The sequence below is a fragment of the Dermacentor variabilis genome, chromosome 4 (assembly GCF_050947875.1).
Source record: "Dermacentor variabilis isolate Ectoservices chromosome 4, ASM5094787v1, whole genome shotgun sequence".
Lineage (NCBI taxonomy): Eukaryota > Metazoa > Arthropoda > Arachnida > Ixodida > Ixodidae > Dermacentor > Dermacentor variabilis.
Window position 1 is genome coordinate 84,670,568 of NC_134571.1, and position 113,779 is coordinate 84,784,346.

The 113,779-nt window shown below is 45.5% G+C and overlaps 2 protein-coding genes across 3 annotated transcripts; both read right to left on the minus strand.

Annotated features, from left to right (window-relative positions):
- Positions 1-21,562: 21,562 nt before the first annotated feature.
- On the minus strand, positions 21,563-57,644 carry Mulk (acylglycerol kinase-like protein Mulk). Its single transcript, XM_075689642.1, has 15 exons — positions 57,361-57,644; positions 57,235-57,274; positions 57,087-57,166; positions 55,580-55,655; positions 55,401-55,493; positions 55,284-55,316; positions 53,716-53,816; positions 53,547-53,616; positions 52,572-52,672; positions 51,782-51,839; positions 45,727-45,877; positions 45,308-45,414; positions 35,702-35,769; positions 34,571-34,667; positions 21,563-21,697 (listed from the first exon to the last, which is right to left on the minus strand). The coding sequence occupies exons 1-15, from the start codon at positions 57,468-57,470 to the stop codon at positions 21,578-21,580; spliced, it is 1,305 nt and encodes a 434-aa protein (XP_075545757.1). The 5' UTR covers positions 57,471-57,644; the 3' UTR covers positions 21,563-21,577.
- A 719-nt stretch (positions 57,645-58,363) lies between these two features.
- Gycbeta100B (guanylate cyclase soluble subunit beta-1-like) lies at positions 58,364-103,842 on the minus strand. 2 transcript variants are annotated; one of them, XM_075689644.1, is made up of 10 exons: positions 103,570-103,816; positions 84,835-84,908; positions 76,404-76,504; positions 73,719-73,993; positions 66,984-67,268; positions 65,647-66,056; positions 64,550-64,787; positions 62,607-62,747; positions 62,182-62,339; positions 60,240-60,516 (listed from the first exon to the last, which is right to left on the minus strand). In XM_075689644.1, the coding sequence occupies exons 1-10, from the start codon at positions 103,570-103,572 to the stop codon at positions 60,381-60,383; spliced, it is 1,821 nt and encodes a 606-aa protein (XP_075545759.1). In that variant the 5' UTR covers positions 103,573-103,816; the 3' UTR covers positions 60,240-60,380. The 2 variants fall into 2 exon arrangements, with proteins under 2 accessions (XP_075545758.1, XP_075545759.1); XM_075689643.1 differs by lacking the exon at positions 62,182-62,339 and having other exon boundaries at positions 58,364-60,516; positions 103,570-103,842.
- Between the last annotated feature and the right edge of the window lie 9,937 nt (positions 103,843-113,779).

Genomic DNA, 113,779 nt, shown 5'->3' on the forward strand with positions numbered 1-113,779 from the left:
GTAATCAAACTTAATAAGAGATCTGGATTAAATGTAGTACAAGCCTAGGCTCCAACATCCAGCCATGATGATGCTGAAGTAGATCAGTTTTATGAACATATTGAATTAGCGATGAGAAAAGTGCAAACTCAGTATACTGTGTAATGGGTGACTTCAGTGCAAAAGTGAGAAAAAAGCACACTGGTGAACAAGCAAGTGGCAACTGGGGCCTCGATTCTAGGAAGGCTAGAAGAGAGATGCTGGCAGAATTCGCGGAAAATAATAAGGTGCGAATAATGAACTGTTTCTTCAGGAAGCGTAGCAACAGAAAGTGGGCCTGGGAAAGCCCTAATGGTGAAGCAAGAAATGAAATTGATTTCATACTTTCTGTTGATTCCAGCATAGTGCAGGATGTGGAAGTGTTAGAGAGGGTAAAGTGCTTTAATCATAGGTTAGGGAGGGCTAGGATTCACCTCAATTTGAAGAGAGAAAGAGTAAAATTGGCCAAGAAAAAGCAGGCTAACCTAGACGCAGTAAGGGTAAAAGCAGGCCAATTTAGGCTGGCGCTTGCGAACAAGTATTCAGCCTGAGAACAGAGGGATGAAGATGACATAGAGGTAATAAACGAAACCGTAACTGGACAGGCTTCAGAAGCAGCAATTGAAGTAGGAGGTAAGGCACCAAGACAATCAGTAGGTAAGCTCTCCCAAGTAAGGAAGGACCTCATAAAAAAACGACAAAGAATGAAAGTGTCCAACTCAAGAGATCAGATAGAATTTCCGGAACTGTCAAAACTGATCAACAAGGAAAAAGTAAGGGATATTTGAAAATATAACATGAGAAAGACTGAGGAAGCAGTAAAAAATGAAAGCAGCATGACATCAGTGAGAAGAAAATTTGCCATAGGACAAGCCCATATGTATGCACTGAAAGATGAGCAGGGTAATATCATCAGCAAATTCGAAGATATAGTAAAAGCAGCGGAAGAATTCTATACTGACCTGCGCACTACCCAGAGCAGCCACGATACCTCCTTTCGAAGTAGCAATGAACAGGCTACAGAGGCTCCTTCTGTAACTACCGATCAAGTTAGAAGGGCATTGCAAGGCATGAAACGAGGAAAGGCGGCAGGAGAACATGGAATAGCAGTCGATTTAATCAAAGCTGGAGGAGACGTCATGCTTGAAAAGCTTGCGGCCCTTTATACGAAATTTCTCACGATTTCAAGGGTCCCAGAAAACTGTAACAATGCCAACATTATACTAATCCACAAAAAAGGGAGACGTTAAAGAATAAAAAAAAATTTAGACCCATTAGCTTACTTCCAGTATTGTATAAAATATTCACCAATTTGTAATAAAATAAGGGCAACACTTGACTTCAGTCAACCAAAGGAACAGGCTGGCTTTAGGAAGGGATATTCTAAAATGGTTCACATCCATGTAATCAACCAGGTAATCGAGAAATCCGCAGATTACAAGCAGCCTCTCCACATGGCTTTCATAGATTACGAAAAGGCATTTGATTCAGTAGAGATATCAGCAGTCATAGAGGCATTATGTAATCAAGGAGTGCAAGAGGTTTACGTAAATATCTTGGAAAATATCTACAAAGATACCACAGTTACCTTGATTTTCCACAAGAAAAGTAGAAAGATACCTATAAAGAAAGTGGTCAGGCAAGGGGACACAATCTCTCCAATGCTATTCACTGCACGCTTGGAAGAAGTATTCAAGCTATTAAACTGGGAAGGCTTAGGAGTGAAGGTAAACGGCAAATACCTCAGCAACCTTCAGTTTGCACATGACACTGTCTTGTTCAGCAACCCTGGGGACGAGTTACAACAAATGATGGAGGACCTTAACGGAGAGAGCGTAACAGAAGAGTTGAAGATTAATATACAGAAGACAAAGATAATGATCAATAGCCTGGCAAGAAAACAAGAGTTCAGGATCGCCAGTCAGCCTCTGAGTATCTGAAGGAGTACGTTTACTTAGGTAAATTACTCACAGGGGACCCTAATCACGAGAAGGAAATTTACAGAAGAATAAAAATAGTTCGGAGTGCATACGGCAGACATTGTCAGATCCTGACTGGAAGCTTGCCACTATCATTGAAAAGAAACGCTTACAATCAATGCATTCTACCAGTGTTAAAATATGGGACAGAAATTTAGAGATTGGCAAAGAAACTCGAGAAGAAGTTAAGGACCGCGCAAAGAGCGATGGAACGAAGAATGATATGCAAAAAGTTAACGAACAGGAAGAGGGCGGCTTGGGTCAGAGAGCAAACGGGGATAGCCGATATTCTCATTGAAATTGAGCTTAAAAAATGTAGCTGGGCAGGCCAAGTAATGCGTAGGTTAGATAAACAGTGGTCCATTAGGGTTACAGAATGGGTGCCAAGAGAAGGGAAGCGCAGTCGAGGACGACAGAAGACTAGGTGGGAAATCGCAGGGAGAGGCCTTCGTCCTGCAGTGGATGTCGCAGAAACGAGAAGAGACAGCTGCGTTCGATGCGAACGAAATCAAGATTCTTCTTTTTCTTTATTGCTTTTCATTAGCGCGCGCGCCTCTGGAGCCCGCCGTCTTCTTTCTATTCTTGTCCGCTCCCATGAGTTTCAACAGCTTCCGGCCGCGAAAAGCTTTCTTCTCATCATTGGAAGCAGCCTTCAAGTGTGTAAAGATGTTGTACTGGTCTCCGAACGAGTCTTCTTTTCGTTTTAAGGAGACAGAAACACGGCTTCGAGTTGACTCCAGAATATACTTCAATGACCTTAGCCAGGTTCCAGAAGGATCTAGGAGTGCGTGCACCGATCAAAACGATATGTCCTTGGTTCACCCTCATTATTTGCTTTCTTGCATTACACTGCTCTCTCAGTTCTTTCAGATATTCCCTGTTCCATCTTTTCCAGCAATCTTTCGTGATTTCTTGCTTATTTCTCCACATTTCTTCTATGCTGACCTTTTTTTTTTACCTTCGGTTATGTCTTTAATCCCATGCTTTCCACCTATTATATCAGCCGGCAGGTAGAGGTAGAGGCTTATCCGGTTCACTGTGTACATAGGTCGACGGTATGTTATTAAGGATAGCTTCAACGTTAGTTGTTATTGTTTGCATCTCTTCTCTTGACACCAGTCTTTTTCGAATAACATTCCTCATTGCTGGTTTCATGCTTCGTACCACCCTTTCATAAAAGCCTCCTCACGAAGGTGCTTGTTCTGCGATGTATTTCCATTTTGTTTGATCTTGATCTCCTTGGCTTGCTCTTTTGGATACTTCTTCCTGTAGTTCTTTAATCATACGATTGATGTCTCTGTTGGCCTTCTTGAACGTCCTTGCATTCTTACTGTAAATGGTGCAACTTAACCCTCGTCTCGCTGTAAATCTTCGGAATGCATGATAGAATGCATCTGAGGAATCGAAATTTGACATTCGACACTTCCCTGAACGCACATAACCGGTGGATGTGGACTTTCGAGATCCCAAGGGCCTCCTGGTGCTTCGAGACTTTTTATTCTCGCCTACCAACCTGTGACGGGCAGAATTTGCTGACGATCTCGAGTTTGTCTCGGCTGTAGATAGCCTAGATGAGGCCGTTCTCTTACGCATTGCATTTATCTTAGGGGACGTGCGTGGCTTGTTTTTAACTAAATCGTCCATTACTTGAAAGCAGTCGTGGACCATTCTCGCTACAGTTTCAGCTTCTTGTACCTCGGTGTACCTAGTCTGTGCCGAGCATACTTCGGTTTTAATTACTTCATCCATGACTTAGAAATAGTCCTCGACTATTTCAACTACGGTTTGGGGCCCTGGTGATTCGGTGTACTTAGATGGCGCGGGCGTGCTGGACGTGTCCTCGTACATGGTGTCCACTTCGCCAAATGACAGAGTGTTCGTCGCCGACGCCTCCTGTCGCATGACGTCATCCTGATGGGAGTCGTCAGCATCGATACCGATCGCAGTCGCAAGGAGATTCAAGACTTCGCTTTTCGGTTGTTCTGTTAAAGGTTGCTGGATTACTTGAGTAATGTTTGATGGTGCTGGATTGATGATCAATGTGACGTTGGGTACCGCGGCTTCCTCCGTACCCTCAATTGCATGAATGGTGGGCTCTTCTACAATGGTGACAATGGGTGGAGCTGTCGTGAGACCCCTATGATGTCCTTGGAAGCTCTCTTGGCCGAATGAACCATCCTCGTTTCCACCTAGGTAGTCTCCCACGTTTTCTTTCCATGGAAGTCTGACAGAATATCGCTTTTCTTCAAATTTAAAGTGCCTCTTGAAGTGCTGAATCAGTTCCTCTTGTCTCTTAGTTTCTTTCTCGGGGAATTTTATGCCTAGAGGTTCAATAACCCAGGTTCGAATCCTGGTCACGGCACCATGTCGCAGAAACGGGACGAGACAGCTGCGTTCGATGCGAACGAAATCAAGATTCTTCTTTTTCTTTATTGCTTTTCATTAGCGCGCGCGCCTCTAGAGCCCGCCGTTTTCTTTCTCTTCTTGTCCGCTCCCATGAGTTTCAACAGTGGACATGGAATAGTATGATGATGGTGATGATGATGGTGATTATGATGATATATTGTCATTGGTACAGATAAAGATAAATGAAAATGCATTTGCTATTTACAAGCTATCATAGACACAGCCAGTATGGCGGATAATCTAGCCTAGCGACACTCCGTCGTCTTCGTCCCATTGATGATCGCGTCCTTGTCGGTCGTTCCGCTCGTACCACCCTGACATTACTTCCGGCGGCAAAAGCACCTACCCAGTGCTTGCCATAAGGTAGCTGAATGGTATGGCATGGGGCGAGCAATGTGGGCGATGTCGGATGAAAAGGACGATGTGGAAGCATCGAGTGTGACTATTTCGTACGTTGCATCGCTCACATGCCGGACGACGCGGTATGGGCCGGAGTATCGGGAAAGCAGCTTTTTCTGATATGCCTATTCGCAGTGAAAGATCCCATAGAAGAACGAGGTCGCCCGCACTGGAAGTCGAAGTCCGATGGCTGTTGTTGTGAAGGGATCTCTGCCTTGTCTGCGACACAGAGAGGCAAAGGCGGGAAACCTGGAGTGGCTTTGCCACTGTTGCAATGGCGTCCTGTGCGTACTCGGACGGAGACTCGACAGATGGTAAAAAGAGCTTGTCGAAAGGCAATAGTTCACGTCCAAAGAGGAGGTACAAGGTGGAGTAGCGAGCGGCGTCATGAAGTGAGGAGAAGTAGGCAAGCGTTACGATTGATTAACAGAAACTTTTTTTTTCGACATGACAAGTCTATGCGTCGAATGGGAGGGCAGCTTGGTCCGGCCGCCCTCTGGTTTCCTCCAATGCCAGCGCCCGACCGACGATCCATTGCATCCGGTCAGGGTCATCGCTGAGAAGGATGGCCTCCCATTGCTCGAACGTGGGGTTGGAGATAGGGTCCACCCCGGAGTTAAACTGGCAAGCCCATGTTCCGTGATATTAGTCCGCGATCTCTCTGCAGTGAAGGAAAGAACGGCGGTGTGAGACACTGCCTTTCCTTTCGTGACGTATGAATTACAGAGCGCGAAGCCAACGTGACAAAAGGTAAGACAATGTCGGAATCACATTAACGTGAGGAAACATACATCGAAAGTATACCGGTGGTTGTTCGATCCAGGCGCTCAGTAAGACCGTTCGTTTGGAGGTGGTATGTTGTAAGCCTGAGTTTCCCTCATGAAAGCCCCTCGTGAAAGCCAGCGCTTTGAGATCCTCGGCGCGTTAGGGGCGCCGCATAGCAAAATTTTACTTATATTACGTTAGCTGGCGTCAGCTGGAATGATCTTCTAGCTGACACTGAAGATGGAAGTTATAGGAGGCGTTGTTCGCTGAAATTCGCTGCGCGTCTCTCATCGTGCTGTAGCGCGTTTCTTCAAAATCAAACACGTCGATTGTGTCTCGTTATTCTCCAGATTTTAATTCCGAATATAAGTTCCGCTTCCTCTACAAGGTCCACCGTGGTGACTGAGGGACGCGTTCGTCACTGAAAACTGCAGTGCGTCTCTTATCGTATGTCCATGCTGACAAATAAATTCCTCAAATAAACATTGCCACAAATAAATGTTTTCGTCTTCTTATCGTAATGCGCCATTTTGCCTTGCTGGCTCGTGAAGGCTTCGCGCACATCGATTGGCACAGTATTCGCGCTTTCCAGATATGCTAGCGCCGCCGTGCGGATTTTTCCGGAATCCGGGAGGGGGTGATGGATTTCCCGCTCACGTCGTCTCTGCAGCTCTGTTGGCGTTTTGGTACTCTTCGATTTAGAAAAAAAAAGAAAACTGTCGACGAGCTTAGAGCAACCTCATGTGCAATGTGCCACAATGCACGCATCGTGCAGTATTGGGAAAAGTAAGCCTACACCCCTTTTCAAAAAAAAAAAAGAAGAAGAAGAACCAGAGGAAGTCGTGGGCGATCAAGCTCCGCATCGGGAAGCAAATGAGCGAAGAAATGGTCGTATGTAGCGAGCATTTCAACAAATACGACTTCTTTTGGGGGCACTTTGGTGAGTGTAACTGACTGTTGCTCAATGGTTTCATTTTATTTTTGTGGCGAGCCCTTACGAAAGCGGCTGAGGAGAAACGCTGTGCCCTCGCAAAAGATCCCGCTGCGGTCCCACGAAGCAAGAGTGAGACTTAGGGTTGGCCGAAGAACGCCTTCTACAGATTCCCAAAGTAAATTTAAGTACGAAAGTGTCACCGTTTATTACGTTTTCTGCCTGCACTCGCGCTGTTTCAGCAAATACTCTGCGACTGGGCCTGACGCTGCGTCGCGAGCATTGCAAACTAGAGAACCTATTCCGCAACTGCTCTTGGTCGTTTTGTGTGAGAATGAAACTGGCGGTCTATGCACAAGGCACTCGAAGATTTTTTTTTTTCCGTACTGAAAGGTTGTACCGATCGGAGGTCGAGTGCACGCGTTTCTGGTTTTGTATTTTTGTTTGGTCGTAAAGCATCTCTTCTATAACAATGTTGCAGGAAATAAGGGCCAGGACTACGTACATAAAGCGGTCACTAATGAACACTGCGCATGCGAGCTTCCCTACAGCACGCAAAAACGCTAATCGTGCTGGAAACGGGGCGCGTTGGCACATCTCATCGTCTCGCTCATATCTTGTAAATCGGCACTACTGAAATGTTATCTGGCATCATTAACAAGCATTCCGAAACTAAGCCGGTGCATGGAGCCAATTTTCTCGTCCTGGAACAAAACGTTTGTTTTATGCAGCGGCATGAGGGGTACTGCGCTTTGTTTACATCCGAGCGCTACCGACTAACTGCTTGGTGTCAATTCTTGCACACCGCGTATAGATTACGAAACGTAAGGAGAAATAGTGATCTTTACGGTGCCGGTTACAGTGCAGACTTGAACATTTACAGTATGCGGCGGGCCTCTTACTGCGCTTGTCTGCAGGCAGAGTGACTCGACCTGGACAGCCGCGCTTGTCATCTCTCGTGTTTCATACCATATCATATGACCAACGTTAAACGTAGCCTCTCCTTCTACAACACATCTCTGCGTTTCCTTAACAATGTCAAGGATCGCGCTAGCGATACCAGAGTCCCGTAAGCCGCCTGCTTCTGTAGATACGCACGCTTTCGTATCGCCTCCATCACCTATATCCCCGCCATATTGAAACATTCTCCGCGCCACCTATATGCACTGGAAAGTGTGAATCGTGGGCTCTGCATAACATTTTTTTACAGCGAAGCTGTATATGGCTAGCCGATTCGTCCGTCCGTCTGTCGGTCGCCTGTATGCTGGAAACTCCTCCGTCGCCAACCCATGCGCATGCGCGAGAAAAGTGAGATAGGCGCGTGATTAGCCAACAAAAGCTGCATAGCACAAGGCCTGTTTACCCCGATCCATGACGTCGCGCTACCTGTCCCGAAATTTCTATTGAAAAGGCTGGCGTGATGAAAGCGGTGACGTCAAAATCACTGTTGCCTACTCGGGTGCACCCCATTAGATTATATGGCAGTCGGGCCAGGTAACATGACGTCATGGATTGGAGTGCAAAGGCCTTGTGCTATATAGGTGGTGGTGGATTAGCTGCGCCAGTAGCGACGTGTTACTTTCCGTCGCAGCCGAGCTCGCACGCACCATTTTCTCTCCGGCTCCGAAATGGATAGGCCACGCGTCGTACGTACTCCTGAGGAGCAGGCAGCTTTCGATCAGCAACGCCGCGAGCAGAGCCGGGAACGAGCTCGTCTACGCCGTGCCGATCCTGCGGCCCGGGCACAAGAACAGGCTCGTGCAGCCGAGCGCAAGCAGCAAATGTGTATCAAGGATCCGGCAGCCTACCAAGCCGTCGTTTAATGAGCTGTCGGGATTAATCCAGTGATAAGCACCGGGGCTCCGCGTTTCAGCTTCGCTGGTTAACCATCTGTACGGAATGCTTGGGCGGTGTTTTTTTCCTCGACACAACACAACGCCTGCAGGTGGGGCTCCGTGCAAGGCCACCGCGCGCGCACGCACGGAAAGCTGTAGCTTCCGTGCGACAAAGCAACAGCGGCTGAATGCCGACCCGGTGAAGCGCGCACGTGCAAGGTGGAATTCCAGCGAACGCAAGCGCTCAGGCGGTGACCTCGGCGCAGCTGCTGGGAATGGTCTCGATAGATATCAAAAAACGAAGATCCAGGCCAATTTTACGAAAGGTAGTCCCAGAGATTCCTCTACTCAATATATATTGAAGTGGCGGCATAACAGAAAGAAGCGATCTATTGTTTCTTCCTCTTTACAGAAAATGCCTGTATTGGCGATATCCTATAAGAATACAGTACAAGCTCCACCCACACAAGGTGTGCCTCCCCTTCTCCCCTGAAAGAGAGTCCAGCCAGCTAGCTAGAGTCAGCTCACAGCTTGATGACTTTGCTCTGGCAATCTAAGTGCTATTAAGCCAATTGGAAAATATAAACTAATTGTTTCAAGCTAAAATATAACCTTTGGCTGAGCGCTGATGTCAGCGTTACCCATAATATTTGCCCTAACTTACAGGTGCAAACACCAGTGACACAATAACCAGTCGGAGAAGACAGTTGTTGTTAACACTTAAAAACCTCTTGACATCGAGGAAATAAGCTAATCTAATTGGCTTTGCGCATTTATACTAACGATAATGTTTTTTTCATGTGAACTTTTATAGCGTTATTGAAGTAAAAGTGACAAACCAATGTCAAGCAGACACCATTTACTGTTTTGCTTATATCAAGTACGATGTATTACTTGTGAGATACGCTATACATTTCACTCAATGTTCGTAGCACAGTTGGACGTGTGCCTGCGGGTGAATAAATTTTTCTTGCAATCTATGCATATTGTGTTTGAGTTGGGTAACGCACACATAATATTTTTTTTATTCTTAGGTTGACACTAACCTCCTTGCTTGTCACCGACTATAGGGAGGTATTCACCGAACCAGACACGTGTAGGTCAAAATTCAGAAAAGAAATTCTACAGCATAATTCCGTGAGGGATATTGCAAGCCTGCGTGCACTGAAACAATCACTGCGCGAGAGATATAAGAGGTGGAACAATTAAAACAGGGGTAGCGAACGCTCGTGCAACTGTAGGCGTACGGAATCTAAACGCAGTGAGCTACGACGACAATGGCCCTGCTATAGCTGCCTGCTTGACTTTCATCCTCTCTCTATCTACTCCTTTCCCCAATGTACTCTCCTCCTTCTCCTACGTTGTCTATGTGAATCTTTCCGCTTAGCGCGACTGAAATATGAACACCATCAATGTTTCCTTTCTCGCGCACACATGCGGGCTCTGTTGAAACGATTGCTATAGGTTTCACGACGCACTTACACTAGATTCTCTGCTCACGAAAAAGCCCCTATATCACTGGATGTGCTGCTATCATCCCTGTGCATGCAGCGCCTTTACAAATGCACCAACTCTCCTCATTGTAATGTCATTGACATGAAAGAGAAGAAATATGGAATGTTGCTGTGTAGCGGGTGAGACGTTGTCAGTCGAACCCACGCACCGACCTCCTATTCGAATTTTACATTAAATTCTGGAGCTTTACGTGCCAAAACCAAGATGTGATTCTGAGGCACGCCGTAGTGGGGGACTCGGGATTAATTTGACCACCTGGGGTTCTTTAACGTGCACCTAATGCGTAGTACACGGGCGCTCTTTGTCTGTCTTTTTCTTTTTTCATTTAGCCCCTATCGAAATGCGGCCGACGCGGCCGGGATTCCATCCCTCGCCCTCGCGCTTAGCGGCGCTACGCCAAAGCCTCTTCGCCATTCGCCACCAAGGCGGATTATTAGAATTCCATGGTTTCCCAGACAAATTCGTTGCGTTTTTTTTTTCCTTTTTTTTTCTTTCTTCCTTCTCTCTTTTTGAAGCAGGTGGCATGACGGCCTACGTTACGCTCGGCCGACATCACGTCACCGCGTATCCCCGCCGAGAGCCTCTCGTACAGTTGCCACTGAAAAAAAAAAAAAAGAGAGTGAAGAAACAATCGGACAGCGCGAGCTAACCATGGCGTGCCACAGACTGCATCGCGCGTGTTTGACAGACGTGTCTGGTAAAATCATTCACAATACGAAAAAGGCATTACTTCACGCGAGTGTGGAAGTAGCGGTTGCAATGGAATGTTTGTCGGGCTGGTATGTCGGCCGCCTCAGTCATCTCCCTCCGCTCCTCCTCTAGAGTGTAAGCCGTCGGAATTGCTCGCCTCTTTGTTCCGCTATATACGTGACGACACCTGCACCGTTTATACTTTTGTTTCTCTTTTATTTTCCTTCTTTCCCCGCGCTAAGTTAGCCAATAGAAACAGATAGCGCACCGTTCAGCGCACAGCAGATAACGCAGCGACATGTGACAGGCACGGGGGGGGGGGGGGGGGGGTGCACGGCGAAAACCACCGGCCCCGCATAGTTGCTGCGCCCAGACTATCGAGACAAGGCTAAATGTAATCGGGCGATAATGTTGTCACGACTCTGCTCATCTCGACGTGTCGTGCTGTTTGCTCTCAAGGGAGATAAGCGGACATGTGGACACGCGTACAGTGTGTCCGCTCGCTCTGCTTGTCCGGCGTTGAATTCTGACGGGTTAACGTGGATGACAAACAATGGAAAACTGTGCGCGGGAGATTAGAGCGCGTGGAGGGTTCGCGGTGGCCCAGGTCGCGTTATGGCTCGGATGCTTTGAATGTATGTCACAAATGAAAAACTAAAAAGAAAAAGCCAGCATACCTCGCTTGTCACTGTAGCTGCAAAATTGGCTAGCCGAGAAGACGCTGGAATTCCGGTTGCAGGACACCTCTCATGACCGATTAGGGCCACTCGACACGAATTATCGGCTTGACATGCGCATGCGTTAAACAGATACACATTCACGAAGTTTGTGGAAGCATGCGTATCGAGTAATGCAGTCTTTGACAAGCAGCGCAGAGGCGGTGTTCACTCCTCTGGCACTGACTTCGAATTCCTCTTCAAGGAAGCACTGTTGTTGGAGGGAATTCAAAATACATAAAGCGGACTTTGATTGATTGATTATTTATTTATTAATTGCAGTGCTAACAACTAAAATAATAGAACCCGCAAGCATACTTGATTGCTAATTATCGTCCCATATCAATAACTTCCACATGTTGCAAACTTGCTGAGCATATCATAGCTAACTACATAACTACATTTCTAAACGATAACAAGGAACTTACCCCCCATCAGCACGGGTTTCGAAAAGGCTTTTCCACTGTCACTCAGCTAACTTCTGTCATTCATACTTTTGCAAGTGTACTAAATAGCGCTGGTCAAATGGATGATATTTTTTTAGACTTCAGCAAAGCCTTTGATGTTATTTCTCATGCCAAACTAATTTACAAACTTGAACTTATTGGTCTTCCTAATTTCATAATTCGTTGGATTTCCTCATACCTTTCTCACCGCACACAATTTGTTTGTATTGATGATTGCTATTCAAACCACCTGCCGGTCACTTCAGGCGTCCCACAGGGAAGCGTCCTCGGACCTCTCCTCTTTTTGATATATATCAATGACATTACTAACGTTATAACTACCCCTGTTCAAATTAGATTATTTGCAGATGACTGCGTTTTATTTCACCAAATTACTTGCCAAGATGATCAAGTTTTACTAAACTCCAATCTTCAGAACATACATACATGGTGTAATAAATGGGACATGAAGCTAAATTTAGAGAAAACAGTATACATGACGATAACTAACAAAAAGGCTTCCTTCTCATTTCCTTACAATATTTCATCTCACCTTTTATTTATTTATTTATTTATTTATTTCGGATACTTTCCTGGCCCGAAGGCATTACAGAAAGGAGTGGTAAGTGAGAGAAAAAAAAAGTACATAATTATACAATAATAAGTATTACAAAACGGCAGAAAATACAGCAGTCTTGAAATTGCCAACGTCAGAAATGGCAGCGATGGAGGGAGGAAGGTTGTTCCAGTCGGCGCTGGTTTTAGGAATAAAAGAACCATGACACATCTTTGTTCTAAAGTATGGAACACCAGCTTTAAACATGTGATCGAAACGGGATGAAATGTATGAAGGTCGGGTAATAAGATGATCCTTTAATAGTGGGTTGTGGTGATACAGCCTGTGGAAAAGACACAGTCTAAAACATTTACGGCGCAATGAAAGCTCCGGTAATGTAAGTGTGATTTTCATGGAAGTAATGCTGGCGTAACGGGAATAGTTAGATAAGATGAAACGTGCTGCGCGATTCTGGATGGATTCTAGAGTGTTTATCAGTGTGATTTGATGGGGATCCCATACGGTGGATGCATATTCTAGCTTTGGTCGCACTAATGTTTTGTAGAGGGTAAGCTTTATCGGCATAGACGCAGCAGAGAAATTTCGACGCAAGTATCCAAGAAACCGGTTAGCGTTATTAGTGACGTGTTTGATGTGCGTATGCCATGATAAGTTACGTGAAATATGGACACCTAGGTATTTGTACGAGTTGACGGATTCAAGAGAAGTATCGTGAAGTAAGTAAACACGCGTATTGTCAGTGTTAGTGCGGCTTGATACATGCATTGTTTTACATTTATTAACGTTTAGTCGCATGAGCCATTTATCGCACCAGTTGGATATGCTTCTAAGATCGTCTTGAAGCTTATCAGAATCAGTGGGGTTAGTTATTTTGCGATAAATGACGCAGTCATCTGCGAAAAGCCTGATAGATGAATGGGAAATGCATTTAGGAAGGTCGTTTATGTAAATCAGGAAAAGCAGGGGTCCCAGTACCGATCCCTGTGGTACACCCGATGTTACGGAAGTGCGAGAGGATGAACATTCATTAGCTGAAACGTACTGAGTTCGATTAGACAGAAAGCTTTTAATCCAGTTTAGTACATTAGGGTCAATGTTAAGCATGCTAAGTTTAAGAATGAGAAGATCATGTGAAACAGTGTCGAAAGCTTTTGCAAAGTCCAAAAACACGCAGTCTACATCGAAGCCCATATCAGTATGGGTAAATAGGTCATTAGTAAAACATATGAGTTGCGTTTCACATGAAAATGTTTTCCTGAAACCGTGTTGTTCAGTCGAAAAGAAGAAATTAGACTCAAGGAAATCAATAAGATGAGAATGTATAATATGCTCCAATATTTTGCATGGTATACTTGTCAGTGATATAGGACGATAGTTATCGGGGGAATGAGTGTTACCTGATTTAGGGACCGGAACAACCTTGCCAACCTTCCAATCACTTGGAAGAACTGAGGAACCTAGAGACTGGGAAAAGAGCATCGAAAGCATAATGGAAGAATATGGTTCAGTAATTTTAAGCATTTTACAGTTAATTGAGTCTTCACCTGATGAAGAAGATATTTTCAGGTTTTCAATCAACTTTTGTATGCCGACCCAATCTATATAAATGGAGTTCATTGGTAAATAGGAGCATTTAGTTACCGACGGTAGAATGGCAGGAGCACATTTGTGAAAGACGGAAGCAAATACATCGTTCAAAACGGAACAGCACTGGTTCGGAGGGATCGCGACATTGTCAGAACGCGCTAGTTGGATTGTTTTGCTTTCTTTGCCACCAACAATATTCCAGAATTTACGTGGATTAGACTGTAAAAGTGATGGGAGGGTGTTATCGAAAAAAATATTTTTTTGCATTTGTAATAGCAATAGTATATTCTGCGTGAATGCAATGATATGCTGCCCAGCGTTCGGGAAGGTTAGTTGCTTTGGCGCGACGAAAAATACGTTTCGTTTTGTTGCGCAGACGGCGCAGAATTCCAGTAAACCATGGCGAGGAAGGACTGGAAACAATCTTTCTTGTAGGCACATAGCGATCCATTAGTGTTAGCAGTTTGTTCTTGTACAATGACCAGTTCTCTTCAACGGTACGTTCAAAAAAGTTGACTGTGTAGTCAGTAATGAATGATTCTAGTTCATTTAAAATGGATTTGGTATCGGCGGCATTGTAATCACATATAGTTTTAACGGTTTTCTTCGAGCGAGCTTTCTTCTTAAGTGTTAAGTGGAGAAGCGAGTGGTCACTTATTCCTTTAAGGTATGTTGGAGAAGAAACCAAATCTGGAGCTGTTGTAAAAAAGAGGTCTAAAGTATTAGACGAAGTGCTGGTAGTGCGTGTGGGTTCATGAATCAGCTGAGTTAGATTAAAATCAGCGCAGATGTCTAAAAAATGGGTGCACTCGGAGGATGACTGCTTAAGGGAGGGAACACCGTTTTGCCACACTATGTATACTTGTACTCGCTGACTTCTGACCGAAGTCAGCGAGTACAAGTATCTAGGAGTTACAATAACGAAAAACCTTAGCTGGAATAAAAATGTATCAAACGTATGCTCCTCAGCCTTTCGTAAACTCTGCTTTCTTAGACATAAACTAAAACTTGCCCCACCTGAACTTAAAAAATTAACCTACTTTTCAATAATAAGGCCATCACTAGAATATGCGTGCACCGTCTCGGATCCCTGCACTAAACGTAACATCGAGGCCCTTGAAATGATTCAACGCAAAGCCGTCCGTTTTATTTTTTCAAAGTATCGCGTAACTGACTCACCAACGACCCTCATGCGAACTCACGGTATTGAAACATTACAGCTGCGCCGGAAAATTCAAAGACTGAAACTACTTTTCTTACTAAAAAACCATAAACTGTCTATGAATGCAGACCCCTTCCTTAAACCTAACACTACGCGCCAAACACGAAATCATCATGCACAATCATTAACCCCTTACAGTGCTAGGATTAACGCCTTTAAATACTCATTTTTTCCACGCACCATTGAGGAGTGGAACAGGTGTCCGCCAGATCTTTTAACCAGAGCTGATTCTTTTGACTCAATGTTTTCTTTACAGGATTTAATTTGAGAGCCATTTATTTCTACGTTTACTTTTTGTATTTTGCATCTGAGCCTTGTATTTATTGTTGTATTTTGTGTTACAACTTGTATTTAACATTTTTTAATTTTGCTAATCCTGTTCTTTTTGCATATATTATGTATTCGCCCCTCCTGCTTGGGCCTACTGTAGGCCTGCAGTATGTTCTAAATAAAAAATAAAAAAAAATAAATGCCTCAATAACCGCTAAACCTATAGCTGAACTATGGCTATATAAGGCAGCGAATATAGGCGATGTGGATATTTTGGCACACGTGCATCATACGCTGAAGAAATGACACTGGAAGAAAATCCAGCTTTCTCGTCGTAGCGCAAAGCAGTAAACGATAGAGATTATTAAACACTAATAAGTCTTATTCCTCGTGCGACAACGAACTATGGAAGTCTATTAACCCATGTATTGAAGAAAACAGGAGAGTGCTCGCGACTTCCAGACAATTTTGCAGAAACCAATTAGCACTTCACTCGTCCTGCAAGCTGGAGCTTGCAACGACAGTTTTCAGGCGCATGCTGCCGAAGTCATTCTTTCAAGAATGTTGTGTGTATCAGTATCATTACGTTAAAACTGGCGGGTGTCTTTGAAAACATCAGCGAAGCGAGGTGGCCGTAATCAAAATCCTAAAATATAGAAGCTTCCGGAGCGGTTCAAAGAATACGCGGACGTATACCAAAATTAGGTAATGTGAAGCAAGTTATCCGTTGAGGATTACGATTATAATCCCCTTTAATCCGTATACCTTAAAAAGGGTGCGCATAAACGACGTATACTCGCCACATCTATAGACCTTTTCATCGGGCGAGGAGGATAGCGCGCGCGGAGAGCCTTTCCTCCTCTCTGGCTTGGGCGATCCGGCGCGGCGCTGCTTGAAAGTATTGCTGTCGCATGCTGCGGAACGATTTAGAGATGTTTTAGATAGTACTTTGTGAAATTTACGCCTGGTCCGTTCATATAAGATCGTCAGGGAAGCCTTTCGGTGCATCGGTAACTACAGTAGGCGGAAATATGTCTGTCTTGGGGGCGCAAAAATGTGACGCGCTTTATCAGCCGCGGTGTACGCACATTATCAGTCACGGTGTGTATGTGTTGTGAACTATATTGCTTATATCGGTTTTAATTCAACAAAGAAACCCGGTGTCTCTTTATTACCAGCATTAAATGATAAATTAGCTCACTGTCTGATCGCTTGGCGTAGGGAGTAAAACATAAGAGCGCATGCTCGTGCACGGCCAAGCGGCAGGCGCTATCAAATATTTGTGATCACCGGCATCGTTCTGGCGCATGTCAAGTCTAGTAGGCTTGAAATTACTATATGTCTACGCTAGCCTTCCTGCATGAGGCCGATGGCGCTGCTCAACACAGCGATCACTGCGGTTGGTGAACCAGCACGGTACATGTATAAGCTGTGCGCTTCGGCATTGCCTTTTTGGCCTGTATACTGCCATAATGTATGAGAGGGATCGCATAAAAAGAATGCGATGGCTATTTTTGAGGACAAAATTTCCGTGATACGTGTGAGTGTGCCGTAGACAACGAAACGAACACAACCGAAAAAGAAATTCGGTTATCATCCTCTTTCTCGAAAAAGCAAGAGAAAACGGGCTAACGCCGCAATGCGACCTCGCATAGTCACGCCGCACAACGTTTATAGATATATAACCGCTGATGCCGTATGCTTGGACCAGGTGCTATATAGAACAAAGATATCTGTAATCCAGCACCTACCGATGCTTAGGATGCTCACGCAGTTCGTAACAGTTCCTTTGCTGGCCAAGCTTAATTCAGACTGTAAGGTATGCTGCTATTACTTGCCAAAACTATTTTATTCAGGGGTGGAAACCTCATCCATCGAACCAAGTAGTCATGCAATGTAACCTGCAGCGAACAGTTCAAACGTTTGTCAAAGTATAACATCACAGCTCCTATCGTAGCAGAACGGTACCCACGCCGCTACGATCGTCGCGTATGTTTCATGGCTCCTAAACCGCAGCTTAGAAATAGAGGATAATACTGCAATAATGTCACATCATATAGTGAATGGAACATTCAAAAATACACAATTGGTCTCCGAGGCTGATTGTAGGCTCAAATATGCGCGCACACATCGCGCTGTGTGTTCCGCCCACCTCAACGCCAGCAGAAACTACGGCCATGACGCCTTAAACCACTCCATCACGTCTCACAGAACCGTTTACCACGTAGAAGACGCACGTCGTACTAAACAGACCACACGACCGCGAAAACAAACGCCAGAACCTACCGCCGAGCGTATACCTGCCATGCAAAACACCGCTTTCACCCAAGCCAGTATGGCGCTGCTCATAGGCGGCGCCACTGCGCTCACGATATGGCGGCGCCTACGAAAAAACGGTCTATAGCACCATTAAACATTGGGGGAGTATACGAACCGGTTTACCGGTAAATCGAAGCTAACACGACCTGCGAGAAAACCACCAGGACCTGCTCTCCGCAAAAGGAGATTTCTGAATTCCTTCTAAACTCGGCAAAATACGTTGAGTTGTTGCTGATTGGCTCGTTGATGTAGTAATCGATTGATTGATTGGTTGATTGACGTATTGATTGATTGTTTTAAACGCAATTACACACAAAGTAAAATTAAAAGAACTTATTTGCTTTTATTTTTGTCCGCGAAGAGAATATTCGTAAAAAATGTTTTAGTACTAATTTCTACTCGAAAACATTTCATTGTGTTTTTCTACTAATGTCCTCTCTTTGGCCTGAAATAAAGGTCAATAAGTTCTCATTTTTGCCCCTTGGTCTGCAATGGTGTTATAATTACTATAATGTAATTACCATATTTAAGTTGATTAATTAGTAACTGGTCACAATATTCCCCTTTGGTAGAACGCTTCTACTGCGGAATACCCACTTTAAATGCGGTAGAAATTGGAGGCTTTAATATTACGCTTGCCCAAGCGGCACAAATGACCGGTATTCAGGTTTTGTAGCTGTAGACGTGCAAAAAAAAAAGTTAGTGCAGATAAACAAAAATTCACCTGGCATATTTTGACTCCCTTGCGACATAAGTAATTACCGTGCGGCCTTTCTTTCTTTTTGCGCGTAGGTTGTCACGCGGTATAATGTGGAAATACTTTCAGGCAAAAGAACGGTGGCCTGTTTTACTCAGACATACCGGAAGAGTTACTCATGAACTGCACGATACATTAGTCACATCGCTCCTTTAGTCATCGGGTTGGTTAATTCTACGTGATTTTCTACGAGCAGTCTTTGTCACAGGGCGCGCACGCCCAGAGTAGATGACGCACGCATACGTTTCGAACGCGTGCGGGATATTCAAAGCCGCGCGGCGGCCCATTGCGATGGACGCGGAATGCAAAAGCGCTCGCCCGCCGAGCTTTGAATGCACACCAAAAGAAAGGCAGAAGAAAAAAAAAAGAAATAAGAAATACGCAGATCCCACGCGCTGTGGGAATCGGTGTAAGCGAAGCTTTCCGTGCTGGGTCCGTTGATTGACGATAATTAGTGGTGATGTTGACGGCTAAAGCCTAATTTCTTCAACGTTTAGTCTAGCACGAGAGTGGCGAGTTGATGTTAAAAGTTACCTTGCGTGCACCACTGCGTTTGTCTGCGTAGTACACAGAGCACACAGGGAGAGGTGTTTGCTTCAGGCGTTGAGCACATATTTTATAACCTCTGAGAGGGTGAGCGTTGTCATTTCCTCACATGGCACATCGCATTGTGGCAGAAATATTAAACTGGAATTGGATTATGGGGCTATACGTGTCAAAACAACACTCGGATTATGAGGCAAGCCGTAGTGGCGGACTCTGGATTAACCTTGACACCGTGATGTTCTTTAACGTGTCCCAAAATCTAAGTGCACGTGCGTTTTCTATTTCGCCCCCGTCAAAATACGGCTATAAATACGGTCGGTATAAAATCCACTACCTCCAGCAGTGCCATAGTCACAACGTTAACGCGGCGGGCACAGAAGTGTTGATTTTAACGGTCGACCGCATCCGTAGCGTCTCCTGGACCCTGCGGTGCGCTTTAATTATGCGGCTCTGCTTCTGCACGCCCTGCGTAAGTTGTCCGCTTGACATATTTGCATGGCGTTTATTTTTCAAAAATAGCAGCAGCGTACTGTAGCGTACCTTGAACTTAAGCTTATCCTGTTTCCCCGCAACCACCGTTTCCTTGCCTTCTCACTTCACCTCCCGCCCCTCTCTTACATGGGAACTGCCTCTTCTCCCCCCTCTCCATCTTCTCTCTACAGTTCTATCCGCGTCCCCTCTGACCTCGCAGGTTAGTAGAAAGGGAAACGCCGCGAGGGGAATTACGGATAATTACAGCTGTCAAGCGGCTAATGTGGCGACGGCCAGGGAGCTCGAGGGTATTGTGCACATACGACGCGGTGGGTTGAAAACGAGTTTCTCCCGTCGCCTTTGCTCTCTTACTTGCTCCTGTCATCGCTCCTCCGTACTTTCGCCGGCGCGCGATTCTCTTCACCTCCAGGCGCCTTCCTCCTCCGGCGCTTGCTTCCCTCGCGGCGACACACATAATCTCGCCGATTTCACAGAAGGGGCATGTACGCTTGCGCGTAACATGTTGGCGGTGATGAATTTCCAACCCACAACCCCACGCTCACAAGACGAGTGCCTTACCCAGTGGGCTAAGCACACACTCTTGCAGAAGCTGAAACTATCTGAACCACATGAATGTTGTATACCGACGGTGCAAAACAAGTGTCAAAGGAGAGCAGTTTCTATGAAGCCTTTTTTGAAGGATTTGGTGATGGTGGAATAAAAGCCATCTATAAGGCCATATGTAGAGCTGAAGTAAAACTCTTGCTTGGGCTAGTTGGTTCACACTTGAACGAGTAAAGGCAAGGCGCAAAAGACAAGTACTAAAGAAGGACACAAATGATAGGACCGGCGCCGGTCCTGTCGTCATTGGCATTGTATACAGTGTATAAGTGGCAGTGTATAAGGCATCGTATACACCAGGATAATTCCAGCTTTGCGAAAATTTGATGGCAAACACGCCACATTCCCGATGCGTTTCGGTGGTCGCGGGATATGCGCCTTCCGTTCGGGCGTTCCTTCACCGACCAAAATGCCACCGATCTCTAAAAGCTCATGCGCTTGGCGTCACGCAACACTGATAAGCAGTCAATGAATTGATAAGGAGTGATGAGGGGTTATACGGGTCTCATCACTGTTGATAATGGTTCGACGCGGACGGATCAGGTTCTAAGGAGCGATAAGGGCTTATAATGGTCGGAACAGTTCTGATAAGGGTAATAGGAGTCGATATGGGTTGATAAGGGTCGGATCAATACCGATAAGGTCGATAAGAACCAGATCATGTCCGATAAGGACAGAAAAGCGTTGAGAAGGATTGGATCGATTGCGATAAGGTTGATATCGACCGTCCGGGTTGATAAGGATTAGCTAGAGTCCGATAAGGTTGATAACAACCGATAAAGGTCGGATTAAGTCCGTAAGGTTGATAACGAGACCGCGGGCTGCATGGAAATGAGCAAGTAACACGTATACTAAGACATCTCCCTGGGGCGTTTCTGCCTGGTATTCACAATCAACCTGATATTCACACATGCTTCCGTGCTTTCCACACGAGCTGCTTTTGTTGTATCCTCTGTTCGCGTAGCGTTAATCGTTTAGATCGGTCCTGCCTATCAGTAAAATCTTGCACCGGTAAAGATCGGGCACCGTGAGGACGCTGCGCGCGTCAAGGCACCGACCACGGCAGGGTCATTCCCCGAAGGTGCCGACATTCGAAAAGTCGGACATCAAATATTTGATCCGCGAACCGAATTATTCAAACGCTCACTATTCGATTCGGAATCGAATATTTGAGTGTTCGCACACCCCTGATAGATATGCATAAAATTTGCATGTATATATATTGTTATGAATTTCTCCAGCGTGCTCAAAACACAGTAACAGGAAGACTTCTGTTTCTCCACAGAAAAATTTCTTGGACGTTTTGTAAGCAGCGCTGTGCGCTGAAGCAACATTTTGTTTCTTCGGTGCAAGGCTGTAAGAAATGGCACTGACCCCACTCGTAACAGCCACCTTCAATGAAGTATCCGCACTTAAAGTGTACAACATCTACTTCAATGTAGAAATTACATTTGAAGTGGAGAAAGAAAGGAAACACAAGTAAAGCTCGGGCAACCTGGCCTGTCTGCTAGCTATTTATGTATCGATACACATTCAAAATACTAGGAACAAGCTTCAGATGCATGCGGTCTGCCTTGTACTCGACAGAATCTATGTACACCATCTTCTTGCTCTCTTCAGTGCCATGCTGAAAAAGAAGAAATAGTTTTGAATCAATAATTGCCCAAGGCATTCCCCAAAACAATGTTTTACGGAATAAGCTAGGAGCTATTACTGCAGATATAGAAATGTTTATTGAAGGTGGACAACAGAGTTGCAGACGCCTGAGCATCAGAAAATGCCCCTCTATGTGAGCTATTCAAACAATGCAGAGCAAGTTCTCTAAGGGCTCTGCTGCTACTATGTTTTGCAACCTTACTTCTGTTAGATAAGACATAGTTCAATTGAATGCAGTGACAGCTGCTATTACAAAGACATACAGTACTGATGAGCATGTTGGTAGTTCAAACTTATGCTCTTAGTGCAGAAGATGGGCTGACAGGAAAGTATAGAGAGAGTACAAGGCACCATCAGCTAAATTTTAGGGTTTGCTTTTGCACAGTACATCTGCAAGAATTCAAAAATCTTATGAGGGATGTAAAAAAATGCACACATATGGAAGGGCATCTTGGTGTGCTGGAAGATGACAAATGTTTATGTGACATGTAACCCCAAAATCAAGTCAAGCCCCTTTTTAGAGATTGACACTGAAGCCAAGCTGATACATCTATCACCAAGGCTAGCAAATAGAGGTGTTCAAATAGTGGAATTTTCAAATAAAATCAAACGTGAATGCTAGGAAAATCTTGTCTTGAATTATCAAATTGAATAACGAATGAAGGAAACTTACAGTTCCATTTTGCAGGACGAGCTACGTTACAAAACAATTAACATATTTAATCCCAACCTTCCTTAATGCAGATCCAAACATGATCACTTTTGTGGAAAACTCAAAAAAAAAAAAAAGGAGTATGGGGTTTTACGTGCCAAAACCACGATCTGACTATGAGGCACACCGTAGTGGCGGACTCCGGAATAATTCGGACCATCTGGGGTTCTTTAACGGGCACCTAAATTTAAATACACGGGCGTTCTCGCATTTCGCCCCCATCGAAATGCGGCCGCCGTGGCCGGGATTCGATCCTGCGGCTCCGTGCTTAGCAGCCTAACAAAGCCACTAAGCAACTACGGCGGGTTGTGCAAAACTCCAGATGACTGAGTCGCTTTAAAGAATCTTATAATAGCACAGCCGTCATTTTGTAGCGATGCCTTCCATTTTGTAGCGATGCAAGCTTCCACTCGATTCTACGCTACGTTTATCGTCCACGGTTCTTGGACAGCTGAACCCACTAATAACGCGGGTGGATTGTCGCTTTGGCCACAGGCAAAGCGCTAAAAGCACAAAAAGACATTGGAAAAGAAATCGCTACAGTATCGCGGCCTATGTTTGCTTTCTTTTTCTGAGTGAAATTATGCCGGTAAGTATTGTTGTTACATTTCTGTGGTCTTTTGTATGGTTTATTATAATGATTTCTTGTTAGGTCAGATTCACCTTTTACTTGCATAACCTTGTCCATATTTTTTTAGAATATCCTACTGTATTGGACCTATACTTTAATAATATTTGGGGTTTTACGTGCCAAAACCACTTTCTGATTATGAGGCACGCCGTAGTGGAGGACTCCGGAAATTTTGACCACCTGGGGTTCTTTAACGTGCACCTAAATCTAAGCACACGGGTGTTTTCGCATTTCGCCCCCATCGAAATGCGGCCGCCGCGGCCGGGATTCGATCCCGCGACCTCGTGCTCAGCAGCCCAACACCATAGCCACTGAGCAACCACGGCGGGTTGACCTATACTTTCTATTTTAGAAACTGTATAGTGTATTTACATTATGTATGTATGTATGTATGTATGTATGTATGTATGTATGTATGTATGTATGTATGTATGTATGTATGTATGTATGTATGTATGTATGTATGTATGTATGTATGTATGTATGTATGTATGTATGTATGTATGTATGTATGTATGTATGTATGTATGTATGTATGTATGTATGTATGTATGTATGTATGTATGTATGTATGTATGTATGTATGTATGTATGTATGTATGTATGTATGTATGTATGTATGTATGTATGTATGTATGTATGTATGTATGTATGTATGTATGTATGTACAGTCGCCGACTGATAAATCGAACAGTCTTGGTTATTCGAACAGCTCCGCGGCACTGCCATTAGCCCCATAGACTTAATGTATAAGGACGACCGAAATTTCGGACACCTCATAGAGCGCCTCATGCGACATTTCGAACTCCCACAGCCCGACCGTGCGATAATTTAGCCACGGAGTCGAGCAGAAAAAGAGATATTTTCGTTTTAAATCGCCGCCGGCGCTTCCTCTAAACCGAAACCAGCGAAGCCTGGTCGACCTAGAAGTCGCCGATGAACATCCGGTGCATGCGTTGACTGTACTTCGGTATATCTGTTGCGACAGCATGACAGTGGTCGAGATACAAGCCACGATTTTGCAGCGATACCTTCCGCTCGATTTCATGCCCCTCTAATCACCCACCGTTCATGGCCGGCAGATCGACATCCGTTGATAACACTTGCGGAGTGTTGCTCTGACCACTGACGAAGCGCGAAAAGACAGCGTAAAAGGCAGCTAGAAAAGCGCAGCCTAGTCTAGGACAAAGGCAAGCGTATGTGCTCGCAGCAACGCGTTGACAAACTTAGACCATATTCTTAAACGTTCGTTGAATATGCTTTGATTTTCGCGATATTTCTCGTGACTATAGCAACAAAGGCGTCGACGGGCGGCAACGCTTCTGCACTATAATATAGCGTGCTTGACACTGTGCCGAGAAGGCCGAGAATGCCGTCGCTCGTAGACGACGACGCGTATTGTGCTAGCTAGTCACTTGATATTGAAGGTATCCCGGAAGTGACGCTCCCAAAATACAGCACACCTTTTCTGACCACTTGCGGAACGAGCATTGGAAGGAGTACGAGCAGCAGTTTTGCTCGAAAACCGAAACATGGATTGCGATATCAAATTATTAGACAGCTGTACGAATTATTTGGTGATTTTATCGGCCGTAGAAACTGCTGTACATATTCGCTGACTAAATTAACAAGCATGGTGGCAAGCGTGCACAGGCAAACATGAAGACATCTCACTCGATGACCGCGAACACTCGCTACTGTATTGGGACGCTGACGTGATAACGAGTGGCAGAAGCGGCGCGCGAATTGTCCTTCCTGCTGCCTCTCGCGTCAACGCGAACGAGGCGCGCGAGAACACAGCGCACACAAAACCATCGGCTATATCGAGTTACCCAACCTTTGCACCCATCGCAGATTACCCTCAAGATAGGGCGTGCGCGGCCGCGGGCCATGCGCAGCCGCAATAGAAGAGGGAAAACACGGTAACCTGCCTCACCCCCACCGCCTGCGCGCGCGAGAACACGGCGCGATTCCTCCCCGCCCACCTCCCTTGAACGTGCCAGACCAAGCCGCCATCTTTATCGGCTCGCCCTCGCAGCTGCAACACATGGCGCGCGGTTGCGATCTTATCACACATGGAATCAATACGGAACATCACGACGACGCCGACGACGACGACGGCGGCGGAAATCCGCCTTATAACTGATGTCGAAAAAAAAAACAAGTCACTCATTTTCGGGCAGATTCGGCATTTCGGACTCCCAGTTATTCTGACTTTTTGGCGCACTCCGTCGAGTCCGAATTATCGGTCGGCGATTGTAATGTATGCTACCCTACTCATGAGCAATGTGCAGGTGACAGGCCCTACGCCAGGCGGAATTCTTTTTAGTGTTGCCATTCAGGACCTTCACTGTATCTGAAATACTGTTGAATAAACAAATAAAAATATTTCTTTTACAAAACACGCACGTATTCACATGCACACACACAGACATGCCCACCCCTTCAGTGTGAACATAGCGAAATTCAATAAAGGATATTTCACTTCAACTGACGCAACAAATCTGCAGGCAGTTTAAGGAAAGGAGAAATGGGCTGCATAATGTGTGTGCGCGTATGCATGTGTGCGTATGCATGTGTGCATGTGTATAGAGCTGCCACTTGCACTATTTTTGCTAACTGAGACCATCCGTAGTGACTCCGTATTTCTGTTAGAGATGGACTGCCAACACGCATTTTAGGTGATCTTGCAGTGCTGCTTTAGAGCCCATTCCGGCACTAAAACGGTTGCATCCTTTGGGGTGTATATTTGTCCCACAACGATAATCGTCACGTGCTTTGCTTGGGTTTCCTTTCTTGGAAACTCGGCGCTCGCTACTTTCCTGTCGAGAATGCCGTGTCAAACTGATAACGCGCAAGCCGTTCGTGATATGGGAAGTACCGGGCTCGCAGCGTTAAAGAAACGAAATGCGGGCAAGACAGATGACGATTATTGTTGCGCGACAAGATAAGCCCCAAAGGGTGTAATTTCTTTTTAAGAGTGTGCATTGATCATCTGCCAAGACGTCAGCCTCGGTGTAACCGGCAGAACGAAAGAGGGGAGTGCAGTGGAGGGATGAAAGACGGCAACAGCGAAGAGAGAACGCGAGGAGGAAAGTGGAGGACACAGCGGAAGCGCGAGGAGGAACACGGAGGAGGAGAGTATGGCGAAAGGGTGAGAAGGAAAGTGGAGTGCCGCACAAGACGCACTTTACGGCGGCGACCTGCTACGAGATGGCGCCATAGTAGCGTGTGTCGTCACCCAGCCGCCGATGTCGTTCTTACTAAAAGCATGCGGCGAGCGCGTTCACCAATATCATATATGGAAACAAAGCACTGGCATAGGCTTTGAACCCACTCCGCATGAGCTACTTCGCCTGCACCATCGCTAGAGCATAGAATTAATATAGCCATGGATGGATGGATGGATGTTATGAGCATCCCCTTTGGAATGGGGCGGTGAGTTGCGCCACCAAGCTCTTGCTATTATACTGCCTAGTGTAGTACCTGAGTTAATTAAGCAACAAAAAAGAAAAAAAAAAGACACTATGAACTCCCACAACCGAATTTTCTGATCCCCTATGGCGAACGATGCTTTTGTATGTCTCCGTTTTTTGTCGTTTCCCTACTTTTCTTCCACCAATCCTTCAATTGCCTCTTACTAATCCCTATTGCGGACATGTTCACTTTTCCACTGCTCTCGCTGAACCCAAGGGCTTCAAGGAGGCCAGTGGTGCCTAAATTGACCGTTGGTTAGGTGTCTTCACATTCTAATAAAACATGCTCCATAGTTTCCCTAGCCAGCAAGCACATGCTTCTTCTTCCTTTTTATATCTCGCTTTGTAGGTGCGTGTTCTAAGGCATCCCGATCTCACTTCAAAAAGTAATTAGCTTCCCTTTGAGTTATCATAAATTGTTTCTTTCCCGATTTCATTTTTTCTTCTTAAGTAGTTACTCATGGCAGGTTTCCTTTCCATTGCCACCACCCATGAGATTATTTCAGCCCTTTCCGCTTGACGTTCTTTGTTGCTGTGCTGCAGCAACAAAGAATGTCCTACAAGAACAACCTACAGGTCGCATACTTGCTGGTAAGCTTTCTAGTTCTTTTCCTCCACTGTGAATCAATGTTTTTCCTGCACAGATACCTCAACACTCTCCCAGCCCATTTACTTTCTTCCATATTCCTCAGTCATTCTTCATACTCAATTTTACTGCGAGCTTCCTTCACTTCAAAACTAGTCCAGCCCATATCACCCTGCACAGCTTCATTTGTAGTCTTCCCGTGAGCGCCCAATGCGAGGCAACCCACTGATCTTTGGTTGCCGTTGAGTCCTGCTTGTACCCCTGATTTAAAGCAAACAAGTGCATTTCCAAAAGTAAGTCCTGGAACCATTACACGTTTCCACATACCCCAAAGCACTTCATATATATTGTGTCCCCATAGCGCTCTGTGCTTCCATTATGGCTGCATTTCTCTTCCCCTTCACTGTTATTGTTTTTTCCTGTGTTTCCATATATCTATTGCCTTCGGTTATCCATGTACCAAGGTATTTATATTCTGTTACCCGAGGTATTTCCTGGCCCTGTTTTCCTCTAGGGAACCAACTCTAGAAGAAAAGCACCCCATAGCGCACATGCACTGAAATTGGCAACCACAAGGACGCCGCCACCATAACGTCGCGATCCTGCTACCCTATGCAGGCGTGCAGATGCAGACAATGAGATGTGATTCACGCGAGATGGGCAATCAACACGATCCCGAGCCTCCCTCAGTATGATGGCGCCATTTAGTTCAGGTGCCTGCAAACGCATCCTTTCAGGCACAGTAAATTTTACATCCACATTTTTTAAATAGCCATCTTATCTGTCTGAAGAATATACGGAATGAAATGTTGTCCATACATTCGTGCTATATGTACATGCTTGTTTTTGCATAATACTGTGAATATGCTTCGCACTATGAAAATGAGTCCTAGCAACATGGTGACGCATTTGCGGTTTCCGGTTCTTTCGGCCTGCTTTTCCTCTAGAGCTCATATACTAACTTTATGCGCTAGAGAATGCACTCCGCGTGAGCCATGCATTCCCGTGTTCATGCTTTCTTTCTAGACAATGAGCAGCACAATTGGTGAAATCCAAAACACCTAAAGAGCTGCACTCAAATTTCACACTAGGAAGTGTCGCAATCGTCAGTGACTTTTTTACTGCAGAAGTGTTTTTTGTCTAGGACTCTCACAGACTTCAAGCAGTCAGAATAGAAAAGAAAACTCTCTCATCATCTGACATTCACCGTCAGACTGAATCTACCTGTCTACCCATTCAGCCTCAGACTGAATGGGCAGCCATTTCTAACCTCTCTTCCTCTTTCATGGAAAGTGACTGCTGTTGGAGACTTTCAGTACCCTTCATTTCTGCTCGACAGCAAATCTCGGGCATTAGCACAGTAGTGTTCTTGAAATTTGTTCTGGATATCAGGGCATGAAGGACTAGCTTATGGTAACATGCAGAGGCTTGCCCTGTCACTGGCTTGAATTGGCGTGGCTTCAGGCAGCATAGGCTCTTTTTTGTTCATGTTAGCTTGCGCACCTCGAAATGACTGAAGCACTCAATGATATACACAGAATGTGCGAATGCATAAAAATGCTTAATTTTGATAGAATGGTGTGAAATAACAACATAATAGCACACATCCTGCATTCTATGCGCTTCAGTACTATTTCAATATGCATACTGATGCAAACATGGAATGCGTAAACAATTCTGACCCTTTTGGCTCTCATTTGCTCCCAAAGGGTCGCATCTCGAGACAATTGAAAAGCATATTGACGTTGACAAGCATAAGAACATGTCAGAACGCTTCTATACATATTTGACTCCTAAACACACCCTTGATGAGCTTGAGAAACCTTACAGTTTCAGCTTTGATTTCTGATTTCTAAGCTGCATTGAGGCACCTGGTTTAGAGTGAAAGAGAGTAAAATCTTTATTTAACAAGTTCCTTGTTTGTGGCTCACATCTGGATTAACAATGTTTCGTTACAACATGCATTGGATCCATCATTAGAAATTACTGCATCAATGGCAGAGTTCTACAGACCGAATTAGTTAAAACCACCAGAGGAAGCATCTGAAATAAGCAAGAGATGCTGTGACTGTGCTAGTCATGCACACTGGGACTATCTGCTAACCACATGCAATTTGCATTACCTTTTATTACTGAAGTGCTCATCAGCCTCAGATTCTGCACTCACCCAGCTGGTTGCACTAACAGGCTTTCTTATGCCATAATAGCCACAGACTAAAATTTGTACATTTCATTTAAATTCATGAATCTAGTGCCACTACAGCAACATGGACTATTAGATTTGTACTAAATATTTCAAACATTCACAAAGACCTGCTAGTAGCCTGCCTTTTTGTGCGATATCAGGCATGAGCCTTTCATGACCTCTGTGCAGCACAACACAAGCTACCCTGAGGACGGCCGAAAAATATCTTGGTGTCATTATGTAGTAACACTCTTTTCAGTGTTGATTCAGGAAGTGAAATCGAATAGATGAGATGTCTAGTGCAGGTCACAGAGTATTGAAAACACAGTGCATGGAACACAGTTCTTATCATTGTCTAATAAAGAACTTTCTCCCATAAACACAAGCGAACATTTTGCTAATTCAACACTTAAAATTAAATTTGTCCCATTTATGACGTATCTTCTATGTTATTCATTGCTTGTTTCTTTAAACTTTTCTGCCCCCACATACTCCAGAACCAAACACTACACTTTAGCCAACAACTAATGCCTTAGCTTGTCCATGCTTTCTTTCATATTGTCCTTTACAATGAAAGTACCAGTATGGTGTTTCAACCTTTTTGACGACTAACAGAAAAAAATTTGTGCTAAAGCCTTGATGAGATTGAGCATATTAATCAAATGAAATAATACAGTATATTTTTCCAGTTTTAAAGCTTTTTAAAATCAGGGGGCAAAAATCGGGTGCTATTTTTCAAACTGATAATTGGGGAGAAATCAGGTTGTGAAACCATTGGGAAATACATGCTTTTTCAGGTTAAATCTACAGGTGTACTAATACACCCAGTTTATTTTATTGGAAGGTATCATGGGCTTCTTAACTCTAATGCGTTAAAATTTGTGTTTGTTTCAAGTAGGTAATCAGGGGGGACATCAGATTTGCCTAGCAAATACTCTCCGAAGTTTGGTGTTTGTTTGGAAATGAATCAGTAATGATGACAGTAAAGATCATTGATAACTTCTAAGAAATTAAACATTTTATTCACGAAAAGCTGGTCATCGATTTTTTACACGCCCTTGTTTACATACATTATCATGTGCATGCGCAGCATGTCGGTCTCCATTCAAGACCTGTCAAGTCGTTGAACGTACCTCAGCTGGGAGAAAGTTCATACGACATCACGGCTTCCATTAGCTAGGCACAACAATGTCAGTGCAGCATTTGCCAGCCTGGGGTAGTGAGCGCTAGAGTCCTGCCAATACTCAATGAGTTCGACAGCTGTGTTTGTAGTGCCTGCTTCCAGCAGGTACTCGTTGAAGTCATTGTGAAGTGAATCTACATCGTCGGTTACGGACATGAACACAGGCCGGCAGTCATCAAATGACTGTCCCAACAGGCGCTTCTGAAATGGATTCAGGACGGCTCCTAACTTTCACAAACTTAGCTGGTTTTCATCTTTGTCTGCAACGTTGCGTTCAGCATTGCAGTGCCATTTTGTGGCGAGTTTCGTGCACAACTCTTCACAACATGTTTTTACTAATGTGGCACCGCTCTTTGGTAACATAGACAAAACAGCTCTGGCATGATCGTTTTACCGATCGTCGTTGAAAGCTTGCTGACAGTCTGCTGCAGCTTGATGTTTACCAGATGATCAAAGCTGGGCATCAGTTTTTCACTTTCAAGAATTTTCTGGGCACCTTAAAGGGGGCCGAGTGTGCCTCTCATCAGGATTGCCTTCACATAAAAAACTTCTTTTTCAGAAAGTATCACCCGAATAGCTTAAGCTTTGCTGCTATCATGCGAGCTTTCAGCAAGTTCCATTAACAAGCTCCACATTTCTATAACAACCACAAGCACTTTGTAGATGCTTTCCTATCTATTTGGGACAACAGAAGGTGGCTTCTTAACATCAGGTCCAAAGTGGCCATTTGAGCACAAATTTCAGTGCACTTTTGGGAGAGCTTGTTAGCGTGCTTAATTAACGCTCCAAACTTGATCACTACGGACCGAACTGTTGACATGCTTGGTAAAGAAATGACATGGTCAATACTCACATAAATCAGGTGTGCTAAATCTTTCACAGGCAAGATTTGGATGCCTTCAGCTTTACAGATTTCTTGTACCATTTTTTGCATGTACTCCGCTGAATCTATGGCTACAGCCGCAACGTCTTTCCATGTCTTGCCTACAGTCAGGAGAGCCTTATTGACTACACTGGCAACCGTGTAGCTGTTCAAAGCATTTACTCTGTTGACGTCGACCAAAACAACCTGCTTCTTCACTGTTTTTTGGCTATAGTAGCACAGGAGAGCGTTGATGGTAAGCACTCCAGTGATGTCTGGGATTCGTCGACAATGACACTCACTTCCACATCTTGCATATCATCGTGGATTTTCACCATGTGCTTGTCAAAAGTTTCTTTCAGGTATTTCAGCCGAAGCCTTTGTCCTGTTGGCATGGTCTTATCTTGCATATCATCGCGGATTTTCACCATGTCCTTGTCAAAAGTTTCTTTCAGGTATTTCAGCCGAAGTCTTTGTCCTGTTGGCATGGTCTTCAAGGCCTTGCAGTATTTGCATATGAAGTCTCCCACAGGTCCACCCGCCTAGTGCATGCTGATTCCACTGTACGCTAGGAAACAAATGAAGTCATGGATTATGCTGTTGTTCAGGTATTTCAGCCGAAGTCTTTGTCCTGTTGACATGGTCTTCACGGCCTTGCAGTATTTGCATATTATGTCCCCCAGAGGTCCGTCCGCCTAGTGCATGCTGATTCCACTGTACGCTAGGGCACAAATGAAGTCATGGATTATGCTGTCGTTCAGGTATGTCAGCCGAAGTCTTTGTCCTGTTGACATGGTCTTCACGGCCTTGCAGTATTTGCATATTAAGTCCCCCAGAGGTCTGTCCGTCTAGTGCATGCTGATTCCACTGTACGCTAGGGCACAAATGAAGTCATGGATTATGCTGTCGTTCAGGTATTTCAGCCGAAGTCTTTGTCCTGTTGACATGGTCTTCACGGCCTTGCAGTATTTGCATATTAAGTCCCTCAGAGGTCTGTCCGCCTAGTGCATGCAGATTCCACTGTACGTTAGGGCACAAATGAAGTCATAGATTATGCTGTCTGCTTCAGTTTCTTTCATACATTGTCTACAGGACATATCAAAGAGCGTCTGCTGAGATGTTCTCGCCTTCTCAGCTTCCTGGGTCAACATCTTGAACTTCTTATGACAAGATGACGCCAGATGCTTGCAAATTCGATCGTAGGGCTTCTTTGCTAGGTCAGTGACCAACTTGGTGTTGCAATATTTGCACACTAACGCGCGGCTGCCTTAACAGTCTTTTGTTGCAATCTGGAGATCTTCATGCTCTTCACACCAGTCATACAGTGTCTTTCGTTTTCTTCTCATCACCAAGCTGAATTTTCCCGTGCTGCGTACTGGAGCCTTATGTTTGCGACAGTGGCTTTGCGCTCACCAGTCACCCCAGGTAATGGGAAGTGACGATGGCGATCATGCGTCTCACTGCTTAGAGTTCGCACTCTAAACCAATCAGATGCATGATTCGCTTCATCGCCAGTTCCTTCTCTCCAGGTGGCTGGTGAGTTCTTTGTTAGCAGTGCTTCGAATTTGTCGAGAAAACCTGTAGGAAAACCTAAAAAGGCCAGCCTCCTATCACTTGCTGGCCACATTCTCTAGTCTGTCTTTATCTCTCCCCCATCCTTACTAAAATGTGACCCTTTTTTGAAATCCTTCGAATCGCAACAATGCCACCATTCTCGGAATCTTGCTGTTGCTGTCAAAATCGAATTTTGAGTGCAGTGACTTCCTTCCCTTCTTTTGTGGGCAGTATAAAGGGGATACCACAAGCTGCGTGAAGCGTGGGGGATGCATAACGCTACATGGCTCTCAACAAGGCCGACCGACGAGCACGTATAACTTACCGTGATGGAGGCTGGCTGAAGAAAAGTGATAATAGGCATTGGGGCCCTCACTGGTAAAAAACTAGTGTACGAAACATCTTCGTCGCTCAATCCCTCCCCCACCGACTCGTCACCCGTTCCCTTCACATGAAAGCCATGGAAGCAGCTGCACATACCCGAGACTAATCTGCAGTAGGCGAATTGCCGTTTTCTTTGCTTTTCTTTTCGTCCTAAATTTGTTACTCCCTGACTGGCACCCATGTGCTTGCAGCATGGTCAGCCTCAAAAGTGTTTGCCCCTTTCCTTTGCAAGCCTTTTTTCCGGTGTGCGCATGTACAAACTCACGGCGACCTGCCGAGAAAGCGGGGATAAAAAAAGTGCAGCGCTAGAAAGCAACATCTACTCTCCAAACAGCAGGGTGAGAATGCGCCCGTTTGTTTATATTGTGCAGAGCGCCCAGGGAGAACGGTGGACTGTCAGCGCATGATTATGCAGATCACTACTGGGAAGGTCCATTCGGGGAGAAATCTGGTTTAACCCGATTCTCCTGAAACATGTTCGGCGGGCAAAAATTGGGTAAAATTAGGTTTTACCCAAAAATAAACAATCCTAAGCACATGGCATAAATCATTCATTTTTTTTTCCAAGTGTTAAAAGAATTCTACATGTATAAAGCTGTCGTTAGCTTCTTCATGGTTCTATAGAGGAAACATGTGGCAGCTGTCTGGAAACCAATACAATATATTAAAGTGGTGATTATTATACTCAGCTGCACTCACTAATTAGTTGTCCAACTTTCTGAATGTTGAAACATATGAGGGCACAATCTGAGTGACTAAAGTTTTATTTTTGAAGAAAGATTTACATTCACACAGTGCTCAAGATGTTTAGACTAAACTGCATTCAGTAAGTTATACAGTGATTTCTTTTTTTGACCCCAAGATGTGGTTAAATATCTCTATAATGACAGTGAATCAATAGAAAAAAAAAATTACTTTTCTTTCAACTACTGTGCACACAATATTTTATATTATGTAATACTACATGCATGGACAAGCAGATCTGCACTAAAGCAACCTACGTGCTCAATAAGATAGCCTCAGCAAGTGTTGGTCTGCATGACAAGTTACGAAGCTGTGGTTTTTCAGCATGTAGTAATTAAGTGTAATTAGAGAGCGGTAATGCGCAGCAGAGCAGCAGAGAGAGAAAGAAACATACACCATGACAGAATGCAGAAAGTTAAAAACTCCGGAAGTTTACCCACAAGCATGCGCACTCTCTGCCTGATTAAATAGGTCAACCAGTGCTTTTGTGTTCTGCTGACTGCAACAACAAACTTTTCAATACTAACCTGCGATCCACTGGAGTAGTCCACAATGGCTTCGCGAGCCAATATTTGGTGTGGGGCTGTGCGTACTTCTCTTTTCTTGTCTGAGTACCTTTGAAGACTTTTTTTGTAGATGAAAAAAAAGAAAGAAACAATCTCATAGTAGCGGTAACAAGGTTGGGCTGATTGGTTGTGCTTGAGACTATGCATTATATAATGAAAGCAGACACGGAAAAAAAGATGGGAACAGTACACAATGTATGTGACTTGCGACACACACGCAAATGGGTCATGCGTACCATCTTACATGTTTTATTGCAGCAAGCGTTGCAGGTTCTATAGCTCTTAACCTCTCTATTCAGAAGCCATGGCACAAAGCTAACTACCTCATACAATCTCCACAGTTTCATGGAGGTCCTTAAACATTTCCTTAATGCTTGTAACAATTATAAAGAAATAATGGCGGTAATAAAGAATTGTAAGGCACACATATTTCTTATCCTATTGCTGTTATTTTAAATCTGTGTTCTGTGTTAAACATTGTCAGCAGTATTATCACAATAAAAGAGCCCCAAGCGGGCCCTCTTTGGTGGCCTTAAACAAGACCCAGGAACAGCTTTCAATGAAATGAAATATGTATGCCCATCTATTAAACAAAGTGACTTTACTTCAGAGAACTAAATAGATGGAGTGAAAGAATAAAAACAGAAGGAAGTTATGTGAGAAAGCATCAGGTCGGCTATTCCAGACATGAAAATTGAAGAAGTGAACAGAAAGGAAAGAGAGAGAGAACTGTGAAGAGTGAAAGATGGTAAACTAACAGTGCAGACTAACTGCACTAAATACATACACTATTAGAACCTAGCCAGAAAAAAAGTATGATTTACATAAAGGGTCATGGAAGCAGTACCTAATCCCAGTTAGTGGTGGAAGCCGCTTTGCCAGCTGACCTCAAGCTATGCATAAAGTTACCATAAAATACATCGAGAAATCGTAGCAGTGAAGCATAAAACAAGTTGTTGCATAAGTTAATAGAGAAAACAACTGCTGCGGCTAACGGCAACACCAAGGTGCTGCTTTGGTGGCCTTTTATAACACTGCCTTTTCTCCTACAGAAATATTTCAGGTTCATAGAGCACACAGTCATCAACCTACCATTCAGAGAACAGTTGGTACCTTCCAGAGAGTGGTGGACTGGCCTTCAAGTGAAGTGTGTGAAGATCCTGAAAGGGCAATGGACATACCAACAGACTCTTGCATTAGCACATTTGAGATTAGCCGGTGCATTGTTGCATTCAAGCTATACTATACTTATGAAAGGCACTGAAAGGATGGACAACCACACAACAATTGCATGAACGTAATGTGTCATCTTACGCGTGTTCCTTGTAATTTTTTTAGCTCTTTCAATATGTTCTAAATATTACTAAAGAACAATGGGCATAAAAGTTAAACTCCAGAAATGCTGCACACCAATTTCAGACAACTACAGTTCTCAAGTTCAAGCTACTAGTTATGTATGTAACAAACTTGATTTACTGCATCGAGCAGTAACTTGGCTGGCACCAGCCAGTTATGCTTCATAAAGTTAGAAAATTTTGTTAGTAACTGTTTTGGTTCACTGCTGCACTTGGGCTCTTAATGCGTTCAACATGTTTGTGGTTTAGTAGCACCGGTAATGAAACACTACAGGAGACTGCAACAACAGCATAAGCATTACTGTCAACAGATTTATTTAGTGAGTTGACAGAGCTTAAACAGTTGCCCTTGCTTACCATACAAATTTAGCACAACATAATCAATCAGCTAAATAAGTCAGTTGGAAACAGCCCTCCCTGTGCTGATGTCCCTGTTCCCTATTCTTTGCCTGCTTTCTGGTGCTAGAAACTCACAAAGGGATCAACATCCATTAGCCCAAACTTCCATACTGCTAAGCTTTCCACACACTAACATGAATGGAATTCCATTATCATGAATTTACAAAGTTTCAGAAATCTAGTAAGTGCTCCTTGCATGCAGAGGGAACAATGAATATTAATAGATAAAAAAATTGTGCAGGTATTATCGATGATGGTTGTCAATGTAAGCAAAAAGCCAAATACTTTAAGAAAGCTATTAGTTGTACTAAAGTAATGGTGGTCTTGACGGTGTATATTTGTTGCAGTGAGGATATTTAGGTAGCGCTTGCTGTTTCACCGCATAATTCTGTAGAGAACAGATCCATTAAGCAACATATCTTTAGCAGTAATATAGACGGATAGCATATGTCCCTTAAAGGGCTATAATAGTTGGCATTCGGCACCGAACTTCTCCCACAACTCAGTTGCACAAGCGCACGGCCCCTTTGCGTTGGCGCCTTTGTACCAGCAGTAACAGGCTAACCACCAACTACGAAAACTTGCACAAGAGACAAAGAAAGCTATTAGCTTTACTACCTCAATTAATTAACTTGTGGCATGCAGCAATTGATGCAAATGCCAACTGAGTTGCTGCAGTCAACATACATCTGCTCTATTCCTACTCTGTATCAACAGATTAGATCTCCACAAACAGAGTAAATAGTGTAGTACTGATGCATATGACATGTTCTTCAACATTCATGTCCAAAATTGAAACCTGCATTCATATCCCTCAAAGGAATACCTCTTTCTGGAAGGAATCATATTTCCTTCTTAAAGGGTTCCTGAACCGATCCTAAGGCTTGGTGAAAAAACATTCAGTGGATAGCACACGCTACTGTTGTTAACGTCTTTGCCCAATTTGCAGTTGTGTGCAGCGATGGAGTTCCCACGTGCGGCATGAAGTTTCCTTTTCCTCAAACAGAGGCCTGCTCCTCACTCGTTTTGAAGCTGCCGACGCCTTGCATATTTCATCATATTTAAGATTCCCTAGACCACTGCTATTGGCCGATACCTGACATTAATCAAGAAGGGTGTTTGGATCAGTACGCTTCTTCCTATTGTTACTCTGTACGTTAATTGATGCAGTTAACTTAACAGGTAAATTAAACAAAAATGGTGCTGCCCCAAATCAACTGGTGCCGCCGCACTTTTTCGGAACAAAAAACATTGAGGAGAAATGAGAAAGATAAATACTGCACTTGTAATATTTATGCTCATATTAGGTCTTATTGAAAAATTCTTTGGATAATGTATTCCTGGGAGGCACAATACTCGTCACAAGGCATTTTTCAGACTTTAAATAAAACTGGTTCAGGGCTCCTTTCAGGAAAATGAACCCTTTTAAAAATACCTCCTTTTCATATACTTTACCTAGTGAATTCATATTCCTTAAAGAAACATGAATTCCTTAAAAGCTGCAACAAAATTTTGGTTCATGTTTCTTAAAAAGCCTAGCTTCTGGTAGCATGGATACAGAGCAGGCTCCCATAAAAATATTATATTTGAGATATGATTCAATGAATGACGAAAAGCTATAAGAAGTTATGGTACAACTCCTCTCACATGACTCCTCTCACGTCGACAGTAATGTGATTAGCATTTGTGCTGTGCAGTGACACGTCGATCTGAAGTCACACTTTTATTTACAACCTATTGTGGTCCCTCTGAGGATTTCATTGCTTCAGCTAGATGCGACACACACTGGTATCGTCCCACTCTGCAAGAGCACTAGCTTGCCAAAGTCACCCATATCATAGCAGGATGACGACAATGGTATGGCGCCAACATAGTGAAAAAGAAGGAATGAAGTTGATGGAACAACAGAGGTGGTATGATGGCGACCACATGATGACAATGAGATGACGATTCTTAAATGATTACAATGGTATAACAACGACAGTGTGACGACTATGACATGAAGACAATGGGATGGCGGCAAGAGTATGACAAGGATGATGTGACGACGACGCCAACGGATGACGAAGCTCAAATAACAACGATGATGGAATGACTGCAAGAGTATCACAAGGATGGTATGACACCGAAAGTGGGACGACGATTGCGTGACCATGACACAATGACAATGATGGAATGACAACGTAATTAGGACAATGTCATCACGACAACTGCGTGATGACAAATGTATTACAAAGCCTGTACGTGATTACGACAGCATGATGAATGTCAGATAATGAAGTTGGAGTGACAATGATGGCACAACCATGACAGCATGACGATGACGGTATGACATGGAAGCATGATAGCAACTGCATGACGACACAATGATTACTATGGTATGACAACGATCGCATCTTCGGATCGTATGACAACGACCGCCTATCTTCGGATCTACAACTGGGAGCCAGAATGATAAAGCCCTGCTTGACATCAGCATTGCGGTGCCATCAGGAGCCACGCTATCAACATCGGAAACGGAAAGCGGATCATCGTCGACGTCATACTGCCATGCTATAAATACAAGCTGCAACAGGCCGTCAACCAGTGGGCGCGGCAGCGGTGCTACTATGCAGACCAACCCGTTTCTATACCTTCTGCAGGTAAGAAAACGCTATGGAAAAGTTTACTGTAGTAACGTCGTCTGTCTGCTCCTGCTGCCGTGCCCACGGCTCTTGATCGATCTTGTGTACTCGATGCATGCTCTTTTTCAAACTCTTCTACTACTTAGTGGGGACGTTGAAACAAATCCGGGCCCAGATGATGTGACCATTGCAGAACAGCTGAAGTCTATTGCGAAAGATATTCAAGAAATAAAGAAAGGTAAAGCAGCGGCTAACCAAAAGCTCAATGCAATCGACAAAAATTGGAAAAGATCGGAATGCTTGAGAAACAAGTTGCTGAGAGTAATGAAAAAATAGCTGCACTTGAAGAGAATGTGTCCTTTCTGGCAAGAAAGGTTGACGAACTGGAAAACAGAAGTCGTAGGTCGAACCTCATCATCTATGGGTTGGATGAAGAAGAGGGTGAATCCACTGAAAGTCTCCGTGGGTCTGTAACTCGAAACATCTTTCAGGATATACTACATATTGAAGTCGAAGGCATTGAAAGGATTCATCGTCTGGGGTGAATGCGAAGTGACAGAACAACAAACAGGCCAGTCATGTTGAAACTTTTGGACTATCGTGATAAGGTGAAGATCTTCAAATGCTGCTCAAAACTAAAATATTCAGGATATTCTATCAGCGAAGACTTTTCACGTCCTCTCAGAGAAATCAGAAAGAAACTATGGGACACAACTAAAACAAACCGTGAAAGAAAGGAGAAGGTCTTTTTAATGCACGACAAAGTAAGCATCAATGGCCAGCTTTTCAAATGGGATGAGGAAATAAATGACTTGGGCGAAATAAAAAAAAGTGAGAAGAAAATAGAAAAAAACGGTAATGCTAGCAATCCATCAAAAAGAACACGCAGCTGCCGATAACCCTATTAAATATAAACGCGCGCAGCCTTCTAAATAAGATTGACCACTTGGAAGCTACCCTTCTCGCCTTTAATCCAGGTATTGTTGTGATCACTGAGACTTGGCTGCACTCTGGCGTTCAAGATCATGAAATCGTTCCCCCGGGCTATGTCATCATTCGCAAAGACAGGGAATCTAGGGGTGGGGGAGTGGCCTTGGTCTTAAAACGTGATCTACCCTTTACGCAAATGCCTGACATTCCTGGTGTAGAAGCCGTTTGGTGCAAAGTTCACTTGAAATGTAAATCTGTTAATGTGGGCGCGGTCTACAGGCCACCAAATGCTGAAACTGTGTATTTGGATCTTCTGTTTGATTACATGTATAAATATGTCTATGGCTCTATGATCATATTAGCTGGCAACTTTAATTGTCTGCTAGTTAACTGGAATACTTTAAGCTCAACTGATGCAACAAGTAATGCCATGTATCGTATCCTATTGACTTTAGAACTTGTACAAATTGTTAGAGAGCCTACTTGTGCGCAAGGATTATCCAATTCTATACTAGACTTGGTGTTTGTTAGTAACTACTTCAGAATAGATGATTGTAAAGTTGAAGTGTCAAAAGGAATTTCTGACCATCAAACGGTACTGTGTACGCTGTTCTTGCCAAACTTGGGTCGCCAGCGCGGTCCGACGAAATATGTGCGCGCATTTAACAGAGCGAACGACGCGGCTGTTATGACGTATCTTATTCATGAATTTAATGATTTTTATGATTTGTATGTTCAGAGTATCATAACTGTTGACGCCTTGTGGGTACAATTTAAAGAGCATGTGATGCATTGCATCACAAATTTTATCCCTTTGAAAAAGAAGGCAACATACAAGCACAATCCATGGATTACTCGAGAAATAATCCACATGAAACGAAAAATTAATAGGTTAAGGCAACGAAATAGGCAACGACCAAACTTAGAACTAAAGGTCAACATAATTTCGCTAACAAAACAATTAAAGAATAAAGTACTTGAAGGTAGGAAACAATTTTGTGGCACTACACTTAACAACTTCTTTAAAAATTCGCTGGCCAAGTTCTGGAGGTATTTAAACAGAAAGAATGTTACTGCTAGTTCGCCTACACGTGGAAAGCAGCAAGCTGACTCATTTAACAATTACTTCCAGTCGATATTCACCGCCAATAACGGTGTTTTAGGAACATTAGCGTGCTATAGTAATGAGTCTACACAACTTTCTGCCGCTCCGGTCAAAAGTGTACCTGGGATTCCTTCTCTGTTGTTGAACCTTGATGAAAGAAAGAGTTGTGGTCCTGATGGAATTCCAAACTGCTTTCTTAGGCGCTACGCCGAACCAATCAGTGACTATCTCTACCTCATATTTTCTAAGTCACTTCAGGACAGCTGTCTGCCCGCTGAATGGAAGGTAGCAAAAATTGTGCCCATTCACTAATCAGGCGACGTAACGTCCCCGTCCAATTACCGGCCTATATGCCTCACATGTACCTGTTGTAAAATTCTTGAGCACATCTTATTAAAATTTCTTAAAGAACATACTGAGACTAAAAACATCATTCACCAAAACCAGCATGGCTTCAGAGCAGGGTTGTCCACTGTTACCCAACTGGCAGAAATCTTTCATGACCTCGCAGAGGGAATCAATCATCAAAGTCGAACTGATATAATTTTCCTTGATTACTCAAAGGCTTTTGATCGCGTGGCACATGCTAAACTGAATTTCAAACTAAACAAAATACTTGGCGATGGTCCCGTTACGAGGTGGATAGCCAGCTACTTATCGGAACGCCGACAATATGTGCAATACAATGACCATGCTTCTGATATCGTTCCAGTCATTTCTGGCGTGCCGCAGGGCTCTGTGCTAGCACCATTTTTGTTCATTTTATACATAAACGACATAACATACCATGTTGATGTGAAGGTGCGTCTCTTTGCGGATGACTGCGTACTATATCAAAAAATAAACACTCATGCAGGCCAAATAAGGTTAAACACAGCTTTGGGCAACGTCATAAAGTGGTGCAATATATGGCAAATGGCAATCAATATGGAAAAAACTGTAGTGATGTCTGTCACAAATAAGAAAACAAAACTTAATTTCCCTTACGGTACTGGCAACGGCGTTCTCAGAACAGTAACTGAAAAGAAATACCTTGGTGTGATTATTTCTGATAATCTCAGCTCTAAAACCCAAGTACAAAACATTACCAAAAAAGCAATGAACAGTTTATACTTCCTTAAGCGCACCTTGCGCTTTGCGACTTCAGATACCAAGTTACTCGCATATAAAGTCCTTATCCGTCCAATCTTAGAATATGCAAACGTCGTCTGGTTTCCATATATGCAAAAAGATGTACACATGCTCGAATCAGTTCAACGAAAAGCTGTTCGTTTTATCTACCATAGATACTGGCGCACTGATTCTCCCACAGAACTGCTTTCCTACGCAAGCCTAGACACCTTATCAAGCCGCGTAACACTCCATAGACTCAAGTTTCTTTATCAATTAATTCATAACGCATTTAACATGGATCCTGCTACTTACATTAGTTTTAATCGTTCTAGAGAAACATGTCACAAGCATGACTTTACGATTAATGAATACTCTTGTGCTAACAACACATATTACTTTTCCTTCTTCCCTCGAGCCATAAGAGAATGGAACGGCCTAGATAAATCTATAACTGCACAGGATTCCTTGAAAAAGTTCGCTGAGCTCGCAGCCTCGTCAGTCTTGCCAACAATCCAGACCTGATGATCATGTTCAGACTGTATTGATTTTGTGTTGTTGCCCACTCGGTGTGTAACTGGCGTATTACTGTAGTGTACTGTATACTGTTTGTATTGTTGCCCGCTTGATGTGTAACTGGCGTATTACTGTACTGTACTGTATACTGTATTCCTGTATCTTGCTGATAAATCCAGTCCTGTAACAGTCCCAGTGGGACTAACAGTATCTTAAATAAAAAAAAATAATCCCAGTTGAATGACGACACCTTGATTACGATACAATGGTGAGGCAGGATTGACGTAAATGGAACTTTGAAGGCGGTATGACGACCACGGCATGTCGACAATGGTATGACGATGACTGTGTGACGAGGATGACTTGAAGAGGACATCATGGCGAAAGTTGGATGACAAAGTTTGAATGACGACGATGGAACAATTGCGACAGCATCATGACAGTATATCAACGAATGCACGATGACGACTGTATGATGACCACATAATGATGACGATGGCATGATGACCAAATCAGTCTAGTGCAGCAAGCTCACAATGCGGCTAAGGCCAACGGAGCCCTGGACTAAGGGAACTGACCCTGCTGAGCCCAGATGGGGACAGAAGCATCAAGATTGAAGATCCCAGTGGGCAGCCATGCAACACCTCAGTAAATAGAGCCAAATAAAGTTTTGCAACAACAACAACAACAACAACAACAACGGCATGACGCCAATGCGATGATGATGACTGTATGACGACAACGGCTTGATGAAGACTGTACCACGAAGCCTGGATAATGAAGATGGTATGGCGAAAGTCAGATGACGAAGATGGAACGACCACAATGACATCACAACAGCATTTTCACAATAAATGCATGACGACTGCATGATAATAATGGTGTGACGATGACGGCATGACAACAGTCGGATGCCAAAGCTGGAAAGATGACAATGCAACGACCATGATGGCATCACAACCACTGGTTTGGCGTAGTTGGCATAGGAGGTGTGATGATGACAGCATGAGGAAAGACAAATCACGAAGTCGGACCGATGATGACAGAACAACCATGAGAGCATCATGGTCATGGACACTTATCTACAATGGCCCAAGCTGATAGACAACTTGGGTCACTGTGTCAGCTTAAGAGGCTATAGGAAATATTGTAGCGAAGAAGAGAAACACTATAGTGGGCCGTCCTCTCCAGTGCTTTCAAGTGGGTCGAGTTCTCCAACGCTGTTCTTGGGAGACACTGCTCGTGCTGAGAGTCCACGCCCTGCTCTAATGATCACTCCCAAATGCCAGTGACAGGTGCACGTTAAAGAACCCCAGGTAGTCGAAATTCCCGGAGTCCTCCACTATGGCGTGCCTCATAATCAGAAAGTGGTTTTGGCATGTAAAACCCCATAATTTAATTAATTTTTTTATTTTTTTAAATGCCAGTGACTAACAAATGCCTTTACAAGTGGTGGGGGTTGCTTCAGCCTACAATGTTAACCCTAGAACTTCGATCCCATACCCTATGCTCAACCATGCCTGAAGACACATCCCAGCAAACAGACTTGTGTAAGAAAGTCAATGCTTCGACGTCTGAGCCCGACAAAATCAGAAATGTCTTAAAAGGGATAGAGGACGATGCTTTCAACATGCTACTTGCCAAGAATCCTCAATTTGTGACAGACATCATCACTCTATGCCAAAGCTACAAGGAGCTACACAGGCAGTGCTCGTTGACACATCGCCCTTCCTCGCGAGACAACCTCATTGCCAGTTTGGTTACCATCTCCAAGCAGTCAGCACTGCTTGGTGAAATGAAAGCGTTCATTTGGGAGGAAGTTGCACGCCAGCTCTTCTTGATATCCTTCACCCAGCTGCTGCATCTCTATCAGCCTGCATTGAATTTTATTCCTCTGCTCCGTTACACGATCGAGCAGGAAATCGCCGAGGTCTTGCCAGACCAGAGCCAACATCTTCTTGCAGCTGAACAACTAAGGTACGCTGACGTCGTTGCGCTGCCCCAACAGGTCCCGGTGGCTGCACCACTCAGCCACGCTAAAGTCTTATAAGCTACACTAATAAATGCCTTTACAATATATATATGTATGTACATGTACAGAGAGAGAGAGAGAGATAGGCTCGAAACGCCTGAAGTAGGCAAAGAATGTTATTCGTATTAATATAGGTATTTCTGATGCCAGAAGATCTAAAAAAAAACAGGCTACCATTACCTCTCACGAAAATGACACAGAACCTGAAACCTCGAGAAATAGCACAAGACTTGGGCATGACCTGCGTGATCAAGCAGTGCTCAATGCATACTGAAAATCTTGGAGGCCATGTTTTATCCACAAATCATCTAATGTCTTCAACATTTTGCTTAGAATGTACTTAAAGGCTGTTAATAAGAAAATTACATGATGACCAGCGCTGCGTAAGATTGCTTCAATAGCATTCTACTAAATTATTTATGACCAATTGAGCTTAAGTGCCATTTCGCTGAAGCAGGCCTTTAAGCTCCTACAGCACTTCGCTTTTGGTACCGTTTGGGCCTTGTATGGAATTCTGTAGTGCAAGACATTGGCTGTTCTTCATTCTTGTAATTAGCATCCACTTTTATTTTACTGCTACAAAAACACCGCCATGTGAGGACACAAAGCACCAAGCAGCCATATCACCTTTTGTGCATTTGCTGAAACGTCAAGCTGGCTGTGCTCAGTGACTTCCTCCTGCCAAACTCCGCAGTCCTCATTGATGAGCTTGCTGTAGTCAACCTGAGATTCGCCTGTTAGAGATGACGAATTACCAACTCCATTGTAACAAGGCCAGAACAGCCATGACTTCTGTACAGGCTAAATTTAATACGTTCCCCCTAACATACAGTTCTCATTCCAAGTGGGCAGTGCATGCAGATTGTTATCAGACGGAGTTTTGTTAAAGGGTGCACTCTTTCAACACTGTGCATGAACATTCTTTGGGAGCAGTTTTAAACTTCTAGATACAAAGGCAACTGGATAAGATGATCAGACATCTACAAATGTGGTTACAGTAAGCGAACTGATCCTCCGCAATTAAATTGAATCTTCGATACACCTACTTTGCGGAGCTGCCCTATGGATTAGGGAAGACCACCAACGACGTCTGGGGGGTGGCTGTACTTCACCCAATGCATTTTGGTTGAAACACCGCGAGCAACCACTACATGGTTCGCAGTAAGAAAGTCTAGCAACAGTTGTCTCTGGAACACCCTGGAAAAAAAAGAATAACAAAGCATAAAACAAGAGAACAAGTTTTACATAAACTAAGATGAACAGAACTCTTTTTAACATAACTTATCACTCAATACTGTTACAGAGGCTCACAAATGTAAAGATGGCAAGGACTAATGACTATGCTTTTATTTGAACCATGTTGCCTTTAAGCTTCACAGCAAAATTTACAATAGTGGAACATAGCGTAGATTACAAAGGTAATAAATAAAGATATGCTTGAAAATCCTAATACACAATCAGTACACTAGCAACCATTCACATGCAGCATTAGAAAATACAGGCTACATCTAGTGAAAAACTAAAATAACAATGGCATTAGATATTTTAAGCTTGTTACCATGCTACAGAATGATGCAAAAACAGTGTTATTAACAAAGGCAATAACCTCTTAATAAAAATTGTGTGATGGATCACTGATGAATGGCTACCCACACTTTTTTCAACAGAACTGTTTGCTGGCCTAGTTTGTGCTCGCTGAAAGACGTTTTTTGCCGCAAGTTAAAACACACACAAAAGGAAGACACATAGATGAAGACAATAAACCGCCCATGCCGTCGTCTATGTGTCTTCCTTTTGCGTGTGTTTTAACTTGCAGCAAAAAAATATATCTTAATGTACTTTTTTATTGAGCTGCAAAAAAAATATACCTGAACAAGTTGCCACATGACAAAAGATGTCCACCTCATTTATTGTGGTGTGTTATTTCTTATGCATCAGCACTCATTCACAGACTCTTTCCCATCATGGCACAATACGGTTGAAGGGAAGAGTTAACTAGACCATGTTTTATAGAGTGCACCATTTTTTCTAGAGTGCCTGATCTGCTAATCCTTCAAAAAGTTGCAAATTATATTGGGTACAAAAGGGTGCCACTGTACAAGTGATCTCATGCAGAAATATTTAAGACATTCCAAAGTATTTTCCTTCAGCAACTATGTTACAGCAAATGTTGCCTCCATTACCACTGAGCCACTGTTTCATCTCCTCACTCCTAACAAGGCAAAAGTTGTGAATCCCTTGCCAGTTTGAGGAATGACACACAAAAGTGAAATATTGTGATACCAAAGCAGTTTTGTTTGTGCTTGTGTTCGTTGAATCCCTGTCCTTCGTCATTCAGTTTGTGTGCAACAACTATTTATTATGGATCACTACAAGCTTGCCCAAACCAGACCCTTCTTAGCTTTTTTTATTTATTTTCATGCATAACATGCTTATAGGCATTGCCAACAAGTTTTCAGTTAATGCAGACTCACACTAATCCCATATGGTTCCACTGGTCTCACCAATGTTGCTCATCAATTAAATGTCAAAATCTATATGTCACTGTTTAGAAAATAACAAATCAATGCAAGTTGAAGAAATTTTACAGGTTTCTTTGGTATGAAAGGGAGGCACTAAAGAGAGACACCAAATAGACCATTAAATTAACAATCTTTCAAAACTCCCGTTGAATTTCTGCAGCAGAAAATAACTTAGTTTATCTGAGAGAAATGAAGGGAAGACTTTAAATTTTGTGGCAAGGCCATGACTGCTGACATCATGGTGACATCATAGATTCACACAGTAAAGTTGCTTATTTGGATATCGTTCTGCACAGAAAAAGCCCAGGATGGTTTCCGGATAAAATGTTTGCATATTTTTTAATGCAATGCAGTTCTTCGCTCCTTTGCGATGATTCAATCCTTCAAGTTATCTCCCATTGCCAGTGCCTGCTGCCGTAAGCATGGACCTCAATCCCTGCTGAGGTGCACGTTCAGTGGGCATCCGCAGCAGCAGTTCAATTCCTGTTGCGCTAGCGTATGAGTCACTGCATATCATGCCGCTCCAAATGTTTTGCACACTCGTCTTTGTTTTGTCCATCAGGTAGTTTAAAGAAAATTCCAGTAAACCATCACTAATGACTGTCATCATGATTTTTTAAAAAAAGCCTGTCACGAACAGTCAGTGAACTTCAGCAAATGTTAAAAAAGCTGACGCTGTCTTTGACAATCGTTACTATTGATGGTTTATAACAAAATTTTTTAGCAATCAATAATAACTATCAGCTTTTCTATATCTTCATCATGGAGAGCTGATGGAGAGAACATTGAGGCAATGTAGCGACACACCGTACTGCCGATGCCGAAATGTGTATACAGCGGGGCTGCTCTCTCGCACTTTCCACTGCACAAGCTGTGCAATCTAGCAGTGCCGCCGTGAAGTTCCCACATGGCGCTGGTTCAATTCCACGAAGCACCAGATAAATTTTTAATGAATCATTTTTGTCATTGAAGAACGGCACATTTGCAGTGGCACATGTCCACTTACCACAGTTGGTGCCAAAGAGGTTCTTTGAAGAGTTGCACAGGTCAAGTGGTGCATACTCAGTGCCGCTAGTTGGTATCTAAGAGGTTCATTGAACAGCAGCACATGCCCTGTACCACATACCCAGTGACCTAAGTTGGTCCAACAGTTGGTATCAAACTCTGTTCTCTCAGCACAGCAGCCTGATGCACTGCCTTATTAGACCATGGTCCACCCAGTGACCCAAGTTGGCAGGGAAATAAAGGCACCAATACACAGACAGACAAACAGACAAACAGTATGACCAGGAAAGTGCATCAAGTACCAAGAGAATGCTAATTGCATTAAAGGGAAGCTGAAAGGTTTTCCAGAAAAAATTGTAGCTGTATGTTATGGTTTTCAGCCCTCCGAATTTGAATATCGCATCGAAATTGGGCGAAAGAAAGCGCAAACAGATTTTATTTCGACGAAAAGTGCAGCAGCAGACTCTGCGCAGCTCGCGTGCCTCGTTTCCGCCTGTGATTGGTTGGGCGCCTCGTGACATCAACAATGGTGTTCGTCCGGACCGACCGCTGCCGCTACACATGAAGCACGGTGCAAGGTAGTTTGGTGCTGTTTTGCTGAGACGGTAATGGAAAATTTCGAGAGCTTGCGTTTCTCTCAGGAGTTCGGCGTTAAGTCCAAACCCCATGAGGGCGATTTTGAGTGCAACGGCAACGGCTTCAAGCGACGAAACGGGCCGTCACTTGACCAGATCGCTCAGTGTTGTCACTCGATTACTTGTTTCTTGAAATCTAGAACCTCTAGAACTCGTCACTCGTCGCCCGGAAGTGCTATGAGCGACTAGCCAATAGCGCGAAGACGGAACTGGATGTACATAACTCAAATACTACCGATTTTCGCATGGAACGAGCAAACTATTGAATTTTACACGTGCAAGAATAAGAACCTAGTGCAAGACCTTCAGAAATTTTTTTATGCTCCTTTTTACAGTAAAATACGTCAACATAAATTAATAAAGCATGTGTCACGCTAGTTTCGGCGCGTACATTGCTTCCCTCATACCGGGAAGTCGTCGCTCACGTGGAGTTCGGCATGTAGGCGACAAGTGAACGCTGTCGCGTGCAAGATCACTTGTATGGGGTTTATCCTTTACTCCCTACATGTACGAGCCGATTGCGAAGAGCCGGTCTCTCCAAGAAGCAAAAAATGCTAGTGCAAGCAGTGCTTTCGACGTGAACGAAGGCGAAGTGTTAGCATCTCCTCGTGTTGGAAATGTCCTTTGGTGAGCGTGTTTTTTTCTAAGCTGCACTCGGCAATCCAGTGAGTTCGTTTCCGGGCGAACAACTGTAGTGTTATGTTCCTGCATGCCTCCTCGTAGAATGCAAGCATTGATGCGATCTTCAGCATTTTTGCGCTGCCCCAAAGCTGTCGGCAATCTACACAGACCGTTTAAATGCGGGAAAAGTTTACCAGCTGTCGTAGCATGTGCAGTGTAGAACCTTGATCCAACGCGCCATCCTCGCGCTACTCTTAACCGGCGAATTCTGTCGGCTACGTGAGATGGTCAGTTTCTCTATGTGCTTGTGAGAAGGGGGAGCGCAGCATCCTGGCATGAGCCGGCTTTCCAACACATGCAAACTTTACACTTGCACTGCGTTATGGTAGCTGCACGCAGGCTGTTTCACAACACACGTGCGAATGGAAAATTCGCGGTGCTTCACGATGAAACCTGCGTCAAGGGTGGGAGATAAACATGCACCTTCCATTCAGCGTGCTAACACGAAGGAGAACTCAAAGCACGCATTATTGATAAAGTCTGGTAGTAATCGTCATCACGGAAGTGGTTAGAGTACAGCACTGTTGTTATTGAGTGCTTGAAGTTCTTTCGCTTCACTGCAGCCTCCCACTTAGCTGAAAGCTTCTTGTCTTGCAGGAAGTAATGGAAGACAACATCGTCACGGCCGCTGGTTTTCATGCAACCATAGGCTGCACAGAATGCCGGTGTTGTCGGCCCACCATTTCAATTGATGGTGCACACGTTAGACACAAACAAAGGAATGCAGTGTCAAGCGAAGCAGCTTATGATGGCACGCACGCAGAAATGAAGCACGGTCAGGCAAAGTCATGGAGACTGCGAAGCAATGGAACACCACTGTTGACGTCACTACGCAGCAGTTTCTGGTCTCCACTCGCATCGTCAGCGTCAGCAGCAGGGCGCGGCGTTCGACGGGGGTGGAGCGACAGCGCAATTTAAACGATGATTACGTCCCTCCTAAGTGAAAAATCACCCCCAAAATTTTACCTGCATGTTTTATAAGGTTCCCGCATCTGTATATGAGCGTCTTATTGAATTCGACAGACTCTTCAGCTTCCCTTTAATAAAAATTGCAGCAGAACCAATCTGGCAATGACTGTTGACAGTAATGTGTTAGCATTAAATAAATATAACTACACATCGTATTTCCACCATCAAAATGAGTTAGGCATAAAGTGTGTACTGCAGTGGAACTCCTGTTTCACACTTAAATAAACATACTTGGCGTCATCTAGCACCGTCACCACGAAGCCTGTGCGTGGCCTCCAAAATGCATGGTGCACCGGTGTGCGCGAACGCTGAAAAACGCGTCATGTGGCAACCAAGCTCCTCTCCTGCGCTTCCTTTTGGACACGCTTCACCATCTAGTGGCGCTGCCGAGGAGTCTGCGCATGACCTCCGAGACGAGAAGTGTGGTGTGCCAGTGCCTGCAATTGCTGAGAGTAGTTTCCGAACTTGTTGCACACTCAGTGGCACATACTCAGAGACCTAAGTCGGTGACAGGTTCATCGAAGAGCAGCACATACCTAGTGCATTCATGGCGCAGCTCACTAAAGCATTAGCATGAAAGCCATTCATTCAAAAGTGGCAGATACCCATTGCCTTTGTGGCACAGCCCGCTAATGGGTCAGGCTGCTGTCCTGGAGGAACCCTTGTGATGTGGGCTTGATACCGCTCAGCATCAGAGAAATTTAAGGGATCTTTTACATCGCTGTAAAGTGGCACATTCCCAGGGGCACATAGCTAGTTACCCAAATTCGCGTAAAAGATGTTCATTGAAGAGCGGCACAAACCTAATGGCACGTACCCAGTAACCTAAACTGGCATCAAAGAGATTCATTGGAGACCAGCACAGGCAGAGTGGCACGTACCTAGTGCCCCAATTCAGCATCAAAGGGCTTCTTCAAACAGCGGCATTTACCCAGTCCCAAGTTTACAGTGACCCATGTCGTCATGAAAGAGGTTCGCCGAAGAGCGGCATGTACGTACACATTGGCATATGCTTAGTGACCCAAGTTGATCCGATGGTTGGTTTCGAACCCTCTTCCCTCAGCACACCAGCCTGATGCATTACTGATTTGACCACAAACTATGCAGTGAGCCAGGTAGGCAGGAAAACGTTTGGATACAAGCGAGCATGTGTGTAAGTATATATATATAAACATACATGCATAGCCCTCCAAAGTGCGTGAAGTGCAATATGAATGTTAACGCATCAATAACAGTGAAATAGCACAGAAAGACAGAATCTGAGATTGTGCTCCTGCACCAAGACCTACCTTGAGGGCTCCGAAGAACAGTGCAGCTCTTGCCTTCAGCGGGCCAAGGTACCAATACCTAAAAAAAACAGAAAGGAATGCTTTTGTCACTGGGGCCGTTCAAACACAGCACGTAAGAGGTACTTCAGGAAAAGGATTTTTTTTTTATATAGCAATGAGAGAGCAGCTACTCTTCATTAGCAATGGCAAGCAGGCCATTCGTATTACTACAAAAATGTTCTTAGTCACTTTCACTGCAATGCAAGGAAAAAGTTGCATACTGTTGGCTTGTTGGCTAATCTGGCTAATCATGGCCACAAATTTTAGTCTGAATGAAGTACCTAATATTGAATTCTCCAAAACTGGACTTAAGGTAAAGTTACATGTTGAACACATATCCAAATCATGGACAGAAAAAGCACACTGTTTTCTGCACAACCAGGAATAACCTCCCTGCCCCTCCATCTGAAAGGTTAAGCCAGTTCGTCATGTTTAAAGAAAGAGCAAGGGAGGAGAAAAAATGAATTGAAGGAACATCAGAACCTGCACTGTAAGCCATATGTGCCTTTTATTCCACCTAGAACTGCTGTGATTACCACTGTAAAGTATCAGCATTCTTACAGCAGTGGTGGCATAGTGAAACACCTCTATCAGGTAGCTGCATAATGTCTGAGAGCATATCATGACAATCAAAATCTTCAAACCTGTTTGAATTTGCAAATGTACAAACCTCTTGAATATGAGTTATCAGAAGATGATTGCATTTTATAACAGCACTCAATGCCAGCTGAAGGTCACATGGTACACATACTTTGGTATTGTAGTGAGCAGGCTGTGGTATACACCCTGTTCCAGTTGACCAAGGGAGTACACAGTCTTCACTTCCTTCTCCTCACCTTCTTCGCTTTGAAGCTGTACACATGCAATAAGAAGCACAGATGAAGGACGAGCAACCTCAGGGATGAAACAAGAAACTATGCGAAAACAAAGGAGGGAGGATGTGCTCATGCAGTTCCAACATTTAAACTATGGGGAGATAAGTTCCTTGTTTATGCAGTTTTTCAATGCATATTTCAATCTTCTAACTACCTCTTCATATATCTTAAGTGCATTTTCTCTTTTCATACAATGTTTAGGCGATCAATAATAATGAACTGAGAAAGTGCAATAAACTAGCATGCAATAAAATATGTTAAACTAAATTTTCTACAATGTGTTATTGTTTCCTCACCTAACATAATCTATCATCTTATCGGCATTGCCAGATTGAAAGGTACAACAATAAAAATGACTGCACATTCTTATTTGAAATGAAACTTTACATACAATAAATCACCATGAATCGTAACGTAAAATCTTTTAACATGTGATAATTGATTATGAGAGAATGCTTTATATTCTTTTTTTATATAATGCAATCAATAATTGCTTGAAACTACAATCTGTACACATGCTTATGTGTTGCATGAAGTTATGTATTATGAAACACAATAATGTAGGCGTTATGAGTTGCAGGGCAGTGTGAAGTTTACAGCAAAATGTATTCCTTCATTAAAACTCTGCACTTAATGCTGTATGTTGTTACCACCAGCATAATGTTACCAACATTATGCCTGTCTAGAATGTAAACCACTCAGTAGAAAATTCTGGTGATAAAGATGTCCTGAGTGCAATGAGAAAGTGAACACTGCTTTATAATTCGCACCAATATTCCCACGACACAATGCAGAATGAGACTGAAAACTAAAATTTGAGGCTTTCCTTGCCAACATGCAGTGCAACTGACCTCAGCTTTTATGACGTCCATCTTAGAGAGCTGCTCTGAGACGACAGCCATTGCAGATAGTGCAATCCACCTGTACAAATTTGCTTCTATGTCAATTAGTCAAATGTGATCTTGTGTCATCCACTTAGCTAAAAGGCCATGGAAATTCAACTGTTCGAGGTATTGTTACCGAGCTTCGGTGATGCCTGGCTCCCAGAACAAAAGCTTGGCAAGTGAGTTAGTTTTGCCTGCTGGGATGACACCCACTGGAAATCGCTTGCATGCTGTTGCCTGCAATGCATTTGATGTTGATCATGAACAACTTTGAATCAGCACTATATGGCTCTAGGTAGAGTGTAAGCACAAAGTATTCATGGCAAACTGTGTGAAATTCAGTGCTTGCCAAAAGACCACATGATCTGTGAACTACCACTTGGTAATTGACTACACTGAGCACGTGCTGGTGGGCGAGTTGGTTATACATGATAACAACGAAGGTGCCAAATAAAACAACGGACAAAGGAAGGCGACACGGGACAACCACGTAGGTGCATGTGGTTGTACGCGCCTATGTGGTTGTCCCATGTCGCCTTCCTTTGTCCGTTTTATTTGGCACCTTCGTTGTAATTGACTATAGTTAACCTTACAGCAAACAAAGGGCATTTCATCACTACATAACCGGAATCAAACTTGTGTCAGTTGTTTGTTACTTGAGTGTGTGATGCAACATGTATATGTAGGCAGTTGGTTAATGTACAAACAAGTTAACCTCCCTCGCTGAAGTACGAATTACATCAATCCTGCAAAATAGGTCAGCACAGAAACATTGTGAGTGAAAGAGTGTGAGTTGTGGTCCACTATGATCGTTTGCACTTCATAATGACTCTGTAGACACATATAACAAGAAATATGGAAATATGCAACAGTGCCAAAGTTTTATGATAAACACAGGAACACCATACATAAGTTATGTAGCAGGAAAGTCAGCATTACAGTACACCATCTGCTCAGAGGGTCTACAAAGATGAAATCTGAATTCGATTAAGTGAACATTTTCAATCCTTATTTAACACATTTGACTGCCAAACCAGATGAGCTTCAATGCACATCTTTTGCTTGAGTACTCAAACGAACAGCTAAGAATAAGAGGGCCAATATGCAAACGCTTGAGTTTGCTCCAAGTGCATTAATTGTATGCTAGCTGTTACCTACAAAAAGTGCATAATGCCATTTTTATTCCAAATCAAGATGAATCTCCCACAACGTGAAAGCTTAAGTGTGACGTAAAAGTACACGAAAAGGCAACAGAATAAATTGCTTCTTGTTCTTTCCGTATAGAGTCAAGCTTTGCTCTAAGTCACATCCAACACAAAAATACCTTTATTTCCAATATTTCTTAAATCATATATCTGTTATATGCTGATATCAGTAAGAAACACTTCAGACTGGCATCATTATGATTTGCAATATTGAGGTCCAACTGCACTTCTATGCAAAGCTGAAGCTTTCATATCTCAGAACATGCATGAACTGACTAACACTGTGCATTGCTGAACTGTGTAAAAAGCTTGACGCTATACAATGCGCAACACTGTAAGGTTGCTACACTCATGGAAAAGCAGCTGAATGTGCTACACCTTCATAGCAAGTTGCACTATCTTGAAAAAAGGCACTTCAGGCTGATGTTAATCTATTTACGTTTTGGTGCACACACACATGCATGCACTGCACAAACACATACAAGAAGAAAGGACTTACAAAGTCATCCCTTGACATAAGACCAGTGATGGCCTAGAAGAAAAAATAAGAAAAATCACACATTCATGTAAATGCTTGAACAGCATGCTACGTTGAATTAAGAAAGACAGCTGGTACCTCATGTAATGTGCCATCTCCTCCAGCTATGACCACGGCATCAGTGTTGTCCAGCACTTCCATCAAACTTTTGGCTTGGCCCTCATACTCAGTCTTTATAGTTTGAATGAAAAGATGTGCAAATGATGTGAGGAACGCCTTGAACACCTACACAACACTACTGGAGAGCTTGCATTTACCTGGAAGAAGCTGACACGGATGCCAGCAAGATGAAAGAGTGGGGCAGCATACTTCTCATAAAGAATTTTTCCTTTCCTAGGGAAGGAGAAAAATGTGAGTGACATGACAAAACATTAGCATGCGAGTCTGCAACTAAATGCAAATGTAGCGTGAACAAGACAGCTACAAGAAAAGCGACAGTTTTTGTTCGACCTTGTTTATGCTCAATTAAGTTCAGCTATTAACATATTTATCCAACAGTAAGTATTAAAATGGTTCCACATTATTAGCGCAACAATAAGTCAAAATGTCAGGGACCTATAGATCACTGGAACCATTGTCATACATGGATGTGTCAAGGTCAAGCAAGGGCTTTGACCTGAGCCCCCTCATATATACCATTGAAGGTCGGAAGTGGGTAATATATATTTGCCCATAGTGCCTTGTCTTTTGCAGAATGTAAAGGTGACAAAGAATCATAGTTTGAAACAATGCGACACATGCTAGTGAATATAATGACATCACGTAGCAAACATTTTGGTTTTGATCAATCATTCTACATAGTGGCTCTATCTGAAAGGCTTTGTTGCTTTGTGAAGTGACAGTGAAGTGGAGAAAGCATGCTGAGAAGGTGAGTTGGAGAGGCAGCAATGCCAGGAGGTTGTGGCACCCAAACGTGACAATTTTGATGGGGTGGATAGTGACATATGATAATAACTAATACACTTGGCCAAGGGACAGAAACTACAGCAAAAGCAATTCCATCCTACCTAATGCGAAGCAAATGTTAATAAATACGGAGCGGGAAGCACTAAGAAAAAAATCATAATAAAAACAGTGCCACCCACAATTTGCAGTGAGACCTGTTAATCGCCAAAGTTCTCTGCGCAACCTGGGGTCAGAGCACACAATGACTTGCTGCATTTCTTAGTGTGAACACTTATTTTTCCTAAATGCCATTTTTTTTTTCTTTGCAGCAGCAGCATATCTTTTACTTATTATTTTTTTTTAATCAGGGTATCTTACAAATTGAATCGGTGGATATAGTGATTGACAGATGACTGTAGAGAAAGACGACTCGTGAGAATTCCAGTTTGGGCTTCTTGTGGACGCTAAAGTTTTATTATTGTGTTATTGTCTTCTTTTGTAGCAAGACACTATCTAATATATACCAGAGCGCCGTGATCGCACAAATGAATAATGTGTGTATTCATACCACCCCAGTAACTTTTTTTTTCACCTTGTCTTTTCCTGAACTAATGGACATGCTTGCAGGGAGCACATAACGCATCGTGTTGTTGGGCGCAATGATAATTCATTAATGATGCAATGAGGAATAGAGTCTTATTGTAAAACAATTCGGACGTGATCGCAAGTTCAAATTTTGTAGCTATGAAATGAATTGCTTGGTGTCGCTGAGGTTGACTCCTCGCGGGAGTCAACGCGGGAATTTGGCTACACAGACTGCAGATGGCAGTATACACAGGTCGACTCCGCGCTGGAACTTGGCCAAGGAAGTAAACTTGCCCATCCTTGGACGTCGGGTTAAGGATAACAGTGACGTGTCTGGGCTTGGCTCCCGAAGGAAGAGGCTCGTCGCCGTAGGTCTGGAAAGATTAAAGCCCAAAAATGATGAGAAATTCACGAAGGTGCACCAAACTGCAATGGGACATACCTTTGCTCGCTGGCAAAGAGCCCTCATCATGAGGGTGGTCCTGCGGTGATGATCGTAAACAATACCGTGTTATGAAGATTACATTAGCGACAACTTTACTAAACTTGTATACGTAACGTCGCTTACTTGTGCCTTTCGTTGAGGTACCATCCTCCGTAAGTCAACAAACAAGCGGCGAAAGTGGACTTTTTCCAGTGATTTCGCAAAGTCTTGAAGATCTTCACGATGCGACTCATGATGGTGGCTGCACTAAAATGACTATGATGAAAGGGGTACTAGCTGCACATAACTCGTTGCAAACGTTTATACAGCCAGTAATCCTCAACAAACCTATAGCAGAAGAACTAAACTGTGGTGCTGCGCACAACGCATGCGGTAAACTTGGCGGCGGCCATTTTTACAAGCAGACGCAAAATGCTGCTGCAGATGTCGATTGGGCTGTTCAACCACTACGCAAACAAAAAATTTAACATTTTTATAACAACAATGTTTAGATAAAAAACTACAAAGTGATAGCAAATACATTAGTGTTCGAGTACTTTAGAGTAATTTTATTATGTGTAAAACCGAAAGTAGCACGAGCGCATATAGTAGAACAGTACCACCAATGAGGCGCGTCATTTGAATTGCAGAACGCGTTTCTGACAGTTTCGTTTGATTTCTAGTTCTCGTGTATTTCAGCCGTCCACAGTAGGATTGTTCTAGGGCTAAAGTCGCTTACTTTTTCAAGGTTATTGTTTTCAAATGGCAGATAAGGGCTTCATTTCTTTCTTTTTCTCTCTCTCGTTCTCCTCTACGTGCTCCCCCGGAACTTTGAGAGTTTGCTGTTGGGCTAGTTGGTACATTATTCTAAAAAGCAAAACAGCTGAAGGAACGGGACAAGAAAGTAAGACCCTTAGAACAGTATCTGCGTAAAATAAGCTTCTATATACTTACACATGTCTATTTTTCTTTCCACATTATGCCACGTGGCAACTCACGCGAATTAAAGAAGGAACTATCTACTTACCACTGCTTTCTTCATTACTGGTCATTCGTATTGTTTTTATTGACACTTCACTAAACAGATGTTGGCAATTTTTTTTTCAACGACTGCTGAGCATTGAAACTTTTTCAGCGCACAACCGCGTTAGTTTGTCAACATTTTATTTTCTTGTCATTCAAGTGTATATACAGTTCTGAGTGGCTGTGTGGTAATCGTACAAAATGAATGTGCACACAGAGGAAATCGGGTGTTTTCTTTATGTAAAGCCAGCTAATGTCCGTTAAATCAGATACGCGGTGTGCGAGTGCAGCAAATGAAACGAAATGCCAACAGCACACAGATGTAGAGCATGGTACAAGAAGGTAGGCTCTTTTTTTCTTAAGTACGTCTATATACAGCATGAAGCTCCAGTCCGCAGGCCCCCTACAGGGAGCGTGTCGTAAGTGACCGATATTCTCAACATTTGTCACGACGGTTCATCACGACGGTTTCAACTTCCAATGACGAGGATAACATGGTGGCTCGCCACTTTTATTTTAGCAGATTCAACAAATCCACGCACACGCAGATAAAAAGAATGAAGAAAAAAAAGCAAACAAACCAATAAGAAACCAATCATTGGAGTTTCCAGTGTTCCATAATTCCGAAAAAAAAGTTGTTGCATATATTTAATTGCTTCGCTGCAAACGACTTCAATGTAAGATAGCGGCGCGATCAAGCATTTGTCAGTCTTTGCCAAATATAAGACTCGAGCTACAAACGACCGTATGCCGCAGACAAGCCCGAACAGCCCATTGAGAGAGCGTTGAACGAATTCGCAGTCTACCGCAATGCAGGTATGTTTTCCCTTCGCCAAAGAAGATAGACAGAGAATCCACACCAGCATAGCAGAACGGCATGCACCGAATATCTTCTTCTTTTTTTTCTTTTTTTTTTTTTTTACTAGAAAGCAATGCGTGAACCGACGCCTCGAAATTTTAGTAGCAGCCGTCGTGACTCCATTAAGTGTCTACCATTTGTCTCGCTTGCGCTGACTGTCTAAGATGCTCTATCGCAGAGAGCTGTTCGGAACGAGCAAAAGTAATCCGTTATATTTGTTTCAGATACAAAACGTATGCATACCTTCGCCGTTCAAACGGATAGAAGACGAACCTCCCTTTACAAGAAATTATCCTCCACTGCGGACATTTTTTCTTCATTTTTCTTTCTTTTGTACCAATTAATACAAAAGTGACACATTGACACCGCCTTCTCTCTCGTCTTTAAAGACAAAATGGTGATTTCAGACTTGTGTATGGATGCAAGAAAATTCAAAATAAAGCTTCATTGTGAGTTTGCACACATCACAGAAACCACACATCACAATAGACGAACGGTATTGGTCGGATGCTTAAGCAGGACGGGACTGTTGGTTATTTTTGTAGGTGAACAATATACATAAACTTATTCTTGGCTAGTATATTGCTGTCGTTGCAACCAGTCAAGCTGCGAAAGCCAGACAGCTGCTGCCTTGCCGTCCTTTACCAAAGAGAAGCGCATAGAGCCTTCAATTTATGCGACGGGAAGGGAAACGTTAAGGGCGTAAAAAAAAGAGAGTATATTCTGTAAACTATGTCGGCCGTGTGCAAGCCAACTTAGAGAACAACATAAAAAGGAGGAATCTGGAGATTTCACATGGGCACGAAATGTGCTTTCGCTGAGACGGTATTCCATCGATGGCACACATATACAAAATAAGACAAGCTCTTTGCCAGAATACTGACCAACAACAACGAATGCAGCTCTGGACTTAACGCACAAAGCTGGGCTATAGTTACGCTCGCTCGAATTGTGTGGCGTATCAGTGCCAGCGCCAATTACGAACGCGAAACATAACTGAGAAATCTTATATCTATCCACTGTGTTCCGTGTCCATTATTTGCGCTGGTAATGTGTCACATAGAGGCAGCATTTGAATAAAAGGAGCGAGCGCGCGACATATCGAATCTACGGCTGCAAACATGCAACAGAGGGAGAATTTGTCGGTTGCAGTTGTTCGCTTGGCGACAGTCCCTTCGGGAGACGCGTCGCGCGACATCTGCTGCGGCATGGCGCCCGAATGCGTCGTTCTCCGGCATGCGTGGTCCCGCGTGTGGTCCCACGGCGGGCGATGTCACCCGTGTTACGCGGCTGGCTTGGCGTCGAGGTTCCTGGAGAGAAACCAGACCTTCATTGGTTCCTTCTTGCCCTTCATTGTCACGGGTCCCCGGTAGTCGAACTTGAACGTCGGGTCCTCGTTCTGTGGTTGCTGCAGACACCTGCGCATGGAACGGACGATATATGGGCTATTAAAGGAACACTGACATGATATTTTTATCCTGTAACTGTATTATTATTAGTAGCAGCAACCTTGTTTCAAATGAAGGTTCAGACCATCTAGACTTCACAAAAAAGTACAGACAAGCGTTATGGCGCCCCAAAACACCTTATTATACTACTTGTTTCCATGAACCACTTTTAGTTTCGGTACCAAAGAAGTAAACGCGTCATCATATATATACGCTTGTGATGGCCGCGGTTCCAACGCGCGAGCGTATCCAGTCAAAAGTGTGCGTAGCATTACTATTGTTGTTTCTTTATGAGCAACTTCACGCCCAGCCTTATGGCAACATGACGCCAGCAAATTTTGCTCTGTGTCATGACATGACGAGAATGTCGACGATTGTGAGGTCCCGCATTTGGATACCCAACTTTGGTATCAAATTAATACATCTGATTTCCCAGTCTTCGTGCTTGCCGAGTCCCATCACTTTACACACGAGAAGCATGTGGTAAAGCGAGAGAGAGAGAGAGAGAGAGAGAGAGAGAGAGAGAGAGAGAGAGAGAGAGAGAGAGAAAGTAGGAGACAGGAATGGCAGGGAGGTTAACCAGACACACGCCCGTTTTGCTAGGCTGTGCTAGGGTAAGGGGTATGAGGACGAAGAGAGAGGGGAGATATAGACCACAGTTTCGCGCACATTTGAAGGTTCGCACCGAGTCTCCACGCGGTTGCCAAGACCTATCGACTTGAGGTAGACTTGGTAGAGTTCCTACTCCCTTAATAGGATTGAAGCGCCTAGGGTTCGACGACGCCGCTAGCATACACTCTGGGAAACGACGAAGTGCTGTCAACTCCTATGCATAGGAGTTGATTTGCAGTCGCTCATGAGCGGCAGCAAATCATTGAACTTCATTCTCTAGTACATCTTATACTCTCCTGAGGAAGTGTGTCTACTCTGCATGCGCCCCAACGAAGTGAACGCACTCCAATAAGGAAGCACAAGAAAATGGAGACAAATATGGAGTAAGCATTTGCAACAATTACACCCACGCAAAGGAGTTGCCAAAAGTTGTCGACGTTCCGTAATTGTTATTACGGTCTACGGATGTGCCTAATATGCCTGTTATAGTGCCAGTCCGTTCCATCTTGGCGTATACGGGCGCTTCCAGTGTTGGTATACAAGCAGCGACTTTGGCTATATTCCATGTTAGCAAAACGACAATGACTCGGGGAAACTCAGTGACTCGATCGGTTTAATTACTTGGATAACTTAGAAGCGAAGTATACTTAGTCTCTAAGTTCCAGTACTACGCTTTACCTGGAGTATATGCTGAAGTTCCGAGGATACGGTGCCATTACGAGGCACTTTTATCGTCTAATCGATGGCAATGCAGGAAAAAGGTGTTCCCAAGCAACGTGTCATCGCATGGAAGCTCACGTTATGGAACAGTCCTTACTAATTCGGCAGAGTGACAGCACCATGTCCACCACACTCAAGTTCCAGTGCCTTTGCATACAGCAACACTAGTCGATTCGATGAAATAAAAGAGCTTCGACAGGGTATCTGGAACACTAAGCGGCAGCAAGTTTGTGTGTAGACCGCAGGTTCAAAGAACATCCTCGACGAAGAGATAGCGCCAAGGCGGCGGATTTGTGTGCGTACCGGTATGCGTCTTCGGAGACGTTGATGCGCCCCTTCTCTCCCGTGGTCTCCGTCCGGCTGGTCAGGTTGACGGTGTTGCCGAAGAGGCAGTAGCGCGGCATCCGCTTCCCGATCACTCCAGTCACCACCTCCCCGGAGTGGATGCCGATCGTCACTTGCTGCGCAACGCGCGCGACAGCGAGTCCCAGCGCTGATCAAATCGAATGAGAAACGGCTCATGCATGGGTCGTCCCATACACAACCGCTAAGTGTGTGTACCGCTGGCTACAAGCAAAAGTAGATATGCTAGAATTGGCAAAGAATGCGTGGTTCTACGTAAACGTTAGTGTCTAAATAGGGACTCGAGAAAAAACTCGACCGGAGCATTCCACGTGAACACTGCACGCCACGGGGCAACGTTATCAGCCGCGTCGACAAGTGCTTACCACGCTCTGGTCGTCGTTCATCTTGACCTGCTTGCAGAGGTCCATGATGTCGAGCGCCAGGCGGCCGATGCATCGCGCGTGACTCTCACAGGGCTCTGGCAGACCGCTGACTGCCATGTACTTGTCACCGATAGTCTCCACCTGCGTGCACGGAACACGATAGTTCGAGGTCATCCTGCACTCATAGCATTCATTTGCTCTTGTTACAAATGAGAAAGAAAGAAAAAAAGAAACATTGAGGATGTAGCGTATATAGTATACAGCTTTTGCATGATGCAAACAATCCTGTGCACACGAGCAAACGTTGGCTTCCCGCCACCATCGTGAAGAGTTATGCGATGTGTAGGGGCGCAGGACGTGTGTTGGTGTTCTCGCGTGCACGCTATAGCTTGCTCGTCGCACAACGCAGCCTCGCAAAGGCAAGCTTGAATGCCGTTTCCCTGCAGAGTACACTCCCCATGCAGGAGAGAGGAAGCATGCGAACCTCAGGCGTAAGAAACTGGTACTGTAAGCTCGTTCTAATGAACCAGAATGAATAAGTAAATTCCGACGCGTGTATTTATACCAAATGTTTCGATGGTTGGGAAAGGCGTTGAGATTGCAGTTGGCATCATGCCGAAATGCCGGAGGAAGGCTTTCTGGAAACTGCAGTTTTGATTGCAACACGAATCTCGAAAGTATATCTCGCCTTAGGATACACATATGGCTTCCCTACTGCCTGGATTCAATGAGCACGTTTCGACATGTATCCCACAAAGTGCAAGAATTATAAAGTGGCAATTAGTGAAAATATTTGGTTAGCTACCTGGATATTGCGATTTTTTGTCGTGAAAGTCATACGCGTGTCTTCGGGTAATCCGACGGAAGGTAATTGCGCTACACTGGGTGTTTGTACGAAGACTTTAGATAATATATAAAAATAGCAGTTTTGAAACAAAATGATGGTTCCTTCGGAGGCATACCGTCTGTGGTGGCGACCTCCAGGTGACAGGTGATACGGGGTAATCAGTCGCTAATTAACAAAAACCCATGAATTAACTTTTCAGTTGTTTCTTTCAGCTTGCATATCGTAATTGGGAAGTTGAAACGGGCTTTCCGTAGAAGCTATATCAAATTTTGGATCTGGAGAAATGCAATTACCCGCTGCTGGGTGGCGTAAGCAGCACGTTGCCTCGAGGGGCGTGGCTTTGCGCTGGCTCCAGCGTCCCAGTTTCGCTTGCGTACACTGCCCTGATAGCCAAAATTCGTCGGGCCACAGCTCCGCGGGTAATCGCATTTTTACAGGTCCAAAAGATGATATGGCTTGTACGCAGATCTCGCTTCAATGTACAAAATACGAGCCGCCCTCTGAATAAACTAATTGCTTAAAAATTAATTAATGTATTCTTCTTAATTAGCGGCGAATTACTCCTTATCAACCCGTCACCCCGTGGTCGCCACCACTGACGGCACATCTCCGAGGAAGCGTCCATTTATTTAAAAAACACGGTTATATTTAAACATAACACCTTGTATGCTCTACGAAATAAAATTAATTGTTCAAGGTAAAAAAAAAGAAAGGGGGGGGGACCGTATGCTACACACTTGCTCGAAGGAGGAAGATGGGGGGTTGTTGTATGGCGCGAAGTTACGTGAATGGGTACACGCGAGTTGTGCCGAATCAATTATATTCTAGGATTTCATGCTCCAAAACCACGACCTAATTATGAGGCACACCGTATAGTGCGGGGCTCCGAATTAATTTTGACCACCTGAGCTTCTTCTTTAACGCGCACAACAGATCTAGGTTCACGAGCGTTGTTTTGCATTTCGCCCCCATCGAAATGCAGCCGCCGCCGCGGCACGGGTCGAACCCGCAATCTCGAACTCAGCAGCGCAACGCCATCATATATACTGCAAGCTACACACCGCGGCGGGTATAGTTGCGCAAATCAATTTGGCACCTTGTACACGTTCGGGTTCTTCTTGGGATCGGTGAGCACGTCGAAGGTCGTGTAAATGTCGTTGAGCAGCTTGACTATCTTCATGGCCCCCTTGGAGTCCGAGTGCTGGGCGCAGTATGCGCTGAAGCCGACAATGCCGCTGAATAGTATGGTGACGCAGTCGTACTTCTTGGCGGCCACGGGCCGGTGGTGGCGGAGCTCGTTGGCGACCGACGGCGGCAGGATGGAGTACAGGAGCCTGCGAGAGGAAACAAAGATGTTGTGGCAACAGTGCTTAATGTTGTGGCTCTCCCCATGCGTACAGTTAGGTCGCGTGTGTGTCGGTGTTAAACTCAGCCTGCTATACGTTATCAGAAACTTGAGAACTTGAGACATAGAGATACACAAACTTGCTTTAATGATGTGCTGGGGATGTTAGCCTCGCTGTTCGCATGACATGCTGCTGACAAGCGGCGCGTGGATGACGCGTGGGCGAGATCCACAGCAGCAGCCGCAGACGGACCTGTCTGCGGACCGCAGACGGAAGCCAGTCTTCTCAAAGTGGCCAAGATGAGATCGACAATGAGGCTTTGGATGGACATATTGCCGACTATACTGCGCACACCTCTTGAGGCTGTGTATGTCCGCGTACAGGTCACGAGGTTTGAAGCAGTTTTTAGAGATTTAAAAGCCTTATAACATGATACAACTAAAGTAAATTTCTTTGAACGCATTCGATAAATACATTCGCGCACCTCTACAACGAAGGCCTGTACAACGAAATTATCTGTATAAAGAAGGAATAATTATGTCCCGGTACTTTAGTAAGCTGTGTGGTTCGCGACCTTTACAACGAACTGACCTGCATAGCGAATAATTTTGGAAGCCCCAAGTACTTCGTTATAAAGCCGCTCGACTGTAATGTCTTTTGGTATTCAGGGCAGAAAAGGCAAAGGTCGAATACGCAACGGACGTTTTCCTCTTCTGTCCTATACGTGCCAGACCGCGCTGTTTACAATACGCAGCATGCACACGCAGGTGCACCCTCTTCACTGAGCGCTGTACAGACCTCTCATTGTTTCACTACGGGGCGCCGACCCCACAGCTGGAACCCCCACCTGTCGGTCTTTTTCTTCTCGTCCTCGAGCTCCCGGTACGTCTGCTGGAGCTTGTCGGTGAGTATCTCGAGGTTCTTGGTCAGCTTGTACTCGGCCTCGAACTGCTCGGAGAGGAGCACCAGGTCGCGCGTGGCGTCGTGCAGCGGTATGTCGCTGAGGTAGAGGCCCCTCCGGTTCAAGTCGTCCAGGTTGAGGACGCTCGGAGAGCACAGGAACAGCATGAGCTCGGTCTCCGGCACGTACAGCATCTGGCCCTTGAGGCGCATGCGCGTTGCGCGCTCGCCGGTCTGGCCCGCTGCGGCGCGCGTGCGAAGCACGTACACCGTGTTTATGTGCGCCAGGATGTTGTCGAAGGTCAGCTCCATGTGAGGTCGCACGAGCTCCATGAAGTCCGAGATGCGGCTGTTCTCCTGCGAGAGAGAGAGAGCAGATGGTGCCCACGGCGTGCGTCTGTACAGTACATCAAGCGGCGCGCCCACAGCACCTTGGCCGTTCCTCACGCAGAGCGCCTCCTATAGCTCCTATTTATGCATATTGCAACGTCACAAAAATGTCCGCTCGTTGCTTGACTCCGTAACGTAAAGGAACAGTCCCGCTCTACGGACGCATGTGCGGCGGTGACTGGAATACAAGCACAGACCTTCGGGCGACATCTTTCCTTTTCGTCGCAACTTTCAGCTTTCTCGCACATTTCCTCTTTCCCCAAATGTAGGGCAAATAATAAGGCTCGACCCTGATGTTTGTTTCTCATTCTTTTCTCTCTGATGGCGTTCGCGAGTTTTCAGAATCAACGAGGCTGTCATGCTATAGTGGTTGTGTCGCCAACCACGTGTTACTTGCACACCACTTTGTGATTGCAAGGACCCGGAGAATGAGCCCGGGCGAGAACTTTGCAAAGGCCTTCACCAAAACAAGTCTCCTTGTCGAAACGCTGGCTTCAGCTCGATGCATCGCTTATTCGACCACTGGGTATCCATCTTCCTGTAAAACAATGTATTGTTTGGATCTTTATAAGCCCCCGCATATCTGCTGCAGTCTTCAGGCAGAGAGAGAGAGAGAGAGGAAGTGTGTGATTGCGGAGAGGAAGGGGCAACATATTCCGCAACCTTTCAGGGAGTACGGCTCAGTCCCTAAAATTTGCAGGCAGGAAATGGGAGATTGTATATCCTTTGGGAAGGCTTTTCTACCAGCGCAGTTGTTGTCGTATGATAAGCCTGTTAACAACAGTGATGGCGATGAGGACTTAAGAGAGTTTCAGATCAGGGGGCCCCAAACGCTTGCCTCCCCTATAATCTAACACTCTCTATAACGATCGACGAGGTGATCGGTGCACCCACCTGGGCGAGCGTGGGCAGCACTCGAGTGACCGAGGTGCCGGCCTGCACGACGTTCAGGTTCCGGTCGAACATGACGTGGAAGGGAAAGGCGCGGCAGAACGTGGCCGGACTGATCTTCTTCTCCTGCAGCGACTCGGCGTCCAGGAAGTCCTCGAGCTCGGGCTCCGGCGTGCGCGGCCGCTGGCCTGTCTCGCGGATGGCGAACTGGACGTGGTCCAGCCCGTCCTCCTTGCCCTGGAGCTGCTCCACTTGCACCTCGGTGTGGTGCAGCTTGCTCGCCACGGCCTGAGCACACGATCGATTTACCGTTCGATCGGCAAATCGGTAGATCGGCAATCACAGATCCTGCTCTCTCTTCGAGAATAGTAAACAAAAACAAAAAACGGCGACGTCTGTAACCCTTTCGGTGTAATAAAAATGTAATTGGTAATTCCCCTTTGGACCCTCACTTCATTTTATAGTTTAGAAGTATAAAGATCATATCACTATTTTTAGAAGTGTGTCCACACTACGAACATTCAATAAGAGTTTCATAAGCTTCACTTAAGCGTAAATTTAGCCTTGTTGATGATTCACAACTCTGGACGTAGCGCGTTGAGGACGAGAAGTAAGTGTGCCCTGTCGCTTATTATTTTGCCCTCGTCTGCAAATTATCCCGCATATATTTCATATGCTGTTATTTTATTCTTTTTCTTGCGATATACTTCGAATGCCTCAATTTGACTGAACATCACCCCATTCTTATAGACAAGCTTCATGTATGGTAACTAGTGGGTATATTGACGGAAAAAGAAAACACTGTGACCAAGCGGGCCATTTTTCTTTTTTTATTCTCCGTTCACCGCTTTCAATAACAACCTTTGCCAAGAACGACGGAAAGCTGAGCTAGTTTGTAAGGATACATTAATTATGCAAAAAGGTGAGGCGTGCAGACAGGACACAAGATAAGAGAAGTGGCGTTCTTGTTGTCCACTTCTCTTGTGTCCTGTCTGCGCGCCTCACATCTTTTGCATAACCTTTGCCAAGTAACTTTGGAAACTTAGTGTTGTCTTCCAGTATATTTGGAGCAAAATAGTTTCACAAAAAGGGGTACTTTATCTTTTGCCTGCACAAAAATTGATGGCAGTGCCGCTTTATTTTCGTGACATTGCACTTCTTGCCAATATCACTCCAATCAATGGCCACCCATACTGAAACTTAGCGTATTGAATACGTTGGTATACTGACACTGGACGCCGGTTCCGCGTTTTCATAAATGGGTTGAAGTCAGCTTCAGCCCTTTTTATTGCCGCGAAGTCAACAAGAGAAAAAAAAACGCCGCTCAAGAGACATGACGAATTAGGCCCCCTCTCTCACCAGCCTTGCACATGTCGGCATCTTCCTCTTTCTTGTTCATCTGTTAAGCTGAAATCCTCGTCCCGAATAAAACGAGCAGGACGTTCACCATCACGGTGTTTCGAGCGTGTCACTTCTGTCAACGGGGAAGTTCGCTCAAATCACAAGCAGCGACCTTCCGCGCAGCCACAGGGTCAACAGACATGCAAGAAGATAATGATAAAAAAAAGCAAAAGAAAACAACCTCCCGTTCGAATGACGACCGCAAATACCCGTGTAACCTCGAAAAAAAAGAAGAAAGAAGGGAACGCATGTCTCTTATTCATTTCTTTTTATTTGTTTGTGTGGCTGCTTTGACGTTCATTCGACGGAGTTACCGCTCTGTGTACCTCGGGGGTCAGCGAACCGTTGAACGAAACGTTTGCGCGGACGCGCGGAGGCAAGTTTGAATAGGGACCGTGTAGGCAATTCAGAGAGGCTGGATCATTTTGCTATGACAGCGGGTTAAATACGTGTTGCTCCCGCCATCGCGCCGTCGCATTGTCCAAAAATATGCGCGCAGCCAGCCGAATGCTTGCAAGCAAGCTAAGGAGCACACGGTCTCTCGCTCGTTTATAACGCTTCCGCGGTGCGTAGCAGTACGTAATGCGCGCGGGAGGCAATGGCAAAAGCCAGCGAATATCGCTATAGAGAAACGGCTATAATCCTGTTTCGAAAGCGAGAGGGAAAAGAAGGGAAGAAAGGACGGGATAAATAAGTAAGAAAACAAAGAGGGAAAGGCAAGTTCACCTTGAAAGATTGGGCGTGGAAAAAGCGGGCCCGAGAGGTGGATACAAGTGCTAGCTATGGTGAGTAAGAAAGAAAGAAAGGAAAAAAAGAAAAGAAAAGAAAAGAAAGAAAGAAAGAAAGAAAGAAAGAAAGAAAGAAAGAAAGAAAGAAGGAAGTGACATTCGCGAAACATCAGTAGAAGCGCGGGCACTTGCTTGCAGTGCGGCCTCACGTGAACCGCGATTTGAATGCGCGCTGTTCTTTGCAACTATACAGGATGTGTCACTTAACTTAAGCCAAACATTAAAAATATACAGTTGCCACGCAGCTGGACCGAATCAATGTAATATCGTTTCCCGTCGTTTGGCGATACTTCGATTATCTTTTGCATTCCGCCTATTTACATAATAAGTCTTAATTCATTAATCAATTTCTTAAATATTATAATTAGATGAAAAGTATCAATGAGACAATTGTAGAGCAACTTGAAGAAAACCCGATATAGTTTTCTGTTGCTCAATACGTGCTACATAAAAGTGTTTCTCCAAGCATGAAAGAAGCCCGCGAATACTATTCGCGGGCTTCTTTCATGCTTGGTAAAACACTTTTATGTAGCACGTATTGAGTAACAGAAAGCTGCATTGAGAATTTCTCATGTTGTTATAATTATCCAACTATAACATTTGAAAAGTTGATTAATTGATTAAGACTAATTATGTAATTAGGAGGAACAAAAAAAATCGCAGTATCTCCAAGCGACGGCAAACAACATTACCTTGGTTCGGTCCAGCTACGTGGCATTTGCATATCGTTAAAGTTTGGTTCAAGTTACGTGGAATGCCTTGTATGTATAATTCGTTCTTCGCATCTCCTTAGTTACTTGGTAATCTGTTGGATCATGTCTGGGACAACTGCCAGTTCGTTCTCCTACCTCCTACCGTTCTCCTACCTTTTCAGACTTTGCGAGTCGGCTTTGCAGGTCTTTTTTGCATATAAATTGCCTCGTGATATACTGCATAGCAGCAGGTTGGCGTTCGTGCCACTTCTGGACCGGTGTATATATCATCCGTAGACTGTCGGTGTACCTGCCGGCCGCTTCCAAGCGGGGCATCATCACTTCTGAATAACACGCGCACGAGAGCGACGGCGCATCGTCAGGTCGCAAAATAGCTGGCACTTATTTTGCGGAGGCGGGTTCTCAAAGCTTACTAGGAGCACACTGGGTATTCTAGAAAAAAAAATAAATATTTTTAAGATGTCTGCAGGAGTTACACCTCCACAGCGTTTAAGACTTTTCTCGTCGCTGAATAACGCTCGTTTTTTTTTCTTGCTATTATTATTGTTATTATTGTTGTTATTATTATTTTTGTTGTTATTGTTATTATCATTGTTGTTGTTCTTGTCGTAGTTGTCGTTGTCGTCGTCGTTGTTACCCCGCTCCGAATTTCAGCAGGCCGACTGTAGCTGAACGACAATTCAATGACGCAAAAGTTTGCCAAGCTTAATCCTCATGGGTGGCTTGGTGGGCTAGTAGGTAAAGCATCTTAAAGGATTAACAGCGCACACAAACGGGGACAGAGCGAGGAACAGCAGGACACAGCGCTCATATTCGGCACACCTCCAAACTGGGAAAACAGCACCGGAATCGCTAACAAACACGGCTCAGCGTACGGCAGGTGTCTGTATGAGCTACGCGTTCGGTGTCTGTATACGCTCATACAGACACCGGCGAAATGTATAGCTACAGTGCCGAGATTCAACTGTGCGTTTTGAGTGGCGCTCACAGTGGGTGTATGAGCTATGCGTTCGGTGTCTGTATACGCTCATACAGACACCGGCGAAATGTATAGCTACAGTGCCGAGATTCAACTGTGCGTTTTGAGTGGCGCTCACAGTGGGCCACCTGGACCGATTTGGAGCACTTTTCGCGCTTGGGAACCAATGTGCTATTTTGGCATGCCGTACGTGCGTACTTTGACAGGCGTTATCGTACATTTTAGAGCGATAGCTATACTACTCCAAGTACAAACTCAGAAAATGCCTGGTTCCGTAAATCTGGCCTTCAAGCTCAGCCGAGGTTAAATTGGGACTTAGCCTGCTACTACAGGCAGCTGCAGCGCATACGCCCCGTGGGCGCCCATATCTTGAAAGCGATCTGCGATGTGGACAAAATGCGCCGAGTGCTGGTATAGCTTCGTATGCGCTGTGCTTTCGACACTTAGCTCGCGTTGAAGCGAGACGCAGCATGAAGGTAAATGCGCTCGCTGCTGCTGCCGCGCCGAGCAGCGTCTGTGTGTTGTCGCCGAACAGCGTCTGTGTCCTTTCCCAAAGCGAGAAAAACCGTGCTATCGCTTGACAAATTTCGTTTAACCCCGTTTCTGCACCGGATTCGCCCTGAACGTGGCCATGCAAGATACTACTTGTGGAAAACTAAGCCAGTAGATTTGCCATTGTGCCCTGCGTGCAATGTAAATATGAGGGGACATACTACACTTAATCTGCAGTTACAGCCTCTTCGCATTCCAAAGGATCGCCCTAACTACCGCACTAACCGTGCCTCAGGGTTCGCACCTTGAACATGTACTTGGACAAATGACCATGGTGCAGCTTGTACGACCCACGTTACGAAGGCGCTTTTAGCTTTTCAGTGGGCGACACTACTAAAGCCCCTCCATACACATTTTCTTCGACCGGCAATGGCGCGTGGATGGAGGGCCTTTAGGAGACACTGGTCTCAACGAGATACTTTATATCTGCAGATGTGGTGCATACGTGCGTGTCATGTCTGTATAGAAAGTGTCGTATGTCCTGTGTGTCTCATTTGATTTACCACCGCCTTCTATTAGAGTAACATGCTAATCCTACTGCCAGGCAACCTCTTGCTTTCATTGAACCTCTGCCCCCCCTCCCACCCCCCTTTCCCTGTGCGCTCGTGCGAGAGCGTCGAGGTGCCAGAGCCACTACAACGACGTATACAACGTATACAGCTTCTGCTGTTGCCGCTGCAGCAAAACCGAGTGAGTCTGGCAAACGAAAATTGAGCTGGCGATGCAATATCCTCCTAAGTTCCGCGGTAAGAGTGCGAGCATGTGTGCGTGAGCGTGTGTCCACAGTGACGTTGGACGCATTCGAAAGCCACGCAGCGAAGGGGAAGTCGCGGTCATTGCTTGTTTTCTTTTTTTTTTCGCGAACCTTCGGAGGGCGCAGCGTGCGAAACTGGTTTAGTGTACCGGGACCGCTGGAGAAGCGGCAGCAGCAGCAGCAGCAGCCGCCTAGAGAAATGATGTTTGCAAGCCTCGAATATAGAAACGGGCGCCACTTTCGCGTTTGGAGCGAAGGAAAGAACGCTCGGTATCGAGTCTCATTTCGGGGGACAGAAAAATGAAGACGAAGTGGGCCTGAGTGGTTGTTGCCCTTGCCCTGCCCTGCAGGCCATCGCTGAAGTAACGCAAGCGGCGAAACCAGACAACTGTATACCTTCCATGTGTTGTCAGGCAGGCAACGACCCCTATACTCGTCCGCGCAAGAGCGGATCACAACGCGGCCAACCTGCGCAGAGTGAAATACGGTCGCGTCCCGTTGTTGCGGAGTATTCAGATTGTGAGTGGCCGTTGCAGAGGCCAAATTTTTCTCATGTCCGGTAAATGGAAATACATTTGCCGGACGGTATAGATTGTGGGCAAAAATGAGCAAGTTCGTGAAGGCCCGCAGATATAGTTTTCTACGTTAATATAGGCAACGTCGGTGTGAACGAAACCTTCGGAATGAAATCGGGGTGAGCTATAGGAGGAGGAGAGTTCATTCGGAAGAAAATCTCAGAGGAGTTGGCGCTGAAGGCCATAGCACTCTACTGGGCGCAATGCGAACACGCATGTGAACTTGGAGTGGCTTTTATGGCAAGTTTGTTTTAGACGCAACAGACCTGAGTTTCATGCAGGGGCGAAGCGAGATGTCTGTGATTTCCAGGACGACGTCGACTATCTGAACCAATGCAACCTGTACAGGAACAAATTGGTCCGATCATTTGTATTGTCATTCTCAATAATAATAATAATAATAATAATAATAATAATAATAATAATAATAATAATAATAATAATAATAATAATAATAATAATAATAATAATAATAATAATAATAAAGATGATGACGATGATGATGATGCGCTCCTTTTTGCACTCAGGCGTCATATACACACTCGCTTTAATATCAGTCTGATTAGGAACCGATATATTCGTATATGAAGAAGGACTTAACAACGATAACAGGAAAACGAATATTCAATGACGAGGCGTATGCAGAGGCCACCGTGTAGCAATGCGGTCTTTCTGGAAACGCCGTCGTGGAATACTATAGTGCGTAGCGTGAGCAAGACGAGGTAGCAAGAAGAGCGCATGAACAGACACAAACACTGCGCTATATGCCTGCGTGTTCCTGTGCTTTCCGAATACGCAGAAGCTGATGTTTTTATTGCTGCGGGGCAAAAAAAAAAAAAAAAGAAACCCAAGACCGGTGTTCGTGTTGAGAGACCACTGTGAATAACGTCGCGACGGGATGTGTCTCGTCGCCTGCGGAGACGTCGTGCAAAGCCCGGATCGCGTGCAGCGGCACAGCGCATGCGCATGAGCGCACCTTGACGATGCCGATGACGATGGGCTCGAGTCCCTCCCGCTCGGAGTAGTAGTGCAGGAGCAGCGCCCCGTCGCCGGGCCTCTCGGTGCAGCGGAAGGAAGGGGCGCGCATGCCCGGGTAGATGGTGGCCAGGTGGTCATGCAGGGCGTCCAGGTTCTGCAGGAAGTCCCTGGGAGTGGCGCCCAGCACCTGCAGGATCTTGTCGTAGCCGGACTCCTGGCAGAAGTCGAAGAACATGCGCCCGAACATCTCCAGGATCTCGTCAGCCGGTATGCCTGCGGCCGAAGACGCCGTGAAAAATGATTTTTAGCCCTTTTTTTTTCCGTTGCTTTCTTTGACATGAGAGAAGAAGGACGCGTTGAGAAACCGAGGTGAGCGCCGCCTACATGCTCCGTGTCCCATGATCAGATGGTACATATAGTTTACACGTATGCTTTTGCATACACGTATACATTGCTTGCGTTAAAGAACGAGTAGAAGAACGGCTACTGCTTACACAGCGACATCCAAACAGTACTATGAAAACAACAGAGCGGCGTTACATCAAAGCAACAATGCGAACAAAATATGACAATATTGCACAGGCGACAAACAAAGATCACTCTTATGAACAAAGCGCTTTTTTTTCATCTATGTGTAGCGTCCAAAAAACTCCGCGGTTATATGAATATCTCATAAATATGCTTCACGAATATTTCATTTTGTGGCTCAGGTCATTCTATCTGTAACTATAGAGCGGCGCGCCTGTTCACGGCCTAACTACATATCAAAGTCTACGAATTAAGAAAAAAATATAATTATAATAGGCAGTGAATGTGCCGAGTAATGTAACAATGTTTAATCTATTTTTTTTTTCGCCACACTTGAGTATTTTTCTTGGCTTCGAGTGTGTAGTATTGTTCAAATTTTCAGTGTGGCATGTGTGACATATCGTCGCAGTGCACGTACTGCAATTCTTCAGGGCATGTTTTGCAAACTTCTGAACAAGTCACATGCCAGGGTTAGGGTGGAGCCCTTCACTTCCGCTTAATTATCAGCTAGGTGAATATTAGTGAAGCGATGAGCGTGCTGGGGGACCTCTAGGACCCGTTCTTCCATGGGGCTTTTCCGTCATAAGCTCCGGCGATATGGTATGGTATGGTAAATCTTTAATGAAGCCCTGCAGGTCGTGAGTCTTCACGAAGCGGGCCACTCCCACGTGGGAACCGGAAGGCCTGAGCCTCTCGGCCGCATCGTGGGCCTGCTGGACAGCCCAGAGTTGGTCAGCCAGAAGAGGGCTGCGGAGAACCGCCTCCCATCTGGCCGAGCAATTAGCGATGATAGAGCGTGACCGGGCACACCGCCAGAGCATGTTGTCTAACGTGGCTATTTCTCTACAATCGTGGCAGGTAGCGTTGGTGTAAGTATCCGGATAGATTTTATGTAAGAGCGACGGATTCGGATAGGTACTCGTTTGTAGTAGACGGAGCGTTAATGCTTGAGCTCTATTGAGGTGCGGATGAGGAACAAAGTAGGTTCTACGGCTGAGATAGTAGTGTTTAGTAATCTCGTTGTAGGTGGAGGGCGTGTCCCTGTTCTCTGGGGAGTCGGCTTCCGATTGGTCGAGGGTAGCGCGGTGGACAAGTTCACGCGCAGCCCCGTGAGCCGACTCGTTGAGGTTGGGAGGAGCACCCTTTATCTGACCCTGATGTGCCGGCGGTGGAAAAAAAGTATCTGCTGAAACAACCCCTCTATTGCTGTTTTGGTCTGATACCTTTCTTGAGGTGATTTTGCGTGTAATACTTGTCCACTATAATTGCTAAGCATGCAGTACGCCAGGCATGCAACACGTGGCCTTGCATTTCGTGCCAGAAGAGCTTGACTATTCCGGTATCGCGGCCACGGACGATTACCCATCCCAATGATTTTCGTCCAGATCCTCATTTCTTTTTCAAAACAGTGCGTTGAAAGAAGCATATGGTAAGTATATTTTCATCACTCTTTTCTTCTAGGAACCCCTAACTCTCCTCGCCCACGTCTTCTGTCAAATTCCAAGCAAGCAACCGCATACTTCAATAAGTGTTCTTCAGTGCGCGGCATAATTACACTGTACTGTATAGTAACTTCCGTACTGATCCGCGCGCACTCTTCCTTTCTGTTCGGTCGTACAAAGTTCATTACTCTACATACAACGCTCGAATAGCGCATGTGGTTGCTTTTGTTGCAGCGGTGTTGTCACAAAGCTGGTGTCATTAAATTACCACGTCATAAAAATACAGGTCGCCGGTGCACCAAGGTGCACCTTCGTTGAACCCGTATGGGTTTGACATGCCATTGGTAGTTCGTTGGCAATTCATATTTAATTGGGATAAATGTATGGCGTCACATGGGAACGAGGACACGCGTTGCGCTTTTGTTGTGTGTCTTTCTTGCGTACGTGTTGCGCTATACGTCATCCTAATTCCTCGGCAAAAACAAACAAACAAAAACACGAAGGTGCGCTTCTTCTGGATTATTATACGTGTTAGACTACCACTAGTGTATAAAAAGAAAGACAAACTGAAAGAGAAAGTGTTCGTATACTGTCAGTAGCAATTATTAACAATTCCGTTGGGTCACGAAAAGTGTCTGCAGTTACACACATATGTGTGCGTACGTGTTGTACTGCTAACAGCGACATTCAGTTCAATTCGATTCAAGACTGACCGAGGACCTTCTCCGCCGCCAGCACGAGGCTGTAGGTGATCTCGTCGTCGTACACGAGTCGAACCAGGAACTGGCCCTCCATCTCGATCTCGGCTTCCCGTCTGCAAGGACCAAGCGGAGAACCACACAAAGCCAAGCAGTTGTGTCACACTCCCTGTTATAGCTCGAACTGTGCTATACGACAGTACGCAAGAAATTAAAGCGGGCTTAAGTGCCACGAAAAAAAAAAAAGGAGGGGGGTGGGATGAGGCTAGGTTGGATCCGTGCTCGGAGTCGCCATTGAGCACCAGAGACAACATCTTACTGAACAAAGTGTTTGCACTTTTAGGGCTGGTTCAGGCGCAGAATTAGTTATTGTACCTCAAATTGTTCAATTAAAGAAAGAAACACATCCTTCTTTGTCGTTTTGTATGAACTCCCCAGATAAAACGTTCAGACTGTACCCTTTTTTTTCGCCCCCACTTGCTGGATATAGAATTTACGGTTTAAGTTTTTCACCGAATCAATTTCGCGGCTGATGTCCTGTAATTGCCGTCGTGGCGGTGCCGCTCACTTCACTTCACGTTGCACTTGTCCTCGCTCCATGGGAAAACGACTCGCCCTCCACACGTTCAAACCTTAGATTAATTACGAGGGCGCGTTTTTCTTTTCAAATAGATAGATGACCGTTAGGAGCGACGGAACAGGACAAAAAAATAAGCGTGTGTTGGGGGGGGCGGGCGGGCATTCTTGTGAACAAGATAAAAGAAAGCTACATCCTAGAATGGGACAAAAAAAAAATGGTTGCTATGATTTTTTTTTCCGCTGAATGTACGGCCACGCGAAACCGTTCCTGTCGCGATCGCTCGCTCTTTGGACCACCTAACGTCATCGCAGTCTGTACGCGATTCCTCCGGGTTTTATCCCTGGCTGATTTCTATTGATCTCACACTTGTTGACCACCTAACTGCGTGTTCTTCCTCACCCGCTCAAGAACTGCGCACTTCTTCACTGTCATCTCCACTGGGGCTATCAATCGAACAAGAGCGGAGGAACTAAACTATACACACACCGCCGGCTGTGATTAAAGACGCATAAACGGCCCAGCCGCCGTGTAGTGATCGCTTCGAGGCTTATCTCGGATTCGCGATCAACAGCGAGAGGGGCCTAGCTAACCGGTCACTGAAGAAGCGCGCGCCGTGCAAGACCTCCCGCCCGTTCCTTCTCTCCCCCTCCCCCTCTTCCCCACTCGTGCGTACGAAACGAGAAGCAAAGAGTGTCAACAAAAACGAGCACGAATTGATCGCGCGCCCACCAACGAAAGCCGTTTCGAAGCCTCGCTCGCGCTGCACGAAAGGGAGGCCGGGCTCTTAGATAATTCGCACATTGGCTTCATCCACGGGACGCTCCGCAAAGTGTCGCGCCACGCGCAACGACCGCACCCAGAACATCCCGGAGCTCGCCGCGTACAGATCGCACGAACAGCGCGTTCGCTCTCGCTTATCGCTCGTTCCTTTGCCGGGGCACGCAGAAAGACGCCGGGGAAGCGCAGCATTCGCGTGGGCCGAAGCACCACGCTTCCAAATACTTTCCTCTTGCATACATATATATATGTGCACACACAACACACACGCGCACATAGTATATACACGCTTGTCGGGCAAGCGCGTGGACGAAGACCACGCTCGCCGTGGGCTAATGTCTCCGCGCGCGGCGTGCAAGCGCAAGAGAAGCGACGGTGCGCCCCGTAATTACCGCGCCGTTCTCGCTGCCATCGGCCGCCGCTCCAGTTTGAGCTCGCCTGCCTGTGTGTGTGTGTGTGCGTGCGCGCTCTCGTCGCGTGACTCATTAATCGCGACAGCAACGCCGCCGAAGCGCCAACGAGACCGTGCCGCCTGCCGAGTATATCCATCCCCATTCGCTTTTGTTACGAAGCCCGTTTTCACGGTTTCTCCTGCATGCGACCCGGTCCGGGGAGCGGCGCGGTCATTCCGAGCCAAACGGTGCCGTTCTGCGCGCGCGGGCGACGCGAGTTTGTTGACTTTCGCCGGGCGCTTTCGCTGGGCGACTGCTCGCTGCTCAAGGCCGGAGTAAAGAAGTGATGAAGCTCCGCGCTAATGCCCCGCCCGCTGCGCGTTGTTCTGACTATGCTGAACATACCGGGAGGGCGTAGGGGCTCTCTCGCTGTCTTGTGAAGGAGCTGGGTCGCCTTCAGAACTGCACCTCCTCCCCCTCCTCCCCCGCCTAACTTTACACCTTGCATATCATATAGTACTGCACACTGATGCTCAGCTGAAACGCAGCAACGCGTTTTGATTGCTGTTAACGCGCGTTCGTTCTTGTTTCCTCATAGGTCGAACAACTTGTTACGGCCACATGTGAGTCAATTAAGTTATACCAGGATCATCCCCGCGCCAAGTGTCCCAGACGTGTCCCTAGGCCATCTGAGGTATTGCTTAAAAAATCACGGCTATTTACTATACCAAGCTCAGAGTGTTTTCCCGAGACATTTTTCCTAAAAGAAAAAAAAAATTCCTGTCACCTGGCATGCTTCGGAATTCGCTCAAGTACACGAAACATGGTTTCTCGGTCATCCGAGATAAACACTTTAGCGTTTCTCGGTCATGCGCTCCTACCTGTGTGTTTTCAAACTTCTCAGGCAGGTGCGCAAATCGTAATGCAAGAAAAAAAAAGAGGACAGGACAAATAAAAGAAACGAACTCGGAGTGCTCTCGCCGGACCTCTCAGCTCCTCACGCACTCGGCAGCTACGACAAAAAGACAACACCGATTAACATTTTATAATAGTCAACGAAACTGAGCACCACAGTTGAGCCCTCACGGCCTGAGTAATGTCGCGTTACACTACAGAACTGTGCGCGCCGACTGCCTGAAGCGAGACGACCACTGCACGGAACTATGCCGAGAGTAAGTAGCGCAGGAACCCAATTCAAGGCTTCATATCTCGCTAAAATCAAAATCAAAATGAGATAATGATGGAAATCAAACGAAAATAAGCTGGCCTATATAATGCACTTTGTATCATATTTTTACAAGAAGTACCTAATTGCAAAAATCGTGGCCGAAAGTGGACCAAAACCGAAATGTATGTGTGTTTAACTGGCATATTCTTTCCCATACAGGGTGTTTCAGCGAACACATTAAATGTTTTTTTAATCGCCTGTGGCAGAAAGCACGTTTCTAGTCCATGAGCTGGTCTACTCGAAGAGGCGGATATTACTTGCACAAAAGAATTTAAATCCATATTCGGCTAATTAACAAAAACTCAATAATTAAGTTCTTAACTAATTACCTTGTGGCACATATTCCAATTCACTAATTCTAGCAATGCATACCCACTCGAAAAGAAGTGTGTGGATGGCATCATTTACGAGATATGCGCCGTCAAACCTGCGGTAAAGATGCACTGTCGTTCCACTTACTTTTGGCTTGCCCAGCACTAAACGGCCTACATGGAAACAGAGAGTCATGGGAATCCTCCCTCCATAGCCAGGAAGAGCAAGCCCAAAAACAGGCCATCCGTCAAGCCCAGGCCGCCGCCGGAAGCCAACTGATTCCGGCCGACGTCTAGGGGGGAGGTAGACGGTGATAGGGAGAGCTGCGTCTCACCCGATCACCCATACTCTCTGACGGGTGTAAATAAAGTGCTATCTCTCTCTCTCTCTAACGAAACATCGTTTTCTTCATTGAAGCACAAAAGCAACTGGACCACCTCCGCAAAGTTGGGGAATTATTATCCCGAAACTGGTGTCATCCTGAGAATTATTTCTAAAAGTAACGTCCGCCTCATCGAGCACACCAGCTCATGGACTAGAATTGTGTCTGCCACAGGCAAAAAAAAAAAAAAATGTTTTTGAAAGTGCAGTGATTATGGAACTATGTTGGCGCTTAAATACGTTTGGTCTAATGTACTACAACACTGGGACAGCCCGTACAAGCAAAAAAAAAAAGCAATAAAACGACGAATAGTACTTTTGCCATTAAAAAATCTTCAATTTGGTTGATTCTTGTCAGAATTCGGGACTTTTTCTGAGGGAAGTTGTCAGTAAGGACCTTTACTAATAAAGGCTAAATTTTGTGGCTGTAGTAGGTGAAGTGTTGACGCGTTAGGCAGTGAAGTTCCTTTCTATATTACGTTTCTTGCAGAACCATGTCTGGCGTACTTCAAACCTAGAAAGCACACCACATGACAAAAATTAATTCTAGGCAGAAATGTCCTCGGAAATTATACTCCGAGAGAAGAAGCAAATAGAAATGATGTTTTTTTTAAACAAACTCGGAGACAGTTGAGCGACATGTATGAGACCCTTGGCGTGGAATCAAGAATATCAAGGCTTATTTTTAACGTCAAGCCTGACGTCCCTATGGGAGAAAATATATCATATACATATTGAGAGTGTCTAGAGACCCGTATATTCAGTCAATCGATCTCGTAGACGTATAATCTGAAGGGGGGTGGGAGGAGGCGTTGAAGGGTGGCTACGGAGGTCACTTGCCCCCTCCCCTGTGAAAAGTGAGGGAGGGGCACGAAGTATGCCGTTTGACCCCATCACCCCTTTCCACTTTTCAAAGCGCACTGTCGTCCTGCACACTGTCAAATAAAATAAAACAGCCGAGGCCAGTAACGGCTTCTTCTTTTTCTCTTTTTTTTTTATTGCGCATTCCCTGCTTCTGTGCAGAGGATTGTTCTCGCGCTTCGCAGCGACATCACTTGCGCTTTACGTAGAAAGGATGATGGTACATTGGTCTATTAGGCGAAATTGTGAGAGAGAGAAAAGAAAAAGCTTATTTTTTTACTCCAACGTCCGGTGCTTCCGAAATTGTGAGTTCCTTGTTGCCGCCTAGCCGTCTTGGAGAACATAAAATGCAAAGACACGTTGCTATTTCTAATCTAAGGCCACAGGAACAGGTACGAATAAATCACAATTTACCGGTCCTTTGTAGTGGTCCAACCATGCATGATTGATAAACAGACATGTTAATTATAAAATTAGCTGTCACTGATGCATCTTCAGCCTCTTTCTTTCAATTCAATGGCAACTCGCAGTGCTTCGAGATTATATATACGTATATACAGTTCATTTCATGTCCAACAACAGCTAATTACGCCTATGCTTTCCTTGCTTTCATTGCCTGTTAACTTTTGCGGTCGTGATTTATAAAATATAGAGCCCTGTTTCTCTTCTCCTCGTTCACTCGTAGCGAGGGTCTCGAATCTGTTGACACAATTATAGGTAGCATACGAGGGTTTATTAGCGAAGTACCTGCTCTTCTAAGTTCACGTGTTATGTGACGCCATAGGGCAAAAAAAAAAAAAAAGATAGGCGACCCTAATCTTTGACTTAGGTGTCTCTTAGTGTCACTCGCACCTCGGCGTTGGTCTCAAGTTAACTTTAGGCGAACGCAACCCACGAACCGAACACGGAGGCAACTGTTTTCCATTAATTAGCCGGTTAAATATGATGCCGCCTTCTTGTGTGCGACGTCATTAGTGACGTCATTACTTCCGCTTTCTAATTCCAGATTTCCAGGAATTTCGCCAAGGTCCTGCTCACGTGGCGGGTATCTAAAGTCTACGATTATGCGCTTTGGTTTGTGGTAATCAGTGATTTTAATTAATTCTAATTATTCCAGACGCTTCAGTAACTCAACTTGTAACTAAACCTATGCTATCATATCTGTAATGAAACCCATGAATTTTGTACTTTACTATATTTTTCTTTTTTTTGAGTTTATATTTATATTTATTGAGTTTAGTCCCCGGTCGTCTAAGTGCATTTCTAATTAATTATAATTATTCCAGACACTTCAGTGACTCAACTTGTAACTAAACTCATGCTCTGATGCCATATATCTATAAAGAAACCGGCGAATTTTCTACTGTGCTACTTTTCTTTCCTCATTTATTTTGATTTTCCTCCCCGGGCGTCTCAAGAGGTGAACCAGAAGTGCTGCGCAAGATACAAGACTGTCACTCAATGCTCGTGCCACTAAAAAGTATGTTCTACACCTGCCCACCATGACCTTGAGGGGCGCTGGCTAATACTCCCAGGGTTCGGTCTAGTAAACATAGAAACCCAATATAGTGGGCGGATTGATGGCCGCCGCCGTAGCACAATTGGCAGCGCCACGCACGCGTAATTCGGAGGTTGTGGGTTCATCTCCCACCGGCGACAAGTCATCGCTTCTTCACTTTCATTTTCCCCTCTCCTCATTATTTTCTACGTTTAATTTTCAACCGCCTCGTGACCACAGTTAATTATCCCAACACTTTCCTTGGCTTCATTGCCTGTTCGCTTTTATGATCGTTAATACACGCACACCCATATTTTATATATATATATATATATATATATATATATATATATATATATATATATATATATATATATAACATACATTGCAGCACGGCGTCCGCGTCCCCATTGGAACGGTTTTAGAACGTAAAACCCCGACATACATGTTCGAAGCGGCTATGCAGCTTATAAATGCTGCCTTCTGACAGTATATAACATAGTAGCTAACTACGTATGTTTTTGCAAATATTGCAGATTACGAACAGGAACGCTGTTCGAGCAATCGGCTCTCAGTGCGTTAGAAATCGTTTATGGCTGAGTATACACAGCCTTACAATACGAGCACTAAAGACTGAATGCTGACCAGTATTTCCGAAGCCGTATTATTCAGGCAAGACCCACTTGCTATGAGTGCAAGAATATTTACGCTGCCAAAACATTTTGTTTGCATGTTACCGAGCGGTAGTGAGCAACAAATAACCTTTGCATGGTAGCTAACGCCGGTCTATCCTAGAATGTCTGGCTTTTCTGGGTGCATTGAAATTGATAACCTTTATTGGCGTGCGACGTTAAGATATGCTCTTGCATCGTAGTGTGAAATGGTGTAGTTAGTGGCTAGTCTGACTCCTTTTGCTGTCGCTTTCAGATTTACATTATGAACGAGAGAGAGATAATATTTAATGGCAGAAAGGTGGAGAGGTCTGCCTGAGTGAAGTGCCTCTGGCCTGCTACTCCACGCCGCGGAAGGGGTCTGGGGAATAATAGAGATAGGATGTGAAGAGGAAGGAGGGTGGTGGTATGGTGAATTACATTATACAGATTTACATCACAGTACGACAAGAAGTCGAGCTCTCTCTGCTCATATCGATACGACTAATTTGTTCTACTCTGCCGGAGCGCCAGGAACACACGAATAGAGGTTAGCTTGTAAGTAGTTGAAAGTTGGACGCCGAACATAAGAATTAGAAATAAAAAGAGGTTTCGGCTTCCGCATGGGAGCCTTGCACACAGTATCCTCACCAGACGGGTTTCCGTCAAACTCTTGATTTTGTTTCCGGCTTGACCTTGCACTTACTGCTAATTGGTATGCTCTTCAAAGCATTATTGATTTGGGGTAGATCCTGTAACAGGTTGATTGGCTGATCCATTATTGAGGAGGATGCTGCAACGACTGATCGATGGCTAAGAATAGAGCACTACAGGTACCTGAGGAGAGTTTATTTTGATCACTGAACTGTTTTGATAACGGCGGTCTTTTAGATTACCAGCAAGTCTTCCGAAGAACTCCCGAAAAAAAGCATATCAATGGGTGAAGCAACCATCAAAAGGACACGACAAGAGAGGTATTGGCAAAGGAAAAAGAAAGAGAGACGTATTATAAATATACTTGCATATAGGCATACTCAGTCGGCCTTGTAGTCCTATATCTAACGCAATGGCTGCCGAGGCAAGTGCTCATTCATCATTGGGGCATACGAGAATAGCAACGTTAACGCATTCTTGTTTTTACGTATGCACCTCCCGAAGGTAGCGAAGCCGCACAGGCATGAAATGCGAGGGCGATCTCGTGTACGTGAACTTGAACGTCGAACAAAGGGCGTGAATGACGCCCATCGCGAGGCCACAAACAAAGCAACACAAACCGTTGCATCACGCGTTCGAACCGGCCATTGTTCGGCTTACGGCAGTTTGTTTTAAGACCGCGCAATATCGACCCCCGGTGAATACTGTATATACGGGTCAATGCGTAGCCCCGTAACGAGAAAATCATTACTCTCACTCCTACGGAGAACAAGCGGCTGTGCCATGCAAGGCAGCGTTGGAAGACGAACCGACGTGCTCTTGCTCGTCCCTTTGTTCAACCGCGGGCGGATTCGTCCCAGGATCGATGGCACCGCCATGCGTGCCCGCAAGTGTTTTCGGCCAAACACATTCGCTCTACTGAGTACCTGTCAGCTTCCACTTAGCGGTTCAAGGTCGCGTCGGTGCCCGTGCAAGTGGGTTCCATTAGCGGCCCTGCTTCATAGAGTGTTGCGGGGTCACTGGGCGGTACCCGCGAAAGTACACGGCGCTGGTAGGGCGGGCAATAGGTGGTGCAGTTCGGCCCTCTGCAGAGTGACAGGCCGCGCTACTCACTTGATCTGTTCCCATGTTTCGGCGCCAAACTTTCTCAGGACCAGCAGCTCCAAGGCGTGGTTCACGAACCCGTACTGCGCACAGAAGGAGAACAGAAAACAAGCGTTCTTTGTATGCCGTCCCGGCCACTGCGCAGTCGCAGTACCACCATCATCAAACGATCGGAGTGCGCTGTGCATTATATGCGTTCTTGTGAGGGTCAATTGTGTTATCGTCTGGTTTAGGCGGCCCCAGAAAGGGACCGCCTTAAGATTGCCGTCTGTTGTTTAGCTGTGTCCGATTGAGAGGCACGTGCGGTAGCAATTAGTGACAGGGAAGTGGGCAAGGCCGGACTGGTCACGGCTACGACTGTTTCTGACAGGAGGGGAAAATGCAGAGAAAGTGGTATAGACCAAGTAATAGTCAACTTGCAAATATCCATCGGTATACTTGGTCAGCACAGGTAACAGGCTCATGCACAGTGCGTTTGTGTGCAATCGCGCGACTATGCTGTTAGCTTGGCTGCGGTTATTGTCCGGCGTGCTAGGAGAAAATACCATTGCCGCTTGTGCCATTCCGTACGTTGGCACGAGTGTACATCTTAGGGACTTGCTGAAAGCGCATAGGCGAGCGCAACCATTTTGCCTGTAAGATTGACACCGGCCGTGGAAGACTGGTCGCGTATAGTCGTAGGTGCATTGGGTTTTTCCAAATTTTTAGTCACTCAGTGATACAGCTTAGGAATCTACTCATTTCTTGCGACTTCCAGAAAAGTGACAGCGAAATCTACTACTTTCTTTTTTAAAAAAATTCCCTACTGCATTTGCTGTTACGCTTTCAGTACATAACTGTCAACTTGCGATAAGCATTTACTGTGCACGAGCAACCAACGATATGTGCCTTATTGAAGATAATGTTTTCTTTGACGAGTTACTTCCACTTTTTCGTATCGGGTATGTACGTCTGTTTGTAACCTGTTTCTACCTCTCTCGTGGGCAGATCCTGGAGATAATGCAGCCTAAATATAAGTGTCACTGGTTATTTCAAAAAATAAATGTATAAATATATCATTAGGAGGCACGCCGTAGTGGAGGCTCCGGAATAATTTTGACCACCTGGGGTTATTTAACGTGCACCCAATGCACAGCAAAGGGACGTTTCTGCACTTCGCCCCCATCGAAATGCAGCCGCCGCGGCCGGGATTCGATCTCGCAACCTCGTGCTTAGCAGCGTAACGCCAAAGCCACTAAGCAACCACGGCGGGTCCACTGGGTATGTACCACTCGATATGTGTCAGTGGGTATGTGCCCCTAGGGTTAATGGCTATGTGCAACTGGGGTCAAGACACTGGCTATGAGTCACTGGGTATTTAACTAATTAAATTATGGGGTTTTACATGCCAAAACCACTTTCTGATTATGAGGCACGCCGTAGTGGGAGACTCCGGAAATTTGGACCACCTGGGGTTCTCTAACGTGAACCTAAATTTAAGTACACGAATGTTTTCGCATTTCGCCCCCACCGAAATGCGGCCGCGCCGAGGCCGGGATACGATCCCGCGACCTCGTGCTCAACAGCCCCTGGGTATGTGATGACTGTGATGGTGATGATGATGATGATTACAAATACGGAAGGCAATTTTCTTCAACTAGCTGACGTCGATAAAACGATGTCGATCCAGCGTGGCTCTCACAATATCACGTGGCTCATACAGGTGCTCTAACCCCCAACTCTCCTAGCAAGACATTGTCTTTCATTGACTTAGGCTAGACTTTCAATCACCTTCCAACTTTCTTTATATTATTATTTTTTTCGTGGGGGGAGAAGGGGTGGGGGATCTCAAGCATAGTCGGAAATACACTGAACACATCAGACTTCAAAGACCAGATGTCATCTGAGACCCTTCCAAAACTGGTTTGAAGGTTGGAACAAAGCGTCGTTTTAAAAGTTATGGCGTTCGAGATTCCCTGTACGCTGTGGGCTTTTTTAAGTCACACACAACGCCCACAAGTGGAGGCTATTGTATGATGGAGGGGGGGGGGGACGTTACTACTTCGCAGATGGTACACTGTAGAAATAACGACAACAACTGGATCTGCTCCGGTAAATACTTCATTTAAGTTACCTATTTTACCAGCACAAATAAATATAATGATTTCTACTGAGCAAAAATCTGCTACTATGATCTTGAAGCCATTGCAGCGCAAAGAAACACGGACAAAGAAGAGGACAGGACACCACGGGTTCTATGATTTCGTCTTTCATTTTTTATGCTTTGTAGCAAAAATGCGTGTATCTTCCAAGCCACGCACATAGCATAGCTAGTGCACTGAATTATTAGCGTATCTTAATCGTCTGTGAAGTAATAATCTTCTTTTTTTTCTGCGCGCATAATTCGTTCCCATGTCGTGCTTCAACACAAGCAGTGTCATCGCATGCATGACATATACATAGCAACTGCACTACGTAGCATGGTACCGACAGTAAGCTAGCGTGTCCGATAACGTCCCCACATTTAGTGTTAATGCAAGCATCTATATATACGTATATATAAGAAAACATTTTCCTCCACCGAATCCCACAGCGCACGGGATTCGCATAATTTAGTAATGTAAAGCGCAGCTTTCCCTACGACTCTAAACACCACACACTGTAGCTGTTAACGGAATAGCGCATGATGTGCAACGGTTTCTTGGACTTTCCTAACTTGTTGATATTTGGACTGCCTGTTCTTGACCCAGTGACTGCGTATGTGCCGCTGGATGGTATGTTCCACTCGGTCAGTCCTCCAGCACATCCGGGGAATTTCCCGATCCCAGAGCAACACACAATGTGTTACCAGCAATGACGACTCGGACAAAAAGCCGTTCGTAAAGTAAAGGTAATCTCCCATGTGTCGTGAATGGTATTTGCCATTGTAACAGAATGAGTATAGGACGTCTCAAAATGTAGGTCAACCTGATTTGGCGTTATCCAGCGAGCTTTTTGTTTGTTTGTTTGTTTGTTTGTTTGTTTGTTTGCTTGTTTGTTTGTTTGTTTTTACAGCTTAGCTGTTCAGGGTAGTTCCGCAACGGTTTTCGTGCGGTGGTGAAGGCAGGTGTGCGACGTTTGTGGTCGATACCAATTGTACGTGCAACGCAACGTGGATGCGGCGCCGCGAATTTGCTTTGAAACGAAATGATCAATGGTTATACATTATATGGCAGAAGGTTTTTAACATTTCGAAACTGTCATATTTCTTACTAACTCCCGTATTCAGAAATGCATCTTACGTTGAAGCCCACGCTTGAATTGATTTAAATGACGCCTGCCATGAACGCACCAATGGAAACGCAATAAGCGTCTTGGGCACGTTCACACGAGGCATCATTTATATCAAGTAAAGCATGGGCTTCAATTTCTGCATATGGCCGTAAGCATAAAGTTATTCGAGGAAACTGCCAAATGTCAGAGCGTTTATTGTTGAGGTAAATTTTAATGAAAACGGCACAACTAGTCAAGCAACTACGTGCATTGTTTGAATTCAGAGTGATGCGTACGGTTTTTTACGGGTATATCAGTTGTTTGAATTTGGTTGGTAAAGGGTTTGTAGAAGGCGGCTGCCCCACAATGAATTTAAAAAAAAATGTATGCAGAAAGCATCTTGTCGGCCACGCGAAATGCAATGAAGAGTTGCATCCCCCTTATATAACCCATTTGGTATTTTTCTGGAGGTCTACAAGAAGGCCGCAAGCGGCTCGTATGTGAACGATATAAAAGGTAATATGACGTGTAAATCCTTCGCGTGATATATTTAAGGGCTATATTGCAGAGTTCCAGCATAACATGACTGTTTAGGAGGAAGAAAATTGCTCCAAGAACGGTTGCATGAATGCCCACATGATATAGTGTCGCGCGGATTTAGACAGTGAGTTTATCCGTATTTGACGAACGCAGCGGACTGAAACTTCGACGCCAGCCGTCGACACGACCTTCTTTTATGTCGTGTGACATGACTTGCTTTGCGGAGGTGTGGTTTTTGTTTTTAGTGTGAAAGCATCATATGCCCCAATTACGCGAAAATCCGGCGTTGTATATAGTCCGCGGCGTGACCGAATGATGGTACCACAAATGGCCGAAGGCAAAGAGTGAAACCCCACGAAAAATACTCGAATTGACGTCAAGTTTCTCAGAAAGGTTCCCGAAAACAAACCAAACTTAATGCTTTTGAAGAGACTAGCAGGTAAATTTCGGTCTGTGTGGGAATCGATCCCGCGCCTCGGGGGTGCGAGACGAGCCCCCAAAACCACCTAGAAAAAATAAATTTTCTAGGTGGCTTTGGACGAGCACGCTTCCCGGACGCCACGGCGGCGCCACGATTGTGGTTGACTAAATGTGTGCCTAGTGCGTGCGTCATTGGACACGCGACGGCGCAGCCAATGGGGAAGAGGTGGCGCCACGTCATGAGTGTATAAAATGAGTGTATAAAATAAAAAAAATGCATTAATGTCCAATTGAATGCCGCCTAGCGGTCGTTCCAGTCATGAACTCCTCGTGTGCAAGCGAGCGCGTTGAGACGCTTGGTGCGTTTTCATTCAGCCTTAGCGAGGCGCAGTTAAAACGCAGGCGGGTGCTTGCGCGGACAAGGAACGCGCAGAGAAAAAGGCTGGCTCTCCCGTAATCGAGAGTAGGTGTAAGCATGAAATGGCTACCGGCAAAGCAGATTGGTTGGAGATGATACTATAGCCGCAATGTTAAATTGGGTGTAGCGCACGTTCGCAACGGCACACCCCACCACCTCACACCGCATCACGCCATACTGTGCAATGGTTCATATGGACGCGATAGGTTACTCTCACAGACAGAACCTCTTTGCAAGTCTCGTCTCGGTCAAAAAGGCATGCGCGGTGCGCCGGACGCTACCGGCTTGGACGCTACCGGCGCTGCCGGCGCGCCGGACGCACCGCGGAACTCACGGACCGCTGGCGTTGAAAAAGAGCACAGGTAACTCTGTCTCAGCGCCAAAAGATGACAATCAAGTGTGTTGTGCCCTTTATCTGCCTTTTGAACGTCGCTATCGGAAATAGCAAATAACGCTTCAGCGTACTAGGAGTTACAGCTTGAGTGATATTGTAAACAAAAATTTCGAAGAACTCGGAAGCAATATTTTTTGTAACTTCTTTGGGAAGTAACTAGCATATGTAACGCTATCCTGACTGGTTGCCCTGATCTTCTCGTTTGAGTGCCCGGATAACGGCTCTGTCTTTCGCTCAAGGTCACTTGAAGGTCACCGAGAACGGGACGTAAAAGCCCTTCATGCTTAAACATTTCACCACAGCGGCTATAATGCTATCGCATTCCGACACGTATAGCAGTCTTAAATGTCTCTGCCGAATTTTATTTCCACATCGGAAAAAAAAAGCTCAGTGCCATGCACACATTTAAGAACGGCTCTTATGAACAGCGGGTCACTGTTCGCGGTCGCCATCCCCTCGGTTCGGTGCCGTGCTATATAGCGTGATCGTGACGTGAAGCATCTCCGACGCGGACAAGAAAGTAGTCACGAGCGGCACTGTAGGCGAAGCGATGGTCGCGGCTCCTGGCGGATGCAGGGTGCCTATCTGAGGTATGTAGAATCACGGTAAATCTGGAGCGCGCGCGTCTGGCTTCTACAGACAAGCGCTCCAGATCTGATTTGGTGGAACCAAGGAGGTTTGGTAGAACACAGTCCGAGAAGTTCAAGCGCCACGCTGCACCTTACTCTCGCGCTGTCAATGCTTTGTCCTTCATGCAAAACTGCCACTCTTTTTTTAAAGCAGGTTGGTTGCTTTCCATACCGTTACGTAGCCCGTCTTCGCGGACGGGGGTCGTGTGGTCGGACTTTCATCGCCAACACAAACGCGCCGATGCTAAAGGCGACCTTGTCAATGGCGGGTGCTCTCGCGAAACCGAGTTGCGGGGCACGTTCTGCGTCGAACGCCGCGCCTCTGTCGCGCATTAGGAATGTCAAAGTGGAAAAAATGTGCGCGTTAGAAACCGGTGTGTGTGTGTGTGTGTGTGTGTGTGTGTGTGTGTGTGTGTGTGTGTGTGTGTGTGTGTGTGTGTGTGTGTGTGTGTGTGTGTGTGTGTGTGTGTGTGTGTGTGTGCGTGCGTGCGCGTGCGTGCGTGCGTGCGTGCGTGCGTGCGTGCGCGTGCGTGCGTGCGTGCGTGCGTGCGTGCGCGTGTGTGTGTGTGTGCGTGTGTGTGTGTGTGTGTGTGTGTGTGTGTGTGTGTGTGTGTGTGTGTGTGTGTGTGTGTGTGTGTGTGTGTGTTTGAGCGCGCGCCTGTGATAGCACAGTAATAGCACAGTCGCCTGTGATAGCACAGTAATAATTAGTCGACTGTCAGAGCCGTCTGCTGGCCGGTAATAAATAAAACAACGCTCTATAAATGCCGCCGACTGCCTGTATACTTCTGAGGTTTGTGTTGGTCAAGCACCTAAGGGTTTCGCCAGTGAAGCCCTTTGAAAACTTCTGACATGAACTCTTTCTGAAGCACGTCACTATGGCTTCATACTTCGTCAAGTGTTTCTTTTTTGCTTCTACCACACGCCGGAGCAGAGAAGCAACCGGCGCCTCTAAGAAGCATCGAACATCTTACATGCAGGGGAGGTATTCTGTCAGCGTCCACCTACTATGGACATGTCCGTTTCGTCTGCTGCCGATGCGCTGATTGGCTGGGGGCGCCTGTTTCCTTCTGACGCATACCCCAGTTGAGCCAATCAGAACTTCAGCAGCAGATGAAATGGACATGTCCACTAGGTGGACGCTTACGGAATACGCCCCCAGTTAAAAACATTTATACCGAATTGCTTGGGACCTCCAAACCCTCCGTTATACACCTAGGTCCCTTCATTGTAAAGATTGCGCACCGTACCGCTCACAATAGAGTAGGCTAGCTAGACACGTTAACCCAAAGAAAACCGTTATTACCGTGAATCAAGAGAGACTTAGCGAAACAAGTCGCTATTTCTTGCGCACACTTTGTCTGGCTGAATGTGCGAGTGTAGCTGATCTCATAGCCACGGAACGTGGGAGTGACGCCAGGTAAAATTGAAGTTTGTCGAATGCAGCTGCGCCTTAACCTTGTCGTATAAATTCTGCATCTGTTTGCAGCCTCTTTATCCCTGTTGCCTTCGTTGATACTCACAGTTGTTCCGCCCTAGATGGCTTTCAAGACGTCTTAGGTCGTCAGCTGCGATAGCAACATCACGTCTTCGTCAACTGCGACTTATACGCCAGCCGCCGCACCCACCGGTGGGTTACAACGAGGAGCGTTCGAGTCGACCGATTCCTGAAGCTGTACAGCAGGACGGTAACACTCGCTGACATCAGCACGCTCGTCGAGTACGTCGCTGGCGCTGCCACATAGGACTAGCGCAGGGCGCAGCTAAGTGGCGTCTGCGGAGGGTAAAGCAGCACCTCCACCGTCGGGGCACGTAAATTTCTTCGTTATATAGGCGAATTCGTTGTAGTGGCCTTTGTTATAGAGGCGTTCACATTACACCTTAGGAATTTGGCCCACACATATTCAATCCTTCGTTACACAGGTCATTTCGTTGTATATAGGCCTTCGTTGTGTACAGGCGTTCGTTGTAAAGGCGTACGACTAGCTGTACATCGAATAAAAAGGAAACAATGCTTTTCCGACAGTTGCTGACTTATTTTATTCACACGGTTGGCCATAGGGCACATTATCGTTAGTATTGTTATTATTAAGGTTCAGTTATATTAAGTATGGATGGCAGCGGTGGCATAGAGGTAGAACACCCGCCTCGCGTGCAAAAGGTCCGTGGTTCGACTCCCGGTGCCGCGCAATTTTCCACCGGATTAAAAAAAAAATCCGCGTGTTGCTAAAATTGCATAAACAGGCCTGGAGTGTGGCCTGATCCCGATGACCAGAACCGGTGACGCACTCCCCACCAGAGCAGGATTGGCCACCTTGGTGTAGTACTTGGCCACAACCTCCTATATGAACACAACAATCAAACCGCGGCCCTCAGTCCCCAGCAGCTGCGAAGCAACTGACCACGGCGGCGGTCAGACCTGCGACGCAGCAGAGGGTGCTAAGAATCCCTGGCTCCGGACAGGCCGCCATTGGAATATGAACCTGGCAACGCTGAACGCTAGAGCGTTATCTAGTGAGGCGAGTCTAGCAGTACTATTGGAGGAATTAGAGGGCAGTAAATGGGATATAATAGGGCTCAGTGAAGTTAGGAGGCCAAAAGAAGCATATACAGTGCTAAAAAGCGGGCACGTCCTGTGCTACCGGGGCTTAGCGGAGAGACGAGAACTAGGAGTCGGATTCCTGATTAATAAGAATATAGCTGGTAACGTACAGGAATTCTATAGCGTTAACGAGAGGGTGGCAGGTCTTGCTGTGAAACTTAATAAGAGGTACACAATGAAGATTGTACAGGTCTACGCCCCTACATCCAGACATGATGACCGGGAAGTCGAAAGCTTCTATGAAGACGTGGAAGCGGCGATGGGTAGAGTGAAAACAAAATACACTATACTGATGGACGACTTTAATGCCAAGGTAGGCAAGAAGCAGGTTGGAGACAAGGCAGTGGGGGAATATGGCATAGGCACTAGGAATAACAGGGGAGAGTTATTAGTAGAGATTGCGGAACAGAATAATATGCGGATAATGAATACCTACTTCCGCAAGCGGGATGGCCGAAAGTGGACGTGGAGGAGCCCGCACGGCGAGACTAGAAATGCAAAGGGGGAAGGAAGGCAGCTGGGGAGGACCAGGTAACAGCAGATTTGTTGAAGGATGGTGGGCAGATTGTTCTAGAGAAACTGGCCACCCTGTATACGCAATGCCTCATAACCTCGAGCTTACCGGAATCTTGGAAGAACGCTAACATAATCCTAATCCATAAGAAAGGGGACGCCAAAGACTTGAAAAATTATAGACCGATCAGCTTACTGTCCGTTGCCTACAAAGTATATACTAAGGTAATTGCAAATAGAATCAAGAACACCTTAGACTTCCGTCAACCAAAGGACCAGGCAGGATTCCGTAAAGGCTACTCAACAATAGACCATATTCACACTATCAATCAGGTGATAGAGAAATGTGCGGAATATAACCAACCCTTATATATAGCTTTCATTGATTACGAGAAAGCGTTTGATTCAGTCGAAACCTCAGCAGTCATGGAGGCATTACGGAATCAGGGTGTAGATGAGCCATATGTAAAGATACTGGAAGATATCTATAGCGGCTCCACAGCCACCGTAGTCCTCCACAAAGAAAGCAACAAAATCCCAATAAAGAAAGGCGTCAGGCAGGGAGATACGATCTCTCCAATGCTAATCACAGCGTGTTTACAGCAGGTATTCAGAGACATGGATTGGGAAGAATTGGGGATAAGAGTTAATGGAGAATACCTTAGTAACTTGTGATTCGCTGATGATATTGCCTTGCTTAGTAACTCAGGGGACCAACTGCAATGCATGCTCACTGACCTGGAGAGGCAAAGCCGGAGGGTGGGTCTAAAAATTAATCTGCAGAAAACTAGAGTAATGTTTAACAGTCTCGGAAGAGAACAGCAGTTTACGATAGGTAGTGAGGCACTGGAAGTGGTAAGGGAATACATCTACTTAGGACAGGTAGTGACTGCGGATCCGGATCATGAGACTGAAATAATCGGAAGAATAAGAATGGGCTGGAGTGCGTTTCGCAGGCATTCTCAGATCATGAACAGCAGGTTGCCATTATCCCTCAAGAGGAAAGTTTATAACAGCTGTATCTTACCAGTACTCACGTACGGGGCAGAAACCTGGAGGCATACGAAAAGGGTTCTACTTAAATTGAGGACGACGCAACGAGCTATGGAAAGAAGAATGATAGGTGTAACGTTAAGGGATAAGAAAAGAGCAGATTGGTTGAGGGAACAAACGCGAGTTAATGATATCTTAGTTGAAATCAAGAAAAAGAAATGGGGTATGGGCAGGACACGTAATGAGGAGGGAAGATAACCGATGGTCATTAAGAGTTACGGAATGGATTCCAAGGGAAGGGAAGCGTAGCAGAGGGCGGCAGAAAGTTAGGTGGGCGGATGAGATTAAGAAGTTTGCAGGGACAACATGGCCACAATTAGTACATGACCGGGGTAGTTGGAGAAGTATGGGAGAGGCCTTTGCCCTGCAGTGGGCGTAACCAGGCTGATGATGATATTAAGTATTGCTTAGGTGTTTCTATATTTGACACAATGGTCTTGTATTACACCCCCCCCCCCCTTATGTAATGACCTTCAGGGCCTTTATAGTACATAAATAAATAAATAAATAAATAAATAAATAAATAAATAAATAAAGGGCCTCGAGCGGCCAGTCGCGCGGCAATTTTGCGTGCATTTGCGTGCATATTTCACGCTCGGAAAAACACTTTTATGTAGCACCTATTGAGCAACAGAAAGCCGTATCGGGAGTTTTTCATGTTTCTCTACAATTTTCTCATCGACACTTTTCATCTAACTATATAATTTAAGAAATTGATTAATTAATTAGGACTAGCTATATAAGCAGGTAGAATGCAAAAAATAATCTGAGTATCACCAAGTGACAGCAAACAACATTACCTTGGATCTGTCCAGCTACGTGGTATTTGCATGCTTTTAAAACTCTGGCTAAATTTAGCTGGGACACCCTGTATATACGGCATTTTTTTTTATGTACGGGAATAATATATACGAAATAAATGCGTGGATTTTTCGCTCACGGGCAAGCCGGCGCCGGATGCCGATGCCGGATTTTCTGCCACACGGGCCCCCCATCAACGCTCCTGCGTTAAAATCCATCGGCGTGCGCAAAGCAACTGAACTAACCGAACACCGTTGCTCCTATCGTGAAGCCCACTCTTTTATTTTTCTTTAACAGCTTGGCCCGCGTTGGGGGGCCACACGGTAGTTGTTTCCCTTGGGGCGCAGTAAAGGTATACACTGCGTTTTCAGACGCGGTAACTAGTAGTAGATACTGCCTTTCACTTCGTTCGCGGAGCGGGTTCTCTCTCACCCTCTCGGGCTCCGGCCGCCTCCGCGAACAAGCGTGATCGCGTGCGCCTCGCGCGAGCCTCCACAGAGCGACGGGAAGCGGCCTCATCTCCGGAGGACCGCGGCGTCCGCCTCGTCAGCGCGGTCGATCGGTGCCGCGCTGCTGCGGTCCGTCCTTCTCCGGACTATGTTTATCCCCGGCGGCCGAGAAGGTGCGCTTGCTCGCTTCCCCAAGTGCTCGCGTAGGCGCCGCGCTAATGAGATGCGCACGCGCGAGAATGTGCCGCGTGCGTGCGTGCGTGCGTGCGTGCGTGCGTGCGTGCGTGCGTGCTCGAGTGGACCGCGAGAAACGTACGCGCGAGAGAGCTGCGCTCGTGCGCCCGCCACATTTATGTAACGAACTCGGTGTCCTAAGGCAGCGTTTCTCAATTCTGCGGTCGGTGCACTCTCAGAAGCCCTCGATGTGACATTGCAGTTCGAAGCGACGCACGAGGCCCGCTCGACGATAGAGACGCGAACACGCGACCAGCTTCGCGTGTGGAAAAAGTGAGCTTATGCAGGTATCTGGCGAGACGACAACGATTACTTATATCGGTGTTCTTGCTCGCTTGCTTAATTTATTTGCGTATCCCTCTGGACACGAGCAACCTTTGGTATTGACTGTGCATATATGTATGAAAGGGGAAGAGGGTGAGCTGAACGGATTAGGAGTTTTAGAAACTGGGAGCTAAGTCAACTCATGCGTACATGCACAAGCAAGCTCTCGAATAATGTTTCTTGGATGTGCAGACCAGGTGGAGGGTGTTCTAGTTAAATTATTGTTCGCTCAAAATACAAAAAAAGAACGTAAGTAGCCTACAGTTGTACAGGCTGCAGTCAAGGAGGCAGTAATGTGTTTACTCAAACGATGGCTCTGCCCCGAGATAGCCGCGCATTCTCACCCAACCACATTTCAGCTTGTGGTCTCCAGACTGTTGCTCGCGACTGTATGCAACGCTGTATTGTAATGTATTGTATTGTATTGTTGTAAAGTGACGTCAGCGGCCATCAGACTGCCTTGCAAGCGCTGACGGCGCGTGCGTTTATTGTTTGATATCTTTCCCTTGTTCTCCCTTCCACCCCCCCTCTCCGTTTCGTATATATATATGCTCCGAAACAGAAGAATTCATGTTCCAACATTCGAACTGCGTGCTGTCGTATTCAGTAAGACACGCCCGTGTGTCGTAATGATGTAACAGGGTTGGACATATGAATTTAACTCCCAATGCCATGCAGAGCTTTGTGGAAATCAATATTTTTCAATGAACTGACGTCTTGCCAACGTTTATATCGGATATACAACATGTGGGATACTACTAAGATGGGAAAGAGCCTGCGCACAACTCTACAAGTGCACACTCTATAACTGCACATACGTAAAATGCATAACCAAACTAGCAAAAAGGCACTATGCAGTACGAAGCCACCTCCTCAACATCGGCACGGATCAAATACCAAAACAATGGGATATATATGAACTGCGGGTCATTTCAGCAGAAGTCGGGGTCAGCAGCCTCGGCTATGGCGCCGAGCGTTGTCGTCCTAAGTGCTCTTAAACGGTGAATCACATATCTGGTGCCTTCGCGTCGCGATGGCCCTGTGGTTATTGCGTTCAGTTGCTGAGAAGGAGGTAACGGATTTGATCCCAAGCCACAGTCACCACATTTCGCTAAAAGACGGAATGAAAAAAATTTAAACTGAAAAAAGCCCGTTTCTCGTACACTGTGGGATACCCATAATATACGACATTGTCTTTGTTATCCCGAAAGTATAGCATTCGAATATATATATATATATATATATATATATATATATATATATATATATATATATATATATATATATATATATATATATATATATAATGAACGCGAAGAAAAGGGGTTTACCGAGGTTCCCGATTTTAATTAATCATATCATAAGAAGCCAACAGACAAAGACACCAAGGACAACGCAGGTGAACTTACTAGTACTTACTAAATGAATTAAAGAAATGATAAATCAATGGAAATGAAACTGGATGAAAAAACAACTTGCCGGAGATGGGGAACAATTCCATGGTTTCGCATTACGCGTGCGATGCTCTACCAATTGAGCTATCGCGGCGCCGTATTCCCGTTCACTTTCTGGGGTATTTATGTCTTACTACTAGAAGTTCACTTTCTGGGGTATTTATGTCTTACTACTAGAACTAACCCTGGGAATGTTAGCCAGCGCCACCACTCACAAACCTTGGCGTATTATTACTCATTATCCCTATATTTAAGGTTCCAAAAGAACGCACAGCACACAAGAGAGGACAACGGGACCGATCCCAAATATAATTACGTGGGATCGTTCCCCACCTGCGGCAAGTTGTTTTTTCATCCACTTTCATTTCCGCTGTTTTATCATTTCATTAATTGAACGAGTAAGTACAAGTAATTTCAACTGTGTTGTCCTTGGTGTCTTTGTTTGTTGGCTTCTTATGATATATATGTATAAAATGTTCAGCACAATACGTTTAACTAAATATGTACCTCTAGCTTATTTAAGCGACATGTACTGGGACCGATATCCGTATCTCCACCGTTTCTAGGACAACTGTGAGAGCTCGACGCGCTGGAGAGGATGACGTTGACGATGACGACGAGTATACACTGGTGAGTAAGGTGAGGGATGGATATAATGCTCACAATACCATCTAATCGCTCGGGGGCGACTATGCCGGTCGCGCGGAACGTCGTAAATCACGCGCTTTTTCCAAATGATGACACTTGTAGCACACATTTTCAAAGTATCTGCCCCAAATATTCCGAGGCGATTCGTTGTTAAGATACATGTAATGTTAAATTAAATTAAATTATGAAGTTTTACGTGCCAAAACCACTTTCTGATTATGAGGCACGCCGTAGTGGAGGACTCCGGAAATTTTGACCCCCTGCGGTTCTTTAACGTGCACCTAAATCTAAGTACACGGGTGTTTTCGCATTTCGCCCCCATCGAAATGCGGCCGCCGTGGCCGGGATCACGTAATGTGTACGCAACTAATCGACAATGGCAGTTCTGCAATAGGCACCCGGTACGAACATTAAGGTATACCGAACGCATTGTATCAGCCGCTGATGACGACAACTCCAGACAGACTCAAACGAGTCATGAGTCTGCGGCAGCTATTGTTGTTGAACTAGCAAATAATACAACTCAAGCGGATGACACCGAGCGGTGATGCACAGTTATCACATGACAGGACGAGGGGCGCGAGACAAATGCTCACAGGGGTGCGCTTCTGCCAGTTAGATCAATTCCAAGATAAGTGGACAAGATAGGAAAAAAAAAGTGTGTGCGCTAACGAAGTCAGCGCGAGGGTGTGAGAAGGCCTCCCTGGTGAAAGGAGCAAGGATGCCATGTCGAAAACTTCAACCGGGACTATGCCACCGTTCCAAGGCGCTGCTGACGATGAATGTACACAAGCTTTCGAAGAAAAGCGAGATATCCGCCAACCACTGTCAAACTCCAATCTTTTGCCGGCAAATCAACAGAAAAAAAAAGAAACAAGAACTATTTCATTGTTTTCTGAGAATATTATTCAGAAACGTCGCTAACATCGCAGTGAAAGAAAGCAATATCATTGACGCTATGCATGCTGCCTACAAATGATGCACCAACATAGCGTTGTGCTACACACGTTGAAATCTTTACGTACCGGCTACTCCAAATACTGTTGCGGTGAGGGATACAACTGGGAAAAGGAAGATTAACAGAGATGGGTACTGGTGCGGAATCGCTTGAGCTATTTACTGCTGTCACTGATTTGCACTCACTTCGGTTAAACCTGCAAAGGAACTGCGCATTTCTTGAACTAGAAGCATGCAAGGGAGACGATGTGTGCCTTGTAGTACAACCTGCCACCACGAAGGGGCAGCAGCTTCAGCGTAAGTACAACCGCAGCAGGTAAGTCGTTAGACAATGCTGATAAACTAATAAAGAAAACCGATTCATAAAACTCGTATTTCGCCCAAGATAGCGACCGGGGCGTAGATATGGGGGCACGGCCGCAGTGGCAATAGACGATCCCAGAATGGCACTCATGCAAAATAAACGTTTGCCAACGCGGAGCATGGAATTTATGTGTTACCTGCTGCAACACCATCAAGTGCACCTCACTCAGCGAAGCAAGGTACTCGGTACGATGGCGAGCAGATATGCTATCTCGGCGCGCTTGCAATTCGCTGGAATTCCTCCTTGCTTGTCTGTTATCAATTCTTTCTTTATCCCTAATTGTTGATTGACGTGTGTACCTAGTTATCCAATCTTATGACTTTTCTTCATTATGTATCTTGCAAGCTGCGGTCAGGTACCGTGTATGGTACAGTCATTCATTCTTGAACAACCATTCAAGCTGCGAACCACCGCTTTTAAACCTCTAGACGTTGTTCTTGCGAACGCTAAAAAAAAATGAAGCTTACGTTTCATTTTAATGCAGCTAGCCTGTACTGCCTTCTGACTGCTTTAAATTGGAGTCACGCCGTGGTTGCTTAGTGGTTGTGGTGTCAGGCTGCTTAGCACGAGGTCGCGGGATCGAATCCCTGCCACGGCGGCGACATTTCCATGGGGGCGAAATGTGAAAACACCAGTGTACTTAGATTAAGGTGCACGTTAAAGAACCCCAGATGGTCGAAGTTTCCGGAGTCCCCCGCTACGGCGTGTCTCATAATCAGAAAGTGGTTTTGGTACGTGAAACCACATAATGAATTAATTAAATTGGAGTGACGCGTTCTGTACATGTAATTTCAGTAATACAGAATTCTTATTCAAGGTTAAATGTAGCGCATATGCTACGTAGTCAGTCGAACCTCTTTCATTAATTCATTCTATATATATGGTATGACAATTTTAACATATTCCGTTGAAGCAATTAACGCTGGCTACATGGCCTGAGGCTTCTTGGTCCACCTGTTGAACGCTTCGAGTCTCCACCTTTCGGTGAACCTTTAATCTGTTTTGGATTTCAACACACTTGGGAGAAACAGCCCTTCATCCCGCACTTTAGAGTTCCCGGTTCCACCTGTATACACTGCCGGCAGAAATTGAACTGAGAACGACAACGAACGCCTGTTACGCAAAATTACGTGGCAGTTCGACGCGTAATCTCTCTGTAACTGGTTTCTAAGCACGGAGTAGTCCTCGGTGCATGTTTTGAAGTCTGAATTAAGCCGGTGTTACAAACGTAGGTGAACATGGAAACGAAATAACCCGTTGTCGTAGTTTCGGAATTGTTCGCCTTTGAATATTTGATGGCAGTACACGTCTGTGAAGCGTATTCTTCCTTGTCCGTGTATGTGTGCGTGAGCGTGTACGCTTGTCACTTCTTCTCCTCGCATTTCCCCCCACCCAGTGTGTCGTTTCTCATCCTTAACGCCTGAGTATACATACGGATAATCTATCCGGCTCTGAAATTTGGAGCCCGTGTCTCTCATACACTGGCCGATGCCTCCATCTTTCTTTCAAATAAAGTTTCTCCTTCCTACAAATTTCACTACCCTCAAACACTATACATCACGCTGTACGCGCTAATGCCGCCTCTCACATCTGTCAATACTGTCACTTCTACACGCACAAGTATACGTCTTATTTTTAATGTTTCGTTGTTTTTCTTGTTATTCGTCGTCGTCACCAAGTTCACCACTATGAATTTACGTTTTAAGCACATTTGTCGAGGCGGCACATCTAGGCGAAACATTAAGAAGCAAGGACATGTTCGCGTAGCCCTTCGCACAACTAAAGCAATTCCGTTTTAAGCTGAAAACATCATTTATACTACAATTATTGAACGTGTCATGAAAAGACAACAAACAAGGACACCAAGGAAAACATAGGAGAAATGACTTGTACTTACTGATTAAATTAAAGAAATTATAAATTAATGGCAATGAAAGTGGATGAAGAAGCAACTTGCTGCAGGTGGGGAACGATCCCACGTCTTCGCATAACGCGTGCGACGCTAATGCGAAGGCGCGGGATCGAAGTCGTGGGATCATTCCCCACCTGCGGCAAGTTGTTTTTTCATCCACTTGCATTGTCATTAGTTTATCATTTCTTTAATTCAATTGGTAAGTACAATTTCCCCTATGTTTTCCTCGGTGTCTTTGCTTGTTGGATTCTCATGATATAATTATTAAGTATTGGGTCCCTCGGTTAACCCCCTTTCTTCTCGTTCATTATTAAACGTGGTTGCTTACGTACGCACAACAAAGACGACGAGCTACAGATATAGTATAAGGTATGTAGGTTTTATTCTTTTTCGGAAGAAGAAAAACGAACACATAAAGAAACAAGCCAGTAGTTCTAAATTGTGATGATTTATTGCGCAGTCATCTGGAAGTCCGGAAACTAAGCGCGCACTCTCCTGTCTTACGCGAAAGAGCACTGAACGTCTCAAATTTATTATCTTCTCTTTAAGTTTAAGTTATGCACTTCTTAAAGCAATATATTATTTTCCACATAAGTGAAACGGCATAGTCGGAGGCGTACTGCTTCTAACCTCTCCAGTTTGCAACCAGTTAACGCTACCCCTACTGCGAGAAATTATTATTCGTTGGCTGCAGCGCACATATATCCTCGTGCGCGCACATAAATTTCATTTTCACGATGCTCGAAAAGTGAAAGTCCTCTAGGCATCAAAATCGATATTGTTTCCTAGTTTTCTGACGGAGGACAGTTACGATTTCCTCGAATACGAATGTCGTTTCCTGGATTCCCTCATAGTCGGCACTGTTGTCCGCAACCCATATCGTCACCAACTTCAAACGGGCTCAACAAAACCGTCGCGTTATTTTGTGTCCATTTGAAGCGAAAACGTCGAGCGGGGAAATTTTCGTTACGACGTCAAGAAGGCGAAATTCGCCCACGCGCCACAGCGCAAGGTTTCATGTCGGCGTGCGAGCTCAAACCACGGAATCAATGCGTCCGTGAACATCTCCAACCGTGCATATAAATGCCGTGAGAGTGTGCCACCGTGTTCGTAGCTACCTACCGCTTGGGGCAGGTTTCAAGGCACTAACGAATATTTCTGAGTTTCATCGAAATCCACTCGGCTCATGGACATGTAATGACGGAATAGAGAATTCAACCAGCTGCGACGCATTACGTACATTCGCGCATATAATGTCCCTTTCGAGGAAGGCGGGATGGGTGGGAGCCTCGCTCTTAACTCTATGGGCTGCCAGGTTAAATGTTTCTCCCAGACGCCGCGTGAACTTCACGCGAGACATCGGGAAAGGATATACATAATATCGCGCCTATATTTTTACCTCCCTTAACGCTCGTGCTGAAATAAAAAGAAAGAAAAAAAGAACATCATCTCGACGCCTCCTGTCACTCAGAAGCGGCGCGAAAGGGGCACAGAGCCGAGCAGGATGACGAAACGAAAAGAAAGTACCAGTGCGGCTGTAGATGGAGCTCCGCGTTCGCTCGCTGCGCAGGCGGCTAAACAAAGCAACCTGCTGCGGTGCAAGTCGCTGGCTCCCCATAGCGCGCGCATCGGCACTATATACATGCACGAGGATGTAAACCACTTCCTCAGCAGTCTCAGACACCGATGATGGGGGTGGTTTTCGCCACACCGCCGCCGTGTTTCAACGAACGGCGCGAACACCCCGCGAGACGGTATATATATATATATATATATCTGCAGGCGGTTGCGGCGATCTCACCATGGCGATGTACGGCAGCCGAGTTGTCGCCGAGACGGTCCGGGGGTCGGGCAGTCGTTGGAGGCGACAGCGATGACGGCCGGTCTCGTTCGCCGGAGTGGCCGCAGGGGCTCCCCGAGCGCAGGGCGCCAGGAGATCGATCTCGTACGACGTAGGCCGCAGCGCCCCGGCCCGCGGCTGCGGGGCCGGGCCGAAACACCGGGTGCGCCTCGACAGGCGCCTGCGGGGCGGGTGCGCGATCTCGCGGCGGTAGACGCGTGCTTCTTGTTCGAGGTGCTGTTCTCGCGCCTGCGGCGTCCTTTCGCCCCCTCCCCCCCCCTCCTCATGTGCGACCGTGCCGCGTGGTACGGTGAGTGATCTGGGCACGGGTGCGAGCACGTGCGGCGGTGCCTGCGGTTTTCGCCTGGCCACCCTTAATAACCATGCGGCGCTTATCGTGTTCTCTTTCGCCGATCTAATCGTGGACAAACGTTTGCCTCTGCTCTTGTTCGTTGCTACCGAACTGCGTGGCACGTTTACCTGCATAGTGCCCTGCCATGGAACCGGCGAGTGGCAACACTTGGCTGCACTGAACTAATATTGCGCGTGCTTCTGGAGTTATGAAGGTGTAGCTTACATGTCGATGGAGTATCTGCTCTATATGCTCAGCAGAGGTGATGACTACGCGACAAAGTGAGAAGGCTGGAAAAATATCTATTGGGACTATAGAAATATAATCCCTTGGGACTATATACTTCTGCCACGACTTCGTCAGTATTTTTCCGATTTCATCTTTTACTCATCTATTGTTCCCCCTTTCCCGTTCCGCAAGTGTATAATAGCAAAGTGGGCGCGACCTTGGTGAACCGTCCTGCGTCCCCTTGTTATCTCTCTCCCTTCCTTAATTGGCATCGAAGACGTTTCGTCAGCTAAGGACATCTGCCAAAAGAACTAGCATCTATTATCAGTGAGGAACACGACAGTTATATATTCATTTTTGTGGCCTTTAAGTGTTAGAAGGATACTTTGACACTTCAAAAAAAAAAATTCTTAAATTACTCTGCTGTTTGTATCGATACGTGGTAACGTTTTCTTCCTTTCTCGAAAGGTCAAGTGGATCAGCCGGAAACATTTGGCTCCCGACGTCTTTATCTCGTTTCTTCAACTAAGCTTATGCATAAACACAGAAACGGGGTGACAGGATTAATTTGGGCCTCATGTAGGTGGGATGGTTCTCCCTTGAAGTTCACGTTGCAAACGTAGAATGCGGCGTACCCTACATCCATAGTTTGCAATCATATTTTTCAGAAGGGGAGAAATAAAAGACAGGCAAAAATACTTTCAACAGGCGACCGCATTTGCTGTCAGGGAGCCAAGGTAGAAGAATGGAGGTTAAAAAATTACTTGGAAGTAGGTGGCTCCCGGTTCCTCTTCTCTTTCTCGACTTTTTTCGATTTCCGAACGAAATAAGCGTGCTTCCTAGTTTTGGGTAAAAAAATGAAAGTTCAGAACCCTATTTATCTTTGAGCAAATAACTCAGGTTTTAGTATCTGAAACTTTTAGTACCGTCGTTAGAACGTCGGATTACATTCCTTTCAGTGGCTTGCATATTGTTACGGAGGTAAAAGAAGTAAGAAATATATTTACAGGATATTTACCATAACTGTAGCAGCCGACAAGATGGTAGACAGCGCACGATGTTCAGAGCGTCGTCTTCTTCGGACCAAGCTTAAAACGTCTTGTTCGTCAGCGTGTCGCAATATTGATACGAAAGCATTAAATGGCCCATTGAACGAAAAAGCCGGCGCCTGTCGTCTGGACAAGCGAGAAACGGCACCTAAATTCCCATTGGCTACGACGTCACGTCATGAGCACGCCTTTATCACATCACATCACATCACATCACATCACATCACTTTATTTTCCTTAAAGAACCCTTTTGAGGTGTTACATAAGGTGTGGGGGTTACAAGATGCAGGCGTTTACAGAAGTCGAAAATGTGAATGGGTAGGTTGTGGCAACGATATGGTGGGGAAGGCCGTTACAGTCAGTTGGCGTTCGTGAAAAAAATGAGTTCATGAAGGTTGTAGTACGGGCTCGTGGATGCAAAAATTGAAGAGGGTGACCGATGCGAGGGGATCTGCGTGGTGGGGGTGCGCAGATGTATGGTTCTTGTCTTAGGGGGCGAACAAAAGAACTTGTGATACAAAACAAGACTGGCAATGCGACGGCGAGCAGAAAGATCACACAAACCTGATTGCAATTTTAGAGATGATATGCTAACGTCGTATGAGTATGAAGAGTGAATAAATCCGGTAGCCCGGTTTTGTACAGCTTCGATGGCATATGTTAAATATGCTTGATGAGGGTTCCAGATGGGCGATGCGTATTCCAGTTTAGTTCTGATAAGGGAAATGTATGCATGTAGTCTGACGTGTTGAGGGGCTTCCCGCAGGTGACGTTTTAAGAAACCTAATGTTTCATTAGCTGATGATATTAGGTTAGTCACGTGCAGTCGCCAAGATAAGTCATCAGAAATGGTGCTAAGTATTTGTAAGACTGGACGAGGTCAACAGGGGAGTTAGAAACGGTGTATTCAAAAACAAAAGGGTTGCGACGGCGGCGAAAAGACATGTACTTACATTTGTTAGGGTTGAGTGTCATCATCCACTGCGAGCACCAGTTTAGCACGTGGTTTAGGTTTGCCTAAAGGGATTCTTGGTCAGAAGGGTTAGTTACGGAACGATAAATAACGCAGTCATCAGCGAACAAGCTGATGATTGGAAGCAGAGTGGGCGAAAGGGGACACCTGCTGCCTCGTTAGCCAGCCAGGAGGTGTTGCGTGAGGGGAGAGGGCATCGCCGCGACACCACGTCACCCTTGTTCTCACATTCGGAAGCCTGTGTTATCAGCGCTTTCCTTGACCGCGCAAGCTCTCGCCTGCGTTCTAACTGCGCCTCGGTAAGGCCAAATCAAAACGCGCTAAGCGTCTCAAAGCGCTCGCTTGCCCCTGAGAAGCACATAACTCGAAGAACGGCTCAGCGGCTTTCAACTGGACATTAATGCTTTCGCACTCACAGCTCATAAGAAGTGCTTAGGTGTCTTCGGATTTTTGTTAATTGACCGAAACAGCTGGGCAAATCAAGAGAAGTGGAACACGAACACTGGCGTCCCTAATCACCCACATATCCCCGTATATCGCACTACCGAAATTAGGAATGTACTTGGCCGCGTTTCACATAGCTTGATCGATAGCCTTTCACATAGCCTTCGACGAGAGAGTGGGATAATTAAACAAAAAACAGGTTGATTAACTAGAGTATATGGTTCGGTTGGGGGGGGGGGGGGGCTAAACTAAACTGGGGGCAGGGTTCCCGACAACTGCAGTTTATACAACCATACTGTTTACCGGGAAACGCTGGCAACGAACGCTATGCAGGAAGGCGACCTTTCTGGCATAAATGCGGCCTCTTGCGTGGGCCGATCCCGGAGATAGTGCGCAGTCACGCCATGAAAATTACACAATTTTTTTAGGCTTCTGTTATTGTTTCGCACATTTAATATTTAAGTCTGATAAGATGTAACATAGAAGGCATGTACTGTCGGTGTTTTGTTTCATGACATTTGTTTGTGGGCTGTCATTCTCATAAATTCGAGGAATAACTTTGTCAAAAATGTAAAACAAGGTATGAGCAGCTTTAGTGGTAGAATGATGTGGCAATATAACCCGCACATACCGCATGTCGTAGAGCAAGGCGTGGCTCATACATAAATATATGCGGAACTTTTCGCTCACGGACAACTTCGGCGACACCGCATTTCCTGCGACACGGATTGCTTAACGCTTCCGCGTTAAAAGCAGCTACTCTCTTAGAGCTGCCTGTGCTGATTGATGTCAGTCAGGACCAGGGTCCCAGAATACTTTCCTCTGACAAGAGACGCTGTCTAGCGCGGTAGAGCGACTTGTTTTTTGCGCGCTGTAGCGAGGGCATTCACAAAGGAGATGCCAGATTGTCCCATCGCCAGCCTCGGGGATCACAAAAGGGGCTGTTCTCAATTACAATACGAAAAGAATGAGCCCTCATAATCGGAATCACGTGCTACACAGTAGCGTTGGTTCAGCTCGTGGCATGCTGGGAGAAAAACGGAGCTTCAGGAGACGATTCTATGCGATGCGGTGTAATCAAACCATGCTTACTTCCACTCCGCCACTGTAAACTCACTCGCCAGCAAGTGGCGCTTTTTTCGGGGAACAAGGATTCGCAAGCAAGTGGAGCAAGTACTGAGCAACAACCACGGGCAGGCTGTGTGACCTAGCCCACGTGTTCTGTATCAGTAAGGTTACGATAGCTTTCCTATAAACAGCATATCGACACTATATCCCTTGTTGAAGACGTAGCGACGTATAGAGACTATATTAGTTCTTTAGATGCGTGAGAGAGTGCCGTGACAATAGATACTGGAGAGCTTACTTAAGGGGGAGCGTGACAGCGGCTACCTCTGAGTAATGCGTTGCAGAATAGTATATATGACCGGCTGCGATTCATTTTGCCGTCGCTGACGTCAGATGAGATGTCTTGGATGAGATAACGGCGGTCGTTACTGGAATGACTCGGTATTCGCTGAGGTTGTGGGTGACACCGGTCCACCCGCGATGCTTCTGCTGTGCGCCGCTTGACACATGGGAGAGACATGGGTGGCGTTTCAGCTTGCTTGTTGCCAGAAACGCTAAGGTGAAGTTGAAGTGAATGCAAGCCTATCTTATAAGCGGACCACCCGTGTGCAGTCATGGCATGCGGTTAGATGGGTCACTTGTCGCACTTTGATACGGCTGGTGTAGCACTGTGCGGCTAGAGAGATATAAAGAGCTGCAAGGGAGGAGGCTGTTGGTTCCAAACTCGCGTACCGCGTGTGTCGCGTCTTTTGCGGTAGAAGGGTACGGAGTGCAATGAAAGCACAGAAGCAAGGTTATCTATAGACCTGTGCGCAGTCGCTTTAATGTGTACTCTAGTTACAGTGCACCGACATTTTCGCATACTGTCGCGATAAGAATGAGGCGACCACTATGAAAGCAAAGAAGTAAGGTCATATATAAACTTGTGCACAGTCCCTTTAATGCATATTGAAATGACAGTGCAACAGGCATCTTCGCATACCGTCACCATAAGAATGCGGCGTCCGCTAACGAGAGTCCAGATTGCAACCTCTTACCTAATTTAGCAGCAGAACACCGTAGTCACCGCACACTGACGATCAAGCTCATATAGTGTCTCATCTAATGGCGTTTCGATGTCAGGCTAATTTTATTCGCTAGCAAGGTGATTATCACAGTGTTCGTGTACAGCTGGCTGCTATTCTAGACAGCTGACCCAGATAAAGAAATGGCGTTCTGGCGTAGTTTACACAAAGGCGCCTAAAAATTTATGCGATATAAGAGAGGGGGAGAAGAAAAAAAAACGAAAGTTCATGCGCGAGGACGCGACGACCACCGCTTTGTATGTGCTCTAAGCGCGCGACCAATCACAAAAGCAGGCTCGCAGGCTCGGAATAATGGGCGAACGTTCCCCCACGCGTCCGACAGGTGAGACTCGCTCACACAATGCCCGAGAATTATTCGCAGCCAACGCGGGCCGCTGTTCCCTCGGACATCGAGACAAAGATAGCGTGTCGTCTATGCGTCGCGTTTTGCGCCAATAACAAGTCCCCCCACACCCCTCTTTTCCCGCGGCGTCCCAGCGGCGAAAACAAGACAGCGACGTCGAAAAAAAGCTAAAGCAAATTTTGCCCCGAAGAGACGGCAACAGAACAAAAGGGCTACATTGTTGTCCGCGGCACGCGGCACCGGAGTCCACTTTTGGCGATCCCCGAATGGGCAGGCAGACGGGCAGTCACCGGCAAACTGACAGTTTTAGCCGCGGTCGAGGGCTGCTATATGCGCGTTGTAAAAGCGCCGCGGCGACATGCGACACAACGGCCGCACGCGACACTGAAAGCGACCGCCACTCGCCGGCATGCATCGGTTTGGTCAAGCAAGGCACAGCCGGACACTGCAACGCGCACAGAGAGAGACAGTCAGTGGCTACCCGGTGGCCCGAAAATAGAGCCGTTCTTCATGGCCCCGTGTATAGGAAGCGTGCAGAACGGCAGCTCATCGCTATCGACTCCTCTCCCTCCTCGCTTGCAGTAGCGGCAGCGGTATCCATATTCAGGAACACTGCCGTGTTGTAGACTGGGAGCGCAAAGAAACATAACGGTTCGCTTATCGCCTGTGCGCGCTCTTTTGTGGCGCTTTTGTGTGGACATTGTGTTCGTGTGCCCGGCGCATGCGCTCACGACGGCGATAACCTGGCTGCCAAAGACGCACTGGCTGCTGCTGCCGCTTCTTCTGACCCGGAACACATGCGGGGAAAGACTGTTTTTTGTTTTATTTTTGTTTTCACTCGGGAACTGACAGCTATCCTTCGGACCGTGTTGCGGAGCCGACTTCTTTTCTTGGAGCCAACTCGCGCGATTTGAGGGAGGACGTTGTGCAAACACGTGTGTCACGCAATTTACGTCCTGTACGGTCTGTTTCTTGTCTGTCAAGAACGAAACTACATGTGTGTGACCGGCGATCACGAATGACCGGTAGTCAAAGTAACTGTGCGGCCCTCTTTGACCAGATAGATACTGCAGGTGAAAGATACAATTAGCCGAATGGGCCGTGGCCAATTCGACTCAGATTTGACATTCGATGTCAAGTGATACGCGGTCCGGAGATTTTTTCGAGGCACTGTAACCTCGGCCGGAATGTCGATCGGTTTTTCATTATTCCCTGCGTGTTATTTAACCTGTTGAAGAAATAGAGAAAAGCTCTTCAATGGATGCTGGGTGTGTTTGTCTAAGCCAGATGGTGCGAGTGGGAAGTGAAATGACGCGTTCGTATAGACCATTTTTGCCCACGCTGTAGCAGCAGTGCATTCATGTCCCCAGAACACTTGCGGTCATGCATTTCTGACAGTCAATTTAGCCAAGAAAACGGAAGTATTTTGCGCATAGTTTACTGTATGTACATATTCTTGATGTGTTGAGATATAAAGAAAGTGCGGCATGTGTCGATCTCATCTATGGCGTTTTTCTTTGTTGCACTGAACAATAAAATCACTTGTAGAACATTCTAACTTTACTTCAACTAATGCCAGCTGTAGGGTTCTGTAAATTTATAGGCTATCATAACTGGTGCTGTTCCAGAAGGCTTAACCGGAAGTCTTCTGGGAAGCTTTCTCTATGTGGGAAGCCTGTTTGTAAGCTTGAAAAGGGTCTATACGTAATACAACGTATACAACATACACAGGCGCACACAGTAATTAAGTCAAGTAAAGTGTATTTCATGTGACTTCCACTTGCCGGCTGGTCTTGCAAGACTGACGTTACCGTACACGTACTTACACCGAATTCGGTTGAACGTCGCCTACACAGAATACTTCGCGTGCAAACTGCACCTGACGCTTTCGCCATCAGTGCAATACGTGAAATGTGCGTGCGACGAGTAAACTCATGTTTGACGCTTCTGTGCGCTCTATGCAGCCTCAAGAGGTATGCTCTAAAATCTGCCTTATATTTACGTTGCGTAGCTCCTTACGGAATTGCATCATGTACTCGGAACTTGGAGCAGCGCTGGTAAGTTCGTCGTGCGCAACGAACGCGCTACTAACTTGTTCGAGAGGCACAAGTTCCCCGTCAGTGCCTTTCCTGTTCGCGCATTTTCTCTCTCACCCCGCTGCGCTTCGGTCTCCTTTACGCACTTGTTGCAGTGAATCAACTTGCCGCTGCCTTAAGAAGTGCCACCAATACACGTATGAGCGCCTCCTTTTGCGTCCTCAACTGCCAGCGGTCCTGTCAAACGCTAAATTATATGTGGAGGTCGCAATTACTTAGCACTTCGAAGCCACTTGATCTGACATAATGACGATGCCTGCGCACCTGCTTTTTTTATGGGTAATAATGTTTAACTTTTGTTTTATTACATATAATCAATACTCTATTGGAAGCAGTTTGATCTTTCATCATTCTTTTTTTTTCTCCCATCTTATTCATTCCACTGGTGCAGTCATCTTTGCCTGTGTGTCATTGTTGCCAGAATGACATCGGTGACTTCAGTATATATCTTCTTTTACTTTTGCCAGTTTGTAGTATATGTCTAACGAACGCCTACTAATTGCAATAGCAAGTGCTGCGCTAAATCCACTAATAAAGAGTATATACATATAGTGACCATCACCGTACGGCGCCACCAGCTCGACATGAATATCCTTCGATTCAATTGCGCTTTTTTTTTTTTTTTTTTTTGAAATGGAAGAAGAGGATCACTGCTCCTGCTTCTACCAACTTTGCGGATGGATGATCATATATTTTTGTTTCGATGTGCTAGTGGCATTCCGTGCTACTATAGATAGAACATAATCTTTATATTCCGCTAAATCTAGAGAGATATGTGCGCTGATTTTGATGCATATCCTGTATTCCTGTTCCAAGTTTATGGTATGCCGATAAACGAGCAATGTGAACGCTCCTATGTCCCTGAAATAAGAAACAATTTTTATTCTCAACTCTTCCGTCAGTGCAGTACTTATGATGTGGTTTATCAGGAGGGCACAACAACGAGCCGTATCCTACATGAAAATGTTGCTTTCTCCGAGCCCCATGGTTGACGTGGCGTTCACTTATTAGACGCTTGTATGAGACGCTGATCGCATATTAAGCAGCGCGTAGCCACGCTTTTCTCCCATTTGTGATCACAAACGCCCCTGCTCTGCTTCTGAATATGCACCTTCAAATCGAGAAGACACGGACACTGACAGAAACTATAGAACTGGAACCGTCCTCGCAAAAAAAGCTCTTACACTAGAATTATTCGTAATAGCGAATTCCAGCCAATCCTGATGCTGGGCACATCCTTAGCAAAGGCGATCGGTCACTGTGCACTTATGAGCGAGAATATTTGTGGACACGGCCCCTGGTCATGGAGGCCTCGTATCAGCCACAGACAAATCTGAGGCTCAAAGAATGTGAGTTCTGCTGTGTAGTGAAGGCTTCGGACAAGACAAGAATCGCTTAGTATTTCTACGTTGCAAGCTACCGCTTACTTGCCGAAGCCCGCGAGAATATTCTGTAGCCTACAGTTTCCTCATCCTTAAGTTGAAATTCGCTCTTTATGTGACCTCTGCACCTTTTCTTCTTTTCTTTCTGTTTCTTTTTTTTTCATTTCGTTTTTACCCCCTTCTCCTCGAGTTAGCTGCGTTTTTCGCGCAGGTGCCTTAATCGGTCAACCGAGTAACTACTTCTATACCGACCTTTTCTATATGGAAGAATAAAGTTGTTCGCTGCTGACCCATAGGCGGTCCTAACCTCTTTAAAAAGTACCGCACAATGACCTTTAACGGCCCACTTCTGCAGTGACAGCTTGAGATGTGATCTTTGCCTCTGTGTCGGGAAACTTTCGACTTTCGCTTCGTTGCACGCATCTGCTCTAAAGAGAGAGAGAGAGAGAGAGAGAGAGAGAGAGCAAGAGAAAGACCCGCTCGACGGGAGTAACACCAGCCAGCGACCACACCGCCGGGAGCGTGCATGACATGCCTGCCTGCGTATTCTCGAGTGATGCTCTCGGCCCGAAGCCCTTCCTATTTCGGAGGCGGCTCCCGGGTCCCTGGGAGCGGTCATCGCGCGGCGGCATCGCTAAATGCGAGCGCTTGCACGTACGCTGCGGCGCCTGCTGACCCAGCTCACGTCAAGCGTGGTCAGCGGGCATTCTCCCGCACGCGGTGCCCAAGCAGATGTAGGAGCAGAGAAGCGTCCGTCTGCCGTCCATCACGGCGCCCGCTCGACACCAGTAGAAGACAAAAGACGACGACGACGACGAGGAGGAGGAGGACAAAAAGAACGATGACAAGAAGCCGTGGTTTACACCGCTGTGCATCCTGTCTGGCCTAATCCGTGAATACGCAGTGTGTTGTGAGCAGAGCGCGGAGCGTGACGGAGCAGAAGCTTCGTCGCTTTCACCGCGCGACTTCGCGAGAGGCATTGTTTGTGAGCGCAGTACGTAACACGGTAAAACGTGGAAGGGCCCAGTAAACGTGAGGACTCATTCAGTGACTGACGGTACTTGATGCTTGCAAAGCAATACGGGAACTATTGGAGATAATAATGGACTCTGGGATCAAAATTTTTGGCCACCCGACTTTTCTAGCGTGCA

Bases quoted from the DNA above. Each gene is read 5' to 3' on its own strand.
- Gycbeta100B (XM_075689643.1), bottom strand. The intron at 67,269-73,718 runs GTGCGCTCATGC...TCGTGTGCTCAG, and splicing joins TCGTCATCGGCATCGTCAAG to GCCGTGGCGAGCAAGCTGCA. The intron at 64,788-65,646 runs GTGGGGGTTCCA...TTCCTCTCGCAG, and splicing joins GAGAAGAAAAAGACCGACAG to GCTCCTGTACTCCATCCTGC.
- Mulk (XM_075689642.1), bottom strand. From the start codon at position 57,470: ATGAGTCGCATCGTGAAGATCTTCAAGACTTTGCGAAATCACTGGAAA. The intron at 55,317-55,400 runs GTACCAGCTGTC...TTTTTCTTCTAG, and splicing joins GAGATGGCACATTACATGAG to GCCATCACTGGTCTTATGTC. The intron at 35,770-45,307 runs GTGATATGGCTG...TTGCCCTTTCAG, and splicing joins TTTCAGCAAATGCACAAAAG to GATCTTCACACACTTCACTT.